This window comes from Phalacrocorax carbo, chromosome 2 (assembly GCF_963921805.1).
Source record: "Phalacrocorax carbo chromosome 2, bPhaCar2.1, whole genome shotgun sequence".
NCBI classification, from domain to species: domain Eukaryota; kingdom Metazoa; phylum Chordata; class Aves; order Suliformes; family Phalacrocoracidae; genus Phalacrocorax; species Phalacrocorax carbo.
The window spans coordinates 129,381,935-129,486,786 of record NC_087514.1 but is presented as its reverse complement, the minus strand read 5'-3'; the positions used below and the strand labels follow the sequence as shown (position 1 = coordinate 129,486,786).

At 42.5% G+C, this 104,852-nt stretch overlaps 3 protein-coding genes and 1 long non-coding RNA gene across 4 annotated transcripts; 2 read left to right on the top strand and 2 right to left on the bottom strand.

Moving 5' to 3' along the window:
• Positions 1–2,508: 2,508 nt before the first annotated feature.
• FKBP14 (FKBP prolyl isomerase 14) lies at positions 2,509–10,193 on the bottom strand. Its single transcript, XM_009513322.2, has 4 exons — positions 9,840–10,193; positions 7,836–7,987; positions 4,989–5,116; positions 2,509–3,308 (listed from the first exon to the last, which is right to left on the bottom strand). Exons 1-4 carry the CDS (start codon positions 10,040–10,042, stop codon positions 3,150–3,152), a joined length of 642 nt encoding a protein of 213 aa, XP_009511617.2. The 5' UTR covers positions 10,043–10,193; the 3' UTR covers positions 2,509–3,149.
• Positions 10,194–10,708: 515 nt separating this feature from the next.
• On the top strand, positions 10,709–43,219 carry PLEKHA8 (pleckstrin homology domain containing A8). The gene is made up of 14 exons (XM_064444334.1): positions 10,709–10,878; positions 23,279–23,395; positions 24,069–24,224; positions 24,647–24,771; positions 26,167–26,325; positions 27,270–27,310; positions 28,014–28,165; positions 30,770–30,929; positions 31,343–31,428; positions 32,115–32,173; positions 33,478–33,608; positions 34,112–34,182; positions 36,387–36,448; positions 37,343–43,219. The coding sequence occupies exons 1-14, from the start codon at positions 10,839–10,841 to the stop codon at positions 37,538–37,540; spliced, it is 1,557 nt and encodes a 518-aa protein (XP_064300404.1). The 5' UTR covers positions 10,709–10,838; the 3' UTR covers positions 37,541–43,219.
• Positions 43,220–53,486: 10,267 nt separating this feature from the next.
• On the bottom strand, positions 53,487–98,762 carry COLQ (collagen like tail subunit of asymmetric acetylcholinesterase). Its single transcript, XM_064444329.1, is given in 18 exon segments — positions 53,487–55,164; positions 57,208–57,310; positions 59,520–59,640; positions 60,228–60,347; positions 63,199–63,338; positions 65,095–65,191; positions 70,312–70,392; positions 71,338–71,373; positions 72,147–72,191; positions 72,845–72,871; positions 73,889–73,951; positions 76,311–76,382; positions 78,122–78,148; positions 78,836–78,880; positions 81,572–81,676; positions 83,473–83,585; positions 98,419–98,719; positions 98,721–98,762. Coding segments are annotated over 18 exon segments (1,608 nt in total). The 3' UTR covers positions 53,487–55,094.
• On the top strand, positions 98,398–100,851 carry LOC135312059 (uncharacterized). Its single transcript, XR_010371703.1, has 3 exons — positions 98,398–98,488; positions 100,006–100,072; positions 100,539–100,851. It is a non-coding gene; the product is annotated as an uncharacterized LOC135312059 (long non-coding RNA).
• The last annotated feature ends 4,001 nt before the right edge of the window (positions 100,852–104,852 follow it).

Genomic DNA, 104,852 nt, shown 5'->3' with positions numbered 1-104,852 from the left:
AGCTTTCTTGTGTCACTGCATTGCATATCAAGAATTTTCAAATAAAATGAGCTCTGACGGCTGCTTCTGTACCTACAGAAGGCAGCAACTCCTACTGTAATTGCTGAGTAGTGGCTCTGAATGACAGGCTGCCGTTCTAAAAACCATCAGTACATATTTTCCTATATAACCACAGAATGACAAGAAACATGTGAAGAAGGCTATAAGCTGCAGGAGGAACGATCTGGTACATGTTCCCAACACTGTTTTGAGCCCTTTCCACTTGAAAAAGTGCTGCATTTTACAGACACACAGTGAGGGTTTGGTTCTTCAAGGGAAATACACCTTGCACTTCACACACAAGCCAGCCAAAAATGTTGCTGAATGCCATTGAAGTTCCAATATTCTTTCCTTCCTCAGAGGACAGGCAGCTGTCTGCCTCTGCTCTCCTTCAGGTAGTGAGCCAGCTCCTGCTGGCACTGCAGCAGCACTGCCCTGTGGATTAACAAGCAGATGCAATTGAGGTTAAGACAGGCGGTGCTATTTCTACCTAAGAAATCCCTTCATCTTCACAGAAGGGCTTTAACAGAAGCAAATGGTAATAAAGTTGAAGTGGCTTCTCAGATCTGCTGCTGATGCTGCACTTTTGGAATGCTTTTTTACTTCCATTTCAGAAACATAATACAGCTACCAAGAAAAGCACCAAGAACAAAAACCATCCACTCATCTGGCATAAACCTACAATGCACCAAATGAAGCATCTTGGTCCTGCAGCTTTAATGCTCTGCTGGCATTAACAAATTAACTACAATACATGTTCACTGAAAGTTATTTTTATGAAATGCTTTAAAAAAACCCACTAAGCAGAAGATAATGCGTATCTACACTTCACAGTATTCCCTGACTCCCAACTCATATTTATTACAAAGGAGGTAAGGTCGCCTTACAGGCCAACTTCATATCCTGTTAGCCCTCTTCAGCCTAGGCTAAGGTAAGTGCCCAGGCTCCCCACGTAGACAACGGAGAAAGACAGGTACCTCTGTTTGATAAGGCACCTATCCTGATACAACATGAACAATATACATGTGGTGAGTTCCCCCCATAGTGCCTAGCACGCCAATGACTGCAGAAGAAATCAAGACACCCAGCACAAAACACACAGACAACCTTGGGAGCTGAAAGCAGGCAAGCTGAATTTTCCCAACTGATGAGTAAAAAAAAAATAAATTTAAAAAATCGATGTATCAAAATCATGACTAGCAAGAAGAGCTAAATAGGGAATGATTATTCATTACTTCCCTCACAAGGCAAGAATCAGGACAGGCAGCAAGCCTAAAACCAAAGAGAAATATTTTCCTACACTATTCTACTATGAAACTCACTGCCATAGAATATTATGGGAGCAATAGTATAAATGGGTTCAAGAAAACTAGATGGCATCATTGAGGAAAAAGATATACAGGTGCCTGAAACCAAAATATGTGGCCACAATTTAATTATCACATAGGCCATTAGCCACAAGATGCCAGATGCTGGAAGACAAAAACTCAATGAAACAAACAAAAAAAAAAAAACAAAAGAAAAAAAAAAAAAAAAAACACAAAAAACCCCCAAACCAACCACCCACCATTGCGCACCGTTCACTTATACTTTTTTCCCCATAAAAATCACTGTTGACAGCAACCTGTAATGTCCATATGTAGCTGAACTCAGTTTAATAAAGTAGTCTGGTTAAGACTTACTTGCAACACTAGGTGGCAGGGAAAACAACTAGCTCATCTACAGCATCAAGAACCTTGAATGTCGAGTCTCACTTGGCAACCGTTAAGGATTAGTGCAATGCAGCAATCTCAGTTTCATACAACTGGATTTGCTTTATGTCCCTACATAGCCTTGAGCAACATTTTTCAAGTAAAATACTGTGTTCAGAGACCCAGGTGTTAGCAGTGCCAGAATACAGGCCAATTCCTTCCCTGAGATACTCTGCCCTCTTGTTTAAGGCCCATGAACAATTGCTAAATTGTTCCTCCTCTCCAGAAACAGTTAAAAATACCCACAAAATGGAGTTGAAATCCTTATGGTCTCCACCTCTGTAAAGACAAAGCACCATAATATTTACCTCATGCCGCTATTTTTCTAAAAAGTCACTTTGTTATTTAAAATTCACATCACCTGTGTGCTACTTTTGAAAATACTGCCAAGGGAAAATGACGAAACAAGGTCTGCAACTCAGGCAGTAGCAAAGCAGGCAGGCCAATGCAAATTGCTCTTCAGGCCATACTGACCCTCCTTGTCAGTTTGCTCTTCCCCTTCTGCAAATGGTAAAAACCTCAGACTTGCAACATTTCGCTTGAGATCTCACCCAAAACTTGAGGGGAAAGGTATGACCCTTCTTCATGAATGCAAGCTCCAAGTTTCAAAACAAATGTGTTTATACATAAAAGACACCACTTCTGCACTGCAATGTAACTTGCTATTTTCCAAATTACAGACAATTCCTAGAATGTGCTGACATTAAGCATGAAAGCCTGACATTTAACTCCTACTTTATTCACATAATTTAAAGAAAAATGCAGACAATTATTGGCATGGTTGGTAACACTCTCCCTTTAGAAGGGCAAAATCAGCACAGGATAGTCACTCTTCTCATTCAGCTTTGTATCAGTTTCTCAGCTGTATAAAGAGATGCTGATGCTTTCTAGCATATCTTTTATAAATCAGCAGAAAAAAAAGCAAGATCAGCACACTGCTTTTCAAGCAGCAACACGCAAGAAGGAAGGCCAAGAAATTAAGCCACAGACTAGAAGTTATACATACAGGAGTCACTGAAAGTGATCTTAACACACAAACAAATCAAAAAGTCACTGAACTGGATTTTGATTTTCACAATGTTTGATAACTGGAAAGTTTGTTTCATTTCTGAAAAATAAGTTAATACAAAGTTTAAAAAACACTGATGTGCAAGTCTTTGCTACATAAAAGGAAGTACATTTTCATACTTTAAAATAGCTTAAAACATTTGTACACAATGAATAGAAGTTATATAAACAAAGAGTGTTTCTTTGCCAACAGCAGCTGTCAACTCCAAAACACAGACTTAAGACAAGAGAACCAGACAGTCTAAGTCACTGCCATTTGTGTCAAAAAAAACAACCCTATGCCACCCTTTTCTACAGCTCATCATGCTTGTACGTAAATTCCCTTGCAGATATAAACCCATCACCGTCTTCATCTTCTTTATCAAATATGTCTTCAACCAAAGCGTCATGCTGGGTGTCATTTACCACTGCTCCATGCTTTTCAAATTCTTTCTTCAAGTAAATTTTCACCTATTGGACAGAAAGGAAAGAGTTAATGTTTTTAGGCTATGAAAGAATTAATTACTGTAGCATAAGAGAGGACCACTATGTTCAGGACGGTAGTGTTAGACAATAGACACCTTCCTTCCTATGCCTCTGCCAGAATAATATTTGTCTGACTGATTCTGCAGCCCCATTCAGTGATGAAAGACTCTTCAGTAATATAAGTGAGAGTAAGACTAGCAGATTAGTTGCCGTACCTTTACAGTATCTGACTGAAAAATGAGCTGGGAATACCTGTCACCTGATGTCATTACAGCAAAGTATAAATAGCTAGGCAGAAGTTACTAGCTAGCAATTGGTCAGAGACCCAAACAGCTTTTTCACATCCTAGCACTTTGACAAACCAGTAGATGTAAATAGTCGCCCCAAATATATGCAGATATTTGTTGGCAATCTCAGCATTTGCTGCTCTAATGGGAACTACATTAATAAAGATTTATTTATAGACATCTCAAAATTTTGAGGGACAAATATTCATGGTAGCTTTTGAACAGACTACTGGAACAGTTATTTACACTAAGCTAGTTAATAATGGTAAGCAGCGTTTTGAACATCAGATTATTTTTACTGAGTTTAAGGTTTAACTCTTGAGATCCCAAGTGTTCTAAATTGCAGAGCCTTCTACAAGAACATCAATGCCAGCACACCCACCTGTTAAACAGGTAAACAGATACCACTTACGCAACCGTGGGCTGTTAACAGCAAGATGAACGCGCCATGTTTAAGGTCTGTTCTATTCATTTCACATCGTGGTATTTGTTAGGGTCATTGCTTACATTTCTAATACACAGACACTGGACACACTAACACTGTCTGATGCACAGTATGAAAGATTAGTCTTTTGGGTCTAGCAAACTGTACCAGCATCAAATCAAAAAGAATGCAGTGGTTTATCCTAACTTCTCATGGATGACTTTTGCACATCAGAAAAGCACAAGACTGAAAGTAAAAGGCAAACAGAAGGTGAATAATGCTCAGTACACATCCTTCAGACCGTGAATGCTATGAAACAGGACTGCCCAGTCTAGCATTTCTACTGGGATCCAAGGCTCAGTGTGGTGCAGCATAGGTGTGTATCTTTGGCTTAGTTTTACTGAAGAAAAAAAAAAAAATCTGTTGTGAAGGTATAAGAAAGTATGTGAGCTTAAGTCATGCAAGAAAGGCAAAGCACAGAGAGGAGCTTAGTGGTTGAACCAGGAACAGTAGTTCAAGAGCATTCAAGAGAAAAAGACACCACCACAAAGAGGCATAAAACTCCAAAGGCAGAAAAAAGGCAGAAGAGTGGAAGACAGCAACATTGACACTCATCTCCAGAGAATTACAGAGACTTCCCCACATGACTAATGACCACCTGGCCAGCAATAACTTTTTGGGTGTCTTACTATTCATGATAAGCCTATCAGTTCAGTAGTTACGCCAACAACTCATTAGTCCTAGTTACCCATACTGTGCATCACCCAATAAATAACAGCTTTAAGCACTCTTAAATAGTGTGTATTCAGCTTGCAGAGTTGCTCTGTGCACAGTAGTAGCTAAAAATCTAACTTGCGTTTAGATACTTCCCTAACAAGATCAAGTTAAGCTCATCTTACCCCTGCTGCTATCTCATCCTGTTAGGTTTGCTCACAAGACGGGTAACCCCCTCACCTCTTGCTTGGAAAGTTTCCAGTCATCATTAAGATCCATCTCTTGGAATGACTCATGAGACCTTGGTCCATTCCTAATTTCTAGAAGGTCGATGTTGAAAATCAGTGTGCTCTCAGGTGGAATTTTTCCTGCCCAAAATGGTAAACATGGAGAAAAGTTAAAAACAGCTACATATTCAGTGCCATACAAAAGCCATATGCATCAGAGCAATGTTCCAGTAATCCTACTGCTTTCAAAGCATCTTGCAATTTGAACTAACAAGGACAAGTATCTGCAACAGTGATAAGTATAACTATTTCAGAGTGTAGCCTGGACCCTGAGCAGCCCTTACGGTCCCTATGCAACTTTAGATGCAACCAGTTTTGTTAGATACTAGTATGTGTTGATGTGAGCTCATATTCAGCAGTCGTCATCACAGGTTTATAAGACAACATTCTTGAATCTTTTTTTTCATGGCCAGAGCCAGATACAGTGCAAGTGGAAAACAGTGAAGGAGACTGTACAGCCAGCCAGATAGCCACTACCGCAACATACAGCCAAGACCAATGGACAGAGTAGCAAGAAGGCAGAATTCAGTCCTCCTGATGCACCATAACCCCGCCAGTCCCCAAATTTCTCTCCACTGCCAACTGACACCTTGTACCTGCTGTTCTGCCCCTGAAAAAACTCTTCTTGCAGAGACACAAAAGGGCGGCAACGCTGTCAGTACCCCATAGCTGTCTCTGGACTGCCACACAAAGCACTGAGCTATTTTCAAACACAGCAGAAACTAAGTATAGAAACCTGCTCAGAAGACATGCATTGGCATAATTCCATTTTTGATGCAGGTGAACAGACTGCTAATTTCATAATAGTGCCACAAAGACCATCACCTCCCACCCCACCCAGGATTTCAGTTTATCAGGCATTGCCTTTTACAATGGTGTGATATGCCTTTGTGCTGACAGCTGAAGCTACTGTCAAAGACCTTTTAGCACACCACTTTGCTTCTTATAGAGAGAGAGGCTGAACAGGACCAAATATATTTCTGTATTGGATGGCAGAACCCCAAAAAATTATTCCTGTACCTTAAGAAGATAGGCAAAAAACCTAATCCACACCTACTATTTTGGAGCTATGGTGTTTAATACACCCTGAGCTGTGGCAACAAATGGGCTTGTAGATTTCTGGGATAAATACATGTGCAGAAACTTCTGGAAATTCAGGGCACTGTGGCCTGCTTAAGAGTTTGGAACACAAGTAATTTTTCCAAGTGTTACAGAAAAAGGCATCTGACTCATCATTCAAGTAAGACAGCAAGCAAGGCACCAGGTGGGTGGCTAGTGAAATTATGTGCATTCAGAGGAAAGCATGAAGAATATGGAATAATTCTGCCTTCAAGGGCATAATCGCAAAACAGCAACATAATTATGTTGAAATACTTCAAAGTTTTCCTAAAGCAAGTAATTTCTTACAGCAGCTAGCAGTGTTTACTTGTTCAGCCTTGCACTAAACACAGAGGCAAGGCTTGCAAATCTTTGAAGAACAACTGTAGTGCTTTACATATTAATCAAGGCAATTAGGCCTGTGATGACTACATAAACACTGCAATTTTTAATATATTTTTGTGGAAAAATTTACAGTTGGGCCCTGCATACTGACTAACTGACCACCATAAGTTTCCTGTTCTCTACTAGAAATATGATTACTTCTAACACTCTCTCTTGAACCCCAAACTACAGCTTCTAGAAGATGATGTTTTAAAAGGATATTTTCAAGGAAGGAGGGTATGAAGTATGCTTGTATGTATGGAGTGATACTTAGCATGGAGCAATATGGAGTACTACTTAGTCTATGTTCAGCCCTGCTTGCCAGAAGATAGGGACATGCAAACACTCCTCATTCCTAAAACAGTCTCAGATTAATGGGAGAGGAAAGTAGCAGGAAGGATATGTTCCAAGACATTTACCCCTTCTGCTTTAAAAGCTTGCATTACCTTAGGTCATTTGTGGTAACTGTTGTCATGACAAAAAATATTGTAGTTGCTCAAAAATGTTAACTCAAACAAACCCCATAAAGCCGAAAAAGTAACCTTCCTACATCTTTCAAACTTTCACTCATTTAACTGCAAATTGCAGATCCAGCCCCCCCCCATTAAAATAGGAATCTGGAAACATTTGGAAGGAAAACACCCGAACACCATCAGTAATAGACAGGTTGAAAAAACACTACAAACAATGCCAATGCTTTTGTCTATCTGCACATCATTTAATACATTTTCAGTAGATGCCAGCATGACTGCCCATGTACCTGCATATCTTACTGAAGATAACAGGGACCACTGCCAAAACTGAAAATTCCTAAAGGAGAGAAAGAATTAAGTGTCCCTATATGCAGAAATAAATGGTAACTTTTCACTGTATCAGCTAAGAAGTGGTTGGGCAGCAGTACAGGGAGTTTCTTCAGGGTTTAAAAGAAGCCTGCAAACATGAATGAGGCTTGCACATGCACATTCATGAAGCATTACCACAAACAGAGATGCAACAGCCAAAAAGCCAACTGTTACCTAAGCAACCACTTCCAGTTTGACAGTAAAAAGAAAAAAAAAGCAGAGCACTGTTGTGCACAGCACTAACAGAAAAGATGCTCAAGAGCATACAGCACAGCAGCTACTATCAATTCCTGTTTTTTCCTGCATTTACCACATAACCACTTAATGGTTATTTCTGCAGAAAACAAATTTGTGAGAAAGAGCACCTGACTCCATCAATTTTTCTCCAAAGCCTGCTAACCTCTCAGGCCAAGAAGAGCAGTAAAATACAGAGATTAAAAACATTTAAAGTAAGGGAAGGACTTCAGGTGTTTTACCTTTCCCTTCTTTTCCATAAGCAAGGGCTGGTGGAATAGTTAGCTTCCGCTTCTCTCCCACACACATGTCCTTCAAACCTTTGTCCCAGCCTTTGATAGCTTCCCTTATGCCAAGCGTAAACCACATAGGTTGACCATTGTTATGCTTGTGACTGGAAAAGAATGGAGTAAAACACTCAGTCTTTAGACAGTAAGTTCCATAAAAGGCACCTGGAGCAGATGGAAGTTGCTCACAGCATAGACATATAGTTTAAAACACACCACTATTTGCCCCTTGGCATTTCTTAGATGAAAGACCTAGGCTTTTAAAGTCTTTAAAACTTATGCCTTGCATGACAAGGTTCCTTAAGAAGCAGAAAGAAATAAAACAACAGCTACATGGTGTGTTTGTGACCACACTTAGCAACCTGGATCCCCACCTTAACTTTCCTGATCACCTATTTCCACTTTGAAACTGATCAGACAAGAAAGGCATTTCTACTTAAAAAAAAAAAAAAACTACATTCAAGGTCATGCATATTCTTTGGTAAATTGCAAATCAAGAACCAGTTTGGTCATGATTACAATATACCTTATAACATGCTTAGAAGAATCAGCCACATCTCTTCCAAAAAAGAGCCATTAGGAAAAAAACCCAAACAGCTACACAACAGATAGTCTAGAAAAAAATAGAAACAAATGCATGCAAAACATTCAAGTTTAGGATAGGCAGACAAGTCCCTTTTCCAATTTAACCAGGTGGTACACCAGGACTATTACTCTACTGAGGGACACTGAATTTTAAAAGCTCGATTTACTAGTCATGCAGGAAAAGTGCTTAAAAAGAAAACAGAGCACTTACAGAAGTTAGTCAGCAGCAAAAACTTAGAGTGTCATTAGAACTCCTTTTAGAGAGGCAGGTTAACTACAAGAGAAAATTAATGAGATTTTAGTTAAAATCGCCTGTGACAGCATAAACATGCAAAACACACTTTTTTTTAATATGTTCCACAAAAGTAGACTTCAGACACAGCCTATAGATACTTGAGCATTTTGCTGTCTCCCTCTATTAATACTTCGTTGATGTTTTACTAGAAAGGCAACATTAGCAAGTCGTTGCAGGCTCTTAGCAGACTCCTTCGAATTTCTGGCTCTTCCTCCTACTTACATCACTGTGGCTCTGGTATGTTGATTTGTCTGGTCGGGGGCGCGTGAGGAATATGCCATTTCAGTAATGAAAAGGTGTCATTGTGCTGCCAGTAGTGGAAGGATATATATAACTCTTTTTTTTTTTTAGAGGCAGACCTCTCCCCCTGAAGTTTGCTTTAGAAACCAGACAGAAACTCGTGCATAGCAGAAGATTTATTAAACTGCTGAGATCATACACCAAAACCTCTATCTAAATTGCTGAAGGGGATGCCTAACATCCCCATCTTTTAACAAATGACACATGGCTCTACTTTCTACAGACTACCCAGAAAATAAAAGCTAAATAAGATTTATTTTGTAGCCGCAATCTGGCAAAGGGAAAGGAGGTAAGCTTTACTGTTGGCGTTCATCTTGAACAGGCTTGTGCGCGGGTGCTTCCTCAACTGCCGAGGCACAAAAGGAAACCAAACTTTCTGAAAATAGGTGGCGGTGGAAAGGGTCCCACGCACAAGTTTCCGCGGCGTTATTTAAGCTACTTTAATTCAGTAACAAATACAGTCTAGGGCGTGCTACGAACATGCATGCATTGCTTTTGTTTCCTCGCACAGAGGCAAACGCGAGTTTTGGAGGTTTTGGGAGGGAGAGGTATTTGTAAAAATAAAATTAGAAGCCACCCGCTCTCAGCAAAACACTCCTCACAGAGCTATTCCGCAGATGGACCGCGGCCGCTGCAAGGGGTCCACACTCAGGAAAGCACTGCCAGAAGTGATCACCTACGGTAAAATACATATAAACAGAGGGATATATATGTATTTCCCCGCGCAAGCCCACTCACCGGCCCGCTCCAAGGCGAGCCGCCCGGGGCCAGCGACTTACGTGGAGTGAAACATGGAGCCGTCCCTCTCCAAGTAGCCCTCGTAGTGGACCAGCATCATGTCCCCCCACTTGGTCCTCCTGTGGCAGAGGAACGGCTTCTGCAGCACCTCCACCTTCACGTCAGCCGCGGGGATCAGCGCCGCGGCCGCGCAACCCAGCGCCGCGCCCAGCAGGGCGGCCCGCACCGCCGCCGCCGCCGCCATCGCCGCCGGGGCCCCGCGGATCCCGCCTCACCGCCGCCGGCCCGCCATGCCGCACACCCTCCGCTCCCTCCGAGCCCCGCGGCGGCGACAGCCGGCCCCGGTGCTTGGCCCCGCTCCCTGCCCGCCCAGCAGACGTGGCAACCGCCCTCGCCGCTGGCAGCCCCCGCCTTCCGATCGTCCGGGACGGGAGGCGCGCCCTCTGATTGGCTCGCCTCAGAGCCAGGCCGGAAGAATCAGCCGCCCATTGGGTGTGCCCCTGTCCGTCTCTCAGATTGCCCAATCGGAAGCATAGCTCCGTGGGAGGGGCGCTGAGTGAAAGGGGTGGGCGGGCCTCGGCGCTCCAGGATGCCGCTGCGGAGCGCTCACACAATAGAGCCGGCTTCTGCCGGCTGCCGATTGGGCGGTGCTCTCAGCGAACGCGCGTTTCGATTGGCTGCGAAAGGCCAGGGAGCTCTGCGCCTGCCTCCCACACCCCGTCTCCGCTCTCCGATCGGTCACGTGGGTTGCGATTCCTAGAACTGTTTGCGCTTCCGTAGCGCTGCGGAGCTGTTCTTTGGGGGTGGGGCAGCGCCGCGTTCTGCGCTAGTAGCGTGCGGCGGGGGTGGAGGGGTTGGGCAGTGCTCGGCGTTGGGGGCCGGGCCGGGCCGGGAGGGCGGTGCCCCGCTATGGCCCTGGACGGCGGCGCGGCGGGGCGCGGGGGGCGGCGGCGGTGGCGGCGGCGGCGGCGGCGGCGGCGGGGGGCGGTGTGACTCCGCCGGGGGGCGGCCGCGCTGCATGGGGGCGGGGGCCGGCCGCCATGGAGGGGGTGCTGTACAAGTGGACCAACTACCTGAGTGGTGAGTTGCTGCCCGTCCTCAGCCTCTCCCCGGCGGGACGGGTACCCTTATCTTCCCATATATATATATATATATATATATATATTCATGCACGTGTGTGTATATATATATTTGCTGAGTCTGGATCAGCGCTGCCCCCTGACCCCGCCGCGCACCCTGGTTTTCCAGCCGCGCTGCCACATTGTCACCGTCCAGCGGTGGAAGAGGCGATTGAGCCACTTGTAGGGCGCCAGCCCTCCTCTGGGGCGTCCCTTGCTCTCCGTGTGGTTGGGCTTTGGGGTTATTTTGGGTGCGTGAGGTCATAGTCGCCAGCGAACTTCCCTGTCCTGTACGCCCCTGTGAAACTTTCAGTGCTTTTGTTGAGTCGCTTCGGGGAGCCGGGGGGAATCCCAGACCCGGGAGGGGAAGGTGTCAGCATTAAATCACATTTGGGGGATTTGGATGAAAATGCATGCAAAGGAAAAAAAAAAAAAAGAGGGGTGGGGGGAAGGGGCTGTCCTGCTAGCACTAGGCCCGGATTGGAATTTTTTGGGTGTCCCCGTGCCGTGGGACGCGTGACTTCTGTAGCCGGCTGAGCGCAGCCGTGCGTGGCCAGGGTTTCCTCGGGGGAGGTTAAAAGGTGGTGGGGTCAGAAACGCTGCAGAGGCGGGGAGCGTCCGGTGCCACCCGTGTTCCCGTGGGGTGCCCACCTCCGGGCGCGTTGGAGTCGGGGGTGGCTCGTAATTTGGGGTGCGTGGATGGGGTCTTGCCTGGTGCAGACCTCTCCGTGGCTTGTTGAAGCAGTTTGGAAACTTGATGGTCAGAGGTAAATAAGCACGACCTTGACATTGCCAGCTGCAAGTTTTGCTCGGGAGTGTAGGCAGGAGGGCTGCCTTCCTGCTTTAATATTTTTTTGAGAGGCTGGAACAGCTGCATCTCTCTGGTTAGTTGGGAAAGTGTAGGAAATCCAAATTGAACAAAGAAAAAGCTGAAGCGCAAGCGAGCGATGAATTCATGTGGCAGCGGGGGGGGGGGGGGAGTGATGCGAGAGGCTGGATTTATTGGTGTGCTGGAAGATTGCTGTGGCTTCTCCCACTTTAGGCAATAGGTGTTCTAATAGGAGAATCAAAAATTGGCAGGTCTCAGTGAATAGGCATGGATTTATTTTTTTTTATTATTTGTGAATGCTCTTGAATGATGGAGTATGTGGCAGTAGGAGCAGCCAGCCGTGCTTGGCTTTTCCATTTGGATTGCAGAATTTGGGCAGTGTTTTTAGTCCTTTCCCCATAATAAAAATGTCCATGGTTTAGTCGATCTAAAGTTTTATGTGTTTGTTTTTCTTTGCATTGCTTAGATGTGAGGACGCATTTGGAGCCCTCGTGCTTGCTTTCCTGCCATGACGTCTGGGGAGCGAGCGTCTGTGGGAACCAGTGCGTGTGTAGATGACTGACTGGCATTTGGCATTGTAGCATTTGTGCCTGAGTGTGTATGTGGTAGGATCAGCTTGACTTGTCTTCTGTTTTGATGGTGAGATGAAGACTAAGAACTAGAAATACTTCAGTCCCATCAAAATTAATTTTTTTTTGCTAGCTGCATTGATATGCACTTTCAGCCAAATGACCCTTCATGAAGAAGGATGACACTTCGCAAATCTCAATCTAAGAGAATGCAAACCGAAGGAATCTCTTTTCCTTGGATGCATGAGATTTGCCCCAGCTGAAAACTAGATGAGTTTTTGCTCTCAGTAGAGAGAAAATCAGTGATGGAGGATTGAAGCATCATTATTATTTCTTTGCTAAAACTTGACTCTGCTAGTAAGTGTGGTGGTCAAGGTCACTCCATACCTCTTCTTAGGTTGTAGAAGGCCTGTCTGGTGTGTGATTGAGAACAGTAAATTTACTGTTCCGCAAGCTAACTAGGCTTATATGTGCTTTCTTTTGGCATAAAATTAAGACTTCCTGCCACAAAGCCATTAAGTTATAAATTTTATGTGATGATGCAAAAAAAACATTGTGCTGGAATGTGGCATTTTTCATAGCAGTAGCACAGAGCCAGGGAGTGAGAGACGGGAAATCCTCCCTTTGGGGATTAAGAGAAGCAAGAGGGTTCAACAGGTCATCCAGAACTGTATTTGTGTCAGTATTCTGCTTTTCCTCTTGCTCAATGTTAACTACTTTGGTGCTGCATGGTGTAAACGACATACGCAAACGGTTGGGAAAATGTGTCATCTTTGGTGTGTCAGTGGATGCCTGTGTTAATAACACTTTGCTAATGTAAACATACACAGCAGGTATCTTATGCCCTTTCCTCCTCATTATGAGGAACACACCTTTGTTTCACATAGAGAGGAGATAAGACATTCACCAAAGAATAGGGTTAAAAGTGTAGAAAAGGAGAACTGTTTTCCCATCTTGCTGTGAGAGAGGAGCTGATGGAGTTTGTTGGTAATTGAATCTTTTCTGGGAACTTTGGTTTTATAACGTCTTCTGTTATTGCCATGATGAGAGGTCAAGTCCACGTCAACTTATCTCCCCCGGCCTCTTGGGCAGGGAGCTAGAACTCTGTTGCAAATTACGTAGCTATTAACAGCAAGAACGTTACAGAAGTGGGAAGCAAGCTTGGCTTTCTGTGGGCAAAGGGGAAAGAAAGCACAGAATGATTGCCTACAACTGAAAGACAGATTAGCTTGCTTTACTGCTCAAACAAGTTATCTTGTTTTATAATAAATGCACTTGTTTGCTTTATACAGATTAGGATAAATTGAATTAGCGTTACTTGGCTCCTGCTTGGAGATGGAGTTTTTCCTCTAGTATTGATCCTGTTGTGGTTTCTATATGCAGCGGTTCCAGTGCAGCCTCTGAAACCTGAGAGTTTAGAGAACTGAGATTTTAGAGTTTTTCTCTCCCCTGATGCAATGGCCACCAGATGGTGGTTTCTCAGTGTGATATTTTTGTTTAAATTCAAGTGAAGTGAGCCAACTTTGGATCAGATATGCATGAAAACCCACTTGGCATCTTGTGTTTGCAATATACATGTCCAGAGATTGCTCTTGCCTATGCTTCCCCCAGTAAATTGGTTAAAACCTTAAGGGAACAGGGAACTTTGCAAGCAGAATTATTGCTGACATATAAAGTGGGAATGCACATTTTCACTTGGGCAAATATATGATGCCTTTGCAAACTTCAAATTATTAATCCTTAAAACCTGGAGCTGGGTGACTTAAATCATGCAGGTGTGTAAGTTGGCCTCAGCTGAACCTACAGTCAAAGCATGTAACTTGATCTTTAAAAATTCCTAGATTTCATCCTTTGCCAAAACTCTTTATCTAATGTTAGCATTGCGTGTTAAAGGTTGTGGAGCCTAGGGATGGGCTTTATAGCATGGATAAAGGGAGTATAACTCTTATTTCAGTAGGGCTTCTTGTAGTAAGCAGCTGGGGTGACAAAAGCATCACCCTATACCTTCCCTATAGCTCCTTGGCATGTTGTGCTGCTGCTGCCTGTGGTCCTGGATGAGCATAAAGCATTCTGGTGTGGACAGCATCACAGCCAGATCCTGGCTGCAGTGTTGTAGCAGGACCGATCTCAAACCAGGGGATGCTGCTTGCAGGATAGAGAAAGGAGAGAGCAGAGGTGAACTGCATGAGGGCTGCTCTTTGCTGTTTGCAAACTTTCCCACGGGACACTCTGACTGAACTCAAGCTGCAGTTCATGCTCTTTGTTAAGCATACTTTTTGATTAGTAAAAGAAATTTCTTTATTCTTTGGAGGTTACCTTGTAAAAATCTGCGATTTTGATTTCTCACCAGGCTTATAGAATGAGTAAACTATCGCTTACACACAGGGAAACAGAGAGTGGAGTTGCGGAATACCTTCCTTCAATGGTGTCTGGAAAAGCTCGGCTCTTTCCGTTGATTTTTCTGCTGCAATTCAGTTCAGATCTGCAGCATAAGGCACACCTTACCTGGGATCACTGGGCAGAGGCAGGATTGCTGCTGACTCTGGAAAAGGTGATATGTGCTCTTGGCTTGGGGATCAAAGGCAGCTTCGTCATTAGAAAGAAAAATGCTGACTGCCTCCACTGACTTGCCTAGGATTCTCTCTATGCTCTGTGAAATGGCTTTGATCACTTTTCGTCATAAAGCTAAGCTTTTCCTCCTATTTAAATATTCACTTCTGTAATTGTGCTGAGTACCTCTAATTCCTCTTCCTCGAGGCATGACACGCTTACATTCATGCCATCACTAGTGACGCTGCATCATACCAAATACCATAGTTCACTCTCCCCACCTTCCTGTCTCTAATCATCCACTCTCATGTTATTGTTCTGCTCTGAATTCCTTTCAGTTTATCCCAAGACACCAAGTTGCAGCACCAAGTGGTAAATTTCAGCTTTCACATAAAACTTTATTACTGTTGTCTCTAATGATTCAGAATTCCTTAACAAACTTGGGGCAAGAGCTCAAGAAAATGTGAAAGAGCATTGGTTTTTATAGCTTGAATCCAGATATGCATGATACTGCTTAGAGTGAGGCTTTGTTTTGGGAGTTTAATTTAAGAAAGCTGACCTTTTACGATGGGAGAGACATACACTTCCCATTCAGGGAATCACAGAATGGTAGAGCTTGGAAGGGACCTCTGGACATCAGCTCATCCAACCCCCCTGCTTGAGCAGGTACACCTAGAGCAGGGGGCACAGGACTGGGTCCAGGTAGGTTTTGAATATTTCCAAAGGAGACTTTACGAACTCCCTGGGCAGCCTGTTCCACTGCTCTGTCACCCTCACATTAAAGAAGTCATTCCTCATATTGAGGTGGAACTTCCTGTGTTCTAGTTTGTGCCCATTGCCCTTTGTCCTGTCATTGGGCACCACTGAAAAGAGTGGCTCCATCCTCTTGAACACCCACCCTTTAGATATTTGTAAGTATTATAAGATCCCCCTTCAGTCTTCTCTTCTCCAGGCTGAACAAGCCTAGGTCTCTCAGCATCTCCTCATAAGGTTGATGCTCCAATCCCCTGGTCATCTTGGTAGCTCTCCGCTGGACTTGCTCAAGCAGTTCCCTGTCCTTCTTAAACTGGAGAGCCCAGAACTGGATGCAGTACTCCAGATGTGGCCTCACTAGGGCAGAGCAGAGGAGGAAGATAACCTTCTGCTGGCCACACTCCTTTTAATGCATCCCAGGATACTGTTGGCCTTCTTGGCCACAAGGGCACATGGCTGGCTCATGGTCAGCTTGTTGTCCTCCAGCACTCACAGGTCCTTCTCAACAGAGCTGCTTTCCAGCAGGTCAGCCCCCAGCCTGGACCGGTGCATGGGGTTGTTCCTCCCCAGGTGCAGGACGTTATACTTGCTCTTGTTGAATTTCATCAGGTTCCCCTCGGCCCAGCTCTCCAGCCTGTCCGGGTCTCGCTGAATGGCAGCACAGCCTTCTGGTGTATCAGCCACTCCTCACAGCTTGGTATCATCAGCAAACTTGCTGAGGGAACACTCTGTCCTTTCATCCAGGTCATTGATGAGTATGTTGAACAGGACTGGACCCAGCACAGACCCCTGGGGAACACCACTAGTTATGGGCCTGCAACCAGACTCTGCCCCATTGATCACAACCCCCTGAGCTCTGCCATTCAGCTGGTTCTGTATCCACCTCACTGTTCACTCATCTAACCCACACTTGCCAAGCTTACCTATAAGGATGTTACGGGAGTCAGTGTCGAATGCCTTGCTGAAGTCAAGGTAAACAACATCTGCTGCTCTCCCTTCATCCAGCCAGCCAGTCATGCCATCATAGAAGGCTATCAGGTTGGTCAAGCATGCTCTTCCCTTGGTGAATCCATGTTGACTACTTCTGATAACCTTCTTGTCCTCTGGATTCCTGGAGATGACCTGCAGGATGAACTGCTTCATCACCTTTCCACAGATGGAGGTGAGGCTGACTGGCTTGTAGTTTCCCCAGTCCTCCTTCTTGCCCTTTTTGAAGACTGGAGTGACATTGGCTCCCCTCCTGTCCTCGGGCACCTCTCCTGTCCTCCGTGACCTTTCAGTGATGATGGGAGAGTGGCTTAGCGACAGCATCCGCCAGCTCCCTCAGCAGTCGGTGCATCTCATCAGGGCCTATGGATTTGTGATGATCCAGTTTGCCTAAATGATCTCTAACCCAATCCTCTGCAGCAAGGGGAATTCTTCCTTTCTCCAGATTTTCTCTCTCACCTCTGGGGACTGGGATGCCTGAGGGCCAGCCTCTGCAGTAAAGATCAAAGAAAAGAAGGCATTTAGTAACAGTTGATATCAAGCTCTGGAAATAAGGTCCTGTTTCCAGAGATGGAAGAAGTAATTGAAAACTTCACACTTAGATAAAAACTTGGTTCTAAAAAGCTATTTTGTTATCATTTTTCCTTTGTTCTTAGCCTCTGGGTGTAGTCCAAGTTCTGATTGTATAAAATGAGATGTCTGGCTTTTGTGGAGGTGGACCTAGATGCCTGAGGTTTCTGTTGCCTTCAGGACAATGGTCTGCCTGATATTACTGACTGTAGCTCCTTTCAGAGACCAGGTGTTGGTTTAGATGGATGACCTAGTCTCACCCAGTCCTGGCTATGCTTCTCACCAGGATGCTTCAGAGACTAGTTAGTTCATTCTCTTTGGATTTTGCATAATGACCTGTGTGTGGTTTGACCTTCCTTCTCATCTCTCTCTTCCCTTCCTTCCCCTTTTTCTTCATGCGGCAATCTTGCTTTTCTCATACCTTTTTGGAATTGAAATATGCTCACAGCAGAAAAGTTTGGTGAAGCTGCAGGAGTGGAAAACGGTGTCCCCTCTCTCCTCTAGGTGTTAGAGCAATGGTGCAGAGCCTACACAGTGCAGCATTCCCTGCCAGGTATGCTGCAGTACCGGTGCCTCTGCATTCAGTCCTGCACTGAAATAAATAAGTGATCTCAGGGAATGGCTGGGTAGGACAGAAATGAAGGGTGTGGCAGAATGATGGTGAAGAGATAGCACCTTTTGTGTTTTCATAAATTCATCATGTTGGCTCAGTCTGGCCTGATAACCACCCCAGGGGTCAGAGAGAGGAGCAGCTAGTTTGCTGGGGCTGGGAAGTATAAACAGAGGAGGGAAACCCCCCAGAGCTTTGAATTACTTGAATTAGCGTGTCTGAGCAGTGGCCTGGATTATTGAACTTTTGCCTCCATCGCTCGCCATGATACTTACTCTGCCCTTCATCCTTTCACTGCATCCCCTTCAGAAATGCCCGACTGCTGGTATGTTGCATTCTCTGTGCCTTGGATGGTCACTGGCATAGAATCATTTGCAAACAAACTCAGTTGCCCTGTGATGGCTGGATGCTTTTTCAATGCTACTAGTACTGCATTAACAGTTGTGATTGAAATGAGGGTGGATTTTATGGGATCCCTGTGAGAAAAATCTTTTGGGAGAGGTTCCGGCTGTTGCTTGCTTCACTTGAACATCTAGTGTCCCTCAAACAAGTTCTTTAAAATACCGTTGTTGAAGTGCTAAATCTGTCAATTCCATGACCCTTAGGGGTTTTTTTGGTATTGATGCCTGCTGTTAATGTGCACATAATCAGAGTAAAATTGCAATGCAGACATTTCTAGAAGCTGCTCCCTAGGTGAGATGATAACGGCTCAGAGGAGATGCATGAATTGTCACACACTCTTGTCTGCCTGTCTGCTGTCCCTCATGGATAGGGACTGTGGATTTCTATCCTGACAAATTGTTTTGCTACAGAATTAAGGCTGCAAAGTGTGTTCCAGTGCCAGGGGTTGCCCTTCCCAAAATACTGGGTAGCCTTGGGAGGCTGTATGGAAAGAGGAGGCAGTGGTTTTGGGTGCAAATTGCTTATATCAAAATAACCCTTTAACTGTATTACTTCTGTTCACTATATGAGAAAAAAAGGGGAAAAGTGTCAAGTTTGGTCTGTGCAAGATGTTCTTTTGCTATATGCCATTCCCAACTAGAAACAGAGTGGTGACTGACAGCACGAAACACGGCTGCATGAACTGAACTTAGGCTCGTGAAGGGTACACACCATCAGTTGTTCAGAACTGGATTGTAAGATTTAGTGCATGCACCCAGTAGTTGAGGTTGCAAGCACATTGGGTTATTGAAAACAACTGCTTTGTCCATTTATGACGTGGAGATTTTCTCAGCCTTAATTCCCCAGGGAAATCCTCATCCCTTGGACGTTAGTGCAATAAATAAGACCAGCAGTGGTCCTTCTGGTCCAGTATGAAATATTTGTGTTTTATAGGTGAGGAGACGCAGGCGGCTCAGCGCGAAGTCGGGTTTTTCTCAGCATGATTCAGGGCAGCTCAGCAGTCTTCCTTGTAAGCTGGAAATAAGATCTCTTGACCTGGTCCTGTGTTTTGACTGTTAGATGCATCCTCTGACTGGAAAACGTGACTTTCCTTGTAACTGGAAGGCAGGTGTTTTGTGGTCACAGTTGCGCGAGGGGAAGGTGGTATGTTCTGGCCAACAGCTGCTACCTGAACAACCAGGAGCAGGCTGGGCTTCAGCAAAGGTGTGAACTTGATGGCATTCATAGACTTACATCAGCACTGGCAACTGGGGAAGGGCACATGCTGGATTTTCTCTTGCTTTTTGCAAGACACCAGCACTGTTAGTCCTATCTGAGCTGAATTTTTAGCACCTCTAGTCTAGCTATCAGTCATTGGCAGAGTGCTGGGCAGAAGCTGTGGTTGTTCTGCCCCTGGGTGCCGCAGGATAAAGCGGTCGGTGGTGGTACAGTGAACACACGGCGCAGCTTGCTTTGCTCAGGGTGGGGTGAAAAGATGGATATTGCTTGTTCTTGCTGTGAGATGTCTCTATCAAGGGCTCTCTTGCAACCCTGCACAGAAAAGCAGGGATCTGCCCCTGCTCTGCCACCTGCAGCTAAGTCTTGGGTCTTGCCCGTGATATTAGCAGTAGGGGTGTGATGAAGGCTTTAATTCCTCGTATTACACAGATGTTGCCATAGCGTGGAAATTTCAAAATTATCTCCTATCTGCGCTTAAAGTCTGAATTAAGGTCAAAGAAGTCCAAGGACTATCTATTGCGTAAGTTTTATAAAGACTTAATGTTGAAGGTCAAGAAGTTAATAAGCATAAAGTTTTACATAATCCTAGTGGAAAGCAAGCAATAATTAAAACCTGGGTGTCTGGTCTTTTTGTGCCTTTTAGAAATGCAACTGGAACTGGCATCTCTTAATTGCAGCTTGTTTTTCAAGTCATCAATTTGACTTTTTGAGTGTGTTATTCTCCCAGATGGTTTGGTTTTGTAGATGTCTGACATGATCTACATGTCTTAACATTTTTTTATTTTTTTTTTCTTCAGGCTTAGCACTTTGGAACAAATGCTGTCTGGAGTCTGAGTTGTATAACATTAAAGTTTGAATTATGTCCAAATTTCAACTGTGTTATCAAGAAATGTCAAGTTTGCTCAGTGATAGCTGCATCCAGACTTCCTGAAGTGTAATGGTAGAAGTAGGCAGAACTTTCAGGCTGTGGAAACTTCTGGAGAAATACTGAGTCCTTAGCAGGCACAGCCTGCTTAAATGTCTGTTTCTGTAGTGGACTATGACAGATCTTTTAGGTACTGCAGGTACTAACTTTAAGTTTCACAGAGAAGTGCAATATGTATTAGGACCTTAACCAGTGTTTGTAATCTCTTCACTTTCTTCTATGGCTGGGACCTTAAGCTACTACTCACTTTTATTGTGCTTTGCATTTTATTGTCTTTTTATATATATATATATATATCTTTCCCCAGCAAGGTCAATTTTTGCTGTTAATGGCTCTGTGCCTCTAAAATGAGCTGTGGAAGTATGAGCTATATTTTGTCCTGCCTGTTCACCACCAGTATAAATGAGGTTAGTAAATTCTTCGAAGTTGTGTTAGTGCTAGCACCACTAAGACCTCAAAAGCTTTAACTTTTTATATCATGTGAAGTCTGAATGCTCAGTTCCAAAAATTGCAATATTCCTAGGACAGTTTATGGGGAGAGAATAAACCCAAATAAACCCAAGGCTTGTGTTCATGGAAGTGTCTAGGTGTCCTTTTGCTGCTTTGTTTTTTGTCATGTTGTTTGTTTTTTTTTTTCCTCTGCTCTTTACTTGTCTGCAAGTTTGAAGCTCCTGTAATTGAAGATTGTATCCTTGTTGCACTGCCCATGATTTGTCAGCCACACGCTATTTTTAGCTGGTTGTTTAGGATAACCTTCCCATGACTGCTGACTCAGTATCAGTGAGTACCAGGTGGATAGTGCATCTTCTGACAGAACCTTGCTGTGATTTTTTTAAAAATTAGTTTCCTTTTACAAAAATGTATTTTATTAGTGTAACAATTCTGTTCTGAAAATATAGGCTGTTCTAGTTAACAACTGCCTGTGACAGTCTTTTTAATACATATCTAATAAAGAAGAGTTATGTTCTGCAAAGGAAGACAGGCAATTGCTGCTTCCCCCTGAAAAAAAAAAAAGACCGAGAACCAAAAAAATCAACCAAACAAAAACCTCAACAAAATATATTGACTCATAACATATTTTTAACCAGCCTCCAAAGTGATGGAGGCAGAGTACTTTCTATGTTGGCTAACTGATTGCACAGCCTTTGATTGATGGGATGCAATTTGGTTGAGCATCAGCTGCAATTGTAAGCTGTAGGACCATGGCTGAAATGATTCATGTGCAGCAGCAGGATCTCCAGACTGAATTAGAGGCTTGTATTGACTGTGGCGCTGTGCATTATTTAAAGGATTGGTTCTGTGCCATTGAGCGTCTGAAGCAATTAACTGCTTCTCTCTGCTGAACAATCACCTCCTTTTTTTCTGAGTTCTTCCATATCAATAGTGACTTTTAGGATAGTTTCTTTATTTTGGTGGCAAGACAAATAAAAATCAGTCCTGCTGGGTTGGTGCTTTTTTTTTTAATGCTCATTCTTGTGATTTTTTTTTTTTTCCCCTTCATATAAAATAAAGAATTATTGAGAATAGTTTGGCAACTGTGATGTTTTTATATTCTTCATGGAAATAATGGAAGAGCTCTGGAAGAGTGTGAAAAAGGATTTATGTTTAATTTGTTTTCCAGGCACCCTGAAGGTTCAGTAAGGAGTAGACCAGGTTGGCCCAGATGCTGTAGTACTGCTTGTTTAAAAAAACAACCAAACAAAAAAAAACCCAAACCATACTCCTGCTATTAGCCTGTGGCTTTAGGGCTTTCTAACCTTAAACTGAGTTGCGCTTGGCTTCAGCAGTAGCCTTAAGGAATCAGTCCCTAGCTGATAAGGAGCGGTCATTCCTCCAACATGATATCGGTCCAAGCCCAGTGTGGGCTCCCCTGGCGCTGTGCTGGTTGGAAGAGCCCCTGTGCAGGGCACAGCAGAAGTGAGCCCCCCCACCCCTGCAAAAATGCATAGGAGCCATGTGGCCCACATGGTTGTGTCAAAATGTTTTTCTGAGAGATGGTTTGCCAGCACAGCGTGGGGAGCTTCAGTATCTCGATCCCTTGGCCTGGCTGGGGAAGCTTGTTGCAGCTCAGCAATGAAAGCTGCTTTACTCCAGTAACCTTGCTGCTTCGTTTCGTAAGTTAATGAGCTTGTAGTTTTTAATTAGACATAAATGACAGCTGTCATGTCTTGTTTGTTTATATCTCTTCATACTGCTGTAGTACTTCCAGAAGAAGAAAACAAAAGGGGTAACTTGCTTCTGAAGCTGGGCAACAGGGTGGGCAAAAGTGGTACTTGGAACTACTGATTTTGGTCTAGCCTGGTGTTTTGGTTATCCTCTGGGAAGGTATCCAGAAGTGCAAGTCATTAATTCAAGATCACTTTTTGTGTGGGCAGTACGAGAGTTTCAAGAGCTAATGAGACCTGCTTCGTTGAAAGATGGTGTTCAGAAAGCAACACATCCGCCTCTGTCCCCTCCTTCCCTTGATTTTTAGGAGTTTCTTGCCCATTGATTTTCAAGACAGTTTGGCTAGCCCTTCCCACAAGGGAGGAAGAGGTGTAAGGCAAGACAGCTGGGGTAGCTTTTGGAAGGAGTGAAGAGGTGGGTTGAGGAGTGATGGAAGGAGTTGAGGGGCGGTGGACTGCAAAGGTGGTTTTGGAAGAGGGAGTGAGTCAGTGACACTGTGTTAGCAAAACTACTTAAAACGACATATGGCATCTCAGGAACATACCGCTGTGGTCCAGCTGTCTGCAGAAAGGACGCGTAGCTGCCAGCAGGCAGGGGTTGTAGTGTACATCCCCTGTATGTAGTAAACATCCAGGCCTGTCCGCAAATCTTCCACTTTAAATGGTTTGTTTTTCCTGGAGGGACTGAGAATCTTTGGGGCCTTATTTGCAGCAAGTCCTGAATGAGAGAGGCACTAGAATTGCAGGGAGAGAAATAACTGAGAAATGCAGTTTTGTTTTTCAGGCTGGCAGCCTCGATGGTTTCTTCTCTGTGGTGGCATCCTGTCCTATTATGACTCTCAGGAAGATGCCTGGAAGGGTTGTAAGGGAAGCATCCAAATGGCCGTGTGTGAAATTCAAGGTAACTAAGATACAGTAACACTCAGGTGCATGAAGTTTGTTGAATAATGTTGCATTCGGGATGAGATTTCAGGTCATAAGAGCTTTATTTCTTTGGTATGTATTTGTAGTTAGTCAGTAACTTGAACTATATGCTGGTTTCTATTTTATAGTATTTTGAAAATGTTGAGAAAGCTGCAAGCCTCTAATATAATGGGTATTCTACATGCAAGTGGGTCACTGTTTTTCAGGAGCCATGGTGGAACATCACACAGCTTCAAAAGACTTTTCATAAGCACAAAGCTGAAGCTAGAAATATGAATAAGAAAACTTCAGTACTATCTCTGCTCACTCATATTGGATTACTTGCCACATCTTTGAGGTTCAGTTATGGGCTGGAAACCTGAAAGAGAGGTTTGCTGGAAGAGAATGTCCTTTCCATAAAGACTCCCAGATGATATTGTACTGACCAGAAAACTGCCTTTCATAGCCTTTTGTCCCACAGCTGTGCATGTGTGTGTCCTGCCTATTCCCTTATTCAGAAGATAAGTCATAAAATGGCAACAGGGGAAGTTAGGGGCTGTAGATTCCTCCTCTTTTGTTACTGTTTGACCTGCCATCTAACATAACTGTTAGTATACTCAGTTGGGCTGGGAAGGGCTAAGGTACTGGTCTGAAATCTGTGTTGCTTCCAGTTCATCCTGCAGATAATACACGAATGGACCTGATCATCCCGGGGGAACAATACTTCTATCTGAAGGCAAGAAATGCAGTTGAACGGCAAAAGTGGCTGGTTGCACTAGGAACTGCCAAAGCCTGTCTGACTGACAGCAGGACACAGAAGGAAAAAGGTAATAACAGCCTTTTGCCAGCATATACTGTTTGCTTTTTAGTTCTTTATCCTTGTCCTAGTAGATGTGCGCACAAAGATGACAAAACCCATGCCTGAACTCTGTGTCCAACCTGTGCTTCAGGTCTTTGGTGCTGCTAAAGGCAAGCCATGTGGGAACTCTAGCTAGAAATCTCAGGTGTTAACTCTCTTAGTCTAGGAACATACTGTTCCTGTCTATGATGGTGAATCATGAAACAGCATTTTACCTGTCAGGAGCATAATTTATGGCCAGTCCAGCTCACCTTTTTGAGTTGATAGAAAATGTTTTGAAAAAAGGAAGTATTGATTGAATTAGATTGGATAGTACTATTTCAGCAGCTTTGCAAAATCATATACTGCAACATGGGTACAATAAATTTAACTCTTTTGTTTAACTTTTAGAGTTCACTGAAAACACAGAAGCCTTGAAGACTAAAATGTCTGAACTTAGACTCTACTGTAACCTCCTTGTTCAGCAAGTGCATAAAACAAAGGAAGCCAGCATTTCTGGTGTATCAGAACCAGAGGTACAGCTCTGTTTTTGGTGTAGACCATGCCTGTAAAGCCTTGAGCATTGTGAAATCTTCTGGTTAGCCAATGTAGTATTCACTCACAGTTACTTAATATTGCACCCTCTTTCTGCAGAGACCCTGTGGGAAATAATGTACCCACACAACAGTTCTTGTTTAAATGGAGAAGCACTATATTGTTGCAAATAACTTTCCCTGTGTTGGGGTACAAGTAGTGAGATAAGATATGGTATCTGTGATCTAAATAATAACATCTCTGTAGGTGATAATGTGTGTATAGTGGATCAAAAAAGCAAAAGATTTTTTATAAAGAGATAACTTCCAAGAAGCACACATTTGTCTGCTCTTGAGTCACTAACATCCTGCTCAGCAAAACACTTCTGTTCTCAGCCAAAACCCTTAACAGGAAAGGGACGGTGCAGACCACAATAATGCAAAATTGCTAGAAAGAACTGCCTCATTAGCCTCACTTAAGTTAAAGTTTCAACCCTTGCAAATCTTCCTGACCAGAGAAGCCTTGTTTAAGAGGGGTCTCCTAATGACAGTGATCTGCCTGTGCCTTGCTTTGATAGCAAAACTGTGAAGAGGGATGCATGTCACTTGCTAGAGAAGCTGGTGTGGAGTTCCAGGATGGCTCCCACTGGAGAGATGGGTCCTTAGGTGCAGGACAGGCAGGCAAAACACCTGAAGGTTAATAATTTGAACGTCCAAACCACCTCTGTAAAGGTACCTGGTAAATTGTTTATGGTGAATTAACAGACAGTGCAGAAGCCTGATGTACTGTATAAATTACTAAAGGGCACTGTTAGAACTTACAGCTCACTCGTGTTTACAACAAACAAGTAATGTGGTGTTTATCCAGCTCATAGTTCATGCTTCTAGGGGAAAACTCGCTTTCCCTGATCTTACTGGTATTCAACTGGAAGGACTTAGTGCTAAAAGCATTTCAGCATCAATAACTGCACTTTGCAGAGATTAAGGGTATTGTGGGAATCAGGTAGTTCATTCTGCCTGTTTTTCAGTTGCAGTAATTCTTTGTTCATGGGATTTTTGAAATTATAATCTGCAGATAATTCTGTATCTATTTAATTTGTTTACTTTTCATTTCTGTTATCAGTGGTGTCTTCTGGAATGCCATTGCTGAATACATCAAGGCTTAGTATTCAATGCACTTTTAACACCAGATAGTGAGAGGTTGGCAAGAGTGGTAATGCTGTGAGGGGGCATAGCCCCAGTAATAGGTGATGCCAGTTCTCTCAGCCATTGACATATTGCATTCTAATTCATGTTAAACAGAAATCATGACTGTAGCAGCTGTGGGCTTTGTAGGCAATTACTCCAAGTTGATCTTCTGTGGTGAGTCCATATTTTCCAATTGATTTCTTCTCACAGAGCGGGATTGACATGGGAGCTCTGTTAAAATCAACCTGTGACACCTTCCTGAAGACTCTTGAAGAATGTATGCAGATTGCAAATACTGCCTTCACTTCTGAGTTATTGCATCAGACCCCGCCTGGATCCCCACATTTAGCAGTTCTCAGAACGAACAAGGTAATGGCCAGTATCCTTTTTCTCTCAGTCTTGGCGTGGATGGTAAGGTGCCCTTTTGAAAAGTACCATTTTTAGAAGTAGGGAATGCATTTTAACCCATATTATAGCTAAGCAGTCCTCCACTGGACATACTTTGCTATTTCTTGTGGTTTGCAAGTGAGGTAGGGCCATTTTTTAGTAAGCAGTGACCAATCTCTCAACTTTTAATGATAGGTGAAAGTTATTAAGCGTTAACTTTCAGGGCCTGATCCAGCTGCATACAGTGGGATTTCAAAAAACACCTGGCTGTATGACAAGTTGGTCCATTGTGGGAGCTCACAGCAATTATTACTCTCCTAAGCTACTGCAGCGTCGGATGTGTGGTAATACACCAACAGGAGCTGATGAGCTTATCTTTTTAACGACAAGGGCACTTTCTTGAATCCTGGATCCACAACCACAAATGCAAAACTGGAGCATCTCCAGCAAACAGCAGATTAAGGTGTATGTAGGAAGGTAGATGCATCACTGAATCTGGGAAGTAAGATTACTTTACCATACCTTGGTATCTGGCCTCATGTTTCTTCTGGTTTTTCTTTTTTAAATTTTTTTCTTAAGTGAAGAAAACATCATTGCGAAGACAACTCACTGCCTTGTTTCTTTTCCTCATACTGTATGGTGTCTCACTTGGCACTTGCTGGCTAGATTCTAAAAGAAGTCTTCTGGTTTTCTTTTTGTTTGTTTTATTTTTCTTTTTTCTTTTCAATATTTTAATGGTGTATTAATGGAGCACCTTTTTCACGTTTGTCTGTATACTGCCTCCAGGTCAGAGAATTAGTGAGTGTATACTTAGCTTTTCAGCTTTTTTGCTGACTCCAGCTCATGTTTAATAAAATGTGAAGTTTGAGAAGCATGATACAGCTTCTTGCTTTAAAGAATATTCCCCCTCCCCACTTATGTTACAGGTAAAGCACTCTGTCTTGTCCAGTCACGCCTCAACGGAAAGGTATAAAAAAAGTCTTTACTGTCAATCTCTTTCTTCTCTGGTTTTGGTAGTGTCTGTTCTCTCCATATTTTTACTCTAATATTACTAGTACTGAATGCAGGCAGGGTTGTATTGCTCTGAGCTGTGTACTTGGAAGCAGACACAACAAAAGGGAGATGGCTCAACCCACTTCATGTCTCTTCTTTTATCAGCCCTTTCCCCTCTATTTTTCTCAGCCATCCACTTAGTGAGTTACTGGTCAGTCACCAGCCAGCTCTCTCCCACTTCAGTGCTCTTTCCTGCATCTCAGGTTCGACTCCATAAGCTCATAAAATCATTGATAGAGAGCAGGCTGTGATTTGTGGAGTAGATGGCAAGGGTATGTATTCTAAAGTATTAATGATGGGATATTCTTTTAGCTATAATACCTGCCTGTGATTTTCTTTTTTATAATCAATTGTATTTTTTTATGATATCTCTTTTTAGTAAAGGTCATTGTAAATATATTCAGACTCTGCAAACTGAGGTTGAATCGGTAATCCTACTTGCTGCAAAGAGCTGCCTGGTTCCTTTTGTTACTTTAGACAAGTTCTTTTGCTCAGAGAAGCCTGTGACAGCCTATTTCTGTGAACTATTTTTCTCTTATTGTTATTTGTGTTTTCACAGGCAGAAGCTTACCAAGCAATCTTTTATACACCAACCATTATGCTTTCCCTTTCTTCAGGCAGATGAACCCCTGTGAAAATGGCTCTGTAAAAGCAGAAATTAACCATCAAGAGCAAACCCTTATTAAAAGTCTGGAATGTTTAAACCTCGAAACAAATGAGGGGGGCAGTGATGTTTCTGCTGAAGATCACATAGCAGAGGGTTTGACAGGTAAATATATGCACCGTCTTTTATCCGGAATCATTACTCTTTAAGTGTAAATGGAGGGAGGTGTAGGCTGCCTGTGAGAGTGCTGATACCTTGCTTCCTATGAGAGGGAATGTCAGTATATTTTAGTCTGATATCTGCCTGTTGTTGAGTCTTCCCAGCATAGCTCCTGCCCTTGTTGATAGCTAGCTTGAGACCGAATGGAGAAGGAAATTAAAAATTCTTTTTTGGACAAGTAGAGGCTCCTCTAGATTCTGATTGACATGTGTAACAATACAGCCTGGCAGGGCTTGGGCTTGTCTTGCAGTGTGGACAGACATGTTATTCCCAGAGGCCCTCCACTGGGAATGCCAGCACCTCTGCTGGTATGTAGGGCTGCACTGTCAGAAGGGGCGCATTGAAGCTTTATGTGCTTACCTTGGAGGGGTTGACCTTGTAGTCACTCTTGATTGTTCTGACAAATCTTTATGGAAGATTAACACTTTTTCTGCAACTAAGAGTATATTAGAAAGCACCTTATTTCTTCCATTACCTTAGCAATAGCATGAAACTTAGATTTCTGGGTGACTTCAGTGTTACACTGTTGAATTAATTTGGTATAAAGTTCCATCCAACATAAGTATACTATTAAGGGCTGTTGAACTTAATTTGGGTAAGTCTGTACAAGTAATGTACGATTTTACTTGTCCTGTTGAATGGGCTGTATCATTCTTGAACAGTAGCTTTCTCTGCCTGGCCATTATTCCAGAAGATACATATGCAGTCAGTGAATCATCTGAAGTTTTTAAGCCCAAGTTAATTAACATGGTGATTTTGCTCTGACATGGGTTCTCTTTGGAATTTTTCCCATTTGTTTAACTGGTGTTGTGTAGTGTGGCAAGTCCCTGCAGATTAACATGCATGTGTCGACATTTAGTGTAATACCTCAAGAATACAGTGCTAAAGCAAGGAGATCAAACTAATTCAAGTCAGGTTTCTGGTATCATTTAGCTACTGAGGTTGTTCCTGTGCAAAAAAGAGAAAAGCTTACCACCTCTTGGATACACACATCTGAGTTGCAAAGTTTTGCTGGTGGTATAGGATAGAGCAGGACGAGCAGTGCCATCCATCTGGGATGGGCTGACCCAGCCAGCCTGGGGCTCTGTCTTGCTGATGGCTGTATTTGGGCGTTACCTGTGAGCCCAGGAGCTCTGCCCTGTCTCAGATAGTCTTCCCTCCTTCTTCCTTCTATTAACAGCAGTCACTCTTTAAAAACACTCAAGCATTTAAGTCCTGTAAGAAATTCCTGTTTGTCATTTAGTGCTCACAGTGTTTGAGTTTGAAGTTTCAGAGGGCCTCAGGCTTCATGCATGGCACTCCTGTGGAGTCACAGTGGACTCGGGCTATTTCTCTACTCACCATCCCCTGTGTCTTGATGAAGGGCAGATCAGTGACATCCTTCAAACTCTAGTTCCTTATCAGAGTCACTTCGCTCCTGAGTGAGGCATGGTCAGTGATGGCTGGGGACATTTTTTTTCTGCCTTAAGGAGCATGGCTAAAGTCTCGTTGCTGTTACCGGGTGCAAGTGATTCTTTTTTCACCCAGCACCAGGCTTATTTAGTGGTCTGCAAGTAATAGGGAAAGCTGCAAGTTCATCTTCAGGCTTTGCTCAGAAGATATTTCCTTGCAGTTGGGTCCCTTCAGCCAGAATCTCAGTTGCACTTCAGGTCTATAAATCCTCGCTGGCCTTTGAGAATACTTCTTTCTTGGAAAGATGTGTTCCCTGAGAAATTTTTTATGTTACTGTGACAGTGTGGCAGCAAGACATGCTGTGGCCATGGCCTGTGTGGTGCAGATGCTGTGAATATATCACTTTTGCTTCTTGACTTGTCCTCTGCACTTATCTGTGAGGTCAGAAGGTCTTACCATGCATGGGATGTGACTTTCTTTGGGTGTCTAAGACTTCGTCTTCCTCTGGAGTTGCTCATGTAGTGCTCTGTTTATTTGAAAAAAATGCGCTTGACCCCAAAGAAGAAATAAAACAGACCACAGCAGGGAAGAGGCAACTGGATCTTCTGGGAATCTTTAAAAATACTCATACAAATCAGGGAGAACATAGCAGCCTTTGATATCATAGCAGTACCCATCTAAGCAGCCAATTTAATTATCAGAAGGAGCAAACAAATCACTATTATTCTTCTGCTTTTGAAAATGCACAGTGCCATTTCATCAGCACTGGAGAAGTTACAGCATGTGAGAAGTAATCTCTCTTTCAAGGAGATGAGTCTGCTCCCTGCAGCACCCAGTCACTTCTTCAACACTCTTCTGTCATATTGCTGTCCTTGCTGAGGATGTGTGGACTCACCTGCATTGGAGCCTGGTGCTTGGTCTGTCTGATTAAAAGAAATGGGGAGGGGATTGGTTGAAATGTGGGCTGAGCACCAGGCAGCAGAGGAACTGTGGTGAGAGTCATTGTGTTGGCACGGAAAGCTTTTAAACTTGTATGAACCAGATATCCAAGTACCTTCCTTCAAATAGGACATGTCTTAAGGAACAGGAATAACAATATGGATGTGTGGCTGGTTTCTTTTCTATTTTTGTTTTTCTTCTATTTCCTATAAACATAAGGCATGAAAGAAGATGGAGAGAACAAGCTGCAAGCTGTGGAAAACTTTGGTGCCCACAAGTTGCTGCAGTCAGAAACTAATTCTTTAAGTGGATTGACTCTGTGTGAGGAAGACACAAATGAAAATGACTCTCCTACCTTCTTCAGTGTCATGAGCAATAGGTAGTATATGTGGCAGATGTAAATTACAAGGATTATTGAAACTTTAAGCCCTTAATTGACTCATCTTTAAGTCTGTTCCTTCTGCAAAGCTGTATTTGCTGAGATTATTTAACAAGCTGCATACAGCACAGTAATCAAAGAAGATATCCTTTGTAGAATTGGCTGTGTAATTGAGTGGAGTGGGAGGTTTTTTCCTTGGTTATAATTACAGGCCTTGCTTCCATGCCACCAAATGCGTATTTTCTGCAGTCATTTACTTTAACCTAGTGAAACAAAAACCATGTTGGTGATCCCATGTCTATAAATTTTACCTCCATGCAAGTGAAGTGGGCATGAAATGAAATTTTGTCTTCAGAAATTGCACAAAAGGATTTGTTAAGGTAACAATCTTTTCTGCTTGTCCTGGACACCAGGTTCAGTGATATTGAACTTCGGGAGGAGGAGGGCATCCCAACAGAAGAGTTTCTGGAGTCGTGTTATGCAATTGTGCCTGTTCTGGGTAAGCAGCTTTCTTTTCATGCTGTGGGTGCATCTAACTCCTTTTGACTGCTGCCAGCTGTGAGAAAAGGTGGAGCAGTTGGTTTGGAGAATTTGTTTCTCTGCTGAAGTGGTATAGAAATAGTTCCTATCAGCAGGATCAATTTGACTGGTACTAAGAGATGTTTCTTACTCTTTCGCTTTGTAGAGGATCCACTCTCATTTAAATGGGACTCATCTATAAGCTGTGAGGAAATCCCTGGGTATATCTGGAACAGCAATTTCTCGCCCTCAAAAGAACAGCATGGAATGCCTTTCATGTCTTAATACTGCTGACAGCACACCATCAGCTGTACTAGCTATTGCTGCTACTTGATTTTAACAGAGACTTCTATCTCCAGCTAGCGCAGGCCCCCCCCCACCTGCTTGGCCCCTGAATCTAACAGTAGATGTGAGGACCCTGTAAGCATGCACCCTTTTGAAAACTTTCAGATCGTAGGTCAGTGTATTTTAACACTTGTTAAAATCCATCCCTCTGGGGTGGATTGGTTCTATACCAAGCAAAAACTGCAGTTTACATCATTCATTTAGTATTCTTCTGCCATTTAGAAGGATTGTTAAGAGAGTAAATGAAACTAATTGTTACTAAGACATGAGGACTGGAAAAAGACACAATTTTAAAATATGGCCACCCTTTTTTTTTTCTAGACAAGCTGGGACCAACTGTTTTTGCCCCTGTTAAAATGGATTTTGTAGGAAATATCAAGGTAAGAGCTTATTTCTAACACTGATTTATATTTTTTTAACCAAAATATCTATTTTAGGTACTAAAGCTCAAGAATCTTTGTTGTAGGAGTCAGTACTGGATGGCTATTTAATATTTGATAATGTTACCATCTGTTATATCAGAATGCTGAAATGCCCCTAATTCTGTTCTTATAGTACATGCTGTGTTTAAATAAATCCAGCTGTTGAGTACAAACTTATAAAATACTTGATTGACTGCCAAGTAAAACATCTGTTACACCTAACGACTATGACTTTCATTCTGAGCTGAATAGGTTGTGAGTCATGATGCGATGGTAGCAATATTGACTTTAGACTGTAAAACAAACCGGGGTGGGGGTGGAACCCTTTCCTCAAACAAGTAGGTGCAAATCAGTGTGCTAAGAAGGAGCTTCACTGCGGGTCAGGGCAGACCCTGCAGCTTCTGTTTTTGTTCTGACTGCCCTTCCATCTCGTAGTCTGAAAAGGTTTGAAGTGCTACTTGTGAGACAAGATGTATTCATAGTGAGACTTTTCATAGCTTTTCTTTCAAGGAAAAAAAGAAAAACAAAACCTATCTCATGAGTGTATGATAAGGAACATTGCATATATTCAGATTTGTTTGGTACAAAGTAAGGCAGATATGCACTTACCTTGCTGAAGGTAGTCACTGAAAGACTGAAAATAGCAAGAGGGAAGAATGCTATTTTTAAAAAAAAAAATTTACTATATCTGTTAAATGATAGGCAGCTGCTCCTTTAATGTAGAAGACAACTCTGTTTAACTGCTTCATATATTTTCCTTTTTATTTTTTGAAGAGTTATTAATAACCAAGTTTGGAATAAATTAAAAAGCTTAAGTATGCCGATGACTGCTAAGTGTAATTGAGAATTTGCAGCTTAGCAGTTGTGAGAAGACAGTCTTGCTTGTACCTGAAGCTTGGGGCAAATGGGACTTTGCTCGTAGAGCAGGTTGAGTTAACTCCTTTCCACAGGCATGGAGGTTGCCATGTGAACCTAAAGCATTTTGTCAGACAGAAATGGTAGGTTCCATGTAAATCTTTGACTGAGATGCTCTTTTTTTTGGTTGTGTTAGCCAGATGGCTAGCCAGATGTGTCTGGGGTTGTGCCCTGGGAAGTCATTGCCTTGTGTAGCAGACCAGCTGTGCCATGGGGAGTGTGTGATGTGGTTGGGGATCTGTGGTATCCCTTTGCAGGGAAGGGTCCTGCTAAATAGGTGGTATTTGTAGGAGAGGCCACTGTTTGGTCTTAAAAGCCTAAAGCTTTGCCTCTTGTTTTTAATCCAGAAAATAAATCAGAAATTTATAACCAACAAAGAAGAGTTTGATACCCTTCAGAAGATAGTGCTCCATGAAGTGAATGCTGGTGTAGCACAAGTTAGAAACTCTGCTACAGAGGCTCTCCTGTGGCTGAAAAGGTAATGGTCTCATATCTGCTTACACTGTGAACAGCTAAGGTGGAATGAGGGGCCTTTCACCAGTGCAAGTTTATGTACATGGAGCAAACTGGTTACTTTCCACAGGTTCCATCAATCCAAGCTGGCTAGTTTCAAGATTAATGTTTTGTCTGTGGTTGTATCGCTGCAATTTTGCCAAAAGGCCTTAAACAGCAATCTCAGGCAACCTTTTTCCCCATAAAATTAAAGTTAAAGTGAGTGACTGATCCTTCTGGGTGAGAACATCAGGCAGGTGATTTCAGGCTGCAGCATAAATATTTTAGCGAAGTGTTTTGCTTTGGGCTAGGAGAGAGGCTGGAGGAGGTGGCTGCATTTTTTTGTTGTTGTTCAGATTGAAAATGGCGCCTTAGTTCTGAGTTTTACTGCACTTCTGAATTGTATTGCAACTTTGGGGGCTTTGTTATGCTGTGTATTACTTTGTTATAACCATGGTTTCTTTTTATTTCCTGGGTTCATCCTGACAGAGGCTTAAAGTTCTTGAAAGGGTTTTTAACAGAAGTGAAAAATGGGGAAAAGAATATCCAAACAGCTCTGAGTAAGTGCCAGTTGCTTTATTCTTCATATACTTCTGAATTTATATAGTTGGCTGTTTTCATCCTTGTTTAGAACCTGTGTTTTCTTTTCTTCAGTGACTAATGATGCAAGTAATCTCCAAGACAAACCTTCTTTGAAAATCACAATTTTTAAAAATGGCCATCTTCAGGCAGATTACTAGATAACTGGTCAATGTTGATTTAAAAGCAGATAAAATTCCTTTAATTGGTATAGCTTTGGCAGGGGAGACACAGCCCTATCTTAGGGGAAAAAAGTGCTTTGTCTCATTCCATTTTCTCTATTGGTTTGCAGTGGGAGTGCTCCCAAATTTATAGTTGCGGTTCTGAGTTATTTTTTTAGTTCCTTGTGAGATTGGTCATCATTCTTTAAAATCACCTCTTTGCCAGTGAGGCTGTGAGTTGCCCATTATCAGTTAGAAGTGACTTTGCAACAGAAAAGAAGGAATTTTTTTCCAAGTACACAGTTTGTGACACTTATAGAGTCAGGCTAGTGCCCACAGCAAGTATAAGACGAAATACAAACCCCTCTTAGACTTGACTTGGTTATTCCTGAGTAAGACCTTCTCTGTGTGCATGCAGTCTAATGTTATGGTAATCCTTTAAAACAGCTTTAAAACAGCTTTTTTAAGGCTTGGGGTTTTTTTTTAGCTTCTTTTAAACAGCTAAGCAGTTGTCCTATAGGATTAGTAAAAAGAACTACTACACTGAAGTATGCAAGCAGCTCTTGGAAGTGGGACTGTAAATACACTGCTACCAGATGTGGATGTTAAACACCACGGAAAGTCAAGGCACTTATTTGACCTTCTGAGTTTGAAGGCTTCAGCGCTGAATTACTTCTTGAATTGCTCTGTGTCTGCAGCAGAGACATGCTGCTGGGTTTTTTTTCTCCGTTTCTCCCACTGAAAAGCTCTTACATAGCTGTTATCACCAGCGCAGCTTTGGTTTACTGTTACAGTTTCTTATTTAGGAATTACTGTGCTATTTGAATATCGAGTAAAGATGGAGTGTATGTTCTCTTTCTACAACCCCAAATAACAAGTTAATGAAATGAAAATAAAAAATGAAACATTCACCAGCTCTTATCATATGAGGAACCAACAGCTTTCTAAAGGGATTTGTCTTTACTTGGGATTTACATCTAAGCAAACTTTTCAACTTCTGGTGTCTTTGATGTCCCCTACATTTGCTGGTAAGGCAGAGAATAGACTTGTCAGTCCTGTTTGCTACACAATACTCTTTTTTTCTGTATTTCATTACTTTTATTACTGTATGCTTTTCTCAATCCTACTGTAAGGACAGAAAAGCCGCATTCCCCAGTCATCAGAATGATAGATGAGGAGTACTTCATATTACAACAAAAATTACAGCTGTGTTTTACTGACTTTTTACACTCTTCCAATAACTGTCTGCAGTCTTTTGAGCAAATATCCTAAAGCAGCAAAATGTAGAAGTTCTCTTTCTTCAAGGTGAACAGCTCAGGGAAAATATAATACAATGTCAGATACTTAAAAATTCAACTGAAGGACAAGGATATGAAATGACAGCGACAATCTGGGTCTGGGAAAATATGGCTCAAAGATATTTTGGGTTTGTATATAGAAAGCTTTGCATATGAAAGTGGAGCTGTGTAGGAACATAACAAGGGCCTTCATCAGGGGCACTCAATAGAGATACTGAGGATTATTTTAATAAAGGCCTGGTACTTTCTGTTCCAATGACCCTCGAAACTTGACTCTCAGATGTAGAGTTCTTGGTTAATGCCTGAGCTAACCACCTTGCGTGAGGCTGGTTAACCATCAGGTTGCAGGTTTGTTTCACCCGTATATTATTTTCTCAGACTTGCACTGAACTGAGAACCAGGTAGGAGACAAAGTGTTTGTCGTGAAGCGCCACTGGTCAAATAAAGATTACATTTGGCTTCCTGTCTGTTAGAACACTTACTTGCGATGGATGAGTTGAAGGAGATTTGACAGCAGAGCTGAGACCCCAGTGCAGAAATCCCAAATCTGTCATCTCCTTTCAGTCATAACTTTGGTACTCAGAAACAGCCATTATTTGCATCCAGGGGCAAGAATATATCCTTAAATAGTAATTTCTAAGCTCCAAGTTATCTTTGTGGTGCAAACTTAACTGTCATGCATCTATCTCCTGATTTATTTTTTTTTCCCCTCTTTATTGCTTTAAGACAATGCTTATGGAAAGACATTACGGCAGCACCATGGTTGGGTTGTCCGCGGGGTCTTTGCAGTAAGTATTTATTTTGGTGGCTGACAGAGCTGGGGGGCTTGTTAATGGGATCTTATGTTGTGTGTAATTATTAAACTATGTTAAAATTATAAGCATTAAAATGGATATATTCCCTTGTCAGACCTTATTTTTTGGGTGAGGATTGTGGCTATCACTATGTTCAGTGTTGGGCTTTCAGAGTGGAACCTGCATTCTGGAGCCGAACCAGATGGATCACGCTCGCATGCACATCTTTCTCATTATGTGATTTTTAGCACAGTCTTGCAGGGCTATTAAATGAACAAAAGAGGGTTTGAGGTTGCTTTTTTGAGGGTTGATCTGTCTTTGTATGTGAACATTCAAGAAGGGTTAGTGCAGAATATGTCAGGGGGTTGAAGTAGAGTATATTGGCTAGAGGAAATAGTTTATTTTTGTCCAGTCTGGCAGCTCCCCCTCGTGTCTGTCACTGGAAATTACCACTAAAATTATAGAAGAAAAAATAAGAGCCTCATCCAGGCAATAATGACAACTTTGACTGGGAGAGACAGAAATGTTTGGGAAAGCTTTCTGAAGAGTGTTTTGAGAATGAGACTTCAATGTTGAAAAGTGTGATGCTGGGTTGGGAGCTCCCCTAACAAACTGTACTTTATTTGGGATTTGTATTCGATTCCTAAATATCAGACCTCTCTGAAGATGCCTTAAACCAGGCATCTACATAGAGAATATAAATAAATAAATAATATATATTTTAAAAGTCCCCCTGCTAGTTAAAAATTTAACATATGCACGTACGTATAAATATGTTAAAGTTATGCAATCTAAGTGCAGAGGAATGTCTCAGAAGTTTTTTGTGGCTTTAGTTCAGTTTCTTTTTCTGTTCTGTTTTGCAAATCTAAGCTTTGGTTTCTCTCCCAGTTAGCTTTAAGGGCAGCTCCAACGTACGAAGACTTTGTGGCAGCTCTGTCTGTAGAGGAGTGTGATCCTCAGGAAGAAACATTTTACAAAGGAATGCAAAGGGACCTCAACATTTACTTACCAGCCATGGAAAAGCAGCTAAATATCTTGGACACTCTCTATGAAGTACATGGTTTGGAGTCAGATGAGGTGGTATGACTACAGCAAGACCATGTCTTAAAACTTCAGGGACTGTGTCTGTTAACAAAGATTTCTTTCGTTTTGTGTTTTTTTTGGACATCGTGTCTGTTCATTGTATTTTTTCAGGTGGGAAGGGTGTTGTGAGTGTTTCTGGGGAAGGGTATGTATGATTTTTATTTTTTTGTTAATGCGTGTTTTGTATTTAAATGCAGAGGTACTGTTTCTCTTTGGGTCATAACTATGTTTGTGATTAATGTTTTTCACAGTTTCTCTCCTGCCTGTGCACTCTCTCTTCTCTTCACCTCTTAAAAGTAACAGCAGAATTTGGCCTTTAGCTCCCCTACCTTAGCAGAGAGCTGCGTGTGCAGCGGGGCAGTCGGGGTGTCAAGATGGAGCCCAGGCAGGCACTGCTGGCTCTGGCTCTCGCGTGCCCTCTGCCCACTCCTTGCAACGGTGTAGGAGGACAGAGGTAGTGAGAGTTATTGTTACTTTGGTAGCAGAAGAGACAGTCAGTTAAATGCCACCGTATAACATCTGGGGTGCGTTTGTCCCTTAATTTCGGTTGAAGCTTTTTAATGAAGCACTTCCCAAAATACTACGGAGATCTTCACCACAAGCATATGTGGCTGGTGGTCTGAGCTTCCCCAGGAACCAGCCTTTGAAACTGGGGACTGAGTTCCCTGACCAACTCCCAGTATGTGCCACGTTCTCCCTATCAGCTTCTGCCAGTGAGCCAGAAGAAATTTGCTGGGACAGACTGGCAGAGCCCAGCTGATTGCAACAGTGCATTACACAAGCAATTGAAGATCATGTCCATCATCTTGGTTTATTAAGGTTTTTCTATTTTGGGTTTAGGGTTTTCTTAAATCGCATTCACACAAAAAAAGTAATATGTACCTTTCAATTGGATGCAGCTAGCAGTTTAAAAAGCAGATTTTATTAAAATCCTTCCTAGGTTGCCATTATGGGCAGAGACTTCATTAAAGTGGAATGAGACGAGTAAAGTGTAGGAGAAGCTAGAATTTGTCTCGTCATTACACATTGGGCCAGTTACAAACCTGAAAATCTGAAATGATGTAGAAATGACTGGAAATTAAGAAAGCAAGATTTGCCCTTTTTCCCATTTTGCTGATACGGATAAAAATGTGCTCCTTAACACTGCTGTTATTAAAAATAATAAAGAAGTCCTGTTAGCTAGTGATATGGTTAAGGACAAAATCCCTAGTTGCGCTGATGACTTGAAGGCTGTCTATGAGTTACTGACTGCCCATTCAAGGCACAAACAGGTCTCAGTGGTGACCTAGGGCTTCAGATGGCTTTGTGCAGAGTCGAGTTTAACTCATCTGCAGGAGGAGGGAAGATTGTGCTAATGAGGTACTTATAATTAGTAAATATTCATAAATACAGGAGAAGTTTCGGTGTCACCATATTCACAGGAGAAGTACTGGCTTTTGCTAGGCTAAAAACTACGTTGTCAGTAAAACGAACGTACTGCAGGCTTGCTGCCCTGCATCGCTCTGCGGTGGGAGCCCCTCTGCACACCAAATACTCGATCCTTTTGAAAGAGCCTAGCATTGTGAGCTTTAAGAAAAGCATATGATGCTTGAAGAAAAGACCAAATATCACACTTGGTGTATAAAGCAAGATACCAGAACTGTAATTAGGCATTTATACAATGTCTTTCTTGTCCATGTCACCTCTGAGTTGAGCCTGCCTGTAGTTCCTACATACACCAGGAGGAATCAGAAAGATGTGGAGGTTCTAGTTTCTGGGGTTTTCTTAATTTAAGCAGTATATATTTATGTTTGAGTAAAAACTCAAGAAGTCAAAACTTTTGACCAAAGCTCCATTCAATTATTTCACTGCTTGCAGTGCGTAAAACGAAGCAGAGAGCCTTTGGGATTTGATTGCTGCTTCTAAGCATGAATGCAAAGAAACCTCTGTAGCAGAACAACCGACTCTCCACCCCGTGTGGTTTCCTTAGGGCTTTCTGCTATTGTGTGAGAAACTTTGCTGTGACAGTTCTTAGCTGAATGCTCTGGGGAGGTAATGGAGACCACACTTTCTCAAAATATCAGCTGGGGTATGGGGAGAGCCAGAAGAGATCCCTCTTCTCTAAACATGTACTGTGAGGTCATGATGAAAATTGGCTTCCCTTTTTGCTCTAAGCTTTTCCAGTAGCAGCAAAATGTATTCAGCACTTAAAGTCTTGGAGGTATTTTTGGTTTTTCTGTTTGTTTTGTTTTGTTTTTTAACTAGCAGGAGAACCCCTGGTTTGTTAGCAGTGCATCAGACCCAGTATTTGGTGCAAAAAGTAAGGAGACTTTACTTTGTAAGCAGAGAACTTAACAGCTTCATTGGACCATTAGCTTCAGCAGTTACTAACTTCTACCATTCTTCTTTCTTCTAACAAATAGAGTCTGGTCCATGTTGCATATCCTCTAATCAGCATGGCATCCTGCCTCGGAGCAGGCTTTCTTGTCTTGCTCGTCTCTGTAAAGTTGGTATTTCTGAGAATGTTCCTAGGAGACCGTGGCTTAAGGAGACCCCTGTGTGCCTGTTGTTAAACAGGGGACTTGTAGAGAAGGAATTGAGCAAGGTCTCCTTGCCTTCAAAACTTGTGCTTCACCATGCGCTGCTCTTGCAGGGCATTGAGCACTTCTAAGATGAACAAATGCTGTCTTTCCAGTCAAACCACCACTGAGAAAGAAATCCATGCAGCACGTTTTGGCGCCGAACTCCCAAGTTATACCACTAAGCGTGCAATAGACCAGTGGAAGCAAATACGCTGCTAGACTATTCACTTCTTTCTTTTCTTATGATGCCGGTTTGGCAAGCAGAGAGGATTGCTTTTGATTTTAATAATTGTAGAGAACAAGCAACTAACTTTTGACCTTCAAATTTAGAATTAGAGAGAAGGTCGGTGCTTTCTGTTTGATTTGTTTGGTTTGTCAATTGGTTAAGGTTGTTTTGGTTTTTTTAATGGCTGACATTTATGAACAACTGACCTGCATATACTGATGGAGGTCCACGTGACTCTCAGATAACAGCACCCTTGCTCAGTATACTTTACATGAACTGCATTGGTTTCTTAAACTGCACTAGTCTGAAGTTTTGCATCCCTTTCCTTTAGAAATGCTTTCGGCTCTTTCCTTCAATGTCTAACGGTTGCGTATTCTCAGGGATTTTACTTAGCCATGGCAAAATAAGCGTAATCACAGCCTTACCCTAGGGCAGTAAGGCTGCTTTTTGTGAAATTAGTAAGCTGAGCATAGGATTCTGATACAGCATATGACACTGAAGTGTCTGTCTAGTGCCCATCCTTGCTGAGACATGGTAAATCCCGAAGCAATCTGATAGAAATGCTGTCTAGTACTGAATAATGGCAGTCAGAATATTTGAATAGAGACCATACAAACATCTTTGTAATATAGTGCCGTTGGCATTAGAGCAGAGCTCTCAAATAGTTTCAGTCGAGTTCTGCTTAGCAATGGGAGGCTTTTATTTATTTTATTTATTTTGTTGGTTTGGGGTTTTTTTGAAACAAACTATGTTCTGGAGCCCCCTCTGCTATTTTAAGACACCACGCTCACTTGCATATTGAAGTTCTGTGACATTACAATTGTAGAATATGAACCAGGTACTCAAGTGCTTTGGTGTAAACTTAAGAAGTCATTGAAACATCCCATCTTGACACTATTGTAATATGGGTCTCCCTTTAACAGATGCACTTGAAGTTAAGGGCCATATACCTTCACTTACAAGCTTTTTGTAAAGCATCATCAGGTTTTAGGCTACAGCTGTTTGCTTTAAAAATGTTTCACAGTTTGAAAAGTGTCACTTGGTTGGCTGGACGTATAAAAAGTATGCCCAAAATATGCTCCAGTTGTTTGCAGTGTGCTTTGGCAACGGGGTGTGGACAGTTATAGAAAACAGTGTTACGTATGTCCATATGCTGGACCTTCTAAACCTTTCTTATAATTAGAAATTTGGCTTTTGTGAAAAGCTTTACGGAACCCTAAAATGCCTTCAGACACCTGAAAAGATCATTGGCACGTTCCTATCTGGCTGTCTTTCCCTCTTCCCGCACCTGGTGACCACCCCTTCCTTTCCTTCCATTCCTCAACTTCTTTGCTGCCAGAGGTGTTGCTGTCAAGTTGAAGCATCTCTCACAAAAATTCCTGCTCTGCACTCTGTGAAGAGATAAAAATGTAAACTTGGAAAATCAGACCTGAATTGTTTGGCAGGCAGCCGAACCTACAGTCAGATGGAGAATGCGCTGCTTTTTTCTGGTTTCTTCCTGGTTTGATGTATTTTGCCAGTAAAATCACACCACCTTGAATTTCTGCTTTTGCTGATGGAATTTAAATTGGAACACTTGACACTCGGGAGTTCTACCTCTTATGAGTGAAAGCACACGGATTTTTATTTTTAATTTACTTATTTCCATTCTCTTGCCTGCATAGTACAGATAACAAAACAAAAAGGGAAGAGGGGCGGGAATAGCTGAATTCATGCCTCTCTGCTAACCTCTGTAGCCTCTTGGTGCACAAACCCTGCAAACTACTGCATGCTCCAAGCAATATAAGATCACCCTCATGTAAAAAGGTGTATAGTAGTGCACTTACTGGCTCTGAGCAAGCCCAGGCAGTAGCTGATCCTGCTCACAGGTCACACAAGGATTTAAGCGCTTGCTTTGAAGTTAGAACATAGGCATACGCTTCTCTTAATCACACACTTGCCCTCCCACTGGCATGCAGTCCTTCAAAATGTGGCCTTTGACTATAATTTTTAATATCCCTTTCTTGGTATATTATTCTTCCCCACAAATACTCCAGATGTACTAAAGGATTTTTTTAAAAATATATGAAGATTCCTTGTTTTCATATCCTAATAGTTGCATAATTCTGAGTTTGTTGTTTTGCATTGCAGCATTCAAGGGGTCCAAAACTTACTCTTTCAAGATGGCTTTAAATAAAGGAATTAAAGTTTGAGGTTTATGTCTACTTGAAACTAAATAAGAAAATCGCATTCCAGAATATGGTGACTAAACAGAAAACCAAAGCAGCTTGCTTTTATGGTTTCCTTTCCTTTTTCTTTCTTTTTTTCAAGCCAATTTTGAGCATACATTTTATCAATGTCAAGCTGAGCTTACTGCAAGCCTTACTTGTACATACTAAAATATATCTCATACATACTGAAATACATTTGGAGATGAAGAGAAGGTATATTGCCTCACACTTTAAATTTACTTAATTCTAAGGGCTTGTTCATGCCCCCAAAATCACCTCTTCCAGTGTAAACATTGCACAGATTGTGCTGTCGTAAGCAGTTCAGTTTTGAAATACTTCGGAGTTTCCAGTGTGGATCATTTCTGAAATCATACAGCACCTGTCCCTTCTTTTGGAGTATTGTTAAGACCTTTGTCAGACTTTTATATTATCTCATTATAATAAACTTATTTTAAATAAGCATGTTTTAAAATCTTGCTTTCTCCTTGCATGAGTTTTGTTTCTTTTATTACAATAGAGGGCCTAAAGTCCTCTTCGGGACTGCATCTGTTCTAGGTACTGTGTGAACAGTCAAAAACAGTATGTTTCTGGTTCATAGAAACTACCTGTATGTATCTTTGTACGAAGAATGTTAACACACATGGAGCCTGTTTTGATTACAAGAATAAAAGCTGTGTCTGGCGTATGGTTGTGGGTCCTTGGCCAGTGTAAATATGTGAAGGCTGTAGTTACAAAAGCCAGCCTGGCAGTGTGAGAGGAATTTGTGTTTTAAAATTGCATGTATTATTATGTCCTTCTTTTGCCTGATTTGAATATCTTCTCTAGAAGTTTCTGAAGTCTTTGAAATCCCTGCATGGGCATCTTGAGATGCAGATCAAGACTAGTGCTCCTTAATGTGGGCGTAACATCTCCCTTTCTTCCCCCCCCCCCCCGTTTTCTTTCTCTGTATAAACGCAGCGTGGACTTGGGAGCAGATCTGTAATACCCAGTTGTCTCTTTCTAGCAAGAGCAAGTCCCTCTGTTAAATGGTAGCATCCAGGTGGAGATCTGTGAAGTGGTGGAGGCATTTTCTCAGCTGGGGAAGAGCAGATAAGGCTGAGCCCCTGCCTGTGCCGAAGCAGCCCAGTGGCAGAGAGGAGCATGCACGTATCCTCTTGCAGCAACAGCAGCACTACATAGCTAGAGCTGGCTGTCTCCTGTGGGATGCAGGACACTGAACCTTTCTAATTGCAGTGGGCCCCAGATCATCAGCTCTGCAAAGGCTTAGAGCTGCACTTGCTTCAGCAAGGTCTGAGCTCTGGCAGGAGCCCCAAACTCAGCATCTCTCTGCCTCACCTGCTGGGGGTGAGCTGGTGGATAGCTGACAACTCAATGAGGGATGAATAGTTTAGAAAACCTCCCAGGGCAGAGATCACACCCCTTTTGCACCACCCCACCCCAGGGTTTTATTCATCTTCTCTCCTTCCTAAGGAAATGAGCAGGTTATCAGACATGAGACCCTGGCAGTTACAGCTTTGTGTGGTGCAGCTGACTAACAGCAGTTGTGTCACAAATGGTTTTAGAGGTTCCCCTAAGACACTGTCTTGGCCCTGTGCTGTGGGCATGTGCAAATAACCTTTCATTGCAGCCATGGTGCAGATCGTTTTGGTGGCTCTCCTGAAGAGTCGGCTGTGCCACAATGAACCGCTGAGCCCAGTTCACTGCGTTACCTGGCAGCTCCTCCGAAGGCGCGCCGTTACGTGTCGCAGTTGGATGGGGCTGCTGCTGGGGCAGAGCCCTGTCCTGTGCAGCGTTGTCACTTCTGGTGTTGGTATCTATACTGTATTATGCTGTAGCTCTTCACACCGAAGCGAAGAGGATGTACACAGAGACAGACATAAAAAGAAAGAGCACAGGGTGGTGTCTGTGTCAAGGAGGTCTGCGGCTGTGCAGAGGGACTGTCTGCCAGCATGAGTTTTTGGAGTTACCCCAGTAACATGCTCTGCTCTCCTAAATAGCCGAACACAGGCCAGCAGCACTGCACAGACATACACTATTAGAAACCCCATGCACAAAAAGAATCTCCCAGGCAAGTATCTCCTCACCACAGCTTCCCCTTGTTAAAAAAAGCCTTTACGGGATCCCAGATGAACTGCACAAAGAGCCCCAGCTGCAGCTTTGACAGAGTTTGTGATGTTTGTTAGCAAAGGTCATAGGCTGTGATGGTGGCTGCTAAATTCCTGTTCTCACCCCTGTCCCAACAGGAATCTAGATCCATGGTTCAAAATAAAAAATGGTGTGCTGAACGTGTAGGGTTCATAGGAAGACACAGGTGCTGCTGTTAAAATGGGAAGCTCCAAGAGGACACATTAAAGATCCTGCAATGACCAAGATATCTGTAAAATTTTTTTAGGGTTCTCCTATGTGGAAAAAGGCTATGCTTTCTGAATTTAAGGGCGAAAGGCAATGCAAGCTCACAGCAGTAAAGCTTTGCCCAATGCAACCAAGCAGAGCGAAACCTTTACTAGGTTGCTTGCTTTTTAGCCCAGCTGGAAACCCTGCTACTCTGGGGGCAGTGTGGGGCTGGTGGGCAGTTTTGCTGCCCTACAGGAAATACAAAGCTATTGAAATGCAGAATATGGGACCGTAATTCAGTGTTACAGCCTGGACAGAGCACAGGTTTTGAACACCAGTTTAATGTGTTTGCGCAAAGCTGTTCCCCACATTAGAGCCACAAGGAGAAAAGTTTTCTTTATCATTTGGGGACTGGTCGAGTAATGTCAAGCACAAGTATTAGGACTGAGGAAAGGAAGTGCAGGAGATGCTGCAGTACACAAGACACTTCCAAACATTGGTGCAACCAAGCTTGTGTCTGTCTGTCCATCTGAAGATTTCATCCAAGACATTGCCATTTATTTTTTCCTAATATTTCAATACATTATCCCAAATATATTTCTTACTCCACAGATACTTATTCCTCTCCTGTGTCTAGCATAGATTTTAGATTTGTTTCTTGTGTGTTATCATTAAAAAAGCCACATCAGCCTTAGAGAACTTCCAGCTTTCCTTCCCTGCCCCATGAGGGGAGGGTTCCCAGAGAAGCTGCAGTGACAGCAGTGCAGGCTTAACCCCTGACTTTGGGGATTAGGGAAAAAAGGCTTTTCCGAGTTTTGTTGTGTTCCTGCATTCCCTTAACTTTCACCTTTTACCAGCCTGTCGTACTTTGCTTGTGTTCCGGCTTGCAAGTTCTGGTAAAATTTCTCCAGGATCTTCCGCTGTTTACCCACCACTTAGCAAGGTATCGCCATTAGTGCAGAGTTTTTCCTGTAGCCGGAGGAGCTGAAATTAGTGACACTTGTGTTCTTCCAGAGCTCCCAATCATGGAGTCGCTGACACGCTGCTTCCCTGTCAGGGCCCCCAGTGGGTCCTGGTGCCAACCAGCAGCACTTGGCTGCTTTCTACGTGCGTACCTCACTGCGCTTTCAGCAAGAGGCACTGGTGCGTGGCCTGTGCAAAGTCCTGCAGTGATGCTGAAGAGAGAACAGGTCACTGTTTTCTGAAAATCAAACAGATCTGAGACTTAAAAATGCATTTTGCATCAATTTGTCTTTATACCGGGGCTCCTGCTCCAGCTATGGCTTTCCGCCAACATAATTTCCAATCGATTTAGCATCTGTTTGCAGTGTTGGTATCGCCAGCTCATCTGTAGTCTTCAGAGACCAGACGTGCCTCACATAGTTTCCTATAGGTCACAGTTTTCCACTTGCTTTCTTGCTTAGCAGCTGGTACCCAACCTCCTTCCTGTGGGCAAGAGGAAGCTGCGCGCCGTGACCCAACTCCCCAGCCTGTGCTGCGTCGCCACCGCTCGCCTACCCAGCTTTCTCCCTGCCGTGATATTTGAGCTGTGGTCTCAGGTATTCGACATTCGCTGAGCCCGACGCTCCATAACCTATGCATCAAGTGGCAACCAGCTCTCCCAAAACCAGCAAAACAAGAGGTTTTGCTCCACTGGCAGGACACACCTGCATGTGCGGCAGGGCACTGCGGATGTCTCTATGAAACCTGAACTGCTCTGAGCACTGTGGTAGCTGTGAGAGCTTTCTTCCGATAAACACGGTGGGAGATCCTTGTCAAGAGCAAGAGGCATGCTCTCCTAAACAGAGCTTTCATTCTGCTGCCCCTGGCCCTTGTGTTGAGGCATCACCAGTCCTGCCCCACCAGATGCACCAGCCAGGCTCAGGGACCTTCTTGCAGGCACCTGTCTGTAAGAAGTTGTCCCCTTATTGGGGACATGCTGAACCTCCCAGCTGCACATTGGATCCTGCCAGAACGTTTCACAATTTTCTTCAATCTGGCTTATTAAATTCCCCTTCCCCCAGTCTTTTAAGGATTTGTACTCTCTCACTTTTAATTTGCATCACGCTGCTGGTGTATAGTCGCTGCTACTTGTACCTGCCTCGCTCTTCATCAGTTACCTTGAGCAGGCTGCTCCCCACAGGGGCTCAAACCATCCCCTGGGTGGAAGCTGGGGAAAACCCTGGGCTATTTCAAGGAATGTGGACATGCTTTTTGTCAGCCAGCTCGAATGTGTCTTCATGTGGCACTTCGTTTTCTTATATCAGTTCTTTACTTGTGTGGAGAGTCCATACACGCAGGCTATGCTCCTTCTGAAATAGCATTCTCTTCTGTCGAAGCTCTTCCGCCTTGGATAAATAATTGAATATTAATTTACATTTTCTTAAGCCTGTATCATCGGGCAATATGAACAGCCTGTGAATATGTAGCTGTTATCAGTACAGGGAGAGGATTAATCTGTCTACATTCATATTCTTAAGTGGACTTCGCTTTCAGCTATTGATAAAGATGCTTAAAATCATATAAAAATCAGGATATTCCTGCAAAAATATAACTTTTCAAAAATAACTATTTGTAATTACCCTTTTAATTAAAAAAGAAAGAAGCAAAGAAATAATCAGCCCTCTGCTGAGGGAGTCCTGCCTTAAAGGACTTTTCTTGTGGGCTTCAAAGTTTGGTGAAACCAAGAGAGGGGCTGGAAAAGGGCCTTGGTGTACATCCCTAAATAAACATCTGACAGATCTGACCATCCCTATGAATCAGAGCTGTTAAGTGTGTGTCCCTCAGACTCGGAGACGACTTTCAGTTGAGCCATAGGTGGTGAGGGGTGCAGAGGGTAATTCCTTCCACTCCCAAATGCTGATGCAATGCATCTGCTGTTGATGCAATAGAAATTAAGAAGCCTTCAACCTTCACATATGGGTGCCTTTAGCAAAACAGACCTCCCCACCATGAAACCTGGGCATGTGTGTTGCAAGGCAAGGAGAAACCCGACCCACCTGGCATTGCCCGCGGCCGTGCTGTGTGGCATTGCAGAAACGCCACTACTGAGACAACGCTAATGGCCTTTTGGGTGGTTTTCTGCATTTCAGGGAAGCTTCACCTCTCTTTATCCTGCAGCTGGAGTCCCGCTGTCCTCAGGGCTGCAAAATACAGGGGCAGAACAGCTAAAGAGAGTATGGGTTTCACCTTACAAATGGCCTGTCTAACAGATACTTGACTGCTGAGTGCAGGAGGAATAATCACGTCATTTGTATGTCCTTAGGGCTCGGTTCTTCCTTGCCTATACCCAGTACAAACTCTCTTATGTCAACCTATTTCCCCCAAGGACCAGTCACGCAGTTCTATCATCCCTGCCATGTGGTTACTCCCTGGCAAACCTACAGGACATTATTGCTCATCAGATAATGGGATAGTGTGGAGCAGAGAACAAATATTTAACATCTTTAGATTAGTGTAACAGCTCAACAGCTCAGTCTCAGCTTAAAGAAGAGCCTGCTGACCCCAGGCAGCAATAGATAGAGCTCCCTGGCTTTATTTAGAAGCTGTAATCCTGCAGCATTTCACACCAGATGTTGTCTTGCTCAATAAGTCCTGGCACAGAGCAAACCTCTCTGCCCTTCCCTGCATCCACCAAGACCAGCGAGATTACCACCTTCACCCTACTGGTTCCATGCTGCTGCTTTGGGGTTACTGCTGGGTTTGACAACTAATTTCTGATCGAATGACAGTGAAGCAGTAACTGGCCACTATGGCCACCAGATGGTTTAGGATGGTTTATCTGAATGCGCTGGAGCATCGCAGCTTAAATCTGGCTTTTTATTGTACTTCACAACCAGCCTCCCTGTGGTTTTTGGCCCATAGTATTCACATTTCCACAGGACACTTTGGGACAGTTCAGTTGCCCGAATGATTTACTGTTTCTTATCTCTAATCAATCATCCTCCTCTTTAAATCTGGTAATAACTCAAAATCCAAGCAGCCCTCAATATTATGTTGCTTGGCACATCCTGTCCTCAGAGCAGTAGTGCCAGGTAGGTAAGAAGACAAATGCAACGGAAATGTGTAAAAGGAATTATATTGCTATGAAGTGTCAGGGTTGCCAGGTTCCCCTATATATTTGTCCATCAAATAACCTCTGAGAGGAAGGCGTGGGAAGCACCAAAGAGTCTGGCCCAAATGTCTGCCTGACTCAGCACAGCCTCCCCCAGCTCCTGCGTGGTGAGTTTTGCAGGAGAACACAGCCGATGGAAACGAGAAGGGGGCTCTTCTCTTCCAAACAAATTTTATCATCAAAATGTTTCTGAGCCCCTCAGTGGGGCTGGGGAACAGTATGGGGTCCCCAAGTTATTGCCTCCTTGCTCCACCAAACTGGAGATGCTCTGGTTAAGAGGGCAAAGGAAAGTAAGTCTTACACGCCTTCATTTCCATGTATTAAGTCAGCACTCAGTAGTGGTTCAGTGAGAAATGCCATATTTCTCCTGGGAGGGTGATGGTGAATAACTGTCCCCCTCCCTGTGCAGGGGATGCTGAGGACCCTGACAGGTCTCTGTCTCCTCTTCAAGATGAATCCTGAAGGCTTGCTCCCACACCTGGCACAAGGGTCAAACAGATATGTCTTGCCACAGGCTTGAATTTAACACCGATGTCAGTTTATTCACTTATTAAACGGTGACACTTTAGACCAGCTAAGAGGGGGTCATCAGTTGCCGAGTTTCTAAATATACTAAACACTCGGCTGTGAGAGGAGGTTAGTGTTACATCCCCTCTTCCTGGCTGATGTATTGTGCTGTTACCTCAGATTCCTGCTCTGTTGAGGCTCTGTGTTGGTGTTGTCACACACCAGCCAGGCAGGGTCCCAGCCGTGCCTGCAAAACAGCTTGGGGAGTGCTTTATCCTTCCCTGTGTCCTTCAGGAGATGCCACTGCTAGCGTTGGCCCTGGGGCAGCCCAGCATATAGCTTTTCCTGAAGAGTGTGAGGTGCTCCAAAGCACATGTGGCATGAGGCCCTGTCCTGCCCGGAGCACGGTGGCCAGAGAGGCTCCAGCTCCCTGCAGTGCCCTGCTGCTCTGCTTGGCTTTGCCTCGGGAGGCTTTGGTGGGTTCATCTCCATGGTTCTCCTTCCCCCTCTTTTCCCAGAGAAAACGATGAGCAGGACCCAGTGCAGGGAGGGCTACTTGGTCGGTAGAGGGTGGGAAGGCTGCAGCAAGACGTGGCTGTTTAAACCCTGGTCTCTCTTACTCGAGAAGATTGTGCATCCAGACCCGAGCCTCCATCAGATGCACAGGAAATTGTCAGAGTAAATTAAAAGCCCTGAAAGGCTGGGGCTATAACTCAGTGCTTTTGAACTCCAATATTTTGTTGGGGACAGAGGGAGGGAATAGTCACTAACGTAATTTCCAGCAGAAGTACACTCCTCTAATGTAATTTGGCCTGGCTACCCTGCCAAATGCAGCCTTTCCTTGCTGGGCTGGTTCAGGGCCATCCTCCTAAATGCCCCAGTAATTACCAATGCAATGAAAGTATGCACCTAAGGCTTTGCTCTGGCCTTTTCAGACCTGGAGTGACACCAGCCTTCAGCACGGAGGACCCCAGTTTGCAGCAAAGAGCACATTGCCAGGCATGTAACTGAATACATTACTTCAGTGGGGTTTTTCCAATGACGGTGTTCAATAAAGACACAAAATGGCTCATTTGCTTAGGCTTTGTTCTTTTTTTCCCTTTGATTGAGGCTTGGCAGAACTCAGACAGTCTGCAAGTTGCACAGTCCCTTGCCAGATCAATAAGCATCAATTACTCTGAAGTGGATTCCTGATCCCAATTTTACATTCACTGTTTGTCTGCTTCAGTCTGTTTTTCTGCCAGCATCTTACATTGCCTATAGCAGACTTCACTAGCCCATGACTTGGTGCTTTCTGTGCAAGAGAATGATTTCTAAGGAAGGGACACTTGCTTTGCTGTATCTATGTCCTCAGGAAAAAGCTATCAGAGGAAGAAATCGAAAGTCTATCACAAAGTGCACTCTGTTGCGTGAATTAAAACATGATTTTTCCAACAACTCTTTAAAGATCTTCTTGTGGCATTGCCTTGCCTGCGTGATATGCTTGAGTATCATCAAAGAATAACAGCAACGTGTTGATTTACTCCTCCTGGGTTTATCTTGGTCTTCTTTTTTTAAATACATGCCCTGATTGTATGTAGCAGTGGAGTGGTGGAGCTATTGAATTGTCCCCAAAAGCAGCTAAGCGCGGAAGTTATTACTCATGAACAGCCAGTGCTCAAGGACAGTGCCTGTTCTGGGGGATTCCCAGTTTAAGAATAACCACCAATCCCCTCTCCCCTTGTCCAAATCAGTGGGACTGAAATGGGAATTGCACCACACGATTTTGAGAGATGTTGAGATTAGCTTCTCTAAGAAGCCAGCCTAGCATCCTTCTTACCTAAGAAGGTAAGAACCGTAGCAAAGGGCTTTGCTGTGACATTTGTGGGGCTGCGACATGCAGATGTTAGAAAAGGGATAGTGTGAGAGGCTGAAAAAGTAACTGACAAAACCCAGTGGCTACAGAGCACTGAGGCAATGCAGGGTTTTGGAGGGGCTACACAGTATATGAACTTTGGTGCTGTTAAAGGAAACCATAAGAATAAAGAAAGGAGGAGATGAGCTGCACGACCAGATTTATGGGCAAGGACAGGGTTGGCAGCTACAGTTTTGAATGATTTGAAGTGGAAAGAGACATGACATAGGCATTTGGGAAGCCAGAGAGGTGAGCGTCACAGAAGCTGAGCTTTTAGAAAGGCAAGCAGAAAAGATACCGCCCCAAAGACTCATTCATTCTCTGGCTGTCAATACACTTCAATTTCCCCTGGGGACAGACAGCACTGCCCTTCTCTGCGATGCCCTGTTGTACACAAAGGCCTCAGGAGGACAGACTTGCCCCATCGGCTCAGTCTTTTGTAGAAATCACAAACCAGCCAGTACATTATGAGGTACGAGAAGGAGATAGTCCCGCAAACTGCATCCCAAAGTCATATTGAAAGTAGTCCATGTGACACCGATTACAACCAGAAATCAAAGAAAGTGGAGCGGTTCTGCACGTGGTGTGTTGCATGGGTCAGTTTGGGGCTGAGGCAGTGGCAAGACCAGGTGGGGGGATGCACAGTCGCACTCTTGGGCTGTGCATGCCGGTGTGCCCGCACAGAGCCGGGTCCAGCGGCAGGCGGGGAGACGCAGCAGGTGTGGGAGAGGAGGCACTGGTTTCTTCCCCTCCTCAGCATCTTAAACTAGGTAATTATATTTTAAAACTGTGTTGTTAAATGCAAAATGAAATAAATGAAAGTAAGGACGTAGCAGAACTAAGGTAGCATGATTTATTGATATGAGCTGCTAATACATGCAGTAGGTAACTACATATATTTAATTATATATTAAGTGCAAGCTGGATTTTTAGTACACATTTAATACAGTGCATGGCGTAAGATCATACTTGTTTTGTATTTGTCTAGAGTTGCATACTGATTATTAGAAAACTCTCCCAGAAGCATTTGCTGCTGCAAAAGGCCAAGGAACTGAAATACCCAATTAACTTTTGAACCAGTCTTAGCACAATGTTAAGAACCTCAGAAAAGGAGAGAAGATAATTCACAGCAGACCAGGCACCGTCCAACTGAAGGATCCCCAATCCATGAGAAAGCAGGTATATCAGAAATAAGAAGGAAGGATTTCTTTTGCGGCCTTTTAAATCTCATATACTTAAGACCTTCCCAGGTGTCTTTCTCATGCTTTATCATCTGAGGGGAACAAGACAGTAACAGTGGTAAGAAACTTGTTTGATTTTTTTTTTCCCTTATATCTTACATTGCTTTCTCTCTGTTAAGACACTGAATTTTTTGTGCTGTAGTAATAAAGTCCATTTAAAATCCATGCTTTGTGAATGTTTCTGACCAGACAGATACGCCCCTTCCTTAGCATGTGCGGCACAGTACAATTTTACCTATGCGATCACATCTCCTGCTTACATTTCCTACCCTCTGCACTTAGCTTTGCAACTTCAATGTCCTTTGGAGGTAGGAGCTTTTAAAAATGATGCAACTTAAAACTGAAGGTGAAAGACCACTGGGATTACCAAATTTCTCAAACTCTCCAGCCTTTTGGGAAGTAGAGATGAACTCCTTGGAGAAGGTGAGGACTTCAGGTGAAGTGTCTCCAAGCCCAGGATGGTAACACCAGGCAGATGCTGCCAGAGGTTCAGCCGGAGGGTTGACCAGCAGGACGTGCCGCTGGGAGCATGGCTGTCCTCAGGAGTCTCCCGCTGGGGTACACGCTCCCACGTGGTGTGATGCTGCTGGACCCCACCACTTGCACAAGCACAGGAAATGAAAAGGCAGCAGTGCTAGTGCCCAGATTTCCAAAACTTACAGCAAGTTCCTTGCTCCAGTGGTTCCCTGACCCTTTATTAAGACCTTATTGTTTAAAAAAAAAAAAAAAGGCAAAAAGACGAAAAATTTTGAACTATTGAACCGGGCTACAAATACGGGTGACTTGGCTTTGTAGCAACATAAATAGCCCAGGTAAGTGATAGACACAAAAAGTACACTAATTTTGGTTTGGTTTTTTGTTGTTTGTTGTTTTCTTTTTTAAATTCGTGATTGCCAGTATCACTTTGGACATGCAGAGTTAAAGTCTTCCATACAGGTGGTAAAAGTTGTATATATTTCTTGATTGCTTTAATGCATTATCATTATAATGTAACATCCACTTTTATTTAACCTCTACAGAAGTACCAGTGTAAGTGCAGCTGTTGCAGTGCTGTCACTGGTACAGATAACTCATGTGTTTCAGTCGTGTACAGCATTTATTGCAAAGCAGGAAAAAGTGGCTTCTATGAAAATAACACCTTGGTTTGAGGCTTTTAGTCCTGAATTCTGCACATCTTTTGTTTCATTTTCTTCTGTTATAGACTCTTTTTCACATAACATTTAATATGCTTTCCGTGTGAAATTTGCTCTTTAATGCTTGCTAATAAATAAGTATATAATTACTCTGACTCCTATCAGAGCTGATAAACAAAATTTCTGAAAAACAAAAATACATGTACATTACACAGCATGAATGAGCATCCATAAACACCCTACTCCAAGATCTGATTTACAGAGATACAAAAGTGAGAACATACACTGGGAGGGTAGCCCCAACACGATGGTGGAAACAGCGAGTGGGAGAGGGGACAGGGTGTAACCAGTAATTGAATGATGATGATCGGGTGGACAAGGGGATGAAAATGAAAAGACTTTCTGGTGTAGACACCAGAGTGAAGGCAATGTGTACGTGGTCACGCTGTGGTTTCAGGCAGGTAACCGATGCTATTCCAGCCCCTTCAGGGTCACGCAGAGCCCAGCCAGCTCAACAGAGGTGAAAAATACAGAAATACATTCCTTCTTTATCTTCCCTCCTTGTCTCATTTTCTCCTGGGAGAGAGATTCTTGGCTATTTCACAGTTTATTTGTCCAGGTTGGCCTTTATGGTCTGCAGTTTCAGGCCTCCTGTGACTGCTTGCATTTCCGTGCATGTACACAGACACACATAGCCAAATATTTTTAGCCTGAAGGTGAAGTTGACCAGCTTTTTTGGCTGATTTGCTGATCTTGAAAGCACTTACTGAAGGGCCTCTGCTCCTTCGACCCACAAAGGTGTATAGTTAACCTTAATGTCGCTGAAGTCATCACTCACACGGTTACAACTCTTGCAAAGTTCACATTGTAATAAAAGAGAAAGTCTCTATAAACACAGCGTCCAAGATATGCTTTGTGTTTATGCTGAGAAGGTTTAAAGACAAAAACCCTGAAGAGCTTACGTGTAGGTTGAACAGTGCTAAGTCGAGGTAATCATTACACAATCTTCCTGGTGAGTGAAATACAGTTTCCAGTAGCTTAATGTTGCATTTGTGATGGAGAGCAAGTTGCCACCCATGGCCACATGAAAGTCTTACTGGCAAACACTGTTTGACGTTTCTCTATTAAGACAGGATGCAGTGGTACTATTTTTTCCCAATCTGACTTAATTAAAAAAAAAAGAAAAACATCTCAAAATGGCCATCAGCAGCATGACATCTCTTTGTTTTCACACAGAGGTGGGTGGGATGTTTTTTTCTCCCAGTCCTTCTTGAATAGATGAGAGTGTAGCACCTAGCACCCTGCTACATGTGGGATGCTGTCCACCTCTGCTCCCCTCATGTGAAGTATCGACACTGTGTAGAGTCAATGTAGCAGTAAGCAGTGCATCGCAATTTTCCGTAAGACCTAAAATAAAAGAGAATATCTCAGTTTCAGAGTATGCTATAGTTCACATTATATTTATTATTCACATTATATTATATTATGGATGTAACTCTCTGTAGGAGTAAGAACACCAGAAAATGCCATGGGCAGCAACATATGGGAACCAAAGTAAAAGGGTAATTTCTATCAGTGCTTCTCTGTGCTCCCCCTTGTCAACAAAATGAGAGTCCAGGAGAAACTATGAGTGAAGACTTAAATCCAAGTAAAGTCAATTTAAAAAAAAAAAAAAATCCCGATTGGCAATAGGACTTGAGCGTCTTTTGGGGGTGGGTGCAGGAGGCCTTGGCACTCACCCACGGGAACTGTGTAACGAAGTATCTGAGGCTTGGAGTTAAGTGTTTTTCCAGTTACTTCCAATAGCTCCAGCAGGTGTGACTGTGCCTGTCCTTTAACTTATTTTTCATGCACTTAAAATAATGATAGTGACACGTGCCCACCCTCAGAATAAAAAAAAGTAAACGGAAAGGTCCTTGCAAAATAAGAAAAAACAGTGATTTTTGTCTTACCGACTTAAACTGAGCTGCAGTGACTCTACCTACTGAGGACCTGACCAGAGATGTTAATAAAATAAACATTTTCATGAGGTTTTATTGCTAGCATATGTGTAAGTGAATAACCCATCCATCAGATAATCCACAAGCTGTGGATTAAGCAGTCATTAAGCAGGTCCTTAAAACGATGTCCTTGGATAACCCACATTCTCAAAAAACCAACATAAAATCTGAAGTGAAGCTGTGTGAAATATGAGGAGGGATTTGGGGGCTGGAAAGAGTAGAAAATGGGAAAATCAGTTGCAGCAGAGCTCTCGAGGAAAGGTTGCTTTGGGATGAAACGCCCATGGAGTGCCATCCTTACATACTTATCCCACTTTACTCATGATTCACAGCTTTTTCTTTAGTTTAGCAGATAATTTGCAGACTGCACACAAAAATAAAGGATCTCAGTTGCTCTTCACAACTTGATTATATACATGGAAAGTTCAATTTATAAATTTTTCTCAAGCTTTTGTGGTGCTGTTTTTGGCACTACAGGCTTTTAGAAGGGAATAGTTTTCACAGTAGAAAACAGCTCCACGCTGTCTGCAGGTGAGGTCTCTGTAAAGTGTTTCAGGTTGTCAGGTTTGCTGGTCTCGATTTCAGTCATCCCTTACAGCAGGAGTGCTCCAACAATTGCAGTGGAAGGATTAGCACAGCACTTGACTTACAAAGGCATCCTGTGGTTTCTTATTCCTGTCAATTAGCACATTATTCTTCCATGAATGATGAGGGCTCTGCGCATAATTTCATTTGCAAATTAAATGTTTCCTGTTAGCCAGTAACAATACCTGACAGTTAAATAGAGGTACTGCCGTTGGAGGCAAAATGCTGACCAGAGAAAGCTGCTTAAACAGAGGCAGAGAAGGCAAGTCAACAATAAGCAGACGCTTTAAATGAAGGCCATTGCTAAGCAGACGCATGGCTTTGCATCTGCTGTTGAGTGAATTTCCAGGTCTTTGGAAAGGCTGATAGATGACTGGTTGATTCAGAAGCAAAGATACCCCTAGAGTACCCGTTAATAGTAAGGGCAACCGGAGGTCTGTTGGAGGCTGTGGTTTGGCGTTCTTATTTTTGACTTCGGTGTGGTCATTTCCTTTTTATGGCCTTTCCTACTGTTGGTGTGTTATGGGTGAACTTTAATGCAACGATAATGTCACCAAATAAGGAAATCTCTGCACGCATTGGGCAAACTTATATCTATGTGACTTTCATTCTTTTTGTACAGTAAGAGGCATGTGCTTATTCCTGAGAGATGAGATTTAGCCCTTAAAGTCAACGATATGCAGAAATAACTTGATAGACTCTTTCTCCCCCACTACCTGCACTGGTCCCAGTGGAACAAGGTTTAAGTGGGTAATACTTTTCTGTTCTAAAGCTGGCAAAGAGAAAAAGGAAAGAAAATAAAAAAAAAAAAAAGAAGGAAAAAACAACAACACCAACAACACCAACAACAACAGCTCATACATACCCAGGGAGATATGTTTTACATGTCAAATATCCAAAATCCTTCCCATCACAGTCTTCAACTCCCTCATGTCTGTAGCCATCTCCACAGTAAGCACGGCGGCATCCTAGCGAAAAATACAGAAAGAAATACTTTCAAGGCACTTCATATGTAAAGGACACAGGTGAGGTACGTGGAGCTAGATTTTTAAGGGTAAAATATAAAACAAGGCATTTTGGGGAGGGCATCCTGTAAGGACTGTCTCAGGAGGAGCAGTATTCTTCACTACAAAGAGTATGCTTTTTTAGCCTAATTTAAATGGCCAAGGGAAAGTATGGGTAACTACTAAAATAATTACTAGAGAAACACTAATTACAACAGCATTTATTCTAATAATTATTAATACCATAAATAATTACTATCAAATCAAATTAAAGGCAGCATAAAACACAGTTAACATGAATGATTTGGGGAGCTCACAGTTTCAAAAAACCCTCTGAGGTCATTTAATTGTTTGAAAATCCCACCTAGACCTTTACCCGGTACCGCACAGTATCTATGTGTGTCTATTGCAACTTCCCACATACAAACAGAATTATGCAGACCTACTGCCTGTCTATCAAAAAAAAAAAAAAGACTACATAACGATTGCCAAAAAGGAGTTTTTCCCACTGCTGACTCCTACTGACTTGAGCGTGAGTGGGCCTTGTGACCTTTTTTTCACTGTGACTGGCATGTAGGCTGCAGTAATTCGTGGGTTTGCTATTTTAGCAACTGGACTTTGCTTTTGATGTCTTCAACTTTTTGAGTATGACTTTATAACTGGAACAAATTCATTTAGCTAAAATCCCTTTGACATCATTCTTGGAGACACTATTAAGCAACAGATTAAAGCAGGTTATTTACAAAAAGGAATAATTAATTAATTGCACCAAGGATCTGTTTGTTAGAAATTGATGCTTCTAAGAACAATGTGCCTACTTTACAATTAAATCCACTTAGCATTTGGTTAACCTTTTTGTTTTGGGTCAGTCAGAAGAGCAGAATGATGAAAATGTGCTCATTTCCAAGTAACTCATTGATAATGCTTGGGGTCGCATCTATGTCAGAAGGTTATGTATTGCAAGGCTTTGATCAACCTGAAGCTTTGCCCAGTGCATAGCACAAAGTAACACAGTGTGTCTCTAGACACACGATGTACAATTTTGCAGGCACTAGAACTAATAAACACTATTTTCCTGCATGCTTGTTCCCTACAGTTGATTGCAAATCTTAATTGAATCATTTTCTCATGCTTGGAGCCTGGAGAGCTCATGATCTCTCACTGGATTACTCTGCAGTCAGGCAAACTTAGGGCATTTATTTATATGTCTCCCTATACCTGTTGCAACTGAATTGCCTTTGAAATCTCTTTCCTGTTGTCATTGAGAAGTTGGCTGGGATTCCTAAGTCATAAGGGAAGGGTGGTGATGGACAGGTGGATGGACAAACTCAGAGCGTGGCTTCATACACCTCATTTTCAAAGTCAGGCTAAAAAATGGAGGGCTATATAAAAGAAAAATTGCACCTTTCAGTGGTGGCTGATGCCTATTCTGAAATGTGAAGAGGCATTCCTTTGTTAGAACCGATAGAGTACCAAACCTGCTGTGTGTCAGCTGTAAATGGTGTAGAGTGCTGCGCTCTGGGGACAGAATCAAGCAGTAAAAGTAACTGAAAGGAACAATGGAAGGTTGCCACAGCTGCTTGTATGCTTATATGCCCTTTGCTATCCACAACTAGTAAAATGAAAGGAATCTTGACTAGACAGGGATCAAACGTTGTATAAATCTAATAGTGAAGGTAGTGGGCTGACACCTTCTCTGTGCAAGTGAATAACAAAATCCAATGTGGTTTTACTGGACCCAGGCTCTAGCTTACTATTAGAAACAGCCAGCTTCAGTGTCTGTCCTAGGAGTTTTTGTGATGCAGTGCAAAGGTATGCCAGGGGAGGTGTGTATGTAACCCAGCTGCTGGATTTGGCCTGGGAAATGCAGTGGTTTTGCTCTGACTGCAACCACCACTCAGTGAGGTACACAGTCCTCGATGAGGATGCGTGAGAAGTACTTGGCATCACCTCTGTCTTGTGCTGGTGTGTGACACCCACATGCACGAAGGACCACAGTTTTTGCACTGTGGCCGTTGTGCCGCCCTCTCTCTGTGCCTCCACTCGATCCACAAACCACACAAGCTCCCCTGAGCAAAACGCTTGTGTGATTTACACAGCAGTGTACCCTGTGGAAACAACTAATGCACCTTCCCTGGCAGAAGAAGGCTGCTTTTGATGCGTTGTAACTTACTTATACAGTCATCAGTCACAACCACATTGCCATCATCGCACTCTTCCCCATCCTGTACAATCCCATCTCCACAGGTACTCCCATCTTCGAAGCGGTAATCCACTGGATAGAAAGGGGTGAGCTGGCCAAACAAACACACAGAAATTACTGAACTGGACCACAAGCAGCCTGGATAGCAAGCAGAGGTGAAGGACTGTGGGAGGTAGATGCCGCAATTGGCTTTTCATATCCTGCTATTTGGTGGTTCACTGGATTTATACAGAATCTGATTCAAAGTCCAGTGGTCCTGATTTCAGCAGGACTTAGCTTAGCTCCTTGAAGCAATAAGGAAATACACGGTTTTGGTTTGCAGAGTTTGTGTTTTTCTGCAACTTTGTACCCTGGTGAGTTTTCCCTTATTTCGTATTAAATAAAATAATGCTCTTTACTATTGTAATTCCCTGAACTCAGCCCATTTGTTCACCAGTGAAGCCTGGTTCACAGGGAGGTTAGCAAAACCTGCAACAGTGATGAGTTAACGCCTCAGTAATTAATACTCCTGTCAACAAAAATCACAGAATTATGTACAGTTGTGGCTGTGCTCAAAAATAAGCTTCTCCCCATTTGCTTCATTGATTCTGTGTGACCCCTCAAGTATAGAAGTATGTTCTGTATTTAAAAATGAAACATACACTCACGAGTTTTCTGAGACCACAGTCATATTTTCACCTGGATTGGGAGCCATCCAAAGGTATCCTTGAAATACAAAGATCTCTGATCTCTTCTAAAAGCTAAGGCATTTTCAGTGTTTAAGCGGTCCAATTCTTCTTGATTATTCACCACAAAAATCTGGGGCACAGAAAAAGAAATTATTGGTAACCCTCTGAAGAAGTATTTTGGATTGTCGCAGAATCTAGTTTCGCCAGCTGACGTATGTATCTGAAAATAGGTAAGTAACTCACAGAAAAATGGTTTGGTTGTTTTAAGAAGCAGAATCGTGTGAGAACTTACACCCGTGGACTGCCAGAACATAAGAGGCTCCTTTGTGACTGGTAAGAAGAAACAGGTATTTCCAAAGGAGAATGGTCTTTCCTGAGCACCTAGCGATGGCTCCAATGGCCCCTATTTCAAAATGCACATCCACGGGGTAACGATCATGCAAATACTTGTGCACAATCATTGCTGAGAGAAACTGTCAGATTCTCAAATGGTTAGATGCTGGAACAACTGCAAAATCCATATGGGCATAAGTGCTTTTTGTGGGCATGCTGTTGCCCAGAAAATAAATAATGCATTTTTCAGTGCAACCCTCACTTATCTTCTACTAATTTGTACTTTGTTTAGATTTAATTGGTATTGAAATGCACACTTCTTTATATGCATATACTTTAGACTGAAGCCAAATCTTCAATTAAACAGAAAAAAATTAGTTCAAAATGGAAAAATTAGGACAAGCTGCTCTCTTACCAATTTTTTTAATGTCTCAGTCACTGAAGTTGGTTGTAAGGGGCATTAGGAAATAATTTCCTTCAGCAGCTTAATCAAATTAATTTTAGCAAGATTCAAACCATTTTTAAGTAAAGAAAAAGCAAATGGAGTACTTCTGAGCAAAATGGATTCAGGGCTGAGCCTGATTCCTACCAGCATAAACAGAATTGGCTCTTTTTAAAACACATTACCCTGAAGTTTTTACAGAGCAGAATATTCCCATAGCCCTAGACAAAGGCCAATGTAATTAAAGAGGCATTGAATAAAAATGCCTTCAGCCTGAATGAAAGAAAAAAAAGAAATAGAAAGCCAGCGAAGAACTGATTCTGTAATTGTGTTCAGGAGCTCAAGTCCCAGCCCCAGAGCTCTAATTTCTCTTGAAATCAATAGCAGATCTGTGCTCTCTGAAACTGTCTGTTACGGATACTGGCCTTTGAAATTGCAAAAGATTTAAAAACCAGAATGAACCTTAGCCAGTGACAGAAAAAACAGCGCTTTGTTTCCTAGCCTCTCCCCTCCTGTGGCAGCGCTGGCACCAGAGGAGCTGACGGGCGAGTGGGTGATTGCACGGGGGGACGTGCTGCGGTAGGATGCCGCTTTGGCAAACCACGCAACGTGGGGAGTGGGGGCACAGAGCACCACTTCTGGGCCTTTTCCATGTGCAACTATAGCAACCCTGACAATAGCTGTCAAGTGGTACAAGGCAGGCTTCAAAGGTGCTACATGGGGATGTGAACAGAATAAATAATAGTGATGTTTAAGCTCCTGCTCTTGACATTTGAAGGAGTAAAAGAAATGGGGCAGGCAAAGCGGGAGCGCTGCTCTGCAAGTGCTCCACTTTCAGAGCTGAGGCTTGCCCCTTTGCCATCCCTCATTTTGGAGAGCGAAATGGCATTTGATCATCACCAAATAAGGGTTCATAGAGATAGCGTAGGGTACTTATATTTTCAGTGGTTACACTCTCATTACCATCTTTTAAGATCCACTATATGCCAGATGGAAAAGGAGGGTTGTAAGATCTACGCAGAATATTGCAAGCCTTATACTTTATCCTATGAGCTCTCCATGTTGTGAAGGACATGATAGCTTTTTGCAGCAGTGTGCAGCATGACGTGATATGCACCTTTATGTCATACACTTTCTTCTCTCACCTTTAAGGTTTAAAAATAACATGCCTTTTTTTGCAGTGCAACACAGGCGAGCAGCTGACAAGACTTGCAGCACAGTCATGCAAAAGATTGAGTTCAATGACCCAGTTTAATGGACAGTGTTGTGAGAATGTCCCTTTCACACACTGTAACAGCTTTCTGACAACGTGACAGATGGGAAAGTTAACAAAGCTAATCGCTGCTTATTGTCATTCAGAGACGACCAGACACCGCGCAATATCCACTTGCATGAGTGGAGTGGCTGGGCTATGCTGGTACACAGCAGCATGGTAGCGTTTTTATTGCTGATTAAGTGCTACGATGCACAGAATAATAAGGCAGAGACCAGCAGAAGGAAAGTACAGAAATAGCATTTACAAAGCCCAAAGAAATCAGAGATGAAAGATTGCTAGGTCACTTTCCATCAGTGACTTGTCCTTTAAAGTACTTTGTCCAATTTGCTTGTAAAAATGCTTTCCAGAAAGCTAGAGAATGAAATTAGCTGTATAAAGTGTATGCCTACAGACAGGAGCTCAGAAGTCTGACTCCCAAGGTTCGTGGAGGCTCCTTTTTGGACCAAGGTAGAAGGTCTGTGCTTTGGGAGAAAGTTCTATTGTGTATGTGAAATGCTTAACCTCAATATTAATTCTGAAATCACTGTCTTTGCAGAAGAAGCTATAAAAAATAAGCAAAAAGAGATGCTTATTTCACAGACCAATCTGAAATATATTTCAATTTACTGAAATAAAAAAGAACAGGCTATATATGTACAGTAGTAGATGGAAGAGAACATCCTCAGGCTTGAAAAAAGGTTTCTAAGAGTCCTACATTACTGATGGTTTGAAACAGCTGCATTCCAGCACCTCAATCACACAACTCAGACTAGTTATGAGACCAAACTCTTTTGCACCAACTGAATCTCAGAGTTGGTGGGTACTAGAAATATCACATTGCCCACACACAGACCTGTTCCCTGTTAAATCCAAAATACTGATGAGTACACCACCTCTTACAATAAAAGTACTTAAGAACCACTCACATCCTCTTTCAGAAAATCAGCTTACCGCAGGGACTTTTGGATAACTGTGTCCAAACACAGGTTCCTCATATGGCGGGTTATTCACATGTTGTGGGGATCTGCAGAGACATCTCCCCGGAGGCCCTGGAAGTCCTCTTTCTCCTTTTGGTCCTACTGCAAATTGCCCTGGGAAGCAAAATGCCAGGTTGCCTTGTTATGAAGTTCACATACAAAACACAAATGCAGGGTCAGTGGAAAAAGTACAGGTCAGGTGGATATACGCATTTATGCAAATTTGCAGAGACACACATCTCCCACCAAATCCACTGGGAACTGAAGGAAGTGATTACCAGAACCACCAATTCCGGCACTTCAGGAGAAAGAGCAGGGTTTGTAGCACAGTCGTTTTTTTTTCAAATCACTTTTTAAATTTTCCTACCAACTTTACAAAGAAAAAGAGAGGCCATTTGCTTAGGATTTCCAGATAAACGTCAGTCTGTTTCAGGTCATGATGAACACGCGGATCACTCTACAGCCCCTATGCACCAAGTATAGTAGAGTCAGACTCTGGAGACATCTACCATGCATTGGATTTGTGCATTTGTGCAATCTCTTGAGCAATGCTGTTTCAGAGGTTTCTGTACAAGAAAACTCGAACAGAAATACAGGAGTGCTACAGATTAAAAAAAAAAATCAAACACAACAACCTGCTTTTGACTTTCAAACTTTGTCAAGGATGTGCTACCCTGCAGATTTAGACTATGAGCAAACACGTTCATACTGCAAGCAATGAGATCATTATAGAAAGGTAATTTAGGATCAGAATTTATATTCTAGAGGAAAAAGATTAACAAGCCTGACACAGAAATCTTCTGTGGAAGGAATAAAACCTTTAAAAAGTAATGTTAGGATCCTGGCTGCCTTCCCATCAGCATGGTGAAAATCCTGCCCTCTGAGAACTTCCAGCTGTTTTGCTCGGGATAAAGATGTTTCATAATGGGAGACATGAAATATATGAAGGTTTTGAAGCAGCCCCCCATTTCCAGACCACCAGAAGGAAGACACCTCCTATCCACTGGTGTTAACAAGGGAGGAAAAAGGGAAAGCAAAATGGAAGAGGACATTGAACAGCTCAGCTGCAATGCAAGCAGCTGTTGTCCATTTGAGGCCACTGTAGTTTCCAACTGGATTTGCTTTTCTTTTCAGTCACTTTAGTATATATCCAGGTTGAGAAAACCCTGCCTGAATATTCACTGTCACTGAAGATTGTGGGTCATGTATTGACCTTCATTCATGTCTATGCTTGGTCTCACAAGCTGCCTAGAGTTCATGTGCATGTGTAGCTTTCAAGCTGTACAATTATCAGAAGATTTTTCTCATGATTTCTACAATACGCATAATTGCAGCAAGCATAGATCTACAGCACTTAACTAGAGAGAGGATTTTTTCTCACCACCCTTTTTTCCCTCTGACTGCTATCCCTCTCCGTCTTTCTTTATTGCCATTGTGACTTGAGTCTCATCTGTTTTTATTTTACAGAGCTGCACGGAGTATGTCCTGGCTGATTAGAAATTGCAGTCTTTCACAGTAAGCCAGAAGCAGCAGACCTTTCATGACAGAGATTAACTAGCCCCTCCAAGGGTGCCAGATGGCTTTTCATCATCCCCACCCACCAAAGTCCAACACAGGCCATGTTTTTGGTTTTATTTAAAACATCAGAAGCCATAATGTATGTTTTAAAGCAAAGTATAGAGCCCTTATAATGGAAAAGGGTGGCATAACCTGCCTTCAGGAGAAATCCTCTCTCCTTGCTGTCAGTGGAGAAGCAAACGAAGCCCTGCAGCACTTTTTTGTAAAGGGGCCAATGTAGGTGTACGTGATGAGGCAGGACGGGCTGGGGAGCAGGGACACTGTTTAGGAAATCACCTGATCTCCTGCTTACCTGATCCTGAAGGTCCAGGGGGGCCTGGCTGGCCAGAAGGACCAGGTCTTCCAGGTGGACCCATGATACCTGCAGGTCCAATGTCTCCCTTTAGTCCCTAGGAGAGAGAAGACATCCATTTATTTGTTAAACTATTAAAAACATATAACCTGTTCCAATCAGCACTGGCTTCTCTTTCAAGAAAACCAAGACATTTGCCAGTAGGAACATGCCACGTGAACTTCAAAGGCACCACCCCAGGGAAGAGGTGCTCTTCTATGTGGGGACAGAAAAGCATGTCCAGGCAGGACTTCTGCTCCTAAAAATGAATGATCCCATCAGATTTGCTCTGTGTGGAGTCAGGAATCACCCTGCTCTGACTCCAGTCATTTGGTGGCATTTCTTTAAGAATGCCTTTTACCCCTGGTAGCTCTCTAGGAGTCAGTGCAGCTCAGAAAGAAAGGGCTGGTGGAGCTGAAATAGGTGACTCTGGAAATCCCTATTCATTGCAATAATACACAATGGGGGGAAAAAGAGGAAATTCAATGAGGTGTTGGCAAGGCCTTCCAGAGTGACATTTCCCAGTTTTAGGGTGTAGTTTTTCAGAAGCACACTAATGACTTTGAGGCCCACACTGTTTTGAGAAGTACTTTAGGTGCCTGGATTTCTTTATCTCCTTGACTTTCACTGTGGGTATGGCTATGTTAACAAATCATTGCAAGGCAAGCAAGGGCTTGGATTTAAAAAGTGCAAGTTAGTGTGTGGCAACACTGTGCTGACAAATGGCGTCCCTCCAAAATGCTGTAAAATTACCTATGGGAGATGAGCTTACATACAGTTACCATACAATAGCTAATATTCTGTAAAATCAAGCTTAATTTGCCTCATGGGAGCTTGTTTGTGCAGTCATACCCTTAGGCATTTGGAAGTTTCATCCTAGAACTGTTCAGCGCCTTCCCTTTTTTTGATCCTGAATTTAATATGGTGACACTTATTAAAAATAGCTATATTTATCTTCCTGCTCATATACTCTCCAAGGATGGATTTCTCAGCTTTATATTTCAGAAGTGTCTTCACTAGCTTAAAGTTTAAATATCTAACATGATTTTTATGTAACTCTATACATTATTTAGCGTAACAAAAATGATATGTGCTATGTAAGTTTTCTTTTAATGAAAAAGGAGAGGAGCTCCTTGAAGATGCTGTAATTCCAGGTTAATGTGCATTCACAAGTGCATGATGAGTTGTTGCATGTCTAATCTCAGAGTAATGAAGTATATATAGTAATAGATGCTAAAATAATTTCTTGTTATATAACATGTTGCATCCCATGGTTACATTTGAATGTCACTTGCACCATTTCAACAGAGGAAGGTCGATTTTGCCTTGGTCCATAAAGAACTAATTGAATATTTGCCTTGTTTAATCCTATTAGGTAAGCTCTGTGCCATCAAAATATTCCAGGATTTATGTGAGTATCAGCGATGCTGATCCCTAATTACTTCTTACATTATGCAACACAGAACTGGCCCCCAAGAAGTCTGTGGGTAATCTCTTACCCCACACAATAGCAATCTGGCAGAGGCAAGCCAGGGCCAGTTGGACATGTGCTGCCTGAAAACACTGTCTGCTGTGTCTCCTGCTTTGGAGGAGTGATTGCTTAATGCTTTCTTGTTTAGCACAGATAGATTAAATACTAATGGCAGAGATTTATATTAAATGTCTTTGCCTTGTTCCTTTTCACATGCACCCATGGCATTCAGAAAAGCTTTTCCCATGGACATTATTTATATTCCTCTCCTTTCTTTCAAAGTAAAGGTCTATCTAAAGCTCTAAGTCGTTCCTCCGTATCAAGGCTGAAACCCTGAACTTGCTCCTTAGGGTCAATTCCCAAGTGACAAAGCTTTGGGTGTTATATCTGAGTCAGAGGGCAGTGAGGCTGTGAATAGTGACTCTCACCTCCTGGCCACCTTTTAGGAAGAGCCTGCCCCAGAGGCAGAGGAGACCTGAAGAAGTCAGTGAGATAATCAAGATGTAACTCAAAGTGGAAGTGGAAGTGACACCTTCCAATTTTAGCTGCTTTTATCTAGGAATGTCAGCTGGATCAAGAGACAGGAAACTGACCCATGCTGATGGAAACTATCCTCTCAGCTGAACAACAGCCAGATGATAACTACAGCACTTAAAGGCAGCAGCCAGAGCCGCAGAGCCTTAAAATGCCACTCTCAAGTTTTTACAAAGGATTAGAAAAGAAGAAAGGAAATAGCTAGTTCACCAATTACAGAAGGAAGCCTAGTTTTCCTGCAGAAGATCAATGTTGAAATCGCTTTCAGGGCACCAGAAAGGGGTTTGTGTAGTGAGCCTTGGGCCTAGAAATCCTGTTTTGTGGCCAGACTATAGCTCTTTTAGTCACACTGACTGTTGCCTTAAATTATGACATGCCTTATGTCACCAATTTTTGATTAAGACACTGTGTAATGTGACAAAACACCTAGGGTCAAGTAAGGAGTGCCCTACATTCAAGTTGATCTGCAGGTGCTACATCTTCTCTTTGCCTTATGCTATGGAAACGTATTCTGTGCACATTACTTTGGCAGGGCAGATGAGCACAGTTTACAAAAAAACCACCAAACCCAAAAAACAGCAAATAACACACATCAGCTTTTAAAAACTGACAAATCAAGGACAAAAAAAATATTTCTTCCAGCTCATCTAGCAGACTTACAGTGTGCATACCTTCCTTACTTGGTGACCTATTATTCCCTCCCCAACATCCAACTTGAAATTTTCCCCACACTGGTCTGTTCTTTCACTTCAGATATTAACTGATGGCATCAGAGTGGCAGAGGAGCAGGCATGTGCCTCTGTTTGCAATGCTGGGCATAACCAGATTGCAAATAAAATGCTTTCAGCTAAGCCCATTAACCATGGTATCTACAAGTTCCTGTATCTCAGTAGATGCACATTAACATCAAAGTCAGCCTAGGGAGAACAGGTTCCCTTCCCTGTCAGTCAGTGGGAAGAATCAGGCTCTGCAGGTGGCAATTTAGAGCACCAGGAACTGGTGTCCTTTGTAGCCTCAATATCACCGATATCCTTAAGAAAATGGAATTTTTGGATCTGTTCGCTAAAGACATAACAATGAACTATGCGAGCCCAGCAAGACAGAAGTTGAGGGCCAGAGATGGAAACTGAGAGATAGAGAAGCTCTTGTTTTACAACTATATCCTTGGGGAGAGCTGAGAGACTGATCAAAGAAAACATCATCTCAGAAGCCACTGAGAACAACTAACTGGGAAGTAGATAAGAACTAAAACAAAGTGCCCAGTACAGGAACTATCCTCATTATAATACTAAAACCCAGGCCCACAGGCCAGGAACCGTAGTAAGTCCCCTAGTAAGTCCCTTAATCTATGAGCATAAGTAATAAATTAAAAGTGAGCTGTACTGTTACATTGAAGCAAGAAAGAAATTAACCAATTATTAGCTGACGCGTGTGAATATTAGCTGTGACTGACATATTTAACTGTATAAATGCCTTGTAGTTTCTCGGTGTGGGGTGCTAGCTTTGTGGGATACCACCTAGCGCCAATCTTGGCACAAAAATGAATTAAACAAAATACCACCGCTCTGTGTATAGTTTGGCATTTTGCACACAGGGTGAACGAACCCGCTTTTTGGGTTAACGTCATTGCTTAAAAGAAATACACAAGGAAAGGTGCACTCAGAGAGGTCCATTTGGTGATTTTAACAGATAACTATATCAATATTGCTACTTCCTCCTTTGAAAATGCTGTATTGGATGAGTGAGTATCAAATTTACCACAATTCCTGGTCTTTACAATTAATCTGAAAGACTGAGAAAAATAGTTCCACCAGCATAATTCTTTTGAGCCCAAAATAAGGTCCATCTGTCAACTATCCCATTCCTGAAAGGCTTCCATGCAGGATTACCATCCCTTAAGGTCTCTGTGTGCCTTCCTGACCTTTCTCAGAGCAGAAGAATATGTCCCTGGCATGCAGTACTATGTTGAGAACTGCCATATAAATATCCAGTCTAACAAATCAGTCTCAGTTTAGCGTTAACAGAGGAAACAGGAGAAACAGAGAGGGCGTTTTAGTACATTGGTTCCTTGCACTGTGTCAGATATCTCCAAGGCCTTGTGGCTCTGCAAACTGATCTGTGATGACCAACGCCTGGGCTTGGGCAAAGCCTGACTCAACCGAATTGGATGGTGTGGAGAGAAAGCATCCCCCAGGTGGGCCTGGCAGCAGCCGCAGAGCCTGAACGGACACTGGCCACACCGTGCATGTAGGGTAGAAAGCAGGCGTGTATTACAGGACTGAGGTTTGGATGTATAGACCAGTGGTTTTCATTGCCACAGACCACATACTGGCTTAATCCATTACAGCATACAGGCCTTAATGTACAGACAACTACTGCCAGTGCACACAAGCAGTGTTTTTGCTAGCAGAAGTGTAGCCCTCTGCACTGGTGAGCCAGGGAGAAAATTAATGGACAGGCAACGGGATGTCCCTTGCAAGATGCTGTTGCTGTCTCTCTGCTGGAGGTGAGGTGAGGGGGGCTGGTTTTTGTAGCATTCACAGAAATTCTTCCCTCATTCAGAGCCCCAGAAATCCAGTGTTTTCCTACAAACCTTCCTTTGCTTATCCCAAGAACGCGTTTTCATGAGGGGTAGAGGATGGCACCTGGGCATGTTGAAATGTGTTGAATTCTAGATATATCCCATTTGCCATTGCAGCCTACCAAGCTGCCTGTAAATCAAGCAGCTCAACTCCCTAAGTCAGCCTCAGGACTAGGGATCTACGAAGTGTAGGACCCCACAGAGTTATACGTCCCATGCTGTCTGAGACCTGGACCTCATGTCAACTCTCTAGACATCAGGTGGGGCTGGGACCATACCTCTGTGTTGCTTAGGATTCAAAGAGGGGGTTTGAGGTCTGCTCAAGTTATGTGCAATGAGTTCGTTACCAAGCCAGGAAGAATACAACTTTCCCCATGCTGTGCGGCCAGGGAGGTGAATGTTGCACATAAGACTCCAGTCCTAAAGCTGAGGCTTTAATGTGCAGCATGTGCAGGTGTGTGAGGTGTTCCAAGGCTTCTGTATGCTTCTGGAGTGACAAAGTGCATGGTACCGAGAGCACAGACGGCATGGCGGTATGCCACAGCCTCACAGACACCAGAAGTCATGGGAACAGGAAACACCATGGTCCTACCTGTTTGCCTCGTTTTCCAGGTCTTCCTATAGGTCCTCTGTGTCCAGGTACTCCAGATTGTCCCTTCGGGCCCATCTCTCCCTTGGTGGGTGTGGAGGGAAGGAAGCAGATGTAAGTACAAAAATGCATGTTACCTTGGTTAAACCTGCCTTATAGAAGACAGCAGGTGGATGGTGCTCTAATTCATAACATTCCTCTAGATAATGCTGGCACCATTTGTTTCTCATAATATCCAAATTATAAAATATATTATAAATAATAAAATATTTTAAAACAAACATAAAGTGAAAAATATCTTTCACAATTTACTTAGATTTCCCTGAAAAATCCTTTCCTAAAGAGGAAGCCAAATGGATGGCTCAGAAACATGCTCAGAGACTTGGGGACGTCGAGGCTAGCAAAACCCTCTGACCCTTTTTGCAATATCTTGCTTTGTGATTAAGATGCACATGTAATAAAATCACTTAGGGAAAGGAAGGTGAATTCACTCATCTTCTAGCCTCCTTAGAAGCAACCATTATTTCCTCATCATAATTTCAGAGATAAGATATGATTATGCTATAAAATTATCCTCATCTAGGATTTCTATCCATAAAACAACATCCAAGTTATGACTCTTTTGTAAGTGCAGAAAAATTATGATATCAAAACTGGTCAGGATTACCACTGCTGTTTATAGTAGTGGCATTTTGATTCAGAGTATCAAGAAGGAAATACTTATTATCTTCAAGTGAATAACACCCAAATAATTAGGCCAGTTATGAATCTACAACTGAGAGTTAAACAGGAGGAAGTTTATGACTAAAATAATGTTTGGGGGAAAAAGAGAAACAAGAATAAACAGCTTCATCTCAGAGTTTTCTCCTAAAATAAAAAGCTTAAAGAATTTGATCAAGTTGAAGAAGTGTTGGTCATTGAGTCAAGCAAGGGTTTCAATGCCTTATACTTTCTAGGATGTCCCTGAAGCCATTCATTGACCCTATGCCAGCACTTAACACAACTCCCCAATACATCACACCCACTTACTTTTTGTCCCAGCATTCCAGGGAAGCCTATTTCTCCCTACAAAGTAAAAGGAGAAAAAGCATAAAAAATGTGGAGTGATCTTTGACAAAGCAGTGCCTTCCTCTGAAGGAGGAAAATCAAATTCTATGTAATGATATCAGTTAAAAAACCTGCACTGTGATTCAGCGCTGCAGGTGATGCAGTAGGTGGAGAATTCTAAGCAAAATTTTACTGTAAAGCCCCTTGTATGATAACACTACTCCTCCATCTGATCCTCTGCTGCCTGCATCTTTTCCTCCAGGAAAAACATTCCAGTTGTGCCTTGGCTATAGGAAATGCTGCTACCTGCAGAACTCCCAGAGCCTGCATTTGGGAGTGGCATTTCTCCATTTTCATCAAAAGCAGTTTATTTCTTCTTTCTTAGTCAAAAGAGCCCCCAGGTCAAGAATCTCCTTTTCCCCACTCCCCCTCCCAGCCCCCTTCCCCTCCCAGCATTATCGTATTGCCAGCCAAAAGCATTCTGGCAAGCTGTTGTGGTTCTGGACTGCACAGGCCAGGAGAGACTGAGATTGCCTCCAGGGAAATCCCCCTCTGCCTCATCACTCCACTGTGCACTGGGGCTGGGGAGGCACATGGATGTGGAGGCTGCCCCACAGCCCTCCTGTCAGGTAGGACCGCTGCCTGCCCTCACCACTCTTGCCCTGCCCTCCCAGGAAGATCCCTCCAGGCTCCCTTCCTCCATACCATTCCTGGTTTTTGCTATCAGAAGTACACTAGTCCGCATGTGCATGTTCAGCTGAAGCTCACAGCCATTTGGAAAAGAAAGTTACCTGGTCTCCTTTGACTCCTTTGTCACCTCTGTCACCTCTGGATCCCTGGAGAGAGATAACAGCGTGACAACGGTTTAATTACTACCATTTCACAAGGAAGAAAAAAATATTTCTCCTACACAAGGCATTCTTTGGAGTCATACAGAATACAGAAATATCTCCAGAGTAAGGTATATGGTAGATACCTGAGAATGTTTCCTTATTACTTTCATTAATATTATAACAGAATTGAGTAAGGCCTGTAGGAAAAGGGACCCATTCTCCCCAGATAATTACTTTAAATACATGCTTTTCCTGATGTAATACTTCCAAATGACTTTTTTCCCCAGCTGGCTTCATCCAAGTTCAGGTCCCACTGTATGGTCTTACACTAAAAAATGTCACTGTGCAAAAGTATATATAGCCTAAATAAACCAGACCAACCATTAAGGATTATTACACCCATTCTACAGATGGGGAAACTGTAGTGAGGTGCACAGTAGTAACTTGGTCATAAGTAGGTGGGGTGTAAAACTCACTTCTTTAGCATCCCAGCCCAAGCCACAATACTGTGCTCCTTGTCAATGCTTATTTTCATTTCTCATTGGGACCTTTAGACTTCACTCCATCAAAATTCATTCTCATTTCTACAATTACTTTTTTTTTAACATAGCTGTTTCCAATTGTTAAATTATACATTATTCTGTTGTCACACTGACCTTTTCTCCTCTAGTTCCAGGAAAACCCTAAAGGGAAAGATAGATATGTTTATGTTACTCGTTTTTCAAGATTACCCAAGAAGCGGAACTTTCAAACTTTAAAGTGAAGAAAAAGAATGAAGCACAAATAATTAATCGCAACAACTTGTAAATGCAAACCAATATTTATAGCTTCTAAAATTACACTGAAACAGAACTATGAAACACGAATTAAAGGCAAGACAACTCGGTCCCAAAGCCAATGTGAAAAAGCCAGGTAAAGCCAACAGGTCTGATATTGCTTTTAAAATTGAAACACGGGAAATAAAATGTAGCTGAAAGTGAATGAAGCCTTAGACACCACAATTAATAATCTAAAATAATTTTAGCAATAATCTTCCTCTCTTTCTTTTTTTATCTCTGTGGAACATCCTTAAATTATACTTAAGTAATCTTCTAACGTGAAGATGACTATAAAACTGAGTTTCTCTTTAAGAAACATACAATAACCAACAGTGCTCAGTTCTTTCCAGTCCTTTATTTGAATAAACTAATTGCATAATTTTTTTCAAGTACCTTGAAATATTGTGGCTTGAATTTGTAAAGGCAGAAGCCATGCTTTAGACAGTGACGTACAGATACTAGAACATCCAGACCTAATTGTGCTTACTGTCCAACTATCAATCCATATGCATAGTTTTAGTAGAGGACCAAAATGGTCTCCACAGTCTTACGAGTAGGTGGAAAACATTGCAGACACAAGTTAATGCTGCAGATACACTTAAGAACTCCAGTTTTCTAGTGGGACACAACTATATATGAGTTTCGCTTTTAAAAGAAATTTTTGCATTGCAGTAATTTACACCAAAGCGTTTTTATGAAAAGCAAAAAACACAGCCAAGCCCAACCAGGCAACATAACCTTGCTTGAAGGAGGACATATCTTTTAAGCTGTATTACAAAAGCTATATCTTGATAAAAGCTTTCCAGCAAATTCATGAGGGAAGCAGCTGTCAGCAGAGCATTAGAAACCAATGTCTGAAAATGCAGCGCTTGGTTAACAAACCTTGGAGCCCATTGGTCCTCTTGTACCTGGCAATCCCATCACACCCAACTCTCCCTTTTCACCCTAAAGGGGTCAATAAAGAGAGTTATTGATTGTGGCTCTCTGATGAGGTCATATTTGAATGTCTGATAGTTTAGTGGTTCAGGTTTTATGTCAAATAGTTGAGTCAAGCCTGACCTTGGTGTAGCTTTGTAGCCAGAGGTCTATAGTGCAATTGTATTCTGCCTGAGTCCTCATATGTTATCTTATTCTTCTATTTGCATTTTCTTGGGTGTGTAACTTGTGCTTCAGTTTTGCCAGATGCTATTAAAGGACGTGCAAGCAAATTAGCAGCAGCAGTGCATCCTTTTGCTGCATGAAGGTGCATTGTCTCTACCCAGCATTGCTTCCACTGAGTTGCAGAAAAAAAAGGCATTTTGCTGCAAGCCTTTATGGCCTGGGGAGGCATAGCAATTACTTTTATAATCGTTCTGAGATATCATGTCCTTTACAGTTGTTTGGAGCCAGTAAATCATGAAAAGGCTTTACAACAACTTCTCTGGCTGCTGTCAGATAATTATATCTAGGCTGAAACACAGAGAAGACCCCGCAGACATGCAGAAGCCCTACCAGCAGAATACAGTTGGTTCTCATTCTCCTTTGGCTTTCACTGTCCTAGTAGTGGAGAGGATTTTAACATTGGCTGCTGCCCCAGCAGAAGTTCAGAAAAGACTTGAAGAAACAAAGTAGGAGAAATAAGGATTGGATCAGCACAAGTGAGGAGACCCAGCTGAAGAAACAGAAGGCACAGAGATGGGAGTGAGAAAAAAAACCAAACAGCAGATTACTGGAGATTTACAGCAAGAAGAGGATGCAGCAAATGACTATAGTGAAAATGAGTATCAGGAGTTTGGGAAGATCAGAGATCAGAAGAAGAGAAAGGAAAGACAGACACAACCAATGGAAGTGAGCACAGAGATCTGCTGGTCTCTGTTTAATTGGAGCCTTCACTGACAGGCAGGAAACTGAAATTTGTAAAGACCAGAAGAAACGAAAGTGTGAACCCATCTAGAGAACAGAGAAGGCAGGTATCAGATGTGACAATAAAAGCAGAATCGGAATCATACACCAAGTAGGACTTGCAGTCAAAGTATAGGAAAAAGTATTACTCCTGAATGTGAGGGATGCTTCTAGAAGTGTGATGAAAAACGTAACAATAGACAAAGAGGAGATAAAATTAAAATTAGGAAGACTTCATAAATAAAATTAGAGCTTATATAAGGAAAAGGCCAAGTGAATTAATTTCCTGACTACTGTGCTCTCAGTAATCGGTCTGTGAGGGACCTTCCTTCTGCCCTCACTGCTCCCACTGTGAGAAATCACAGCACACTGCATTTTGGGGGACACCATTTCTCATCTCTCAGTTTAAAGTGAACATTGGCTCCTTTTTTGTACATAGTCTCTTGTTGCTTGCCTACGTTCTCACACACTATAATATGATGTTGCTCATCTGACACAGCTGTGAAGAGCTCGAGGGTCTGCTTCCCAGGTGTGTCTTGAATTCAGAAGTCATCTACTATTATTCTTGCAGTAGCAAGAGCTACTGCATCACATCCTTTGAGGTGTGGGCACCAGCCTTCATGGAGCAAATGAAGAGTCAAAGATTTTCTGGAAAATGCAGTTTTGAACTAAATATTGTGTGCAGCCCTTTTGCCTGATGCATACTGGATTGAAGAAAATTTATCCCAAAAGTCCCAGTAGAAACTCTGCGTACTGTGGCTTCTGTGAAGAGCTCTATACCTTTTGCATAACGTAATAGAATAAAGGACTGGCCTTCAGCTTTTTTACAAGAAATACAGATGAAGCAACCACCCTACAGTAGCAAAAAATGTCCTGCCATTTCTTCTGCTGTTGGCTATGAAAAATCACAGGACTGAATGTTTGTTTGTATGGGAACGAACTTCAGAGATCTGATCAGCAATCCATGTGGCTTTTAATCTCTTTCCCCTGACACCAACCTGGTCTTTTCCCTGTGATCACATGGGCACACGGTTATGCTGCCAAGAAGTACACATTCAGGCAAAGAGATCTTTATAAAGGATAGTCACAAAGGTGATGATCAATTTTGAAACGCTGATTCGTGTGATTGTAAGACACCAGTGGTTATCAGTGAGTCTTCACTAGATTGACTTTCAATTTCCTTTTCATGTATTTCAATCAACATAAGAAGTGCTACAGGGGCTAGGCGGAAGGTGCAGTAACCTAACCCTAGACTGGGCAGGTCTTTGCAGAGCAGTGTAAGAAATGGGACAAGCACAGAGTGTCTTTGCACTGCTGCAGCTTCCCAGCCTCCAGCAGATAGTGGTTTAGAGACTTCCTGAGATAACGGTTGTGTTCAGATTGTGATGTTGAACAGATGATCCCATGCAAATTTTAGCCTTACCTTCGGTCCCACAGGTCCAGGCCATCCTACTTGTCCTGGCATCCCAGGGACGCCCGGAGGACCTGGTCTACCCTTGAACGGAAAACATTGATTACAACGATTCATGTAACATCATTCCTACACACACAGGCCTCTGCTGCAGACAGGAGGTATGGAGGAATAAAGTCTTTTCAGGAAATGAACTGCAAATGCTTCTTTACCTTGTTTTTAACACAAACAACACTATATTATATTCATAATACAGTTTGTGTTGATGCTACCGGAGGAAGTGTGGGCTTGCACAAATAACAAGTTATACTGAACCAAATAAGTAGATCAGCTACAGAGCAAGTCTACATGCAGTCAAAATAATCATCCTAACAACCCAGTATCAATAACTTAAATCCTCTTTTCATTTAATAATACAGTGTAAATCAAAAAGACCTGCATGTAATTATATCAGTACAAATCCAATTTATGTTAAGAACAGAACCAAATCTTTAGCTAAGATATTCCTATTTTTATTTACTATTATTCTTATTCTGAACATTCTCATATTATTAGCTATAATTGCTCTTTATTAGCTACCGTATGACTAGCAATAATTACACACATACAATTATTTATCAGTTTTAATTACTGCCTCTAAATCACTCTTTGAGTATCTGCTAAAATGCTGCAGATTAGTGCTATTCCCTTTTTTTGTGCCACTTGACAAATTGATCTTGACAAAATTATCTTGACAAAATGATGACAAAAGGTCATCCTGACATTTGGGTCTAAGATCAACCTCCCACAGCTTTTAACCAGGCAGCTTTTAGCAGGAGGTATGCTGTGTTGTTTCCAGCCAGCACCACTTCTCTTCTGGGACCTACTAGTTTTTGTCAGAAGAGTAAGTACTGGTGTATTTTGTTTCAGGTTTGCACTCTTTTGTAGGTTGGTGGGTGACTCTCTCTGAGACATAACTGTTTTGAACACTTGAATTTATATAAGCAATGCTTTTTTTTCCACTTTAGGGCATTTGTAATTTAGATTAAAGAAAAAGACCTCATTTGTTTGTGTTTCATATTTCTTTGAATTACTAATTGGTAGCTGGTGTTAAAATCCTTTGTATATTATTAGAAGGGTGTTAAAATCCTTGGTATATTATTAGAAGGGTACTTCTTTTCCTGGTTAGTGACTACCCCCTGCATATCTCTGATTTCATCCTGCATTTCTGTCTTCTTTTAAATTTAATTACATTAAATGGAGGTACTTAGCAACTGAGATAACGTATTCTGTTTCATTACATGTAGGGGCACATATTTTTGACAATATATCATGGCTCATATGCCATCAAGCCTAGAATTGTAGTCAGCATATTGCACTGATGCCAAAACTCTGTAAGCGTAATCGTTAATGGTTATTCCTCCTTCAGGGGTATTTGGCCAAGCCATGTATAGACTTTGGAGGATTAAAAAGTTTGATTTGCTTTGGGCTTTTTTAAATATACTTTTTATAATAGCTCCCATACTCCCCTTCCCCTGTCCACAGAGACATAGTTCAGGTAATTTCCCAATCTGTTTTAGTAGTCTGGCCAGAGCCGCATGTTCTTACGGAGGGAATCTGTTGAATTCAAACCAGCTGGGACAGCTCTCCAAGCCAAAGGGCCCAGCTGTCCAGCCCTGTGCCCGGAGCTCCCTACCACCCACCCTGGTACCAGGGGAAGCAGCACAAACCCGTTAAATTCCAACATTAGCTACTTTTTATTTAACTGTTGTCTGCACCCCACTCTGACAGCTGCTGTGTGTCAAGTATTAGACAGGTGTCTGAGACAGCACCTTTGTTCATACCTTTCTTCCTGGCCTGCCAATCTCCCCCTGCCAGAGAAAGGAATATATTAGTCTCATAGGCACCACACGAAGCACAGTGGCTCATTAGTTAACACATTTATTAAAAAAATGAAATAAATTGAGAATATCTTTGTGTTCAAGACTTTATTTCCAGAGATAAAATGAGAAGAATTGCTCTAGCAGAGCTTCTTGGTCTTTCCTGTGTTTTCAGCCCTAAATCTACTAATTATGTGCCCAGCTTCAGGTTTAAGGCTCCTTCAACATCATCATGGAGCAAATGCTTTGCAGATCTGAAGCCATAACTTAACATATAGATCACTTTTAATACCTGAGCTGACCCATACCATTAATACTGCATGGGAGAGCTCTGCTTCTCACATCCTCCCAGAGGGACAAGGTGGTCAAAGGCTATTCAATCAGTAAGATCACTGACTTGTGCACCTGAACTGCTTTCTTAACACATACTGTAGACACAGGTAGCTATTATGAGCATCCATAAAAAAATTTTGAGATTGAAAACAAACACTGAAAGATGAAGATTTAAGTTGTAGCTTCAAACCAATTCACAGGTTTACGTTTCAAATTAAAGCAAATCCCCACATCCAAAAGGCCCACCATTGACTAAACAGAAAAGGAAAAAAGTGAACACAAGGCCCTCCATCTCCTTCCTTGCTCCCTCAAAAATATACCAAACCCCATAACACAGACACTTACTTTATCCCCTTTTGGTCCCGTTATGCCAGGAATTCCTTGTGGACCCTATGGAGGAAAGTGAATGTTTTAGTAAGAAGGCATTTGTGGTTGCCTTCCCTCAACCATGGCCCTGTAGGAATCTCCCGGGAACAGTGTGAACCCCCAAGGCTGGAGTGTTGAATGTGGTGTTTGAATGTGGCCTTTAAATGCCAGGTCTGTGCCACTGCTGAAGGGCAGGCTGGAGAGTTGGACTAACATGAGAAGTGCAGGATCATCTTCTAGATGAAGACAGCTAGCAAGAAAAAAAGGCCTGGGACAAAGGAAAGATGAGAAGTTACTGGAGTCCTGAAGAATTAGCAACAAAGAGGACATGGAGACACTGCATCAGCTGGCAAAGGAGGTCAGACAAAGGGGTGGTAAGGGAAGTAGCATAAACCATGTGGGATGGGCTCTGAAGTGTGGTATGGACATGGAAGATTGCAACCACTTCTGAATCCTGGAGATATTTCTCTCTTTCAAATAAGGCTGATTCTCCTTCCAGAGACTTCTTAATCCAGGTAAACCTCAAACCCCATCTCAGAAAAAAAATCAGAAAAACAGTTTTGTTTCTAGAATGTTTCAGTTCACAGATACCTTTTATTTTTGAATGACCAAGAAAAAAAAATCCCATGAGCCTGCATCAGAGGAGCTTTAGATTCACTGTAGAAATCACTCCCTCCAGGTTTGGATTCTGGCTTATACTGTCCAAAACATGATGCAAATTGTACATGAATAGGAGCAAAGTGAACCCTCAAATGCAAATTACTACAACTATTTTAGTCAGTAGAGTTATTTTAGATATTCAATAACGTAAATCAGAATGCACCCTATCAGAGTCAGAGACAAATTTTATCTTATTTCTTTCATTTTACTTTAGGTTACACGTGGGAGGAATTATACGCTGAGTTATATCATTACAAATCTAACTTTTCTTCTTATGAAAAAGTGTTAAAATTCAGCTATGAGTCAACAGTATGAACATTTACAACTCCTTTGAAGGTCATGCAAGCTACAGAAGAAAGGATTTCAGAAATATTTCTTAGATAATCTTTTGTAATGGCAGCATTTCTTTGCAGGTGACCATTGTCCTAAAGTATTGCCCAGAGGACTGCTGGCTCTAACATTGCCCCATTATAAGGCACAGTACTGCAATTTATAATTAAAAATTCCAAAGCCGTGTTATACCCACCCTACTGTCTGCCATTGTGATAAAATCTGCCAGCCTACTCTATTTAAAAATATTCTTGGAGGGACCATAGATCATTTGGTTGCAAGATTAATATTATTTATAGCAATGGACCTTGCAGAGCAACAGAATTAATATTACTGTTCTTTCAGTTGAAGTCAGAGAGAGAATTAAGAGATTTTTTTTTTTTTAAAAAGACAATCTAGCAAAGACTGAAATAACAACTGCTTCTTTCACATGTACTGCAACTCTGGATCATGGCCAACCACACTGCAGGGCTGTTTCATAATGCAGACAAGTCTTTTCTCAATACAGAACAGGACAAATGTTTCCCATTGCTTATCTCCACACCTCATCATTCACATGCTAAATGAGCCTGCCTCATCCTGCATCTCAGCAAAGACAAAATGGCAGAACAGAAAAGTCAAGGTTCATAAAACAATACTTGGTGGCTTTCACAGCGCATCTTCCAGGCTATTTACAAATACCTTCTGAAGTACTGACTTGTAAATAATTAAAGCTAATCTCTTTGCCACATAACCAAACCTTTACTGTGATGCACTGTCCTTACTTTTTAAACAGTGTTTGTCTGCTTGTTAACCTCTCAGACTGCCAAAGCCTCAGTCATAGCTTTGTTGCAGTGAAGGTCCCATGCTGTGCCTGCTATTATCGTACTGTAATAAAACCAGCACCCATCAGCCTTGGGGAAGATTACTGTCCCAAAGCAGCAGGCATGGCACATAGATAGGGACCGCCTGTGCCCCAGGAGAAACTGGAAGTACTTTCCCCGAGAAGCTGTATTTTAATTTGGAAGGGATGAACTGGAACAGAAAGGCAGACAGGTGATCTTCTCCACACTACAGAGATGTTCACAAAAGCCTTCCCCCTAGAGGCGGACCATTTCCTCAGAAGATTTCTCACCCCCCTCAGAAGATTCCTGAATGTACAAATTGTAGAAAAGGGAATGGGGGCTCAAAGGGACTGACCCAAGGCTACCTAGTGAGTCAGAGGCACAGATGTTGCAAGTCAAGCTAGGAGATCCCACATCTCCTGAACCCCATCCCATTGCCCTTCTGAGGCCCCTCCTTTTCTCTGATCTGTGCTGTAGGTGTTTGCCTTCTCAGGGATGTACTCCACTAACATTCAAGTTCATTACACCTCTTGTGCATCCGCTCCATGGGCTCTTTCCCTCACATAAAGGATGACACAGTGTAAGGCAACGAAAAAAGTAGCAAAGGACCTCTGAAGGAAGTGATGGCGCCTCTGGGATTTTTGATGGGTGCTACCCGCTCTAAAACTCCACAAAAATGAGGGGTGGACTTGAAACCTACTGGAGTATGCAAGGCAGGGATGAGAACATAGGGTAAAAAGCCTATATGATTTATACATAGTGGTATTAAAATGAAATTAATCCAGAGCTTGGTATGGTTATTAAATGGTAAAAAGCATTTGCAGAAGATGTTTTACAGCTTTGTAAGGACCTTGGAGCAAGTGAGAGAACGATGTGGTTTAATCACAAATGCATCACTCACCTGGGGGCCAGGAGGCCCTGCGGGGCAATGCAATTCAGGCAGAGAAGCAGCCTGTGTTATCTGGAGCTCTTGACACAACTCTTTCATATCTAGGGCAAGCAGCTTCTACGTAACACAAAACATACGAGTGAACATCCAGCCATACATAGCCAGCCAGAGAAATGCATAAATAAACAGCTACCAAATGCTACAGCCTCAAGGGAGTTTACTCGCTCCCTTAGGGAGAAGCCTAGGGTTTGTCACAAGGTTATCTTCACGGATGCTTGAACATTAGCACTTCAGCATAGCGTCCTGCCTCACACTTCCTCCTCCTCCTCTCCCAGAGGCACGTTGCAGCCAGGCTGTCACACGCCCCTCAGAGCCATCTTGGGACCCTGGCCTATTCTTAGACCTGACCCTGCTCTCTCCATCCCACTTTACAAGTAGCAGCTCCTCTCTAAGAATAGTGTCTTTGCTCTAATAATAGAGACTGCGCTCAGTGGGGGTATAGGCAGTGTGAACTTTGCTCTAGAAGATACTAATATATAGGCATTCATTCACTGCAGACCAGAGCTGATGCCTTTAAAGATCAATGAATGTCTGACCTTTTCACTTCAATATTAGGCTTGCATGAGTAAACTACCATATTTATGTCCTGTGACAAAAGCCATCTCCCCGGAAATACAGACGAACACTGAGTCAGAAACATTGCATTAACACAACTGATCTTCAGCATCCCAGTGAAAAGACATTTTCTAGAAAAGCTCTAACCAGAGACTCCAAGGCACAAACTGCTCATAGTGAATTCACGTGGCTCACATCCTCCTAGTAACTACTTAGTTTTATTTCATGTTTTTATGGGGGAGATGGTGTGAAGGGTGATTTTATGCTCAGATTACTCTCTGGGCTAATCTCAGGGGCCCTGGTCCCAACCTCCTCCTCACTGAAGGAATACATCCCATTTCTTAAGGAGATCTTGTCCCTAGGTGGTTTCCCTTCTGTGGAAACCACAGCAGAGGGAGGGGAGGGGATGAGGAAAGGGGGGGTCAACTAGATTTTGGTTTTGGGGGAATAGCACCCTGAGCTCAACCCTGGTCTCTCTGAAGACAATGGGGGATTTTACATAGTATTTTTTCTGAGGTTAGATCTTGTCAGGGATCTTTCTAATCATTATTCACATAACACTAGCAATGATCACAGTATTTGCATATGGTAAATGAATAGTAGAATTAAGAAATAAGAATTACTCAGTAGGTAGAGAAATTCTTTATGTTGGGATGGAAAATATATTGGATTTAATAGACCCTGGCAATAAGTGCTGTATCATAGTATCCTGTTAGTTTCATATGATAACATATGTGTACGGATACATATCTTATAGAGCAGGCGTGTGCCTAGGTGCGTGAGTGAAAACTCCGTTCCCACAACCCAAACGCGTTTTTATTGCTGCAAAAAGAAATGATGGCAATAGATTCCATAGGAGGATTTCAGGACCTTCATTTTACCTGCTGGCTAAGGCAAATATGATGCAAAACAAGACAAATATATAATGTACTCTCTGAAATCACTGCATAGGATAGGAAATTGCCTTTCTGTCCTTACTTGGTTTATTGCATTTCCATTTCCTTTAGTTCACGATTGCCTTACTCTAAGGAAGGTCCCAAAACAGAGTAAGGAGAATATTGTAAGTTACTCAAGCTAACTGCTTGAACAAACCCGGCCTCGTTTTATTCCTTGATCTACCTGAGGTTTACTTCAGGCCCCAGACTGGTATGTCGAATGCCCTGACAGAGCCACATCAACACAGCCATACGGGTTTGCTGAGTGGATACCATGAAGCAGTGCTCAAGAGGATACGTCAGTCTTTGTCAAACACAAAAAGTCACATAAAAAGAAGAGAAAGGCTCCCAGGCCATACTTACAGGGCTCCAGCCATGCCTGAAGTACGGTGGTGGAAATAGGGGTGGTGGAGGGGGGCCGAGGAGGCAGCACGCTCTGCGACTGAGCTGTTTCTTCTGTTCCAAACAAGGGAGATCTGTTCAATACAAACACTCATCCGTTGTCTTGAACACCACAAACATTTCTTACAGAACAAGAGGAGTTTCCATTCCAAAGGACTTTTCTACATCCTGCGTGCATTGATTGTAACACTGTAATTCAAGCAGGGGTTTAAGAAACCGGGTGGTCCCTAAAGTCTAAAGATCCTTCTTGTGCTGAGGGCTATGCAGATTTTTAAGCTCCTAATGTGGCTATGACACAGGCTGAGTTTGGAAAATTTCAGATAGATAACGTTAGAAAATAGATTGAAATATTTCTCTCTCTCCCCTCCCTGTTCCAAAAGTCTATTAGAAATAACATCTTCCGTTACGGCCCATGTGCCACCAGGAAGCCCTCTGCGCTATTGCCCACCAACCTTCCCTGTGGATGGAATCACTTCAGGCACTTCTGTGATAACAGTGGGAAGTTGTTCCACAGAACATTTGCTTATATTTCCCCTGGGACTGAAATCAGGCTGCACTACTTCTGATTTGTGTATCACCACTAAGAATAAATACTCTGCAACTGAGATTTAGCCGATAGCTTTGCCATCGACTGACTGCTAAGGCAGGATTTCAGTTGTGTCTGGCAATGTATTTATCCTTTTCTAAGATGAAAAATTCCACCAACAAAATAATCAGCTGTGACCAAAGATTCACAGAGAAAGGATGTGAAGATGATATATTTATACTGTTTTTTTTTTCCCCCCTGAATCTATATAGTCTTTGGGTAATACATCTCTAATCAGGGTGGCGGCCTTCTGCAAAGGTTGGGCCAAGGACAGCAAATATTTATTTATGTTTGTTGGTTTATTCCTCTCGCTAGTGGCAGCTGGAATGGGTGTTTGTGAATTGAAGGGTGGCAGAGTGCCAAATACAGTAGGAAGAAAAGCCCATGGTGAAGTATCAGTATCTGATATTAATAGAAAATCTCCAAATTAAGTTTCTAGGCAGACAAACCCCACAAAATTGCTAGATTTATGTGCAAATCAATTGCAGGCTGGCTTTTAGTTACATCTCAAGGTTAAGGCAGATTTTCTAAGGGGCAGTGATTCTTCTAGTTTTACAAATACCTGAGAAAATGTATTATATGGGTTCCACCACCCCATGTTAATGGGGACAGCGTTTCCCTCAGTCCTGACGCATGAAAACCAGCTGCCCAGAGGAGTGCCATTCAGCAGCATTCAGGGGCAGTTTACGTTATCCAGATTTTTTTCTCTTTCAAAACCCTCTTTGTAATGATACCTTTGAAAGAAGAATTAATTAAAATCTGAAAGGATGCATAATGAAGACTCTTTCTCAATTTTTCCTCACAAGTTTGAAACTCAGCCAAAAACTTAAATTTAAGAGAAAGGCAGAAGATTTATAATAAAAAATACAGATATATAATTTCATTCAGAGCTTTAAATACATACTAAAAATGCCAATGCTCTTCAAAAAGTAGCAAAGGTTTGAGTTCTCTAGTAACCAGTTCGCAGACACAATAAAATAAGAAGATACATAGAGTTAAGTTCTGTCTTGGCTTAGCTTGAATTCAGTCACTCTTATGCAACTGTAACTAAAGCCTTCAATTTTTACCACACATACTTCTGTGGTTGTCTTAATTTCAGGATTGTATTTGAACATATTGCATTGGGACTAAATTGCATGTTATTAAAGCAATAGACAGCTTGTAATTTAACAGGATATAAAATGTGATTATTATTTTATTTTAGGCCATATTCCAATATCATCATTCTTTCTTAGTATTACCTTATTCCATGATCTAGCTAAATTTCAGTGGCATTATTATCATTCAACAAGAATAAGAATATGAAAGCTAGACCAATGTGGCTTAGTTGCTGAAAGTTCACTACCAGGCACTGTAGAAGAAGGTTTGCATTACTGCAGTTGTACTGTTACTAATTTAAAAAAAAAGTGTTGCTCTTTAAATATTTTGCAAAGATAAGATTAAATATAGATGTACATCTATAGCTTTAACAGGATACTTATCATGTCCTCATGAGTAAAGTCAAGCCCTGGGTTATAAAATATTGGGATTTTTCCCTTTTTGGCAGTGAAGTCTGAAATTCTGTGGAACAGCTTTTATTTTGAAAATCACTATAGCTAACCAAGTTGATAGAAAAAGACCCGTCGATTTCAGTCTTTATAGTCCTATTCTAATACTACTGCACGACAAGTTAGGTTGAAACCCAGTTTAGGTTTACTGGTGTAAACAGTGGTAGCATGTACTGATCTCAATGCTAAAGCAAGAAAAAAAGGGTATCTAACTACTGTTATACAGAATATATATCAATTATATAATGATGTAGGTAGTCAATATTTCAGGGGGTCCATCATTAATCATGGCTATGTTCTCAAAAATGTACTTGTAAAGCAAATATTTAAGAAAAGGCTGGTCCTGGACCCAAGGACCTCCCACACTCAGGTATGGCAGATGGATATGACAGAAAAGGGATCAAAAAAATGAGTGAGTCACAGAGTGACTACAAGTATGACTGCTATAATTTGTTCTTCCAATAAGCACTGCATTTCATTGGTGTGGATTTTGTAACTGCAATATGTCCAAGACGTGCTACCATTACAGTATTGGCTTGTCTTTTATATCACAAAAGGGTTACCTTGACAGGCCTATAGGCTCTCTGCAAATGCAACGTATATTTTTAGACTCCAGGTTACCTTTGTTTGCTAAACACAGCTTCAGAATACTTCAGTCCCACCAGCGGAAAAAATCTCAGACCAAAAATAGGACTGTCATAGTTTTCTGGGAAATGGGAAGACCCTGCCTACACAGAGTGTGTGGTTACCTCTGTAGCGAAACCGCTCTTTCAACAGGTTCAGTATCAGTGAACGTATTCAATAAGAGAAGAAAGTCAAAATGAAAAACTCCTTATAGGACTTATCTAAGTGGCACTTGTTTTCAGAGAACATGAAAATTCTAATTGTCAGCTTTAAAATAGAAAGTCTTTATAATTTTCAAAAGCAAATTATTTTTACAGTGCAGGCTATATGTTAATCTAATTCAAGAAAGTGACTGTATAAATCTATGGCAATGGTTTCTTCAGAAAATAACATATTCTAAATAAGCTGTTGCAATGTTTCATTTTGTTCCTGCAGACTGCTTGCTTCTGACCATAGCTGGAAGTTGGGAACCCTGGTCTGAGATGGTGCAATGCAGAGGCAGAGAGAAGCCTTCACCCAGGCTGAGTCCCCTGAAGTGGGGCTCGTAGGTCTCTTAGCCCTCCTAGAGCAGCTCCTAGAGCTGACCTTCAACCCTACAACCCCGCAGCTGCAACAGAAGTACTAGAGAAGTGCTGTCCTGGGCTCAGGTTAGATTTACAGGATTTCATTGAAAAAAATAATAAGTAAATCATGAAGTTGACTTTTATCCTAAAATCACAAAGCTGTAGTGCAACTGTCAGGAAGAAAGGACAAAAAAGGAAAAAGATAAACATGTGTTTCCCTTCCTATTTGTGACCACATTCATCCAAGCCGAGCTGCTATCCAAAGGCCTGTCACCTCAACAGCAGCGTTGGTGGCCTGCCCAGCTTGCGACAGGCAGGACTCCGCCAGACAGAGACCTCTGATGGGTGACACCCCATCACAGGTGCTTCTCCCACTTGGATGGCGCTCAGTATTAATAACAAACAAGCTGGGCAGACTAGTCAGTGAATGAATGTGGGCTTGTCCAGCTGAAACTGAGACTTTTCATCTGCTTTGTTGTCATTCATTCAGTCTCCTCTTATCCTTCCAAGCAGAACAGTGCACCATGGGCTGCAGCCACCCAGTACGATTCTGTACATCTATTACAAGGTGAATAAGACACTTTTTCCTTTTAAGTTAGGAAAATTTAAGAACTTGTCAAACATGCCTTTTGAGAGCAATACAGGTCAAAATCCTTTATTTACAGAGCAGGTGCAGGTATTAAGCTCTCCTTTAAAAGTCCAAAGACATGTGTCAGCATTAACAATATGTACTTCTTTAAAATGTGTTTTACAAAGCTCTGTGACCCAAAATGTGCCTTAAGGACATATAAGCAGAGACAGAAATACAGCTCGTGTCTGGAGCCAGGTAGGACAGACAGGTTGGTGAATGATCTGCTTCTCTCAGTACCCTTTTGAACTTAGACCTTATAGTTGATGGCCTAAATATATAGTTTCCTATAAACCAGCTAATATAAATATGCCAAAGAAATATATCAAGCCCTACAGCTTAGGTAATGGTGTCTGCACAGAGGAGATGGTGACCCATGAAGCTCCCATGGGAGTTACAATATGAGACACAGGGCTGCAGCTCTCCCTCACTTCTGGTTTCCTCTTGCTTGAAATGAGGTTTCAGACTCTTTAAGGAACAGAACAAAGATGATCAGCGATAAATTCCTCACCCTTCTGACAGAAAACGAAAATATCCAGCCAAAACCTTCCAAGGTTCTTTTCAGCCAAGAAAACCTCATAAAAATTTGAAAATACTTTGGTTTTAATCCCCAAAGTGGCTTGGGCTGTGGCAGCAGCAATGTGTACTTTACCAGCTGGCACACACTCAGAAGCTGTCATAATAAATAAATAAAAGTATTTAAAATCAGTTGACATTCAAAAAGCTTGACAATAGCATGAACCCTGGCATGCTGCCTGGCTGGTGGATCATAGTATTCACCCGGCTGGAGGAGCAAGGACACTCTGTCCTCCATCCCCACCTAATATTCAGCCCGCAGCCCCCAGCATCTCCTGGTACCTCCTGCGTGCTCACAGGCAGTGAGGCAGGTAAACCCTTCACAGCCTGGCTGATGAGCGGTAGATGGCTGCATCTTTTGCAGGTCAGCCTTAGAAAACGCCGCAGAAATGGAAGAGACAGGAAAGAAAAGGGACACGTGAGATTCTTAAGCAAGGGAAAGGCCTTTTGCTCCCTATACACAAATACTTCAGCCACTTATTCTGTGTGTTTATGCATGTATGAGGGTAACACACATTCCAAAAGTTCATATACTGTTCTCTTGGATTGACTGCAGAAGGAAAATTCTGAGATCAGTACAAAAAGAGGAGCATTTGCTTGGGTTGGCTCTGTGCTCCAGTTTCACAAGAACATGAAAGTCCCAATAAAATCTCATGGATGGAACACTTCAGTGGGTTATAATATGGGTTTATAAAATAAACCCATGTCTTATAAATCACAATAACCACAACAGGGCTATTTTGTGCAATTTTCCTTCTATTGCCTTCCATTTGCAGAGGTACGGAGCTCTAGGTACTGCTAAACAATGTTGACAACTGTATATACATGAGAAACAGAGGCACAGAGAAGTTAGGCAACTCCCCCGAAGCCACGGATGACTCAATTACAATACTAGAAACAGTTCCAGTCTGGTAAATCACAATATCTTGTCTCAGTCATTTTATGAGCAAGATTATAAAACTCAACTGGTTGTTACACCAGACCAATATTATAAAGAGTATTAAAGCCTAAGAACTTACTACAATCTGTAGAAGAGCCTGAAATCCTAACGATTAATGCAAGATGGCTGCTGTGCTGGTTCCGAAAGACTTCTACGTGTCATTCACTGCCACACTGTCCTCTCCCTCTTTATCTGTGAGATCAGTAGCAACAAAGCTGAGAGACACCAGTACCACCCTTCTGCAACTGCAAGATCATAATCTGTCGGTGCTGGCATAGATCAAACATGTACTTGACTTTGATGTTGCTCCACCGCGTGTTCAGATGGTCCCAGACAATCCCTATGAGACTGTGGGTGCTGTTGTGTGTTCAGAAAGACTTCAGAGAAACGCCTTCGAATTCCTGTTTGAAACTTTGCTGCCATGGACTAAATTAATTCCTCATGACTCCCTTGCTGCAACAGATTCACAGCCCAGCTGTCTTTATTCTCCTGCCTTTCACAAAAAATAAATCTGTATTGACTTAGCATTGTAAAAAGTAATTAACTTTTGTAGTTTGAAAAAGCAAAAAAAAAAGTATCCATTGACACTTTTCCCTGGGTAGAAGAAAACTGAAATTGTAGCACTGCCTTCTTTAGACAAAGCATCTCCTTTTACTTGTGTGCATTCCCCAGGCACATGCATTTATTCATACACACTTGCTAGTTCCTGAGAAAAATGGTTAACAGCTTCTTTTCTCCTCACTCCACTGTCTCAGCCCTCGTCTGCGTTCTTCCTATATCCACTTTCTCATCCCATAAGCTCTTCTACCATTACAGTCATGTGACCATGGAAAGCATTCCCCCAATTTCCTTTTCACTGAAGCAGTGATTCCTTAGAGAGGAGAAGGTGAGAAACAGAACATCTAGTTTGAAGTCTTATCATTCCTGTGGGATTTTTCTCTGTCGCCTATTTCTGATCTTCCTAAAACAATTCCCCCTAGTGCTGAAGGGCTTTCCTAATTCTCTTCCACCTACTAAGTTGCAGCATGAAATAGGTCTCCCAGACATATCCTAGGCAAGCCCTGTGTTGTATTTCAGCTGAATGTGCTCCCTGATTTTGGAATCACACTCTATCCTAGCACCAAGAGTTAAAGACTGCAGGGATACATGGCCTATCCTGACAGCAAACTTCCTCCTGTATAAAGAGAAATTACATTTTTCTATAGTTTTAACTAAGATTTGCAGTTTCTCTTGCTGCAATCATGCTGCTGGTGCTCCTGCGTCAATACACCCCACTCACGGGAAGCTTCTGTGTCCAATATGAAACAGACTGTAAAAACCAAGAGGGCTAAAATGAGAAATCACAGACTGTTACCTTCTTGTGCTGGGGTTTGGTAATTTCGACAAAACCACAAATGAACTGCCTGTACTAGGAGCAGAGGCCTACAAACACTATTTTTCTCCTAGTACATAGGAAGTAAGCTGATTTTACAGCATTTTGGATTTCTTGTTGGTGGAGCGCTCATCTACTCACTGAAAACACCTGTTTTTGAAACAGCTTGCTTTGCCGTACTGGAATTTAAGCCTCCACCTTCCAGTCTGGTCACAACAAAAATCTAGTATTCACTTGCATGGTCAATACCTATGGACTACAGGTAGTGCTATGCTCTTTGACAGCAGCAATGCAGCATGGACAAGCTTACTTGAACCAGTTGGGATCTCCATGCCAGCTGCAGTGTTGCTTTCAGCTGAGGTTCCCTTTTGGACTGGTTGCTGCCTGTCAGAAACCTTCATAAGTTATAGAAAGACTTTCAGACCAGTTACTGCTTCCTCTGCTGGAGAGTGAAGCAAGCACTGCCTCAGCTCCTGTACTGACCACTGTCTCTGGCAGCTGGAGAACTTGCTCACCACAGAAGAATTGCCTGAAAAATGTTGGCTTTGCTTGGGTCATGCCTCCAGGGGAGCTTCGATATCTCAAGCCGGACAGCTGCCTTACTTGTAATACAAACGTTGCCCCAGAAAAAAAATCTGAAAGGGCCACCAGTGTAGTCCCAGCTTCCTGCACTTCAGGAGTCCAGGTATCAAACCTGGCTTCTGTATTTAGGATGCCTCTGCCCCATCAGCTCACCAAGTGAAGCCCACCAAGTCAATCTTTATATTAAACCAGGGGGCACGGGGAAGACATGGGGGACCACTTTGTCCTCTGACATACATTTTCTTGAGTGAGTGAACGTTCATGATACCTTAAACAGCATTTCATGGAACCCTTTCCCTTCATTTGCATTATAGTCACTGAACCTTTTTTGACAATCTGAGTGCCTTGCCATCCAGTAATGCCACAAACAGGTCAGAAGCCCCTTTCCTCTACTGTGTGCAAGACCCAGAGCTGTACTTAAGGAGCCTTGGCACAATCAGCTTTCATCTTCCTCACTAGTGGCTGCGTCCTCTTCGGATTTTTATTTACTACTGCAAGGCAAATGCCACAACCTCCTGATGTACTTTCCTTGTCCCTCACCCACAAGATCAAGTGGGCTTCTATTCATTGGTCTAATGCTACTTTCACAGGACCTCCTGGGAGTCCTTTGCTGTTGCAGCTTGCATCAGTCTTCTCCTCGCCCTTCCCAACATCAGGCTAAGGGCAGGCATGATGTCATGGACAGGCTGTGCACTAGCGTGGCTGCTCTGCTCTCGCCTGACCCAGAACAGGCAGTCGCACCATATGCCACCAGAGAATTATCTATGAATCCTAAGGTAATTTCATTCATGAGTATTATCCAGATTGACCTGACTAGGAAACCAGATTCTCACAGGTCCTATCTACCAGGGGAGAAACTACAGATGAAGTCAAATCAGGTGCTTCTTTAATGTAACTGTTTATTTTAAAGTCCCATTTACTTCAAGCAACACTAACCATACAACACTGTTATTTTTCTGCCTCCACAGAGGCTGTTTAGGAACTGCCGCCTTTATCAGCTTAGAAGGGTAACTACTATACAACCCTTATTTTGGCTTACCTTTCTAGCCCCTTATTTGGGCAATCAAGTGCAAATGGCCAATCCCAAGGCTGTTTTATTTCTTTCAAGCTTAGGAGATGTTCTATTGAAAGAATCTGTTCCTTCACCTTCAGGCTTCTGTGAGCCACAAACAAGATAGAAAGCCTTTAAATGCCCCACCTCAAGAACTTTGCCCAGCCAGATCCACAGCCAGGTGACTGCCTTCTCTTATGACCAATGATACTTTGCTTTCCTTCTCCTGATGAAGCTGTAGCCTTTGCCAGTGGTTCATCCTGGAGGTCATCTCCAGGAATACAGAGGACAAGAAGGTTATCAGAAGTCGTCAACATGGATTCACCAAGGGAAGAGCATGCTTGACCAACCTGATAGCCTTCTATGATGGCATGACTGGCTGGCTGGATGAAGGGAGAGCAGCAGATGTTGTTTACCTTGACTTCAGCAAGGCATTCGACACTGACTCCTGTAACATCCTCATAGGTAAGCTTGGCAAGTGTGGGTTAGATGAGTGAACAGTGAGGTGGATACAGAACCAGCTGAATGGCAGAGCTCAGGGGGTTGTGATCAATGGGGCAGAGTCTGGTTGGAGGCCCATAACTAGTGGTGTTCCCCAGGGGTCTGTGCTGGGTCCAGTCCTGTTCAACATACTCATCAATGACCTGGATGAAAGGACAGAGTGTTCCCTCAGCAAGTTTGCTGATGATACCAAGCTGTGAGGAGTGGCTGATACACCAGAAGGCTGTGCTGCCATTCAGCAAGACCCGGACAGGCTGGAGAGCTGGGCTGAGGAAAACCTCATGAAATTCAACAAGAGCAAGTATAACGTCCTGCACCTGGGGAGGAACAACCCCACGCACCAGTACAGGCTGGAAAGTAGCTCTGTTGAGAAGGACCTGTGAGTGCTGGAGGACAACAAGCTGACCATGAGCCAGCAATGTGCCCTTGTGGCCAAGACGGCCAACGGTATCCTGGGATGCATTAAAAGGAGTGTGGCCAGCAGGCTGAGGGAGGTTATCTTCCTCCTCTGCTCTGCCCTAGTGAGGCCACATCTGGAGTACTGCATCCAGTTCTGGGCTCTCCAGTTTAAGAAGGACAGGGAACTGCTTGAGCAAGTCCAGCGGAGTGCTACCAAGATGACCAGGGGACTGGAGCATCAACCTTATGAGGAGATGCTGAGAGACCTAGGCTTGTTCAGCCTGGAGAAGAGAAGACTGAAGGGGGATCTTATAATACTTACAAATACCTAAAGGGTGGTTTACAAGAGGATGGGACTGGATTTTTTCAGTGCTGTCCAACCACAGGACAAGGGGCAATGGGCACAAACTGGAACACAGGAAGTTCCACCTGAATACGAGAAAAAACTTCTTTACTGTGAGGGTGACAGAGCAGTGGCACAGGCTGCCCAGGGAGGCTGTGGAGTCTCCTTCCCTGGAGACATTCAAAACCTGCCTGGATGTGTTCCTGGGCCCCTTGCTCTAGGTGTGCCTGCTCAAGCAGGGGGGCTGGACAAGCTGATCTCCAACCCCTACCATTCTGTGGTTCTGTGATTTCCATCAGGAATTTTAACCTAACCAAAGATTTCCTGCTCTTGTGTGTTCCATGAAAAACTTGTTGACCAACAGAGTCAGGATGCGGGGCACCTCCTGGGCCCATGCTGACTTTCCAGAGCAGAGTCAGACTTCCTTCCCTGGACTGATAATTTTGCCTCTCAAAGATTCACCTCTGCTGGCTGGTCACCCTTCCGGCTGTTTTCCCAATAGGCTCTGGCTGCTGCCTTTGAGAGTCTTCCAGCTGTTGGTTTTATTTTAAATTCCTTCTGCATCTTTCTTTCTCCTGCAAGCACTCTGATCATTTTTTCCCTTATGATTTTATGTAAATAAATATTTACAATTACTCTCCTTAGAAACAAAAAACATCTAGCTGCCACCTCTGCTGTCTGTTTTGACAGTATTCAGGGTTCCTGCAGGTTGTTTCATTAGAGGGAAAAAAAAACACCCTGATGATGGGGTCAGATACTACTTTTACAGAAAGGCAGCCAGTATCCCAACTCCCTCAATGTCAGGAATCACCACATGGTTTTGTGTTTTCTCTCTCACAAACACACAATATGCTCTCCCTCCAGTGCAGCCACGCAGGGAGTACCAAGGTCCCCTCTTGTGCTTTGCCCTGCCAAGGCTGTCACCCTGCACAGCTCCTGTTCCCACTCCACCTTGCCCTTCACTGCGGCTCTTACTGCTCCAACGGTGTCAGTACACAAGATAGTTGAATTGTTTTCTACAGCTATACCACACAAGGTCTGGTTGCAGGTTAATATTACACCTTCCTGATTCAAAGAGGCTATACCACCCACCCGTGAGATGTGGAGATCCTTTACTTTGGGAAAATAATGGGATAAAGTCAAAGAAAGCATGAAGAATACTGCCAGTAGTACTCAGATGTTACCGTCCCATTTTGTTCCTTTAAATTAATCAGCCATATTCTTTTCATAGGGCTGTGTATCAATACTGATTGCAGGAGAAAATTCAATCAAGGAATACATTTGTGGCATGCATAAAAGGCAGTTTGGGTCAGAAGAAGCATCAAGACACTGTTGCTGGTAATTTAAATACTTTGGAATCTCTCTGCAAAACCACAGAAACCTTCAGCCTGGATGAGTAGAATAGGGGAGGAGAAGGAATGAGGGGGAGAGAAAAGAGTCTTTCTACTACCTGAATTTGGAAGGTGGCTTCCTTCAGTCTGGTTCTTACAAGGTGCAGACTGGTTCATGTAACCCTACTGAAAATGAGTATAAAATTCATGCCTAGTTTTCATTACGAGTGCAACCTCTTCAAGTGGACCTCAGTAGAGCTGAGCTCTGAAAAATGGTTATAATGGACACTATAAATACAGTGATGCAAGGGTGGGATATGACAGGTTACCCTGAAAAGAAACCTGCTGTCTCCAGGAGGATTGAGCTACCCACCCCTGGGGGTCTTCACTGCCATGTGGAACCACAGCCACATGCTTAGGCGTGTTGTAATATTATTCCCTGATGGATTTCCTCCAGAAATGATGCTTCAGCACCAGGGGATCCAACCCTTTGGAGCTGACATGACATTCAAAATGCTTCCAGAAACAAGGATGCACTATTGCTTGAGGCTGGTAGGACTGTAAGGCGGGGTTGGCAGCAAAACAGACAATGATCCAGATTATTTTTCTTTCCCCAATAATTCTACAAACACTTTTCCCCCGCTACCAGTTGTTCATCTCCGCTTTCTAGTTACAGCTTTGTAACCTGTAAACATTTCTATTTGCGGACTGTTGCTATGCAAAGGTGAGGACAGAAATAAAAGTACTTTTAGCCCAGCAGTTTCCAGACATACCTGAAAAATACCCAGATGTATTTTCCCAACCATAGGAAAAACAAGTTGTCACTTAAGAACATCCTCACTGTTAAATGTGATTAGTTTTAAAATTTGCAAGTACGGTGCTGAAATGCATTCTTTGAATGTGAAATTACACCTTGGTGCCAGCTACAAATAATTGCCTCAGCTGACAGTCACAGAATATTTGAGATACCATTAAAATAACTAAGAATTTAAATGGAATTAATTCATCTTCTGTACCCACTGTGAGATTTATACCAGAAAATAGTGACGTTTTTGCTTTTTTCTTAGGAGGTGTTTCTTAAAATGCAGATGCAATCAAAGCACTAAAGGAATTTATTTATTATGTCATTTTTCATACCCAGTAGCCCTGATTAGCAAGTAATAATGGCACAGAGGCGTATAACAGCTCCCCAAAGTATGGCTTTTAATCCAGCCCTGTGGTTCTGGGATTATGACTGACTCATCCACCAGATGTTATTTTTTCCACATATTGAGTAAACATTTACAGTACATTTGTGATAAAAGCCTTGCTAAGAGCTTTCTGGGTATAAAGGAAATTTGCAGTGGCTTGGCCAGAAGAGCATGGTGCAGGGCTTACTGCGGAGCAGGGCATGGGGCGGCGATTTCCCCGAGCTGCTACACTGGGAACCAGATTTCCTGATTGGGTTCACACTTTCTCCATGCCTGAAACCAGAAGCTGTTGGCGTGCAGGGATGGAGGAGGAGGAGGACCACTGTTGGCTGCCGTTGTTTCCTGGGGACCCCTGGGGTCTCTTGTGGGCAAACCCTGGGGGCCACACCATGGAAAATATTCTACTGGTGGAAGAAGAGTGGAGTCCAGCCTTATGAGCAACCAGGCAGCATCTGCTGCTATCAACAGCAAGTTTCAAGAGCTGTAGGCGTAGGTTGCTGTTTCATGACATGATATTTGGGTGGAAGATTAGCCTGCCGTCTCCAAGTGCTCTTTCTACTTTGACACTATACCATCCTTAACATTAAACCTGTACATGTGGCATTACTGCCGTAAAATATTTTTATTGCTGTGCAATTATTGTTATTCTATCTCAGCTTTCTCACTGGTGCAGATTTAGGAATTCAAATGGTGTTCATATCTCCTTGTTAACATAGCTGAATTGTTGATGAAATACTATAGTACCCTTCTGCCCCAAAGCACCTGTGCGGACAAAAATGGTCTATGCGTTTTCCTTCATATTTGCCTCTTCTACTACATTTTCAGCAGAAATAGGAACTTCCCCCTCAGAAAAGAAAGGACTTGTTTGTTAAACTGTTATTTTTTGCAAACAGTTTAAATGACTTCTCTAGACACACTAGTGTGTGCCATAGTAGAAAGGCCAGGCCATGAGGCGACGGAAATGTGAAATTCTTGTTTGCCTGGGTGGCATCTACAAGCATCAAATAAATGTAAAGCTCTTCAAAACAATTTTTGATGTCTAAAAACTTACCATGCTATTGCAAAGCCATTTAGAATACATTAGAGAAGATAAAACTTTATGGTTCCCATACCTCAGCATTAACTAATTCAATACCATGGAAGAAGCATACCCAATGTAAATGCTTTTTGGCATCCTATAGAGGTTAGCAGAAAAAAATTATTAGCTCCCAAAGGTTCAAAAGAATGGATTAAATGGCTTTTCAAAGGATGTACTTCTTTGAACATTAGGCTTCTCTAGATGTTATCTTAAAAGCTATCTGAAGTTACTACAGAACTCTAATGGCTGCATTATTAAATGCTATAGGGTTTTTTCCTAAAGGATATCTGCATTCTCTTGCAGTCCTCAGAATCTTATTATTTGAATAAGAATATCTTTAAATGAATGGACTATTCAAACCTTTAGGAGTGGAATACAGTGTCCTAGCTCTGCACATTTTAAAAGACTTTAAAAAGACTGTTAGAGGAAATAATTCATACTGTTAGTGTTATTTAGAGCAGAAATCTATCATCTCATGGAAGCTACCTCCTGACCACCTTTCTCTCTTAAATGCCTTGAATGTAAACCATCTGGCTCTGTGGTCACACCAGAGACATTAGAGAGAGAGGGAAAGGTTTTGTGTCTTTAGATTCATGTCTAAGGTTGTATGTACAGTCTTAAAATGTACACCCTTTTGGTCACTGTCTTCATCTGAAAGACCCGGGGAGGATCTGTAGGTATAGCTGACCTTGACCTACAAATCCCAGTCGAACCATCTCAAATTTGACACTGAAAGAATCTAGGATGTTGGTTAGAAGCATCTCTATTGACAGACACAGAATAACAGACAGAAGGTGGGAGAGAGCAATTTGCTCTAAGTTGGTGAAAGTTCCTCAAAGGAGAGACGGAGTCAGAGCTCTCACCGACTTCCCTTTCCTTTGCACTGAACGGGGCTAAAGGAAGGTCTTGCTGATGAAACTGTAAAATCTGTTAAGTGGGATTTCCAGTGCCCTGGCTCAGCCGACAACTAATTTGTTTTGCCTTTGCCTAGCAGGGATTTTCCATGCAGTGGACTCTTGTTTGCTATGTAAGTCATTTGAGTATTTGTTAGTGACATAGCCAGAGCCAGATGATGTTTACTCTGCTAACATCCAGTCGGACTCCGGCAGCGCTCATTGAGGTCAGGGCTTTATTTATAGAAGCAGATATACATTGAGATTCATTTTCTTTCCCTTGCTGTAATCTACTTAAGCTCATCCAAAATAGAAAGAAACATGCAGACATGCAAGTAATATACTAATTGGGCCATACCCACGAATTAGCACAGCACCATAGAAGTCAACGGAAAAAAAGCATTTTAGAGCAGCTGAGGATCTTGTCTATTATTCCTCCCAGGGAAGAGAAGGGAGGGGTTTGAAACCAGAAAAAATAAAGCAAAAAGCAAAAACAAGCAAGCAACAAAAATGTCCCGGCACGTGGCAGAACAGGTCTGCAATGTAAAATTCCTCCACTGAGATTTGCAATTGAAGTTGTTTTGTTGGTTTTTGGTTTGGTTTTTTTTTTGATCCTGTGTTCCAAATCACCGGAAAGTGCAAGTATTAGAGTGCAGAGGAGAGCTCCAAGCAAGGAAAAATAATGAGACTTAAAGCAATTTACCTGCTGAAACTGAGAAGACATTGTCAACGTACGTAGTCTGAGATAAAGCAAAGCAGAAGAAAAGCTGCAGGTAAGATCCCCAGACAAGTGGGATGAGGACCAACATGCTGGCTGCACCCTGGCAGATTCCAGCTCGGAGGCGCAGGGCTGCTTTGGGGATCTCTCTCTCTCTCTCTCTCTCTCTCCCCTCGCTCCCTCTCTGCCTTGCCTGCTCTCTGCCTCTTCCCTTGCTGTGGGATGCGGGTGTGTGTCTGTGTGTGTGTATGCCTCTCTCTCTCTCTCTCTCCCCCTCTCCCCCACCCTCTCCGTGCCTTTAGGAAAAAAGAATGCCAACCATTTCCCATTAAATCTTCTCCTTACACTAGACATGGTTATATTTAACTCCTGTGCTGGATCAGTTGCCCCTATTGTGGACATTAGCTGCTAAAACTGGGGCATGGGGGATTCTGGCTTTGCTAACAGAAGCAAAAATGGACTTTGCATAATATTAATGATGAGCAGGAAAGGGAGAAATTATAAACTGGACTATAAACAGCATCCTTGGGTGCAGGCAACCAGACACCGACATCAAGATGCATAAAATCCCTGATTGATCATCTTCTCCAGGTCACTAATTGCCTTAATGAGAGAGATGAGCAGTGACCTAACCTCTCTTTATCACTGGTAGTTACAAGCATTGCATTCATTTACAGAGTGCAGCTCAGGCTGAGGGATGCCACAAAGGCTTCACAAACCACAGAACAGATTATTATTTAGGATTTAAGTGAAAATGACGGTATCATTCACAGTGCCAGATATTACAGGACCACAACAAGTTTACTGACAGGGTGCAACAGGTGGAAGAAACAATATGTGTGCCATAATGGGGTGAGTGAAACACTATCAGCTCCGGGAGCAGTGATGGTCAACACACTACACAGCACTGTGGGAAGAAAACAAACCTGATTCTCTGAAAAGCAGCATGTGTCCTTGTTACCTGTACAAAAGCTTGGTGTTTCTGTGCCTTATTGCAACTGGCAGGGCTTTGCAAATAAATTTCTGTCCTCAAAATAAATAGCACAGGGATCCTCCTTTCTGCCTGGAATCCGACAGGGGTTTCCATGAAAAACAGGTACTCCTTCAGCACGACACCCATCATTACTTCCTCTCTTCCAGACAGAGATGATTTTCTTTGCCCACTGTTTATTGTTACTCCCAAGACAAACATGGAAATCTTTTGGATTGATTATAGAATTGATTTTTTTTTTCATTTAAGAAAAGTACTCATTGACAGAGATGGTGACAAGTCCCCCTGGGCATTCACTCTTACCGAGTACACCAGTAAAAGGGCAAAGCGATGTATTTCCACAATTCTAGTTAAACAGCCTTGGCTGTTACTTTCCAGCTATTGCAAACATATTAACAAAATTTTTCTAAATGTAACGGTTTGATAGGAACAATCACATCTGCCTTACATGTTTCTATCCTTAAAGGACATACTTAATATAACATAATGCTTTCTAAAATCTCCTTCCAGTACTGCAACACTTCGGATAACTGAATTTTTTTAATTTAATCTACCTTATTCCACTGTCTGTTACTTTTTAGTATTTGGCTGTTTTTAGTGAAGATGGCAGTTTGGATTCTTTCTTTGACAAAGATGACCATGGATTAAGTAAGCACCATTACTTCTCTCTGCATGCTACACCTCAAAGGGAAAGGCATAGTTCCTGCACAGTTTATCATGACAAGCCCTAAGCATGTAAGACAAATGTCCAGTTGCCTGATTATAACGGTAAGCAGTCGACAATCCCCACACTAGAAGCCTGCATGGATGCTGCAAAAAATAGTTTAAAAGTTAAAATGTCAAGATTTTATCAATAGATTCACCTCTGGAAATGTTTGATCAACTCAATAGGTAGTCAAAGCAACAACTGAGTGATTTTAAGTCCTCCTGAAATCCTCCTGTACTCTTTTAGCAATAGAAAATTTGGTAAAAATTTGTAGTACAAAGTGTGTTCTGTTTGACAAGGAAATTAATTAATCCAACAATACTGCAGAGAACCAGAATCACGCAGTAGGACCCATATCTTTCCCCTCCTCCCTCACCCCCTTACTAATTTCAGTTCTTGCTTCTTCAGCCTAGAACAGAAATGCACGTTCAGGTGAAAATGCACCATCATCTTGCTTGAAGAATGTTGCAAGGAATTCTACCACAAAAACCACATCCACCCTTCTGACCTGCTCTAAAGAAGAGAGGAACCAAGAGTATACCTTTCCCTCACAAGTGAGAGTACTATATTGGAGGTGGCCAGAAGTGATACAGAAAGCCAGGGCTGCTTCTGAATTAAAAAAAAAAAAAATATAGTTAGCTTTACAGTCAATTCTTAAGTAGAGATTTTTGATTCATTATTTTTCAGTGGAGAACCCCAATTAAAAATGGATGTTTTGTCAGCATTCTCCTTTCTTTTGACTTAGCATCTCCATCACTCTGAAGTCTGAGCCTGTTTGATCTGCACTGGCTCTCAGCCGCTGCAAGAGCAAAGCTCTGTAAGCAAACACTGTGCTGTGGAAAACACACCACCTTCCACAAAGGACTCAAAAGGAGATGTTTGGAGTTATATTTGAAGAGACCTCTTCATCACGATGTAGCGGTAGTTCAACAACTCATTAGTTTTTAGTGGGATCGCCATTAGGTCAACACAAAGGAGAGCTCTCATTACAGGGCAGCAAGCAAGGCCACGCCAAGGTGCAAGCACTCATTTTTGTTTCCTCTAATTTTAAGGCATCGGCCAGCTGGACCTGCTGGCAAGGCTGCTAACTGTTTCAGTGGGAGAAGAATGAAGTCCATTTGAAATAAAATGGACAAAAGCTGCGGGCTTTTTGCTTTTGACTTAGGTGTCAGTGTACAAGACTGACACTCCTTGCCAACTGACTCTCCACACTAGATGACAAGGATGTACACCTGGTTACAAGGCTTGTTTCTGATCATGACGATCATTACATGATGATGCCGAGGAGGGGAAGTGTCATGTAGCAGAGAGAGTCTTACATGGTGCAAGAAACTTGACAGATGTGTGCTTCCCAGGCCCCTGAGCTATCTATCATCTGTGACCTTGCTCAGTCAGGCAGTTCATTCCCCGAGCTATTCCCATGGGCCCATGGAAATGAAGCCAACAGAAAGTTTCTGCTCCCTTCAGAGTGCCCTGCACCAGGTAGTTAAGGCCAATGCTCTGAGATAAGATAAGTCCTTGTCTCTCATCCAAATAGCAATTAATAACAAAGGATTTTTTTTTCTTTATTCTGTATTCACTGCAGCTGCTGTTGCTGATGTAGTGAAAACCCACACTAATATGACTGCATAGTGCAACCACTGGAGAGGATCCCATAAAAAATTGGGAATAAAAATATTTTTAGAAAATCTTAAAATTTTGCTATGACATTATGGATTTGCTAGAAACAGAGGAAATGTTTCTTCCTGCATAATTCATACTTGTGTCTTACCTAGAATTGCTACTGTAATACCAGTAGTGTTCATCAAATGGAAATACAATGGCTTCAGCAGTATTTCCATTTCAGATGACATCAGCTTAACACAGCGAAGTATTTACACTCTGCGGTTTCTGAGTCTTATACCACAGTGGCCTAAGCAAGAACAAAGGGTTTTGAGGATTTGACTTTAACAAGTTTTTCCACAGTGACAACATGAACTGCCACTGTGTTCACACTGTGACACTGAGAACCCCAGAACCCCAAATGTCACCTGTGGTTTATTGTTCAAAGAGTAAGTATCCCCACAGTTTTATCACAGGCAATCAACTGCAGTCTTAAAAATCCTATTTTGAGAGATACCATAGCAACTAAAAATGTCGAACACACAATGAAAGAAAAACAATCTGCACAATTTACCTGCTCAAGTAACTGTTGCTTGACCTTTTCAACCCAGAAGTGAACTCTTAGAAGTGGGTGGAAGAATCTGCTGATGATCCTACATGTAAACAGAATTTATGAACCTATCTTTTCTATGCAAGAATTAATGAATTCTTGTTAAAAAGAAGGCTTCTTCCCAGTCCTATCCACTTTTGGTTGCCAGGTCCTTCATTGACAAGCCAATGGAAAGTTAATGTAGTTAAAATATCATCAATCTCAAGGTCTTATATGAACACAGCTCTAGTCAGAAGGATATAGATAATTGGGACTTTCTAGTTCAAAAGTCTGAAAGCTCTTCTGTTGAGTGGGACAAAAGAAAAGCAACCTGGTGTTAATGCAATAATTCAATAACAGATTATGTTTGCAAAGTCATACGAAAGAATTCTGTTCATTCAATTAATGCAGGAGATGGAAAAGATTCTTTATAATTCTGTTTTTCTTGCTGGGTAATTATTTAGCAAAAATTGTTTTTCACAATAAAACCACCTGTTCAGTTTTGCACATCTGAATCAATTTCACCTAACATTTAGATTTAATACTTTGTCAACATAGCTAACATCACTTTGGGAGATGGTATTATCTACAAGTACAAAGGCAGCTGCTGAAGTAAAAGAAACAGTAAGTACAGAAAAACAACAAATGGCTTCACCATTTCCTCGCTGGCATATTTAGATCTAATTCAGAAGCCTATAATTCAGAAGCCTATCTAATTCAGAAGTCTGTAGGAATAGATGCACTAATTGTGCGATGAAGTAAACTCAACAACGTGAGAAAGTTCTGACTTAATCGACAGCTCCACTCACGCCAGTCACCCAGCAGGGTATCAGGTCACAGCGCAGCTGGCCAGCTAAAGGCAAGCCAGTACTAGTAAGTCTTCAGATTACCCACTGGATGAACAGGGTGAAGGCAGGACATTGATGCCTAGCAGCTTCCAGAGGCAACCCCTTTTGCAAATTAGCTACTTAATGGATGTTGGACATTGTGTGACAGGCAGCGGCCTTCTGATCTCCTCTTTTCTCTATACTCTGCATTCGCAGAAATGCAAAACTGGCTAGGGATGTGATTTCTTTTTACACCTTTCAGAGGTACTTGTTTATATATTTATTTGAGCAGCCAAGCTCCCACCCCATTTTTAGAAAGTTGAGCTCCAAACTCTAACTTTGTACCTTTAGACCTATTTCAAAGGCTCAGTCCTTCACTTTTTCCCCTCCTATGAGTAATCCCCAAGCAGACATTTCTTTTTCTATTGATGATAATGGAACAAACTACAACGTAGAAGAGTTATGAACATGATTAAAGATTATGGGATAATGCCAAGTGACTTCCACCAAAGCTATCAGAAGAACCCCGCTGTGGCCTTTTAATGTTGGAAGACACAACAAAATGGAACAATTTTAAAACAATAATTCAGCTGCTGGCTTTTATAACATTACTTTTCCTCTCCTTTCCTGTTTATCCACCTTTTAGACCTTGCCTTTCAAACTGCAAATCATTTAGCATTTGCTGTGGGATTGTATGAAATGCTGCACAATGGCAGGTCATAAACAAAAAGAATATGTTCATATACATAATGCAGTAGACAGGCAGAAAGCCTATGCTTCCTTAGGATGCATGTGCTGTAAAAATCTATATAGGCAGGAATTCCATGGACTTGCTGAATGTATTGTTTAAATGTGCAGAAAGTCTGATGGCTTCTTGAGATGTTCAGGTACTAGATAGTTATTGGTGGATATATAGTGTGTCCAACATGTTCTGGTTGTGCTGTATCTACTGCACAGGAGCAAACAGCCGTGCAGGACATGTGTGCAATACTCAATGCTTCTTGGACAAGATGCACTCACCACCACCACACAGGCTCACAAGTCTGCACAGAATCAAGAGGTACCTCCAGGATTGCCCGGTATTTGGAAATACTGGACAAACATGCAAAATACTAGAATTATTCATAGAAAAGTGTTCCATTGGAAAAAAGAGGATGCCTGTGGAAATCCAGGTGTACAATGGTCCCGAGAATGGGAGTCCTGGCCAGCTGAAATCTGCAGTTACTACTACTTAAGTGGATAAATAGCCTTTAGCATCCTAGGGTGGTGAACAACAAACAAGTTACAGCTATAACTCAGTCTGTTCTTCATATTTACGTCTAGAGGAGATGGAAAAGGTCTTCAGGGTAATTCTTTCCTCTTATTTTAATTTGGGTTGTCTCTTGCTGTTATTTACTTCTATTAGTGAAGGTCTGCAAAACTCACTGCCTGCACTAGTATCACTGCAGTGCTGCTGGAGGCACAGAACAGAAAAATATCTGGCAGTAATTGGCTCTCAGGACTCCTAATTTAGGTGATTTATCATCTAGTTTGCCAAAAAGCCCAATCAATTAACCACCACAAAGCACAATTTTCTTTTTTTTTTTCTGTGTGAAGATTCTTGCTGGAAAAAATATTAACATTATTGTTTTAACACTTACCCTTGTCTCAGAACTCTTCATTCCAGAGAGCTTCATGGATGCTGGCAATGCAGCACCTGATTTT

What these genes read in the sequence shown, in the direction of transcription:
- PLEKHA8 (XM_064444334.1), top strand. Translation starts at nt 10,839, where the DNA reads ATGGAGGGGGTGCTGTACAAGTGGACCAACTACCTGAGTG. An exon ending in TTCAGTGTCATGAGCAATAG is followed by an intron (nt 30,930 to 31,342) that starts GTAGTATATGTG and finishes CCTGGACACCAG; the next exon opens with GTTCAGTGATATTGAACTTC. An exon ending in TTGTCCGCGGGGTCTTTGCA is followed by an intron (nt 36,449 to 37,342) that starts GTAAGTATTTAT and finishes TTTCTCTCCCAG; the next exon opens with TTAGCTTTAAGGGCAGCTCC.
- FKBP14 (XM_009513322.2), bottom strand. Translation starts at nt 10,042, where the DNA reads ATGGCGGCGGCGGCGGCGGTGCGGGCCGCCCTGCTGGGCGCGGCGCTG. An exon ending in TTATGGAAAAGAAGGGAAAG is followed by an intron (nt 5,117 to 7,835) that starts GTAAAACACCTG and finishes CATTTTGGGCAG; the next exon opens with GAAAAATTCCACCTGAGAGC. An exon ending in GGAAACTTTCCAAGCAAGAG is followed by an intron (nt 3,309 to 4,988) that starts GTGAGGGGGTTA and finishes TCTGTCCAATAG; the next exon opens with GTGAAAATTTACTTGAAGAA.